At 36.8% G+C, this 144,179-nt stretch overlaps 6 protein-coding genes and 1 long non-coding RNA gene across 9 annotated transcripts; 2 read left to right on the top strand and 5 right to left on the bottom strand.

The window, feature by feature from the left end:
* Positions 1-7,346: 7,346 nt before the first annotated feature.
* LOC145065495 (calcium uniporter protein 2, mitochondrial-like) lies at positions 7,347-9,027 on the bottom strand. The gene is made up of 2 exons (XM_079012491.1): positions 8,364-9,027; positions 7,347-8,070 (listed from the first exon to the last, which is right to left on the bottom strand). The coding sequence occupies exons 1-2, from the start codon at positions 8,790-8,792 to the stop codon at positions 7,600-7,602; spliced, it is 900 nt and encodes a 299-aa protein (XP_078868617.1). The 5' UTR covers positions 8,793-9,027; the 3' UTR covers positions 7,347-7,599.
* A 6,194-nt stretch (positions 9,028-15,221) lies between these two features.
* Positions 15,222-19,474, bottom strand: LOC145065496 (uncharacterized). Of its 2 annotated transcripts, XR_013688440.1 has the most exons (8): positions 18,652-19,472; positions 18,514-18,580; positions 18,385-18,429; positions 18,223-18,287; positions 18,020-18,097; positions 17,721-17,930; positions 15,689-16,961; positions 15,222-15,457 (listed from the first exon to the last, which is right to left on the bottom strand). It is a non-coding gene; the product is annotated as an uncharacterized LOC145065496 (long non-coding RNA). The 2 variants fall into 2 exon arrangements; XR_013688439.1 differs by having other exon boundaries at positions 15,689-17,930; positions 18,652-19,474.
* Positions 19,475-66,545: 47,071 nt separating this feature from the next.
* On the top strand, positions 66,546-68,802 carry LOC145070877 (HhH-GPD base excision DNA repair family protein). The gene is made up of 7 exons (XM_079017836.1): positions 66,546-67,078; positions 67,166-67,225; positions 67,307-67,426; positions 67,526-67,623; positions 67,755-68,275; positions 68,396-68,487; positions 68,571-68,802. Exons 1-7 carry the CDS (start codon positions 66,677-66,679, stop codon positions 68,634-68,636), a joined length of 1,359 nt encoding a protein of 452 aa, XP_078873962.1. The 5' UTR covers positions 66,546-66,676; the 3' UTR covers positions 68,637-68,802.
* Positions 68,803-69,337: 535 nt separating this feature from the next.
* On the bottom strand, positions 69,338-75,433 carry LOC145070959 (auxilin-related protein 2-like). The gene is made up of 8 exons (XM_079017907.1): positions 74,555-75,433; positions 72,449-73,928; positions 72,205-72,358; positions 70,998-71,104; positions 70,847-70,912; positions 70,653-70,742; positions 70,390-70,566; positions 69,338-69,841 (listed from the first exon to the last, which is right to left on the bottom strand). The coding sequence occupies exons 1-8, from the start codon at positions 75,145-75,147 to the stop codon at positions 69,803-69,805; spliced, it is 2,706 nt and encodes a 901-aa protein (XP_078874033.1). The 5' UTR covers positions 75,148-75,433; the 3' UTR covers positions 69,338-69,802.
* A 3,959-nt stretch (positions 75,434-79,392) lies between these two features.
* Positions 79,393-116,238, top strand: LOC145067518 (uncharacterized). The gene is made up of 4 exons (XM_079014643.1): positions 79,393-80,442; positions 80,551-80,709; positions 80,772-81,596; positions 116,161-116,238. Exons 1-4 carry the CDS (start codon positions 79,393-79,395, stop codon positions 116,236-116,238), a joined length of 2,112 nt encoding a protein of 703 aa, XP_078870769.1.
* A 7,194-nt stretch (positions 116,239-123,432) lies between these two features.
* Positions 123,433-127,659, bottom strand: LOC145066308 (cytochrome b561 and DOMON domain-containing protein At3g07570-like). Its single transcript, XM_079013527.1, has 4 exons — positions 127,435-127,659; positions 126,277-126,682; positions 124,201-124,487; positions 123,433-123,729 (listed from the first exon to the last, which is right to left on the bottom strand). The coding sequence occupies exons 1-4, from the start codon at positions 127,639-127,641 to the stop codon at positions 123,499-123,501; spliced, it is 1,131 nt and encodes a 376-aa protein (XP_078869653.1). The 5' UTR covers positions 127,642-127,659; the 3' UTR covers positions 123,433-123,498.
* A 4,133-nt stretch (positions 127,660-131,792) lies between these two features.
* On the bottom strand, positions 131,793-137,590 carry UBP5 (ubiquitin-specific protease 5). 2 transcript variants are annotated; one of them, XM_079013038.1, is made up of 13 exons: positions 137,309-137,590; positions 135,170-135,421; positions 134,907-135,051; positions 134,753-134,812; positions 134,570-134,665; positions 134,069-134,500; positions 133,822-133,962; positions 133,580-133,750; positions 133,249-133,506; positions 133,012-133,160; positions 132,438-132,920; positions 132,082-132,355; positions 131,793-131,990 (listed from the first exon to the last, which is right to left on the bottom strand). In XM_079013038.1, the coding sequence occupies exons 1-13, from the start codon at positions 137,443-137,445 to the stop codon at positions 131,859-131,861; spliced, it is 2,730 nt and encodes a 909-aa protein (XP_078869164.1). In that variant the 5' UTR covers positions 137,446-137,590; the 3' UTR covers positions 131,793-131,858. The 2 variants fall into 2 exon arrangements, with proteins under 2 accessions (XP_078869164.1, XP_078869165.1); XM_079013039.1 differs by lacking the exon at positions 137,309-137,590 and adding an exon at positions 137,136-137,232.
* Between the last annotated feature and the right edge of the window lie 6,589 nt (positions 137,591-144,179).

Below are 144,179 nucleotides of genomic sequence, written 5' to 3'. Positions count from 1 at the left end.
GTTAGATTCTCGAATCATCAAGGCATCTTCTTAGTGTTCTTGAGTGGAACACTTCTTTTCTTCGACATTCATCCACTGAAATCACACAAAGTGAGTTCATACCTCTATCTTTTCATGTTTTTCTTAAGTTTTAAGGGGGGGAATACAAGTTAAAACACCAAGAACATAACTAAACTCATCCAACAGCTTTCCTCAGAAAAGTTTAACTCCATTCACGGACTGTTTTGGCCAACTTAAACATTTTAGTTTTCAAAATTGTATTAGGTGCAAGTAGTTCAGGTTTATACCTTTAAAATAACTACTTGCACACCTCCATATTATTTTTCTACAATTTATGGTGATTTTTACAAAACTGTCTATCATTTCAAGAGCAAATCCGGACCAGTCTGTGATTATGGACTTTTTCATACAAGTTGGAGGTTATTAAAAATCATAATAAAATTTATGAACAAACTAGACTCATTTCCCAAACTCTCAGAATTTACGGATTCTGATTTGGACCTTTGATGATTTTTCTATAAATTTTCTAAGAACAGTAATAGAAATGTTAACACTAGAAAAATGCTATCAACTTCATTTGCACCTTGTAACTTGTTGAGCAAGGTGTGTATCGTTATGTGAATATATGTTTTTACATTACATGTCATTTCGTCTTGGTGTATTGGCATACATCAGAAAACAAATGAATTTTTACCTTCATAAGTATGGAAATTAATTAGTTGTTATATTGCATGTTATTTCACTTTAGTAAAAGGTATATATACTTATCGATAAACAAAAGGGTTTTTACCTTCACAAATACAGTAGTTAACCATAGTAAACAAAGTTATAACTATTACATTTAAATGTTTTGATAAACTATAATAGGTATGGTTTATGTCTCCATTAACACAACAAACACATTTCGGAAGGTTTTATTCCCACAGAAAAAGGTTTTACACTCACGCACACCACACGTAAACTTGTTAACTTAAATTGTGAGACATTTTTCTCAGTACTCCTAGAGTACGGGTTAAAATTCCTGGTAGTTATAACCAGAGTCTCTTGTAGGGAGAACGTGATAGTTGTGTATAGATCTATATTGGGTTTGACACCCCACACCTTGTTGCTAGCTACAGTGGGACCTGCAGGTCTACGGGTGATAAGTGTTATAACATTTTTCGACGCCTGAGAAACGCCATGGCAGGTTCATTCAGTCATAGTATGGTTATAGCGACTCACATAGGGAGTTAACAACACATAAAGTTTACGGGGATTGCTATAAATCAAAAAGGGTTTCATGTCGATTTAAAATCACTTTTTATATCAATAAGTACGGATATTATTGTACACTTTCGGTCTTGGTATTTAAGACTACACATCATTCTTGTAAGGAAAATATTGGATTTTTCTTCGTAAGACACAACACATTACAAAGAACGGTTTCCAAACTCTTTATCTAAAAAACTTATGAACTCACCAACTTAATTGTTGACACTTTTTCAAAACTACTTGTATTCTCAGGAAGTAAACGAAACCAACTAACCACAAGCTTTTGAGGATGGAACGCTACGGCGTTGAGCAACTATTTTTATATTATGTCGTGATCAATCATTGAAATATGTAATACTTGAAACCATGTAATTCTTTTCTGATTATATTTATGATTGGTTGTATTTACTTTGAGCACTATTATACTCGTTGTTATGATACAATACATGAAGTCCGCCACCCCCGGACGTTTCCGTCATCCTTGGTTTGGGGGGGTGACATTTACTCCTGAGAAACCAGTTGTGATGATAGAAGTTTTGTACTTTTTTTATCATACCGTAGTCGCACAAATGGCAAAATAGAAATAATTAAAGTAAAAAAAAAATTATGTTTGTGTATCATTATGATGTTTTGTTTCTAGGACTCGTGGTAATAATTTATTAATGCCCTTATAATGTTTTTGTTTTACCTTTTCTCTATTAAGTATAGCCATAATTAGTTTTTAAGAAAGATCTTAAAAGAGTGTCAGCTGAAAGTTTGAAGAATTTGTATAATCATTACGTGGTTATTTGTAAAGAATGTGAAAATCTTTTTATAATAATTTTTAATCATTTATTTTTTAATTGGTGATTAATATCCTTTAATGACACTCATTTCAATATCTAAGATTATTTGTATAAGTTGCATAAATTGGTAAAAGAATACAGGAACATTGTTACATAAATAAACATTTAATTGGTGTCAACTAGTGCATGGTTACCGGTGAAGATGATAATGTAGGGTATAAAGCTTTGTTTCACAATCAAAGATTGAGATTTCAGTATACTAACCTAACCTAATACAAGAGTGTATAAAACTTAATTTTTTGATATTCTTTTATTCATTCGTACGAATGTAATATAATTAGGTATAGAACAAAAAAAAATGATGTTATAGAAAAATTTTAAATCAATTTATTGTTTTACATTTGTCTACCTGTCTAACTAAATGATTAAGATTATAAATAAATAAATAAATAATTGAAGTTCGTGACCAACCTTAAATTCATCAAATATCTTCCATTACATTTGTAGTGGATAAGGATGAAACAAATGGTTTTTAGAAATTAGGAATAGTTACCAAACCATTAACATTAAAAAATAAAATAAAAATAAAAAAATGGCGTTTACAAAGTGACACGCGTTCATAATACATTTGTAATAATAAAAAGATCACTTAAAGGCTAATATAGTTTTCAATTTTTATAGATCAGGTCATTAAGTTCTTTTTCGTCCACATTTACTCCTTTCAACTTGTTAAATTATACACACATTCAATCCTTATGACTGGCTGCTCCAGGTTAGCCGATAAAAATGACTTAATCGGGTAATATATTTCTCACTTTGTACATATTTAGTATACATTTGTGTTGCAAAATAAGTTGTTTTTGTTTTTGTACTCATTCAGTACTTATAAATAATTTTGTTTTCGTATGAAGAAGTTACGACGTTCAGAACACAAGACCTAAACCAAACCACAAGACATACGCAACCAAACAGTCGAGATCGTGATGGACATAAAGATCAACAACCTAACTAAACCATTTATAAGTATTGAATGAGTACAAAAACAAAAGAGACTTATTTTGAAGAAAAAAATTATTAAGGACTAAATATATACAGAAATATTAAGGACTAAATGTGTACAAAGTGAGAAATATATTACCTGATTAAGTCATTTTATCGACTAATCTGGAGTAGTCAGTCATAAGGACTGAATGTGTGTACAGTTTAACAAGTTGAAGAGGTAATGTGGACAAAAAAAAACTAGTGACCAAATGTGTACAAATCGAAAAATATATTAACCTTTTAAGTCATTATCTCTAAAAATTTTGCTTTTATTTTGGGGTGTTGCTCTTTAGCCTAGTAAGAGGTATTAGTCTAGCACGAGGTATTGCCCCTTCATAATACTATAATTGATTTTTTGCTTGAACCCCTAACAGACATGTAGTGAACACTCGATCCGGCTTTACTACCGTTTGTCCATATTGTGTGATTCCTCCTTAATTTGGAGGTGTTTCAACAGATAATCCAAGGAGTAACCGTCATACTTGTGCATCATCCTCTTGGAGAAGTCTTTCCAAGATGGTGAAAACTTTGTGATAATTTTAACCACTTAGAAGAGCGTTGATAGAGAGATAAAAAAAACATGGTCAACTTGCTGACTAAGACCTACAGCTCATGTGCCTGCTCCAAGATTGGTATTTCATTGACCATTTGGAAGTATAAATACTTGTATACAAGTTACTTGTTAGTCACTTCCTCGTGTGTCTTATACTTAAGCTTTAAGGATTTAAAGAGCTCTTTAGGATTTATGATTGACACGTAAAGATCGTAGAAGCGATCAAATATAGAATTTTTTTATGTGGCCAAGACATAAGCCCTCTGACTCTCTACGTAAGACCTCGGCTTTTCTAGATCAAAGAATTCTTTCAGGTTTGGTTCCTAACCCGCTTCGAGGCTTAGATCAATTAGAATAGGGAAAATACAGGGTCTATAAACAAAACCAAGCTTAAGCATAACAAGCATAAAATTGGCCTTGTGAGCCCAACAGGTGTAGTTATGATCGTCAACGTAGTCCAATTTGACAAACTCTTGATTCATGAAACGAAAGTTGGCGGAAAATATTTTGGTGTCCATTTGTTTGAAATTTATTCAAGTAAAAACAAACAAACAATCTGATGATTAGAATTGTGAACTAATATCGAATTGTTATTAATATAAAGTAAAACCTAAGGATTTAATACATATTATTATTCTTTCCAATAGCTATGGAAGAACCAATAAAACAAAAAATATATACTTAAAAACTAGAAGAATGCAAAGTCATAGAGAGATATAGAAGAGCATAGAGAATTCTCGATTTTTGTGTGTTGAATATGACTCGAGTAGGGTTGTATTTATAGTTGCAAAATACGGCAAATACTTTATCATGGTTAGGCACGTATCAAGCGATCTGACCAGGTCAAACCCTAGTTGTCGTGCATTGCTCTCCAAATAACGTAATTTCTAGAGGCTTCTAGAAGTTTACTAAACCATATATATGAAGTCAACGTGTAGTCAACACAAATCGGGTTGATCCAATTCGAACCTTACAAACAATAAAAGATCATCGGCTAATTGCAACAAATTGGCCCTAAATCATGTCATTATGCAAATCTCATGTCCACTCTTGACGTGCATGTAGGCTTGGGCCGTCGTTCACATATACCAAAGCTTTTGGAGGCTAAAGATAATAAAAGCACAACCTTTCATATTCTTTCACACACCAATATAGAATAATAGTAGGAAAGTAACCCGACTTGTTATTCCTTTCACAATATCCGATATAAATTAAGTCCCATAGTGGATGCTTTTATAGTGGCACATAAATTAATTTTGAATAAGAAGTATTAATAAATTGTTTTGCATATTTTGTTTTGTACTTTTCTAACTTCTAAGTATCATCATGTATATATGATTAGGATTACTCTCTATCTATCTTTTTTTTCTAATATCTCTTAGGCTTATAAATAGTTTTTGTATTATATTATTTTATAACTAAACTCAACCGATTCAAATTAATACATATGTTCATTTCTTAACAACATCTTCATTGGTACCTTTATTAGAACTTTTTTAGCTATTTGAAAAAACTTTTGAAATTATTTTTACAAATAAAGTAGTTTGCCATTAGTAATTGAGCCCGTATTTTGCAACGGGTTTTTCGTATTTTTGTTCCGTATTTAGGAGTAAAAAACAAAGGGAAAAAAGTAACAATTTACAAAGTTTAAGGTGTAAGGGGTGAAAGTAATATTTTAAAAAGTAAAATGATGAAAAATATCATTTTACAAAATACAGAGGTTGTAAGTAATGGATTATACAAAGTTGATGGATTAAATTTTCCTTTTACGCATTGAGGGTTGCAAGTAACAAATTATACAAAGTTTGGGGATTAAAATTGCATTTTATACAGATTAATATACTTGTATATTGTGCATTAACAATTATAGTATTTGCTCTAGTGATTTTCTTTGTTGAGATAGTCAACGTGACATTTTAAAAAAGAGGGATAGAAAATGCATTTTATAAAGTAGATGAAAGAAAATCGTATTTATATATACTATAGGATAAGCATAAAAATTTATAAAACAAAAGGATAAAAGTGATATTTTACAAAGTTAAAGGTGGATGGGGTGAAAATGATATTTTAAAAAGTAAATAGATAGAAAATTTTCATTTGATAAAATAGAATGGTTGAAAATGCGTAATATACAAAATTGAAAGATTAAAATTATAATTTAGGCATCTAGGCATATACAATGTACATCACTCCTTATACTATTAGCAATAGTAACTTTGTCCCGCAACACAAAAACAAATGAGCATTTTAGTTATATTTATAATATGTGATTTCAAGTAATTATTAATATTCTTCAAGGTTGTAAAAATCGTTCGACGATTGCTCGACGATTGACTGGTGTTAAGGGATTAATTGGTTTTGACGGGGATTAATCGTGGACCATAGATTATTAATAAAATATTAAAATTAATCAAATATTAATATATCTTAAAAAAAACAAGTACTTCAAAATTAGAAAATAAAAGAATTAGTAATTTCAAAAGAAAATACGAAAATATGAACATTTTAATATAATATTTGAAATTTTGAAAATTTTAGAGTAAAAAAAAGTTGATTTTTTTTTTATTTTTTTTAAAATATTTTTGACTTTTTTTGACCTTTGTTGACCGATTAATTCCGCCAAGACCGATTACTCCTGTCAAACCCGATCAATCCAAATTTCCGATTAATACATTAATCATTGACGGTTGGAGAACGACAAACGATTAATCCATAATTAATCGCCGATTAATCCCGATTTCTGTAATCATGGTATTTTATTCTCTAAGGTTTCAATTATTTATACGTTTTATTCATTTTCATACATTTTTTTAAACGGCAAATATAACCTACTCATAAACTACACCTTAAATCCACTTATGTCCACGACGGGACTTTAACCCTCAACCTCAAGAATGGATGACAACACCGGATACCGCTGGGCTAGAAGCCTTTGGTTATCATTTTCATACATAGTAATTTATTTTACACCTTAGTTATATTTAAATATTCTTTTATTCATTACTTAATCTATTTAATTACATATTCAAGATATATTGAAATTTATTTTATAGAGATCTATACTATTAAAAAAAAAGTAATTATTAAAATTTTCAAAATGATATATATACCAATGATTAAAAAAAACATTGTTGTAAGATACTTTCTAATAAACTAATCATTTTTTATTTATTAAAATATAAATATCGACTAATATTATTTTTAGAAAAATATGTCAAATTTTAAAAAAAAATGAAATATAACGTGACGGTGGTTTTTATAACATACAAGAAATATAAATTAATTAATTAAAAAAAATAGTTTTTTAAAAGATTAACCATTGAAATGATTTTATACCAAAAGTTTTTTGATCAATAAAAGTTATTGAAATGATGACAAAATATTAAAAAGATTTGAAAGGATAAACATTAAAGAGGTACCATTCACGCTTCTATATGTAGAATTATTATGTTTTCTTTTATAATGTATTTATCTTATCACATTCGTTTATATATAGTTTTTTCTCTAGTATCTCTAAGGCTTTTAGCTTAAACCTTTTGATGTAAACAAAAATTTCTTAATCCAAAATCTACTTCAATTAGTTTAAGTTTTTAGCTTTTAGATTTGATATCATTTTACATTTTTTAAAATCTTACAACTATTTTTTTTCCAACACTTTTACACAAATAAGACTACATGTTCAAGCTTCAGCATATTCATACTGTTCTCCACACTAATTTTGCCAAAGATACTCTACTTTTATAAATATATTTATCTCCAACTTGTGAAAGTTGTAACCAAAAGCATGTAAAACAAAAGCAATTTCCACAAAATATGACCGAGAAAATGAGAACAAAAAAATTGAAAGGAAAATGGTGCCAATTTACTTATAAATGGAATTCAATCCATTACTATCCTACATCCTACCCTTACCAAAAAAAAAAAGTAATCGGTATTATGAAACATACCATTTATGTCAAATGTCAATGCCTATGCAAGAGAACCCGATTTTCCAGCACCACCACTGCAACCCGAAGCTGAGCTAAAAGATGTCGATTTGCATTTATTCTGAAGCTCCATGAATCTTTGAACATCAAAATTATGCTTCTTGATAAGCTTTCTTTGACGTGACAAAAAAAGCCTCTTCATGAAATCTTGATATGTGGGGTCTCTTGAAGTGACAAGAAAGTAAGCGTAACCTATAATTAAACCAGAAGATCCACAGAAGAATGTTATTGGTTCCATAACATCCCATGAAAATTCCCAAAAAGTTAGACGGAAAAACAGCGAAATATGTGCAAGTGAGACCCCTAGCCCAGCCCAAAGGATTCGTCGGACTTGCTTGTGTGCTAACACATCGATTTCTTCTTGTTTTGCTTGTAGCGTTTTTAGTTCTTCCTTACTCGGATCGTTTTCAGGCAACAGGGCTAGAGGAACTGCCTTTCGAACCATATCCATCACCTGATTATCGACTTTATATGATTAGTTTGATAGATCATTAGATCTACAGGATTAATTTGATTTCCGGAACAATTCAAATCAATGGAGAAAGTTTTATGAGTGTGTTCTTATCCAAACACTATTCAGAGCAATCGAGATGAATGAATGTGTTCATAACAGACAAGGCAAATCGAATACTTGAGAAATAAGACGATTAATCAACAAATGTGATCTGATGATCAAATTCACTGAATAATCAGACGATTCAATCAAAAATTTGGGGAAATCGGGTAAAAATATTGTCAGATGCATACCTTATGAGGATGAAGATATGCTTTATCTCTGAAGATGAAAATAACACCAGCGTCATCATAAACTTTCGCGAGCATCTTCGCTTCCTCGGCAGATTTCGCTAGGCCTAAACTCTCGCACGCCTGTAAAAGCTCCGAATAACGAACCACCTCATTACCTCCTGCCCCTAACTTCGATTTCAAAGCCTCCACGTCCACCAATTTCATCAGCTTATTCGCCTCCTCAATTGATGCACGATTACCACCATTACCTCCACTCCCCACTCCGTCGCCTCCGCCGACCGAACTCGAGAACAAACAGCCACACATTTTTCCATTATTCGATTCAACGAAAGCGGTTATTGTTGGTCCAAACGATGCCGGATTACACCTACCACTCGCCGTCGCCGACGCTACGCCCTGTTTCAGCAACGGAAACGATGATCGCCACATGTTCTCTTGTTTTTTTCCCGATGTATACGTATAGATCAGTGTGAGTACATGTCCATGAATTTCGATTGTGTAAGGAGATTTGGCATCGCTGATCTAATAAGTGAAGAATGAAGAGCGTTCATGGAAGGTGGCGCCAACTTTAGTGAGAGAGAAGGTGGAGGAGAGTTGAGGAAGAGAGTGAAAAACGGGGGAGGAGAGAGGAGATCGGTTAAATGGAGTGATACGATTTTTCGCTTTTAATGACAGAATAAATATTACATTAATTCAGTTTTATCCCATTTAAATTGCATGTAGTATGTAACAGTAAAAGCATTTTAATGGAATAACCACCAAAGATGACCAAAATAAGCGAGTACTTTTTGACGTAGAATATAACATAAATAGCTTTTTTCAAATAAAATATATAAATCTTTGAAAGACACGTTCGAGGCATTATGTTTTTCTAGAAATTGTCAATGGAAAATAAAGGTTATCATATCTTAAAGTATTGGTCTTTTTACAAGTTTAAACATTTGAGGACTAACACACTTGTTTGAAAAACCTAAATCCATCTCAAGCTTGGATTACTCAAATGAATCAATGAAGACGAAGAGAGGTATGTGTACAATAGTTCATTTACTTGAATTTTAGGCTAACCGATTTAAATGAGATTGTTTAAAAAGACATCACATTTTACCATACAAACACACTAATTAAATTTTGAAATATTTTTATTGGTTGAAATTGCATTGTTTTCCGAAAAAACTGATTATAAATAGTTAATTATAGGTTGACTTTTTATAAAATGGTAAATAAGATGTTTAAAGGGTGTTTTATTAGGCTCACCCATTTAAATATAGACATGTGCACAAAATATTAACTTAGGTAATCCAGGTAGATATAGCCATGGTTGAGACCACCTCTAATTTACCTTACCCCCACCTATATGAAATCAATATAAAGCTTCTTGAATCACATTGATTTTATTTTTGTTTAATGAAAGATTTTTAAAAAATTTGAGAGTCTAACGGCTCAATTAGTTTGGGGTTCTCAACAAATCAAAATTTCGAGACTTTTTGGTATTTACTGTAAAAATATAATAAGACAGAACAAAATGTTAAAATGATCATATTATTCTTTTGCAAAAAAATATTAACAATTATTTTATCTACCAAACATATAACTTGCTTAGAGATACCCATTGACGTATAAACCCAACATAAAAATGTCAATGTGAGCTCAACTCTTTATGCCCAAAAAAAAAATTGATCGGTGAAAATATTGAATTAAATAATTACTGTCAACAAGATTGCCATGCGTCATTTTTTGTTTTGGTTGGTTTTCTTGCCAATTTTGACTTCAAAACTTAACAAGCCATTGAAATATGTCAGGACCATTGTTACAGTAAATTAGTTTTAAGATGGGCTTAATAAGATGATCATTTTTCTACTGGTGAGTAATCTTCACATAAATAAAGTTAAAACATGTCTCATTTTCACAAAAATGAATGAAATTCAATATTTCAATTCCTTTATATTTCGTTATATCTAGCAAACCAAATATATACCTTGCTTAGAGATGTCCTCTAAAGTACAAATCCAACATAAAAATATCAATGTGAGGGCCAAGGTTACAGTAAAATAGTTTTAAGATGGGTTTAATAAGATAGAAATGTTGATGATAACTTTTTTACTTTTTTACTTGTGACTAATGTTCACAATAATATAGGCAAGAATATCTTTAACAACCAAGTCTCATATAGAGGTGGGTTCAATTGAGAAAATAAAAAAGGTTGAGAATGGGGAATCATTCTCAGCCACTCATTTTATTCAAGCATAAAAAGACACGGTGACAAACTTGTAAATATGAGAACAGCCTTCAATCTCAAATACGTATCTGTAGTTCAAACTCATTCATCGTTCATCATCCAAATTTCTTCTCCAACTTTCAACAATCATCCAAATTTCTTCAATTAAACCATCATCAACATCATCCAGTGCTAATCAATCATCGATCTTCGTCAATAATCAACACGATTCAACAGTTAACAACAAAAATTCGTTTTTGGTTCTTTCAATTCAACCTTCAATTGTGCTTGAATACGATCAGATTTTCAACAACTATGATTAATTATACTCCCAGCGTTATTAGATCAACATCATCGATAATCAACAAAAATCCACTTCATATCATTCATTCAACATCGATTATCAAATAAAACTTGAAAATTGAGGTTAGAAAAATATCAAATTGTTTTTTTTGAAAAATTTCATATAATTCTCTATCAATCTACTCTTTTGTAAGATTTAAATAGTCAAAATATCATGTTTTTAACATTTTTAAAAAAAGTTAAATTGTATGCACTCCAACTGTTTGATGAAATGCATGAACTAAATTACCACGTTATATTCATATATGAATATGTTTTCTCAGTATATGATTATTAAAACAAAAAAACAAATATGCAAGTCTGTATGTTATTCATATGTGAATAACATATAAAAATTATATATATTTGTGAAAATACATTGTAATATTCATATGTGAATATATTATGTAATATTCATATATGAATATACTATGTAATATTCATAAATGAATATATCATCTAATATTCACAAATGAATATACTATGTAATATTCACATGTGATATACCATGTAATACTATGTAATATTCAGATATGAAAATATTATCTAACATTCATAAGTGAATATACCATCTAATATTCACAAGTGAATATACTATGTAATATTCATAAGTGAATGCATCGTCTAATACTTAAATATGAATATATTATGTTTATTATATGCTATATTCATATATGAATGATACTTCAATTGTAAAAAAAAATAATAATAATAATAATAATAATAATAATCATAGTTTTTATTAATAGCTGAATAACGAATGTACTGTAGTAAAAACCTGATTCATTTTTATTCACTTATGAATAACGATAGCTGAAAATATAAAAAAAAAAATATATATATATATATATATATATATATATATATATATATATATATATATATATATATATATATATTTTATCTTAAAACTATATCAATATGGATATCTATTTGTAGAGAATAAAAAATCATGAATTTTGGTATATTTAAAATCATTTTTCGATAAAAATAACTTCTTAAAAATTATAAAAAAAAAAAAAAAAAAAACGAAAATACTATGTTTTTGTATATATTAAGGTAATGATTAGCATAGTTTAAGGAAACATGTTTTGTTGGAAAACACATGTCTATTCCTTTCCCATTTCTGCTGGTACGACGGAGGCTTTTGCGGCAAAAATAAATGAGTGGCTGAGAATGATTCCCCCATTCTTAACTTTTTTTTTCTCAATTGAACTCTCCTCTCTCATATATATATATATATATATATATATATATATATATATATATATATATATATATATATATATATATATATATATATATATATATATATATATATATATATAGGGTAAATTACACCATTCGTCCCTCGTGCATGTGCCAAAAAGCACGTTTAGTCCCTATTTTCAAAAATTAACTCGGACCGTCCCTTATACCGTAGAAAGGTGCATGCTTCATCCCTCGTTAGTTTAAATCTGCATGTTTCATCCCCTGTGAGACTTGAAATGACCAAAATGCCCTTAGTAATTTCTTTTTCATTTGTTTTTAATATTTTTGATTATTTTTAATTATTAAAAAATATTTTAATTAAAGTTGTGGGTCCACCTAACAATTTTACATGCTCTTTCTCTTTTTTTGAAGAACACTAAACCACTACGCTCATCAGACATCTACAACACCATCGAAAACCTGCACACCACCACCGGAAACATAGACAACCACCACCATAAATCTGCTCTCAGCTCACCCCACCCCCTTCAAACACCACCTGTCATCGCTCAATCATCACTACCAGAAAACACAAAAAATATTAACAAACCAATTATCATGCAAACAAGCCAAAATTAGGGCAAAATCAAAATGGGGAAGACAACGTTCTTCTTCGACCAGACGTCGTCGCCCCCCTCCACATTCGACCAGACTTCATTAACCCCTTCTATCTCCTTCATCTCTAAATCAAACGTCTCCTGCGCCAACACCTAAAAGAGTTCGAAGAGACGATCTCTGGAGTGCATATCGATGGAGTGCAGATCCACGAAGTGCAAATCCATTACTTACAACGTCAATGGCTTGCGGGGGAGGACAGTGGTGGATTGGAGGCGACACATGGAGGATTTTATTTCAGTTCCAGAAAACCTATCTCCTTGATCTCTTATTCCTCTTCCTCTTATCGATTTTGTTTCCCTCAACTTATTTCTCTCTCTGATCAGTGGGTTTAGAGGCGAAAGAGGGAGGATTTTTTTTACCAAAAACCACCTTAAACACCACCAACTCCGTCGGATATGAAACTCCCATCTGAAACACAGATTTGAACTGCCACTAGCTTCTTTCTCTCTGTTGTTGCTTTTTTTCTACACCGTGCATTGAGGGTGTATGGTTTCATGATCTCGTCAGAATAGTTTCAGGGGTGTCGATCATTAGAGCGGAAGATGAGTTCGAAAGGAAGATGAATGGGTGAAAAAGAGGGATAGAATCTGGGAAAGGGAAAGGAGGGGTGGGTGGATTTGGACATAATATTTTTTATTTTTCTTTTTTGTTACAAATATAAAATGATAAATAAATTCAATTAAATTAAAAAAAACAAATTATTAAGGGCAAAATAGTCATTTTATGTCAATAGGGACTAAGCGTGCAAGAAAAAACAAATCTAGGGACGGTTCGAGTTAATTTTTGAAAATAGGGACTAAACGTGCTTTTTGGCATATGTACGAGGGACGAATGGTGTAATTTACCCATATATATATATATATATATATATATATATATATATATATATATATATATATATATATATATATATATATATATATATATATATATATATATAAAATAAGAATGTGAAAAATTTTAAGAACAAGTCTTAAAAACAAGGAGGTTAAATTTAAACCATTGATTAAATTTAGATGGTTGTGATTAAATGATAGTGGTGATCCACATGAACCAATTTTGACCAATAGAGACATTATACTTCATAGAAATCTCACTATAAATCACATGAAAATCCTTCTAAGCCAAAATTCGAATTAAGATATGAATTTGTGCTTCCATTATACTTCAGAAACATTTTTTTATTCTTCCCTTTCTTTTTTTGGTTTTCCATCATTTTTTCTCTCCTCATCTAGAACTTACAGAAGAGACAAAAAAACAGTACTTTTTTTGAGATTTTTTGTTCGTTATATAGATTTAAGAACAGATATGGAAATATCATCATCTTCACTTTCTCATATGTTAAAGATTTGTTGGTTTTTGTTTATTTGTAGTGTTTTGGTTTGTTTATTTTTGTTGCAGAGATCGTTAACATAGGCATTTTTGCAAAAGATGTATCACAACCGTTCTTATATTTTTATATGAAAATATTTATTTAGATGAAGATAGTCGGTTATAGATTCAAAAGTCTTTACATATTTCTGACATATGTAGTATTTTTATAGATCTTTAACAAAATTTAATGTATTTATGTTGTATTTGAGGAAATTATTTCAGAAATATTTTGTACGTGTGTATATCAGAGCTAATGAGAAAAAAAAAATCATATGCTCACTGTAAATACCGTTCTAACAATGATTATGGTTGTTTGTTGATTTAATGGTTAGGTTATTGTTTTACTTGTTTAATCGTGTTGTGTATGGTTGCTTTGATAAATTTTTTATGTTTTAAACAATTATTTTATGTTTTTTGCTTTTTGAATAGGGTTAATGTCATAAAAACCCTTAGGTTCTTAGAGTTTTGTCGGTTTTGCCCAAAGTTGAAATTTATGTCCGTTTTTACCCAAACATTTTCGAAAAAATGTTCGGTTTTATCCTTTTACCGGTAATAACAGATTTTTCAGGTTACCATTATATATTAAATTCGCAAAAAAAAAAACCCTTAAGTTTATCATTTTTTTGCGTTTTTACCCTTTAGTTTATAATTTTTTTTACACTTTTACCCTAAGTATATTTTTTTCATAATATACATATTCATGCAGAAAAATCGTATTTATATACAAAAAAATATTTAATTAAATATTTTCTTTAATGTTATATATATATATATATATATATATATATATATATATATATATATATTTGTTTGTGTATATTTGTGTTTTTGCATGGTTATATCATTTAGAAAGGTAAATAATATTTTTATAACTAGAAAAGTGTCCCTCGCTTTGCGAGGGTCGGAAGCCTTCAATATCCTTTTTCCAGAATCCTTCATTGTTGGTTTTTTTGTTATAGTTAAATGCTACTGCGTTTAATATTCATTATTCATTAGCTTGATTATTACGTTTCTATCAACCGCAGAGTAAGAACTCAATTTCTTTTCAAACGAAACCGGAAACCAAATTGAAAGCCTGCCATACCATATCAAATATATAGCATACACAAATAGTAATGAAAAACATAAAAAAGAAAACTATACTCCCTTAACGGTTCATGAATGAGCAAATAAAACCGTTGATTCAATAATGTGTATGTAACCTCACAACCTCTTTGTTCTCCAATCGATCCAACATCCATTTACCCTTGTGAGAAAATTGACGATCACCCTCTTTTGCAACCTCTCCTTAGCCCTGCACAAAAAATATGCCATTGACCGAAAGAAAGTAAGTATAATTACCGCATTAAACATCGTTTTGAAGTGTTCTTTATATATATGGTGCAAATTTGCCAATCAATTATCTTTATTACTTTTATTTTAACAAAATTGTCATAAAATATTACACGGTAAAAAATGTAATGTTTTGCAATTTTATATTCTATTCTGTGAAAAAAAAAACTGAACTGCTAACAAAGAAAGCTACCTTTCGGGGACATGTTAACCAGTGGAAACGACCCATAAAATTAGCAAGCTGAACATAACAAAAGGGGAGAGAAAATGTTGTCATATTACATAATTTGAAATTAAATAATAACAATAAATGTATTCCACAATTTAAAGGAGAATTTTTTTGTCACCACAAAGGGAAAAGGACATGTTTTGCCAATTAGAACATGGCTAGTAATTGATCTAACATTCTCAACAACCTTTACATACCATTTAAAAACGTTAACTGAGACAGAAAAAAAAAAGGAAAGACAAATACGTATATGGTTTGCATCTGAATGCATTCATTCGGGCTTTAAAAAACATTAACTTCAAACCAATTGCTAGCTAGCCAAAAGTGAAAAACAACAGTAAGCAGAAAAATAGCACTTTAGTGAAAATGCCCCTGATCCATTAAATGATAATTAAGAGAAATGAACAGCCCAATGATAAACTCAGAAAAGACTTGAGGAGTCAAGAAAGAAAAATGCCCTTGGAGCATCAGAATTATGGTGCTTGCTGGGCCCTGATGGTGGAACTGGCATTTTTGGGGGGAAGAAAGCGGCCCCCTTTTGCGGCAGAGCAGAGTAGGCAGCATCGCTTTCCCTCGTGTAGCTATGATGCCATTCAGAAACAACACAAGAATAAGAAAAAGAAAAAACAGTCTTTCTCGGATTCTTGCCATCACTGTCAAATCAATTTTTCTGTAGGCATCAAGGTAAGGGTTCTTCGGGTCGATCACAGATTTTCGGCCCCGTCGTTTCGTTTGGCTTCCACTCCAGTTGACCTCTCTTGTTTCCATCCCCGTGAGAAGGTAGAGAGCAAAACCAACCCAGCAAACCACTATTACTATGCATTAGTAAAGCATGTACTTCTTGCAAGGCTTGCTGAGCTTCTTCATGTGACAGACATCGCAAAAGTAGTCCGTCGAACTATCGCCGATAGAGGGCATCGAAAAAGTATACGATTTTTGAACCCTTCTATCTAAGCAATTATAAGAGCGCAGAATTTGACCCCCCTCAAATGGATGGATCTGGGATTGATTGCGGAACCGAGCAGAGATAACCCCGGACGGGCAGGAACCAAACCTGTCTAAAAGTGTTTAAAAACCTTTTACTTCTTTTGTTGTTTCCCTTTTTCATTTGTTATTCTAATTTTGCCCTTTCATGGTCACAAAACTATGTAATAACTTTCAATCTTTAAGGTTGAACAAAGATTGACCAAATTGCCCTTTAATAGCATAATACAGGTTCCTGATTTTGAAGAAAAACCTGCACCAATTCCAAATATGGAATGATGTCAAGTTAGTTGTAGGCCTAAAAACGGAAAAAAAAACTGGGCATCCGTTAAAATCAAGAATGAAAACACTTGCTTCAAACTGCACATTATGTTTAAAAACCAATTAAAATGTGGAGAGTAAAACATATAATTGTCTTAAATGGCTCAACATGGTCAAATTGAAAGAAATGCTTCTCGTTAAGTTCCTTCCAGCCCGTTTTTTACCATTAAAAAAAAAAAGCATACACACACGCACACACAAATTGATAAGCAGATCAATGTTGTCAAAACGATTTTTTTTAAGTTGAAAACTACTCACTTATACTGTTATTCATGAAAAGGGTTTCAATACCTGACCATAATCACAATTGATAATCTTCGTCAAATTTGAAGATATGATGCTTAAAATTTATGTAGAGATAAAAAAGTTAAAAGAACATACACTGAGATAAAGGGATTTGAATTACAAACCAACATTAATCAGAAAGTACATTGCTCTTTTTTCACTTGAAAATGTCAATCTTAACCTCATGATTTCGACTTATAAAAAAAGTTATCTTAAATCAAACAACCTCGAAATTTCGCCTTACAACTCTCAATAAATTAAAAGAGAAGTCAAAAAATCTTATGCACAAATTTTTTCCTTAGCAATTGCATGAAAAAGACACTTTCACATACACAATGAATTAACGCAAACTTGGTACAAAAAGAGCATACTGACATATATACAGAGAAATAAACGAAAAACTAACCTTTGAGGAAGAGCAGATGAGCAGGAAGATGATGAATGCTTGTCAATTCTTTTATGTATGTACAATTATTTCAACAATTTATAATTTAAAAATGGAAGTTGTGTATTAAATAACTACCTACAATCCATCAATAGCACCAAACAATTTGTGTATATGATCAGTAACTTTAAAACAACTTGTTTTTTTGTTGATACATACCAGTGGAGAAACCTGCAAAAAAAATATCAAAGACATAGACAATAAGCAAAAGATCAAACACCTGGTGTGCATCATTTCGTTGTGTGATTGAAATGCTTAACTGGACTAATGAGATCATAAAGAACAAAATGAATAAGCTTCATATCATAATCTTCACTTTTTGACATGAGAAGGAAGTTCTGCACACAACCCACACAATTTTAAAACAGGATGGATAATGTTATATTGTATATAGATTCATCTGATTGTATTCAAATTGAATGCACAAAAGACTGTAAAGTATCCAATTGACTGTAACCTTTACCTAACTTTGTTTTGGATAGTAATGTCCTTCACCTTTATATTTGAACTTTGATGAATTGTTAATGTCTGCATCAAAATCCTTCCTCTTTTAAACATCATTCATAAATTTGAAAAAAAAAGGAACTGTTACCGTGTTGCTGGAAGGATAGAGTGATAGGTCTACCTGCTGATGAAATCACTGATAACATATCAACCTGTACACTATAACCTACACCAGCCAACAAACATACATTTTTGTTAAGGTCGTTTTAGTTAAAAAAAAAAAAACAATAAATGAAGTAAGGAAACTAACATCTTTGGTTTGACCCAACCGATGAGCCCTGTCCATAGCTTGTAAATCAAGAGTTAGGTTCCAATTGCTTTCATAAAAAATGACTGTCAGCAAAAGAAAAGAATAATAATAGTAATAATTTAGTTGATGATGCTATACCTCGATAATATTCAACATCTAATGGAAAATTGCGAAAAATAACTTCTTTATTCACAACATCAATGTCGAGACTACCGACGCATCAAAAGGATCAGTTATCAAAGAAATCCCAGAATTCGGTGCCAACCAACACACACCTTTTCGAAGAACCCTTGCGGATGCAGGAGATGGTCACCCGAGCGCAGTACACAAAAATTAGATGGAAGACCAGATGAAATCGAAGGTACAGTTTCACATACCGTATAAAATCAGTTTCATGGAGATCAAATTGGTATAAATGTCACTCTAAACATTCGATTGGATGACACTGGAGGTAGGGGAGACGGTAAGGAGGAAACCGACTCAAGACATCGGAAGCTATGATGTCTTCAAATAAGCAATCAAGACGAAAATAGTCGGAGTCGGTGGTCATAATCAGTAACCGGCGGTCGCCATCTCTGTTAGTTGTGGTTCTTCGATGGAAGAGGTATTGATTAAGCAGATGGGAGAACCGACATAAACATTTATGGGTCGATTAGGAAAAACACATATCAAAAGCACTGTTGCATATTTAGGAGAGAAAATGGAAGCGACGAAAGGAAACGGAATAAAGGAGTAGTAGGCAGTGGAGGGGGAGGCATCTAGAAGTTGGAAGAAGTAAGATAAGAGAAACAGTGGGAATCGGTGTGTTAGGTGGAACGTCAAAACCATTGAAATTAGCGGTGCTAAAGCAGAAGACGCCCCGTGTATAGAATGAACAATATCTTTGACTGTTGGAGAAAATATATATAAAATTGTTCCAAAATAATAATATATACAATGAACAGAAAGTTCGTCAATCCAATGAAAGTACAGCCAAAATGAAAATACAGGGACGAAAATTGAGGGACACTAATTGGAATCTCATTGGATCGCAAAGCGGTGAAGAAATACAGAAAAACACGTGCCCACCAATGTTATAGAAAATGACATAAAATACCCATCTGTAAAGATCAGCCACAAAAGGACCATTTATGCCAATACCTTAGCTATTTTACTCTGGCTAAGGTTGGAGAACTTTAATATATTGTATAATTATGAATATGTGTTTTATAGATATAGTTTTTATAAATATAAATACATATTTTTATATTTTTATATATTAATATGTATCTATCTTCTAAAATATATTTATACTTAAAAAAACATATATCAAAAACATATTTATACTTCTAAAAATATATGTATATACTTATATAAACATGTTTATGAATTAACAAGTTTTTTTATTGATATGTATATTTTTAAATACATAAAAATACGTATTTGTAGTTCTAAAAACATATTAATTTGTTTTTTTTACATCATAAATGGTTTATCCAAGAAACAAAACCCATACACACATATAATTATGAATATATATATATATATATATATATATATATAAGAATTAACATTAAAAATGTAAATACAATATTTAAATAAATTTTTTTCGTTTATAAATATGATGTAACGCCCGTAGATCCGGGCTAGTCAATTTAGAGACAATAAGTGTCGAAAATAACTTTTTGGAAAAAGATTATTTATAATAAATAGTCTTAACCAAGTTGTAGAATATGTCTCAAGGTTTCCGTACATATAAAGAACACTGAAATCCGAGTTATAACGAATAAGTTATGGCCCGTCGAAGTTTTACGGCAAAACCGGCACGACACCGGGAAGCGTAAATAGCAAATTTATGATGGAGCGACTTTTACCCTTAGAAATCTAAACGAAAGTTGTAGTAGATGTTAAACTGAGAACAAAAAAAAAAAAAAGAACGCCCAAATCTGACTTCGTATGAGGAAGTTATAAATTTTCTAAGATTTGGCTTAGCAGTGCACGACCCGAAACTCGAATTTTAGTTCGAGTGGTTTTTGGCTTACGCGACCTAAATTAGATTTGAAGATCTCATTAATAGGAACTCAACGGTAAAAAGATAGACGAAAATGGAGTTCGTATGAAGGAGTTACGAATTCTTCGCGGTCAATTAACAGTCTAAACGCCTCTTACTGTTAAATTTGAGATCGGTCGAGAATTAGCCGATGGAGTCTAAACGAAAGTTGTAGATCTTGATGTTACCTACGCGTTGAAAAAAAGAACATTGAAAATGGAGCTCGTATGTGAGATTTATGATTTTTCTAAGTTTGAAGGCTGGTACGCGATAGGGGGTGACGTGGCACCACCAAAATTGGACACGTCGGGCATTCCAACTTCCTCACACCTCACCCTTCAACTTTCTCTCTCTAACCTCCCTTAAGCCCCCTAAAGTCTAAGTAAACCCCCTAGCACCCAAAGGAAGCCCTGAGGCTCCTGGAGTCCCGAGAAAAGAGCCTTTCGTCTCGAGAACGCTGCTCCAGCGAAGCCCGGTTTTGCGAAAAACCCGCTGTAAGTGAGCTGTACCTATCCTATCTTTAGTATAGCTTATGTTACAATATAGTAATGTTATTAGGTCCTTAAAATAATTACTTAGGCTATTATTATGAGTTATATTGAGTGTTACTTAACGCTTATATAATAATAATAATAATAATAATAATAATAATAATAATAATAATAATAATAATAGTCAGACTATTAATTTGTCGCGGTTATCGTTAGACTAAACCCTAGTGGTATTGATAGTGGGTTTTATCAAAGGAAATTGTTTTGAGAGTATCGAAGCATTGTCCGAGTGCTGAGTCACCACCTTTCAAGTGAGTGCATAGTTACTTTCATCTTACACATAGATATGAAGTATTTTACATAAATTACATGCTATGTGTGCATATTATCTGAATATTTGTTGTCTATGCTGGATGAATGATTTTATACATGTTTTAAATGATTTAAACTGTATGTTTATTTTATATCTTCAAATATGTTGGGATAAAACATGGGTAGATGAAATAGTTTGTGTGTGATGAAATAAAATAATGAGAGATAGGTGATGATAGGAAGGTGGTGATAATTAGGTGAGGATAGATAGGTGATGATAAATCGGTGATGTAGGATACTACAACCTTGTCCGACAATTTGGAGATGTAGTCATCTACCAGAGTACAGATGGCGACCACGAACTATTATAGACAACCCCGTGGAAACACCAGCAGACTCATAACTTGTAGGTGATGAATTACGAGTTCAAGCGATGTTGTAACTACGTATTCATGTGATGATACTCTAACCCCCTTACTATGAATTACGAGTTCAGACAATGTTGTAACTACATATTCATGCGATGATACCGTAACCCTTGGTGGGCACGTATTGAGGGAGTAATCCCTGAATCAATACTGTCTAGGCGATGTAGGCGATGATCCTTAGGGAAAGTCCTTAGGAACAAACATAAAAGGAGATGCGATGTAAGGAGATGAGAGGTAAAATATGATGTAGGAGACGACCCTTAGGATAAATCCTTAGGGAGGGTACTTAGGAATAAAGAAGATAATGGGGATGGGTAATTGGGTTAATTGTTTGATGATTGAACATAATAATTATATTATTGTGGGTTGAAAACACTATGTACTCACCAGGTTTCCCAACCTGACCCACTCAGTTTATTTATATCACAGGTGTTGTTATGAAGTCACATTACACTGAGAGATTAAAGAGATGTAGATCACTAGTGTAAATAAATGTTAGTTCTGTTTATGCTTATGTTTTTGTATTGACGATGACATCCCAAACGTTTTAAAATGAATAAAATACGTTTCTTCGAAAATGTTTTGATAACATATTTAACATGTTTTTCTGGGAACAAATTCCGCAACATTTTTATGAAAAGAAGTACTCTGATTTTTACAAAGCATAAACAAAATCGGTCTATTATGGCCGTGAAAATGGGGATGTCACAGTTGGTATCAGAGCATTAGTTTAAGCGAACTAGGAATTTGTAGGAAATTTCTAGACTTAAACTTAGAATGCTAAGTGATGATTGTGAGGAGTGTGTCTAATAGATTCAGGTAATACACCTGAATAGACACAAGCACTAGCTTATTTTTGGAATGATGCCTAAATTGCTTTTATGTGCTAAATGATTTGTTATGCTTTATGCTATAGTTTGATCGGATCTATGGTATGTTGCCAACCGGATCTGGAAACCTTATGTGTTTAGGATTCTAAACGTACGAATACGACATATAAACGTTTCGGAGTGATAAGGTTGATTTAAATGTCAATCCTAAATTAAGATCTAGATTCACCTTATTCGATGTATAGATCAAAATGGCAAAAACCAGCAGTGGATCTGGGAATGCAAATGGGAATAGGAATCAACCCCCGGTGATTCAGCAAATACTTGTCGTAGTAGAAGATGTACCCGAGCCAATCACCATGGCTGGTGTACAAGCCATGATTCGAGCTATGTTAGTTGAACAAAGGGAAGAAATGAGGCAGATGTTGGATACGGACAAACCTACTATTCCCATTGAGCAACTCAAACTGATTCCCGAGTAGTCGGAGGAAGGGAACTACAGTCACCAAGTGAGTCAAGTGAGGACTCAAGGTGAACGAAGGGATGACCCGGAAAGGAGAAACGACAAGGATGGGCGAATGTACAAGAATTTCTTAGGTGTGAAACCTCTAAGTCTCTTAGGAAGCCCAAAGCCGGTTGAGATTATGGATTGGATCTCTGAGTTGGAGATGGTGTTTGAAAGCTCCGGCTGTAGCGAGAAACAGAAGACTGTCTTCGCAGTAAGACAGCTGAAAACAGGAGTCTTGAGCTGGTGGAAGCTATTGGCAGATATGATGCCACGAGGAGAAGCCTTAAGGATTTCATGGGAAGAGTTCTTGGAACAGTTGAAAATGCAGTACTGCTCAGAGATAGATCTGATAGACCTAAACAACGAGTTTCAGAACCTGAAGAAAGGGAAGATGAGTGTTGATGAGTACGCCACCGCATTCACCGAGAGGATGAAGCTATTTCCCTACTTGGTTCCTACTAAAATCTCCAAGATTGATAGGTTTGCTAACGGATTGCCCACTGACTTTGGCCCAATGGTCAAAATGGCAACTACCTTGAAAACAATTGTTAGGGAAGCTAAGAACATAGAGACCCAGATAAGAGAAAAAGGTCTAGAAAGAGATAAGGCAGGAGAGAAGCGGAAGTTTGAAGGATCTTCAAGGTCCAACAAGGAGAGCAAATTCTCCAAGCCTGTAGGAGGAGGTGAAGCAAGATGGTGTGATAAATGCAAGAAGAAACACTTTGGAAAATGCGGTGAAGAGGTGACATGTTTCAAGTGTGGAAAGTCTGGGCATTATGCCAATGAGTGTACATCCAACAAGAGGTTGTGTTATGAATGTAAAGAAGGGGGGAATCTTTCAAAGAATTGCCCAAAGAAGAATGAATCAGCAAGGCCAAACACACCACCAAGGCCAAGGGCATTCCACATGATCCTCGACGAAGCAGAAAACCATGCGAGGAATCAAGGATGAGGACTTCATATCCGAAGATCAAGTCATGCAGTAACCATAGTATCGTATGATGTAGCCTATTAGAGGCATAGTCTAGGGTGAACTTGAACACCTATGTAATAATTTCGAGAAATAATAAATCCTTCGTTTTGTTATCTGGTGTGTTAAACTGTTATGTGATTTTCTTGTATGGTGACTTGGAGACTGCGAGACAATACTTGAGACGAGTATGAGTAGGTGTGAATGGTAGTAGAGGCCTACACTACCGGAAGCACAGGACTCACACTCGGATCAAGGAAAGTCACAAGGTTACCAAGAAGCCAATAATTGATTCCGTTTTATTCAAGAATGTTGTTACCATCGTTTCGGTAAATGACTAAGAAGACAATTGTTATTCCGACCCTAGTGGTCATATCACATTAAGTCTGACTACGATGAGTAGGTTACGTGGTTCAGAGAACCAAGTTTGATGTAGCGTCTGACTTAAACCAAACAATTGAAATCAAAGCGATCAATAGAAGTATCGCGCTTGTTGTTAAATAAGTTGGTAGCTAGAAATGCTACATGTTAAAATGTGATTATATCACATTAGACCATGAAGGAAGGCATATTCCATTCCAGAATTTGACTCTAAGAGACCTAAGTCTAAGCGTTGCAACATACGATGATAGGTCATTAGAATATGACACATCGATCCATAGTAGTAATAAAAGAACTTATCTCAAGTTCATATCCAGTGAGGATCGAGATTGTGACTTGAAGGTCATAATTTGGAGTCTAGCTTAAGGTAGAGAGCAGGTGCACGATCAAGTACTGCTTACAGTCAATAAGTCTAAGAGATAGACTTGAAGGAATATAAAAGTTATAATTATTACCTAGGATGAAGAGATCATGTATGGAGTCATTATACGAGCCCTGTTTCGTTCATGATTCTGGGACGTAATCATCCTAAAGGGGAGATAACTGTAATGCCCGTAGATCCGGGCTAGTCAATTTAGAGACAATAACTGTCGAAAATGACTTTTTGGAAAAAGATTATTTATAATAAATAGTCTTAACCAAGTTGTAGAATATGTCTCAAGGTTTCCGTACATATAAAGAACGCTGAAATCCGAGTTATAACGAATAAGTTATGGCCCGTCGAAGTTTTACGGCACCGACACGACACCGGGAAGCGTAAATAGTAAATTTATGATGGAGCGACTTTTACCCTTAGAAATCTAAACGAAAGTTGTAGCATATGTTAAACTGAGAACAAAAAAAAAAGAACGCCCAAATCTGACTTCGTATGAGGAAGTTATAAATTTTCTAAGATTTGGCTTAGCAGTGCACGACCCGAAACTCGAATTTTAGTTCGAGTGGTTTTTGGCTTACACGACCTAAATGAGATTTGAAGATCTCATTAATAGTAACTCAACGGTAAAAAGATAGACGAAAATGGAGTCCGTATGAAGGAGTTACGAATTCTTCGCGGTCAATTAACAGTCTAAACACCTCCTACTGTTAAATTTGAGATCGGTCGAGAATTAGCCGATGGAGTCTAAATGAAAGTTGTAGATCTTGATGTTACCTACGCATTGAAAAAAAGAACATTGAAAATGGAGCTCGTATGTGAGATTTATGATTTTTCTAAGTTTGAAGGCTGATACGCGATAGGGGGTGACGTGGCACCACCAGAATTGGACACGTGGCACTACCAGAAGGCTGGCACATGCCCCAACTCGGTGAATAGGTCCTCTTAATCGGCGAGTCCATCGGGAATTCAGCCTATAAATAGAGGTGTCAGGCATTCCAACTTCCTCACACCTCACCCTTCAACTTTCTCTCTCTAACCTCCCTTAAGCCCCCTAAAGTCTAAGTAAACCCCCTAGCACCCAAAGGAAGCCCTGAGGCTCCTGGAGTCCCGAGAAAAGAGCCTTTCGTCTCGGGAACGCTGCTCCAGCGAAGCCCGGTTTTGCGAAAAACCCGCTGTAAGTGAGTTGTACCTATCCTATCTTTAGTATAGCTTATGTTACAATATAGTAATGTTATTAGGTCCTTAAAATAATTACTTAGGCTATTATTATGAGTTATATTGAGTGTTACTTAACGCTTATATAATAATAATAATAATAATAATAATAATAATAATAATAATAATAATAATAATAATAGTCAGACTATTAATTTGTCGCGGTTATCGTTAGACTAAACCCTAGTGGTATTGATACTGGGTTTTATCAAAGGAAATTATTTTGAGAGTATCGAAGCATTGTCCGAGTGCTGAGTCACCACCTTTCAAGTGAGTGCATAGTTACTTTCATCTTACACATAGATATGAAGTATTTTACATAAATTACGTGCTATGTGTGCATATTATCTGAATACTTGTTATCTATGTTGGATGAATGATTTTATACATGTTTTAAATGATTTAAACTGTATGTTTATTTTATATCTTCAAATATGTTGGGATAAAACATGGGTAGATGAAATAGTTGGTGTGTTGAAATAAAATAATGAGAGATAGGTGATGATAGGAAGGTGGTAATAATTAGGTGAGGATAGATAGGTGATGATGAATCAGTGATGTAGGATACTACAACCTTGTCCGACAATTTGGAGATGTAGTCATCTACCAGAGTATAGATGGTGACCACGAACTATTATGGACAACCCCTTGGAAACACCAGCAGGCTCATAACCTGTAGGTGATGAATTACGAGTTCAGGCGATGTTGTAACTATGTATTCATGCGATGATACTCTAACCCCCTTACTATGAATTACGAGTTCAGGCGATGATACCCTAACCCTTGGTGGGCACGTATTTTGGGTAGATTCTTAAGACTAAAGAAGATAATGGGGATGGGTAATTGGGTTGGTTGTTTGATTGTTTAAACATAATAATTATATTATTGTGGGTTGAAAACCCTATGTACTCACCAGGTTTCCCAACTTGACCTACTCGGTTTATTTATATCACAGGTGTTGTTATGAAGTCACATTACACTGAGAGATTAAAGAGATGTAGATCACTAGTGTAAATAAATGTAAGTTCTGTTTATGCTTATGTTTTTGTATTGACGATGACATCCCAAACGTTTTAAAATGAACAAAATACGTTTCTTCGAAAATGTTTTGATAACGTATTTAACATGTTTTTCTGGGAACAAATTTCGCAACATTTTTATGAAAAGAAGTACTCTAGTTTTTACAAAGCATAAACAAAATCGGTTTTTTCTGGCCGTGAAAATAGGGATGTCACATATGATTAGTCTGCTTGAATACGTATAATATGAAAAAAAAAATACATAGGGTAAAAGTGTTAAAAAATTATAAAATTAAGGGTAAAACGTAAAAAAAACTGTAAATTTAATGGTTTTTTTTTTTGCGAAGTTAATATAATGGTAACCTGCTATCACTGGTAAAAGGGTAAAACCGAATATTTTTTGGAAAATGTTAGGGTAAAAACAGACATAAAATTCAACTTTGGGCAAAGCCGACAAAACCCTGAAAACTTGAGGGCTTTTATTGTTGGATTAGTGTCTAAGTCCATATCACTTAAGGTTTGGTAATATACTTGACCAGACTCGGCATGGTCCATTTGGGTTTCATGGCATCATGCATTTGGATAGACTAAAATGAGAGAAATAATACTTACGGTTTGGTAATATATTATAAGTTCTAATATATTAATAAGATTATTTAATTAGTATTTATCAAGAATTAATTTGGAATTAATTAAGTAATCAAAAGGAGACTAATTAAATATATGGGTTGATTGTGTAAATCATCCATACTTGTATAGTGAGCTAATGCTCCATGGATTATCAAGTTGGGCTAAAGCCCATAGGATGCTTCATGGTGTTTTTTTACCCATGGATCATGGAAATGAAAGTCCATGACAATTAGGGTTTACATGGTGTAACCCTAATTGTGACACACTATATAAGCATCTTATTCTTGTCAAAATTGGCCACCATGTGAGACTATGAAGGAATGGTGAGGGCTAGCCGATTTCATGAAGTGTATCATTTCTCTATAAGTTATTTCATCTGTATTTGATGTTGTGTGAACCATTTAATGTGTCACACTTGGGGCACTAGGCTCTCGAGCTTCATGGAGTTAAGCTACATCAACAAGGTATGTATTTCTATCTAGTTTATTATTCAAGTATCAAAAGATTGTATGCTAGTTAGTGTAATACCTTGGAATATTCATATTTGCATGTATAATAGAGAAAACATATATCCAAGGTATTTAGGGTTGCATGTACACTTAGGAGTGTTAGAATGCTCAAAACCCAATAGTGGTAATAGAGCCTAGGCTTGTTTTCACTATACTTGATGCAAACTTGTTTTTTCAAAGCTGAAACTGTCCAGACCATAAAACTCGACGAGTTTATGCAAAAAACTCGATGCGTTCATCATTTTGGGCATCAAAATCGACGAGTTCCTCAAAGAACTCGACAGGGTTTGGGTGCTGACAGCTTGTTGATTTATGTTTTTTGCTGGAATTGGACTAGGAACATTATCCTAAGCTGTTTTTGAACCTATAAACCTATTTTTGATGTGGTAATGTTCATTTTGATTCAATTTCAAAGATAATTGTCAATAGATTCATGTTTTTTATTAGTTTAAGGTTTAGGCTAATTACTTGAAAAAGTTTGATTTGAATTATCTTGTTCTTATGAGTTGCTTAGATTAATAGAAAAGTTATGTGAAATTCTTGTTTTCAATCCAAATTAATCTAAGAGTTGGTTCTAAAATGTGTTTTTGTAACTTGTCCTCAAGTTATATGAAAAGTCACATTTAAGATCCATAAAACTCATAAAGATTTCCATAAGTTATGAATAGGGAAGATTCACATTCTTTTAATAGCTTAAAGTCTTCCATAACTTGTCCTCAAGTTATAGAACTTGAAGTGTTTTTGGATTAAAACTACTTTAAACACATAAGTTATGGAAACTGAATAGTTTTGAATAGTTTCAAAACTTTTCCTCAAGTTTTGGAATTTGAAAAGTTTTTCCTTATGAATACTTTAATTCCAAGTTAAGCCCTTAGAATTTTAAAAGTTAAAATTCAATCCTTATACTTTATAATATTATAAGTTTATATATATATATATATATATATATATATATATATATATATATATAAGAGCAAGTCGTCTTACCATTAGTTGGTCTCATTCACGAAGTTGGTCTATAAGGATTGCCTATAAAATGACAGTTTAATGTGTGTCCACTCTCACCCACCGCTTCCTTGACTGGTGGAGGGTCGTTAGCCGAACAGGTAGGACAAAGACTATATTTCTCCCTTCATTAAAAGTATTAATGATAAATATAAAGTAACTAAATGTTTTTTATAATTCCCAATCTTAGTCACTTTAGGAAAATGTGAATAAGGTGCTAATACATGAAATTACACTTTGCACTTTGTTTAAGTCAGCTAGTGGAGCGTGTGTGGTTAACCGACACACTAGCTTGATTTAAAAAGGTAGGCAAAGGGTAACTTAATCTTTATCATAGTATCGGTGGAGCGTGTGTGGTTAACCGGCACATCAATTAAGGAATAAATATTAAGGGTACCAAGTAATTTGCATGGTTACTTCACACCTTGTTTTGTGATCCTCGGCATCCCAGTCACAAAACCTGAAGGGCACACTCGAGATTGAAACATGCCATTGAACAGTTCAATGAATCTCAAAAGATGTAGGAGTTTCAAATCCAATTAAAAACCTAATAATTTATTTTGTTTTTCATGGTGGAAATTGGTGAATCTTCATTCACCTACCTTCAAATATTTTATAGCTTGGATTACGACATCCCTCTTCCAAGTTATAAAATATTGTGTTGGGTCCTAGCCTTAATATTTCATATTGGGTGTTATATTAAGGACTTTAAATCAACTATCTTGAATATATCCTAAAAAGATGTTTGGTTCAGACATTTATGATCTTCCTAAATCTCTTGGAACTTCACTTCCTCCACCTCCTCTAATTATTCTCCCCAACCTACAAGTTCAAGGTCACTCTAGCCCTATTGGCAAGCAAGGTCTATGTGTGCTCACATCTTGGAGATGAAGTCACATATTGACAAGCCGGGAGAGTTGGGTGTCAAAGTCTTAAGAAAGTTGGATGTTCAATCACTTTCTAAGTCACATAGTGAGTTCCTTTGGGACTATTATGAATCAGACTATGTCAAGACCCTTAATGATCTTATATATTTGCTTGGTGTTGCTGAATCAGAAATGATTTGAGGACTAGTAAAGCAAATTTTATTAGAAGATCAACTTTCCAAACCTTCAATGGACATTGACAATGGTTACATTGGATACCCAGTAAAAGCTTTCCCTTCCCAATTGAAAGGGATTGGCCATAGTCAACTCGGTTGACCAAATGGTAAAGAGAAAGGCTAAGTCTGAGATTATCCCATGTACCATTCCCAAAGGGTCCATATGGTTCTACTGCCAAAAGGAAAGGGCATTGGTTGCGAAGCTGCCAAATTTACCTGAAAGATCATAAGGCTAGTAAAGTCAATAAGTTTGACTCTACTTCAGGTAAAGTCCACTATCTTACTCGGTTAAGTTTCTATTCTGAGATTCTTATTACATGATGTGACTGGGTTACATATTGATGTTTTAAGAATCAAAGGAAAAGTGAAGGAAACTTAAAGAAAGAAAATGTTGAATCTGACCGCGAAGATGGATTTCTATCGCTTGATTGAAGATCGGATTCTTGAGCAACTCTTAGGAGTTATGATAGATTGCTAGGAAACATGTAATAGCATAGTTTTTATTTAAAGTTTCATTGTAAGGAAAAGTTTTTTCCGCATTTTATAAATAAATAAAAGTTTGTTTTACTTTATTTTATATCTCCTTGCAATGGCTGCACAAGGAGTCCCCACCACCTCCCCCTAACTAGCTTGCGGATACTGTTACATATTCGTTCCTTAGTTAGTTGAAGTTGGCCAAAACCCCCATAGCACAAAGCAAGCAACATTCGTGCATTGAGTAACCAAACCAGGCATAACCTACACAGACCATCCTACTGCTGACTAATCAGTCCTAGCATACAACTCATACAACAGGCATATAAGGTATCCTTCCTAGACCCTTAGCCCTAACTAGCATGCAATTTTTAGAATCATATATCAGGCACACAAGGAATCCTCCTAGATCCTTAGTCCTATTCTAGCATGCAGTTCTCTGAATCAAAACCATATAACATAACATAGCAAGTATGGGTATCATGGGGAAAACTTACTTGAGCCAGGCCGGTCGCACGCATCACACACTTCGTCTTTCTTAAAATTTCTCAATTTAGATTTTAGAAAACCATTTTCCTTGTAAAAATATTTTAGTCCCTCGGTTTGAGTCCAGACACCCCCGAGGGTGTGTCTGAATCCCTCAAACCAGGGCTCTGATACCAACTTGTAACATCCCAAAATTCAAGCCCGAAAATTTCATTTTTGAATTTTAATATGTTTAATAAATATTTTACCAAAACATTGTCGATAAAACAACATCTTACAAAATCATATTGTTGTGTCTCAAACCATGACATCAAAAGTAATGAAAATCAGAGTACAATCCCAAAAACTCAATGCGGAAATCATGTGTGTGTGATGCGCTGTTATACCGTCGGCTCCTTTCCCTTCTACGAAGAGATGCCTGAAACCAAAACCAAAACTGTAAGCACAAAGCTTAGTGAGTTCCCCCATCATACCACATACCATACAATATCGTCGGTATCTTTCAACCGGTAACCTTCATCGGTATCTTACAACCGGTAACCATCATCGGTATCTTTCAACCGGTAATCATAGTCGGTATCTTTCAACCGGTAACCGCCATCGGTATCTTTCAACCGGTAACTGGGGACTATTTCACCCCCTACCACTAGCATGTAACAACAGATATAAGCATACAGTCAGGCATATCCGGGTACTGACCTATCCATAGGTCCTAAGGACCACTGTCAAGGAAGCTAATCCTTACTACACACATAACATGTCATACAGTTAAATCTCATGACCAAAACACATAACCAGACCAAGATAATTATCAAAAAGACAATCATCTTCTAAATACCCCTTTTTGGTGGGTCGACATTGTGGCCTTAGACCCACCCCTACTGGAAGGTAACTCACCTCAATGTCGTGTAGTGTTTGAATTATCCTCAGTGCACAAGTCGACTCCCTTTGACTCCTCGATTCCTACACGACAACTTTCAAGTCAACACACAACACGTGCAACCCTAAACAGGGTTAGTCCAAGTCCAGTCAAAGTCAACTTCAAGTTGACCCGACTCGCCGAGTTGGGCCATCAACTCGTCGAGTCCCTAACCCTTTACTCGTCCTTATCCACATCTCGACTCGTCGAGTTTGGCATTGACTCGACGAGTTCCTCTCTTGTATGAACATCGCATGAAACTCATCCGACTCGCCGAGTTGTATGAACACTCGTCGAGTCCACCTTCATCTGATGAACAAGTCCTGTCCTCGACTCGCCGAGTTGCATGAAAAACTCGTCGAGTTCATCTTCAGTCTTAAGAAGATTGCCTTGGACTCGCCGAGTATGTTCTAGTACTCGTCGAGTCCCATGAACTCTAGGTCTAAAATTACGTCAAATGCATTGGGTCACTCTTTATATCCGGTTACAACCCTTCTAACACTCAATTGAGTTCTTTTGACCTTCAACATATATGGGACTCAAAACCCTAGGCTCGTCGAGTCCCAGGAACGGACTTGCCGAGTCGGTCATGTCCATACTCTAAATCCTCGATTTCTGATGTACAACCTTTGATCAAAAGATAGATCCAAGCTTCTACAATCGATCTAGCTCATAAAGTTACAAAATTTACGTGCTTGCATGGGACTTTGAGCTCAAAAAGACATAAAACAAGCTTTTAAGATGCATGGGACCTTCATGGGTGCAAAAGCAGTCCCCAACTGCCTTGTGACTCCCTTAATGATGTGATTCAGAAGCTCTAACCCCCAACCATGTTTGCAATCATGGTTGGCCATAAAAAATGGCTTATAAAAGCCCTAAACCTCCCCAAAAAGGAATCTAACAAATGAAAGAGCAAGGTTACAACTTTTTACCTTCAATGAACTGTAGAAGGTGCACAAACTCGGGTTCCCTCGGTCTTTACTTGCTTCCTCAAGCTTTTATCCTTCCTTCTTAAGACCACAAGCACCAAAATCCACCAACAAGGCTTAGATTGCTTCAATAACGGCTAGGGTTTCAATGAGAGGTGTTCTGGGAGCATAAGGGACGTTGTGGCCGACATAACATTGTTTAAATAGGGTGTAAACCCTCGGATCAGGGTTTTTGTCTAAACAGGGTCTACTCGTCGATTTCGGGACCCGACTCGTCGATTCCATCACTTAAATCCTGCGTCCTGTCCCGCTTCTACTCGGCGAGTTGGTCCTTCAACTCGCCAAGTCCAAGGCCAAAAATGATAATTACTTAGAAAGAAATACGTACCGACACCCATGTGCTACAGTATTTTTAAAACCTTTTAGATAATTTTGTTAGGGGGATAAGGGGATATTGAGACTAAACTCGACAAATTATCACAATAATATAATGCAAGAACTAACAACACAAAGATTTAACGTGGTTCAATTGATATTCTATCAAGCTACATCCATAGGCAAAACTAGAGAGATTCTCCATTGATTACTAAATGATATACAAAACTTGTGTATACAACACTCTCGATAACGTCTCAAACTATTCACTCCATGTGCATGAAAGTTATGTATAGCATGTCATTGTCTAGGCTTACAATCAATGAGATGTATTTACATTGTCATTGACCTATATTTAAGGGTTATGCCAATGGCCTCCGTCAGGCTTTAAGAAAAAGTCAACTTGTCATCCAAGATTATACGAACAATGCCGAAACATGTTGAAACTTTGGTATGCTTCAGGTTCTAGGACAGTGCTTCAATAACTCGTGGTCAAACTATTAGTATGCGTTTGATACCGAACTTTAACAATTCCCAAACAACTTTAACCTTCGATTTAATACCTTGACCTGGCAATGATTAGACTATGCTCTTCGAATCATCATCCTTCGCCATTAGACTTCACATCTCAATAATTTCTCACTTAGAGGCTAATTGTCAAACAACTTCTTGTCTTGAAAGATGTAACCCAAATCATCTTTAGTTTGCATCTTCGACTTAAGCTATACAAAATGTCAACTTTTCTATTTTTACCACCTTGGTAAACATATATGTTGGGTTCTTCACACCAGTTATGTTCTACAAATCGAGCATACATTCGCTTATCAATTCTCTAATAAAATGGTATCTTATCTTGATGTATTTTTTCCTATTGTGAAACACCAAATTTTGGTTCCTCCAATTGTGAACACTCTGATGTAGCCCTAACATCCAACTAATTGTGGTTCCTCTGTTTGTGAACACATAACCGACAGTTCTTTTACACGACCTCCGTATCAACTTTAGCGAAACCTTCAAGAATGACATTATGCCTTTGATAACATAAGATGACATTTTAAGTTCCTTTCAAATAACAAAGCATCCATTTAACTCCTTTTTAATTCTCATTCCATGGATTCAATATAAACTGAATGACAACCGTCCCTACATTGGAAATATTTGGTCTAGTGCATACTATTGCATACATCAAGCTACAAATCACAAATGCATATGGAACTTTCGACATTTCATCCTTGTTCGCATTAGATTTTTAGAATTTCCTCTTCAAAGGTTTCACGTGACTCTTAAGAGGCGTACTTATGTCATATTAATTTCTTTAAAATTTTATAATTGTACTTCTCTTTGCAAAAAGTTTTAGTGTTCCTAAAGCTTTGTCTTTTACTATGCTCATGCAAACTATTTGCTTATAAACCCATAAGTCCTTCATCTCGAACTCCCAAGACAATTGTTTCTTCAACTTATTGATTTTGTGTATGTCGTATCCAGCTACCAACATATCATCAACATAAAGCAAGATGATTATTTAAAAGGATTTGAATTTCTTTAGATAACAACAGTAATCACTCTCACCCGACAATTATAATATTTCCCAAACAACTTTAGCCTTCGGATCATACCCTGACCGGACAACTCTTAGAGTACACTCTTTGAGTTTCCTCATCCTCCACCATTCTTCGCACTTCACCATTAGACTCCACATCTTAAAAAAATTATTATCTATTTATGTAATTATCCTTGATTTATTATTACCTTTGGAGTTATCCTTTCAACAAGTTAAGTTTAGCATCTAACTTCCTTGAAAACTATTTAGATATTCGTTGAAAATCTATCGCTTTTGTTTAACTCTTACAGCTAACTCCTCCAAGAACCTCTGTAACAACGTAAATTTTCAAACCAAAATTTTCAAATTCAAAACACATGTATTCTAATAATAAAACCACAAAGTGTCATAATGTCATATCATCAAAACTCATTTTCAAAAACTATATATATATATATATATATATATATATATATATATATATATATAACTCCAAGATCCTCACCATCATAACTCAAACTCTGATGTGTGTACAATCTAGTCGGCGCCTTCCCATGATCCTGAGAAGTGCCTGAAACACATAAAACATAACACAGTAAGCACGAAGCTTAGTGAGTTCCCAAAAATACCACACATAGCTCATTAGCCACTTTAGGCCATAACTCAATAAGATCCTTCGGCCAGTGTGTCTCAGTGGGACCCTCCGGTCCCAACTCAGTAAACTCATAATAACAATATTCAGCATAATCACAAAGACATTGATGTGTGTAAAACGAACTCGTTTTAATCCTAACAAACTCAAATTTAAACAAACACACTCAGGCAGTGTACCTATCGATAGTAGTTTAGTTCAAGCAAGTAGGGTATCGAACACAGGGAACGGTAACAGCTAAAATTAATACTAATATTATCTAAATAAAACAATTAATAAAAGAGGGGGGTTTTCTCTAGTTTTTCAAGACTAGAAACTTATTCAAGCACTTTAAAACTCAAACAAAGACAATTAACAACTAAGAAGAATAAGAAAGGACAACTAGATTCAATGATAAAACAGACTTCTGTTTAGATTCGATTCACTTATTCCTATGGTTGATTTCGTGGCAAGTGCAATGAATTAATACATCAATGGTTACTGATTCCAAATATGATTGGGTTCATGTTCATTATTACCAATCCTTTAGTAGACAAGTTGATTCAAACAGTGATCAAGTGATGAAATTAACAAGTTTCCTAGTGTTCAGTTCATATCAAGCAAAACTTATAACAATAGCTAATCAAAATTGTGCAATTCAATCAACTCATGTATAGATGTTCATCACACATGTTCACACATTGATTTACATATTTTATATTTAACCCTAGTTTCAAATTCACTATTCCTAGGCATACAATCTTATATTCATAAAACTATATGAATCAAGTAATCAAGAAGATATTCATGCAACTCAATCACTTATTTGTTAATTAAAAACATTTATCATCAATACATATGGATCTTTAATAAGCTTAACAAGATGAATAACCAAATTAATATCAACTCAACCACTCAATCAAACCATGTTTATAAGATTATCTCATCCAAACAGAAGTAAAAAGCTTTTAGCTCATATCTAAAGCAAGTAATAACCTAAAATCAAATCTAATAATTCAAACATGGTTCAAAACAAAGATTAAGAAAAGAAGAATGATTATTTGCCTTTGATTCTCTTCTAAATTGTTTCTTAGGTTGCAATCTCGAAAACTGAAGCTTCAAGAACCCTTTTGGTCTTCAATGATCGCACCTAGCCTCCAGCAAAAGTTAGGGTTCGAATGAGAAGCGTTTCTATATATAAATTCTGAAAACAGCACCAACTCGACGAGTTTTCACCACAAACTCGTCGAGTTTTTTTTATAATCCGTGTATACAGCGTGTACGGCAGGGCATCTTCGAATCTGGAACATTCTGACCGACTCGTCGAGTTTACTGGGAATCAACATTTTCTCAAAACATGAAAGTCGTCCGAAATTGTGTCTAGTTTTCAGAACATTTTGAATCTCGTCAATCGGAGTTACGGTTCATGAGATATGGCCAAAACACCGATGAGGGGTCAAGTTGTCCAGCAACATCCTTCTTTCTTCAAAATCCAAGATTCAAGCTTCCAATCACTCAATCATTTTCCTTTTTCACCCAAGCATGTCTTTTATTGCTGAAATTGAAATATTAAGCTAATTAAGTACCTTTTGTTCATTAAATGAGATAAAATCAACATAAAATATTAAGATAATGCATAAACTTTATAACTAGATATGCCCATATCAAAATACCCCACACTTGACTTTTGCTTGCCCCCAAGCAAAACTGAATTTTTAACACACTAATACCACATAAGACAATCCCAATCGAACCCAGCCATTATGCCAAGACCGCAACGCATGCATTTGTGTCTAAAATTTTTCCTAAGGACCCCCTCAATTCTAAATACTTACAATCCTCATAAACACTCGCCCACTTCTTTTGAACATTGCTCATTTTATGCATCCCTCCGAATCCATCCCCAGAAAACTTTCTTAACCTCAAGTCATTTTGGTTAAATCCCCAAGCATACATATGATAAAATAACCTAGAAAAGAAAATTACAATAAAAATAAATACTACTTTTGATTGAATCTTTTATACTTTGTAGCTTTTCTTCAATGTGTTCTTCTTTGTCTTCATAGCTTTGTAGATTCTTTATTCAAACATTTCGTCACTCTTTTTTTTCAATTTTTTTTCTTTTTTTTTCTTTTTCTTTTTTCAACACACTTTTTCCACTCAAAACTAAAAACCTAGAAAAACATATGCTTAAGCAAAGGAATTTAACTTCATCCTTTATTGGTTAAAGGCATTAGTCTAGTGTGCAATGACTACTTAAGTTTTCCTGGATACATTTCAAGTACACGATGCTAAACATATTGCGATCCTCAAACTAAGCGAGGTTGTGTTTTTGTCCCATGATTTCACTACAATAAAGGGGGCCACAAATGCACTATAACGTATGTTGGCTCAACGAAACATTTGGGTTCTCATAGAATCATCAAATACAATACTAGCATGGAACCCTAATTGCTTTACCAAAACTTTCTAAATTAACCCTAGCAATTTTTATGCAATTTTTTTAAACCAAGCAAGGATTCTAATTTTGACTAAATGTAATCAACCCCCATACCCCATACTTAAGTTATGCAATGTCCCCTTTGCATGTTAAAACAATTAAAGAACACAAAAGTTGTTGGGTCAAAATATGGTTTATACTTTACTTTTCTGGGCAATTGTATTTTTCTATAATATTTATGAATTTATGGCCATGTTTACGGCTGAGTTTATGGCCGTAAACACCTTACGGCCGTAAACTCATTTACGGCCCATTTGTTTCCGGCCCATGTTCCCTAGTATAAATAGAGGTGTTAGGGTGAGAAGTATAGATTGATGATTGATGAACCCTAGAGAGTTTACGGCCAGAGAGAAATGAACGTTTGTGTGTGTGAATCTTGTGTAAGGAATTTCATTCATATCATTAATACATTAAAGATTCATCATATTCTTCTTCTTCTTCTCTTCTATTTTTGATCTGACATCATCCGTTTGATTGGGATTCCGCACCATCAAACGGATCTGACTGATACACGGGCAGATTAGGGACTTACAATTGGTATCAGAGCCAAGTTGTATCACTCAAAAAGATTTATTGTTTCATCCAAAAATCGAATATTCTGTGTTTACGGTCCAAGCTTACGGCCGTAAACTCCGAGTTCTTGGGCCGTAAACTCTATTTGGAGCATTATTTGGTCTTATTTTCGAAATATTTTTGCGTTTTTGGATAGATATCGCAAAAATAAAGGGGGTTTGTTCTTTGTGTTTTTCATAAAAAGGGGTTTTTGATTGAGTTTTGGAGCTTCAAAGTCGAAGCCGGAGCTTACTGCCGGAAACAGTTCACGGCCGGCGGCGGCGTTTGCGTTTACGGCTAGGGTTTCCGGTGTTTGCGGTCTCGGCTTGGCGAACGGCGTCGGCTCGGTTGGAGTATACGGCTCGGATTTCGGCTCGGCTAGGGAAGCCGGCTAAGCAAGCCGCACAACGCCTTCTTAAAAATCGAAACTGAATTGGGGGTGCCGGGATTCGAACCCGGGTCCTTTGGGTCATCAAACACGCGGCTTACCAGTTGAACTACCAAGCCTCTTGTTTCATTCCATCGAAAATTAAAATATAACCCGTCTTTTTCGCACCAAATTTTCAAATTTTGACACTTTTAACCCAAAAATCAATTTCCTTTTATTTTAAAATTCCTTTTTCATTCAAAATAAAAATAAAATAATAATAATAATAATAATAAATAATGATAATAATAATAATAAATTGTTTTTATTTTATTTTTTTTCTCTTTATTTTTGATTTTTTATTTCAAATTTTGATTGTGACTTTCACGTTTGACCATTGATTTTAAACTTTGACTTTTTCGTTTAATTTTTAAAATTTTCAAATTTAGCTTTTCAGTTTGACTTTTGAGTTTGATTTTTTTAAAATTTGACTTTTAAGGTTGTTTTTTTAAAAAATAAAATAAAATAAAATAAAATAAAAAATAAATAAATAAAAAAAGGCATTTTAAATTTGACGTTTGCTTCTAGTTTTTTTTTAATTAATTTTACGGTCTACGAGGGAGTTGAAAACATGAAAGAGAGTCATCAGGATATCTTAAGACAAAATTTCAACATGTTCGCTTATGTCCCTGGAGAAACGCTCGAAACTCAGTTGCAGCGGTTTACTACACTCACTACTGAGATGAATATAGCCGGGATCTTCTTGTCTAAATCTGAGACAAACAAAAAGCTATTGAATTCACTTCCAAAATCGTGGGATATGGACGTGGCTGACATCAAGAAGACAAAAGATCTCAATCGTCTTAGTCTGGCTGATATAATTGAACAACTTAACGCTTTGAATTGTCGAAAAACAATGAGTTCAGCAAACCTTCCGGTCAATGAAGTGTCGTGTTCTCATTCATGTGAAGTTTCATGTTCTCAATCATGTGAAGATACGATTAAATTTCTTCGGGAACAAATTGATTTATTTAAAAGAGAAGTTGAAGACCTGAGATATGAAGGATATCAACTCAGGAAACGACAGAAACCCCTGAAGGCTGAATTGGAAGCAAAAACCAAGGACTTTAGGAAACTTCAGGAAGAGAACAGCAACAAGTGTGAAAATTATGATTATGTTAAGAGTCAACTTGTTGCTGTAACTGAAGAACTTGACGCTTTAAAAATTAAGTGTGGAAAAACTGATGTCAATTTCAAAAATTATACTGCGTCAAGTCAGACAGTCGAGTCCTTATATGAGACCCAGTTAAAATTCAAAGAAAATCAAAGCAAGGGTCTAGGGTATGATAGTGTACCTCCTCCTTTCAATCATAACTACACATCCATCCCCATGACAAAGAAAGAAATTGACAGGGAGGCATATCTTCGATATGGCAAACCAGCTGGATTTGTGTCAGGAGGTATTCAGGTTGAAAATACTAATGTGTCTACTTCATGTGCAGGTAAAGTAGCAGAAGATGAGAACAAGGAGAGTTCTTCTGAACAAACAAACGACTCCTTGAACTCTAAATCTGTTGCTTCTAATCAACCTGCCGTTGAGAAATATAGGCCTCCAATTCCAACGCAACAGAGTGCCTGTCGCAAGTGTGCATGTGGAAACAACAAGAAACGAGGCAAGGATACGCCACCAGGGGCAGGAAGAAACAACTTCACAGTGAAGAAAAAGACATGTTTTCACTGTGGAACACCTGGACACATTGCCAGAAATTGTCCTAATCGCGCGTATGTTCCCTACTACGCACAAGGCTGGCAGAACGCGTCAAGAGGGAGATACTCCAAAAGAAACCCCTCAAGGTCACGTTCAGACAATGCTGATTGGAACGCGCAGAAGGCAAAGAATCAAAATCTCAAGGGCAAGAAGGGAATGGTGACCAACAAGCCCAGTTCAAGAGATACTCCTGTGAAGCCAAGACCGGTTAGGTCAAAGTCATCTCGGCAGTCGGCTTCTAGTTCCAAATCAAGTACTGAGCCACCCATAGGATCGAAAAAGAAATGGGTTAAACCCAACTACAAATGGGTTCCGAAGGCTCAATCTCCCAAATCAACTAACGATTCTGATATTTTTATATCTTCTGTTTGTGATAAACAGGACATGTCATGGGAGAAAGTACCTTGCGTTGATGACAAAGGTCGACCCAGTTTCAAAATGGATTGGGTTCCAAAGACCAACTGATCCCGCTCTGTGCTGGAGCAGCTATGGAGGCATATCATCAGACTTCGGTTTGTTGGTAGTGGCTGTTCCTGACACTTGATAGGGGACATCTCTCAACTGTACAACACTCAGACTTTTGTTCGAGAGTATGTGTCCTTTTGCGGGAAAGGAAAGAAAGGAAGAAAGGAAGGGATCACATGGGGTTAATGCTTAATGATATGAAGAATTTTCGGATCTATTCTGAGATTACGTGTGCTGTTCTCAGACCTTCTGGATGCAGATTCAATCGGTGAATTACGGTTTGCGTTTTCTTCTCTATACTCCTAAGTTTTTCTTAGCCTGATTCGCTTTAAAGACTAATTTTTGTTTTAGGATAGTTTAAATTTGCGCATTTACTTTCGTTTCTCTCCTATGCACAAATTTAGGGGGACAAATAAAAACAAAACAAAAATTAGAAAATTTTAAAAAATCCAAAAACATCAGAAAATCAGAAAATAAAAAAAAATATATTGGTTATGAGTCTGTGTTTGAGGGAGATGTTTTGGGAAGTGATATTATCAAGTGATAACAGGCAACCTGAGTCTGCGTAACGTACCCGAAGTTGAAGGGTCTATGCTCTGACTTGATGCGTCGGTAGGCACGAAAAATTTTAAAGGGACATGACTAGGTAGAGTTAAACTTAGGAAATTTATAGACTTGACAAATCTTGACCTAGTTAGATATGTTCAGCCTGACAATATGACGCTCGGATAGGTTGAGCAGGGAGATATATATGGGAATCTACTCGTCACATTAATTGAACCCGTACTTGGAACCGTGGTTTAACTTTTCCTCGATGTGTGGATTCTGTCCTTAATTCCGGTTGGATGGGGCGACTGGTAAATTCCGATAAATTAGGTCTGTAGAATATCATTTTCTTTCTTTCCGTCTGTTAGTCATATGTTTTCTCCTTTGCGTGACGTCCAATCCGACCTGGTACAGAACATATGCAACTCTATTTCTCTGCAGGATATATATATGTGTGAAATGTATGTGTGAAATACTTCTCATCTGTTAGCCATATGTTGTCTCCTTTGCGCGACTTCTAATCCGACCTGGTACACAGCATATGCAACCTTCTTCTTCTCAACCCCTCTGAAGTAGTTAGCAATAGAATTCTGAATCTCTTCTCTCTCTGAATGGTTGTCTGCTCACCCGGTGTAAGCAGTACTCTGGAAGTTCTTGATGGCTGGGGCATTTCAGGAAGCGGGAAACACGTTCCAGTACACTTAAAATTGAACTCATACAGATTGTCTATAGATCTCGCTGCTCAATTTAGGTGGACAAAGATATCCCTGGCCATCGTCAGATGAATGGTCCTTAAGATATAGTATCTAAGGAATTAGGATCAGATATAATTTTTAGGAACTTAAGTTCACCTTGTCTTGTATCAAATAGTATGTCCTAAATTTGTCACAATTTTTCGTGTTTAAGTGGACAACAATACCGACGATCGACCAGACAAAGATGTGAATATGGAAGGTACCGACAAGTGGATAAAGGCTGTCTAAAAACTTTGATCCCAAATCTCTCTTAAAGTTAGATATCGTTTTTGTTTTTGTTAAATTTGTCATAGTTTCTTCTAATTTAAATATTAGGGGAGAATTAAAAATTAAAAAATAATAAAAAAAATCCAAAAATAGTGTTATTTATGTTTTATTTCTTGTTCAAAAAAAATCCAAAAATATTTTTCTTTCTGTTTTAATTTGTGTGCTAAGTTTCCTTTTAGTTTTGTTTTGTCTTGAAAAGTGATTTCAGGTATAGATAAGACTCATGGAGTTTGTGTTGAAGATTTCTGAGCCAAAGCCTCGTCTGTGAGCATCGAAGAATTCGCATTCGAAGGAGCAAGAAATGAAGATCATTCTTTCAACATTCAATCTTTCAACCCCAGAAGCAAGGTGAAGCTGCAATTAAAGATTATGTGACGGATTGCATTGAAGCCTCCTCAATCAGTCTGCTGCTATCTTTGTACCCGCTGAAGTGATCCAGAAGATTTGTTCTCTCTGATGTTCTCTCTGAAGATTCTCAAGCTGAAAGCATCATTTTTCAAGAATCAGTACGTCAAGCCTCCTCACCCAATGTGCGTTCAATGCTAAATTCTGAAGAAAACCTCAGGTGCTCAAGATGAAGTCATTCATTGAAGATTCATATGTTCATCCTGATGTTGTGAAGAAATTGAAGATAAATGCTGAAGCCAAGCTCTCATTGAAGATTGACAAGAAAGTCAGCTACTTTTTAGGGGGAGCTTGTTGGGTCAATTAAGAAAAGAAAGCTATAAACCAAGGGGGAGATTATTGGGTCAAAATATGGTTTATACTTTACTTTTCTGGGCAATTGTATTTTTCTATAATATTTATGAATTTATGGTCATGTTTACGGCTAAGTTTATGGCCGTAAACACCTTACGGCCGTAAACTCATTTACGGCCCATTTGTTTCCGGCCCATGTTCCCTTGTATAAATAGAGGTGTTAGGGTGAGGAGTATAGATTGATGATTGATGAACCCTAGAGAGTTTACGGCCAGAGAGAAAGGAACGTTTGTGTGTGTGAGTCTTGTGTAAGGAATTTCATTCATATCATTAATACATTAAAGATTCATCATATTCTTCTTCTTCTTCTCTTCTATTTTTGATCTGACATCATCCGTTTGATTGGGATTCCGCACCATCAAACGGATCTAACTGATACACGGGCAGATTAGGGACTTACAAAAGTAAAAAGAGAATTGGAACAGACTCCCCTGGGATAGAAGTTGCGAGGTTGATATTGTGACATCCCCATTTTCACGGCCAAGAAAGACCGATTTGTTTATGCTTTGTTTTATAAAATCAGAGTAATCTTTTAAAGAAAACCGTTGCGGAATTTGTTCCCAAAAAAAATATGATAAAAATTATCAAAGAATTTCTTTAAAGAAATGTATTTTCATTATATAACAAAATCTCGGGATGTTATGTTCAATACAGACCAAAAGCATAAACAGAACAAAATAGACCTTACAACATTTATTCATAACTACTGGCCTATAATCCAAAATCTCTCGTCAAGTCCACCAACTTATACTCTTGTGCCATTACCTGTAATGCAAAGAAAACTGAGTGGGTCAGGCTTGGGAGCCTGGTGAGCACATAGGGTTTTCGACCCACAATAATATAATTATTATATTCAACCATTAAACAATCAATCCAATTACCCATCACCATTATCTTCTTTATTTCTTAAGGTTTTACCCTATTAATCAACTATCCTTCCTTCATTCATTCCTAAGGATTGACCTAAGGAATTAGCACAAACTTCCATTGCTACATAAGGCGCATCTGCCAACATTATCCTTTAAGCGCCTCTGTCAGGATTACGTCATACACTATGAGGTGCGACTGCCAGGTTTATGACATTCTCTTTTAGGCGTTTCTGCCGACATTATCCTATAAGCACATCTGCCAGGATTATCCTATAAGCGCATCTGCCAGGATTACGACATTCACTACTTGGTGCATCTACCGATATTATTCTTAAGCGCATTTGTTAGCATTATGATATTCTCCATTTGGTGCATCTACCAATATTATTCTTAAGCGCATCTGCTAGTATTATGACATTCTCTAATTGGTGCATCTACCAATATTATTCTTAATCATCTTTCATACCTCATCATATTATCACATACCATCTATCTCATCTACCCATGTTCTATCCAACATATTTGTAGATATAAAATACATATACAATTTAACTCATTAAAACCTATATAAAACATCTATTCCACACTCATCTCAAATAAACAACAATATATAAACACATAGCACATATTTTATAACAAATACTTCATATTTATGTGTTAGAAGAAAGTAATCACACACTCACCCAAACATATACTTACTACATTCAAACAATACTTGTATTATACCCGTGTTTATGAAAGGGACTATACACCCACACATATAAACAACTTTATATTATACACATAGCACGTATTTGATAGCAAATACTTAATATTTATGTGTTAGAAGAAAGTAACTACACACTCACTTGATCAGAAGATTATCGGACAGCACTACGGCTTGTAGAAGTAGTATTCTTCGGTAGATCTGGAAGATCTTCACAAAACCCGGATTCCTCGCGGGCAGAGCTTCGGCTCGGTAATTTCACTTCTCGGGATCTTCGGGGCCTCGGGACTTGCTTCGGGGCTCGGGAATGATATCGGGGCTTCGGGATAATTCTTGCACGAAAAACGATGCAAAAACGCGAGAGAATGGGAAGAAATAAGCAAAGAAGTCGGTTGCCCTCGACACCCTTTTATAGGGGGCTGGAAACCCATTTACGTTGGGCGTAAATTTACATTACGTTGGGCGTAATGTGGATCAGATCGCTGACTCCCCCCATGGATAATATCAGTTAATTTATAATTAAATTAAATATCAAAAATATATAATAAACTTCAAAAATTCATATCTTCTTCATACGAACTCCGTTTTCGACGTTCTTTATATCCCCGCGTAGGTGAGACTACGCTCTACAACTTTCGTTTAGACACCGTCGGCTAATTTTGAATTTATTTTTATTATATTATTTTAGTAGGCCGGGACGGGAAAATTCCGTTATAAATTCATAACTTCTTCATCCGACGTCCATTTTCGCCTATCTTTTTATCGTTTCACTACAATTGACGAGATCTTCAATTCTCATTTAGATTGTTTTGGCTAAAAACCGCTCGATCTCAAATCGAGTATTCGGGCTGCATACTGCTAAGTCGAAACTTAGAAAAATCATAACTTCCTCATACGAAGTCAGATTTGGACGTTCTTTTTATGCACGCTCATGGTTTAACGAACTCTATGACTTTAGTTTAGATTGCTAAGGCTAAATATCACTCTAACGTAAATTCACTTTTTACATCATTCAGCGTCGTGCCGGTTTTGTCGCAAAACTTCGACAGGTCATAACTTCTTCGTTATAACTCGGATTTCGACATTCTTTATATGCACGGAAACCTTGTAACATATACTATAACTTAGTTAAGATTATTCATTCTAAATAATCTTTCATCAAAAATTCATTTTTGACGCCTATCGTCTCTAAATTGACTAGCCCGGATCTACGGGCGTTACAAATATTCTTTGTATTAAGTTCCATCTTTAGCTGACTTTAGACATGGAAACATCTCATCCATGCCTAGGGTGTCAAATCTCGTGTGGTATAGCTATAATTATTCAGGAAAAAGCTCTTGGAAATGTTCGAAAAATGATCTCCTTATACTCTTTAGTGACGAGACTCCTTTTTAACCATTTTAAGCATCAGACTTATACCATCACTCAAATCTTCACATCTTTTCGTCTAGACTCGACCCCTCACTTTATTTCTCTCACGCTTTTAATTAATTCATCAACTCTCACCCTAACTTCTGCAAGATCAAAAACAAATACCAAGTAATAATAATAATAATAACATCAAAATAAAAAAAAAATCCTAAATTACCCCTAAATACTAGAAGTTTAGAAAGAAAAAGAAAAGCAAACTCTAATGACGGGTTGCCTCCCGCAAGCGCTTCTTTTTGTGCGAGTCTTTAGCTGGACTCTCAACTTAATAAACTTCCAATAAACTCAATTCCAATCCATCCCTTTCATTGAATATCTTCTTTGGTGGACCAATTTGTAAAATTTGGCTTTTTGCTTCTATAATTGGCCAAATGAGCTTGAATATATAAAACCCAAGAATCTTGATAAGGGTTGGGACCGGTTGGATACTAATCAGAAATGGATCGCGTTTCAGAACTTTCTCCAAAGTTGGAGTCGTCGCCCCATGCTTCGAAACACAATCTGGGAAAATAGGGGGCCATTTCGTGATAATGGTCAAACCACGACTTGGTTCCTGCCACTCAGCTTGTCCGTGTTCTTCATCTGACCCTTCTGCTAGCAATCTTTCCAGCTCCTCCAAATCTCTTTCTAGATTAAATTCTTCATCTTTTAACTCTAGTTCTTGTAACTCATATAGCTCTTTTTCATTAGGCAAGATGTTATCTAACCATCTTCCAAATCCCTTCAAATCATCATCTGAGTCATATTCCTCATCTTCTTGCTCAATTTCCTATACTACTTCCTCAAGAAAAGCATCAAAAGCATCGAGATTTGGAAAATACATAATATGATAATAAAAAATTAAAACAGAAAACGAGTAACTTTATATGAGATTAATATCACACAAAGGATCGATAACACTAGCAAATAAAATTAACTATTTGAACCGTTCCCCGGCAACGGCGCCAAAAAACTTGATGTGTGTAAAACGAACTAGTTTTAATCCTAACAAACTCAAATTTAAACAAACACACGCAGGCAGTGTACCTATCGATAGTAGTTTAGTTCAAGCAAGTAGGGTATCGAACACAGGGAATGGTAACAACTAAAATTAATACTAATATTATCTAAATAAAACAATTAATAAAAGAGGGGGGGTTCTCTAGTTATTCAAGACTAGAAACTTAATCAAGCACTTTAAAACTCAAACAAAGACAATTAACAACTAAGAAGAATAAGAAAGGAGAACTAGATTCAATGATAAAAGAGACTTCTGTTTAGATTCGATTCACTTATTCCTATGGTTGATTTCGTGGCAAGTGCAATGAATTAATACATCAATGGTTACCGATTCCTGATATGATTGGGTTCATGTTCATTATTACCAATCCTTTAGTAGACAAGTTGATTCAAACAGTGATCAAGTGATTAAATTAACAAGTTTCCTAGTGTTCAGTTCGCATCAAGCGGGACTTATAATAATAGTTAATCAAATTTGTTCAATTCAATCAACTCATGTATAGATGTTCATCACACATGCTCACACATTGATTTACATATTTTATAGTTAACCCTAGTTTCATATTCACTATTCCTAGGCATACAATCTTATATTCATAAAACTATATGAATCAAGTAATCAAGAAGATATTCATGCAACTCAATCACTTATTTGTTAACTAAAAATATTTATCATTGATATGTGCATATTTAGTTATAAAATTCATGCATTATCTTAATACTTTATGTTGATTTTATCTCATTTAATGAACAAAATGTGCTTAATTAGTTTATAATTTCATTTTTCAGCAACAAAGACATGCTCGAAAGGAAAATGAAGCGGAACTAGCGATTGGAAGCTTGGATCTTGAATTTTGAAGAAAGAAGGATGTTGCTGGACAGCTTGACCCCTCGTCAGTGTTTTGGCCATATCTCATGAACCATAACTCCGATTGACGAGATTCAAAATGTTCTAAAATGTAGACACAATTTTGGACGACTTTCGTGTTTTGAGAAAATGCTGATTCGAAACGTACTCGGCGAGTAGGGTCAATTACTCGGCGAGTTGTATCGAACTTTCGCGATTATGGACGCGCTGACTTGCCGTACACGGGTTTTAAGTGATGTACTCGGCGAGTAGGTCACTAGACTCGCCAAGTAGCCTCTGTTTTGTGAAAATCTATATAAAGAGACTTTCAGATCGATACCCTAGCATGGAGAGAAACCCTAGGAGGCTGAGAAACGATTGGAAGTGCTGCTAGGTCGTGAGGAACTGAAGAATCAACCCTACATTCAATTGTGAAGAGAATCAAGACAATTTTGGTTTATTCTTAGTAACTTTTTGATTTGAATCATGTTTACATACTTTGATTTCGTTTTTGAGTTTATTTTTACTGCAATCATGAGCTAAAAACTTATTCTTCTGTTAGGGTAGACAATTTTGTGAACATGGATTGATTATTTGAGTAGGATTAATTTTAATTGGTAATTATGTTTTGTTAAGCTTGTTAAAGAACCTTATGTGTTGACAATAACTATTCTTCTGTTAATAAATCAGTAATTAAGTTGTATGAACATCTCTTAGTTATTAATTTCATATGATTTATTGTGACCACATAGTTGTATGTCTAGGAATAACGAACGTGAAACTAGAATTAACTAGAAGATAGGTAAGTTAATGTGTAAGCTTGTTGGATAAACATCGACAAGAGGTTAATTGAAGGGCCAATTTAGTTAACCACTACAAGTCTTACTTAACCCGAATCAATAACTAGGAAATCCATTAATTTAGACAACTGGCCACTGCTTGAGTTAATTTGTTTCCTAAGGATTAGTAATATCGAACGTGAAACTAATCATCTTAGTCGGTAGCCAATGAAGAATTAATCTGATACATTAAAATCATCCATGGGAACAATGAGTCATACCTAAACAGAAGTCCTCTTTACTATTGAATTTAGTTGGTAATTAATTGTTTTAGTTGCTAGTTAGTTAATTTGTGTGTTGGTTATTCTAATTAAGTTTCTAGTCTTGTAAAACTAGAGAAAACCCCCTTTTGTTATTTGTTTTATTTAGATAATATTAACATTTATTTTAATTGTTTACCGTTCCCTGTGTTCGATACCCTACTTGCTTGAACTATATTACTAATCGATAGGTACACTGCATTTCGTGTGTTTATTTTGTGTCTAAGTTAGTAGGATTAAAACTAGTTCGTTTCACACACATCAAGTTTTTGGCGCCATTGCCGGGGAACGGTTCAAATAGTTAATTTTATTTGCTAATTGTTATCATATATTTTTATTTTTTATATAGTTTAATTTTTATTTATTATGTATTTTCCAAATCTCGATACTTTTGATGCTTTTCTTGAGGAAGTAGTACATGAAATTGAGCAAGAAGATGAGGAGTGTGGATCAGATCATGATTTGAAGAAATTTGATAGATGGTTAGATAACATCTTCCCCGGCAACGGCGCCAAAAACTTGATGTGTGTGAAACGAACTAGTTTTAATCCTACTAACTTAGACACAAAATAAACACACGAAATGCAGTGTACCTATCGATTAGTAATATAGTTCAAGCAAGTAGGGTATCGAGCACAAGGAACGGTAAACAATTAAAATAAATGCTAATATTATCTAAATAAAACAAATAACAAAAAGGGGGTTTTCTTTAGTTTTACAAGACTAGAAACTTAATTAGAATAACCAACACACAAATTAACTAACTAGCAACTAAAACAATTAATTACCAACTAAATTCAATAGTAAAGAGGACTTCTGTTTAGGTATGACTCATTTGTTCCCATGGATGATTTTAATGTATCAGATTAATTCTTCATTGGCTACCGACTAAGATGATTAGTTTCACGTTCGATATTACTAATCCTTAGGAAACAAATTAACTCAAGCAGTGGCCAGTTGTCTAAATTAACGGATTTCCTAGTTATTGATTCGGGTTAAATAAGACTTGTAATAGTTAATCAAATTAGTGATTCAATTAACCTCTTGTTGATGGTCATCAAACAAGCTCACACATTAACTTACATATCTTCTAGTTAATTCTAGTTTCACATTCGTTATTCCTAGACATACAACTATGTGGTCACAATAAATCATATGAAATTAATAACTAAGAGATGTTCATACAACTTAATTATTGATTTATTAACAGAAGAATAGTTATTGTCAACAAATAAGGTTCTTTAACAAGCTTAACAAAACCAATTAAAATTAATCCTACTCAAATAATCAATCCATGTTCACAAAATTGTCTACCCTAACAGAAGAATAAGTTTTTAGCTCATGATTGCAGTAAACATAAACTCAAAAACAAAATCAAAGTATGTAAACATGATTCAAATCAAAAAGTTACTAAGAATAAACCAAAATTGTCTTGATTCTCTTCACAATTGAATGTAGGGTTGATTCTTCAGTTCCTCACGACCTATCAGCACTTCCAATCGTTTCTCAGCCTCCTAGGGTTTCTCTCCATGCTAGGGTATCGATCTGAAAGTCCCTTTATATAGATTTTCACAAAACAAAGGCTACTCGGCGAGTCCAGTGACCTACTCGCCGAGTACATCACTTAAAACCCGTGTACGGCAAGTCAGCGCGTCCATAATCGCGAAAGTTCGATACAACTCGCCGAGTAATCGACCCTAATCGCCGAGTACGTTTCGAATCAGCATTTTCTCAAAACACGAAAGTCGTCCGAAATTGTGTCTACTTTTCAGAACAATTTGAATCTCATCAATCGGAGTTACGGTTCATGAGATATGGCCAAAACACTGACGAGGGGTCAAGCTGTCCAGCAACATCCTTCTTTCTTCAAAATCCAAGATCCAAGCTTCCAATCGCTAGTTCCGCTTCATTTTCCTTTCGAGCATGTCTTTGTTGCTGAAAAATGAGATTATAAACTAATTAAGCACCTTTTGTTCATTAAATGAGATAAAATCAACATAAAGTATTAAGATAATGCATGAATTTTATAACTAAATATGCACATATCAATCATCAATACATAAGGATCTTTAATAAGCTTAACAAGATGAATAACCAATTTAAAATCAACTCAACCACTCAATCAAACCATGTTCATAAGATTATCTCATCTAAACAGAAGTAAAAAGGTTTTAGCTCATATCTAATGCAAGTAATAACCTAAAATCAAATCTAATAATTCAAACATGGTTCAAAACAAAGATTAAGAAAAGAAGAATGATTATTTGCCTTTGATTCTCTTCTAAATTATTTCTTAGGTTTCAATCTCGAAAACTGAAGCTTCAAGAACCCTTTTGGTCTTTAATAATCGCACCTAGCCTCCAGCAAAAGTTAGGGTTCGAATGAGAAGCGTTTCTATATATAAATTCTGAAAACAGCGCCAACTCTACGAGTTTTCACCACAAACTCGTCGAGTTTTTTTTATAATCCGCGTATACATCGTGTACGGTATGGCATCTTCGAATCTGGAACATTCTGACCAACTCGTCGAGTTTATGCCCAACTCGTCGAGTTAACTGGGAATCAACATTTTCTCAAAACATCAAAGTCGTCCGAAATTGTGTCTAGTTTTCAGAACATTTTGAATCTCGTCAATCGAAGTTACGTATCATGAGATATGGCCAAAACACCGACGAGGGGTCAAGCTGTCCAGCAACATCCTTCTTTCTTCAAAATCCAAGATCCAAGCTTCCAATCACTCAATCCTTTTCCTTTTTCACCCGAGCATGTCTTTTATTGCTGAAATTGAAATATTAAGCTAATTAAGTACCTTTTTGTAACAAACAAAAATTTCAACCAATTTAAAATTTTCGAAAACAACCCGATTCCATTAAAGTTATTACAAAAAGGTTTTCAATACAATTTATTTTAAGTATTCCCAAAATCTCATCACAACATAGACACGAGGAGCGGTACGATCACGCCTTCGCCTTGCCACGGTCTCTTGAAGAACCTAAAAAACATTAAACCACAACTGTAAGCCCGAAAGCTTAGTGAGATATCCCCAAAATACCAACCACATATACCATACACGCATAACATGCCATAACATATCCGATCACAGAACAGCCATGCACTTCGGGTCTACCGTGTGACTGGTCCGCCGCACCGGCCAACAGTCCACCTGGTCCACCCTCTGAGTCTAGCCATAAACCTCGAGTCTGCAGTGTGATTGGTCCGCCCTCACCGGACCTTCAATCCACCTGGTCCACTCTCTGAGTCTACAGTATGACTGGTCCGCCCGCACCGGGCCTTCAGTCGGCCTGGTCCACTCTCCGAGCCTCGGCACGTCCGGTCCGCCCTCTTGGGGCCTACAGCCTATCCGGACCGCTCGTTGGGCCTTCGGGACAACCGGTCCGCCCTGGGTATCTTGCCCTACAGCACAAAGCAGGACCCGCCTCAACCCATCTCCAGTCCAAACAACCATGTGCACATAAACATACAAACGTATAACTATTCACAGTCAACAAGCCGATCAAACAGATCACATAACATATCATCATCCTAACCAGGATACCGACCTAACCGGTCACTAGCATAGCATCACCCTACATCTCAGAATACCGATCTCAATCAGGTCTCTAACACATACCATCCTAGCTACCAGGATGCAACATATCAAAGTAATAACATAACAACAAATACCCGGATCTCAATCCGATAAAGGGTCAGCCTTGGTGCCTTAGACCCTGTTGATATAGTGAGGATAACTCACCTCGAAACTGCCGACTGAACGGATAACCCAAGCTGCTCCGATCACTGACACGATCTCCACCACTGGACAACCACCAAGGCACTGAACTCAAAACAATAACCAACAATTACCAAAATGCCCCTGGAAACCACTGGTCAACCCTTGGACAAAGTCAAAGTCAACCCCTGACTGACTCTACTCGCCGAGTCAACCCGATGACTCGCCGAGTCCCCAAGCTCAGAACTTCCCCAATCCACGACTCAACTTGCCGAGTCACCCCGAGACTCGCCGAGTTCAACAACTCTGAGTCCACTCACATACAACTCACCGAGTCATCCCCTTGACCCACCGATTCACGGCTCAACCAGAAAAGATTTGGACTCTTCGACAAGACTCGCCGAGTCCAAGAACAGACTCGTCGAGTCTAAGGCTATCTTCAACCTACTCGCCGAGTTGTTCTTCCAACTCGTCGAGTTCCAGGCCATCTTCATCCAACTCATCGAGTTGTTCTTCCAACTCGTCGAGTTCCAGCCTATCTTCAAGCAACTCGCCGAGTCCACCTATGTGACTCGCCGAGTACCACCAGGTCTGAATCCATACAGAGGCTTTCCAAGCCATGCAAATGGTCCAAACCATAGATCTACCCTTCCTAAGGCCATCCATCACGTAAAGTGGCAAACTTTACGTGAATCCAAGGAGATCTAGGCCTTTTCACTCTAGGGCTAGGGTTTGGGACAAAATAGCTCCTTCAATCACTCATAAACAGGGACTTTCATGCATTCCAACCTTTCTCCATTCCAGATCTGAGGTAGCAACCTCAGATCTAACCTCTAAACTCCAACACCTCAAAAGGTATGATCTCTAACACCCCCAAAATGATGAATCTAGATAATAACAGCTCAAACAATGAAATAATACCTCAAAAGGAAGCTCCAAGAGAAGATTAACCTGAATCCTTGCAAAACCCTTTGATCCAAGTCTCTTTTCCTTCAAGATCTCTTCAACAACCACCTCTCCAAGATCCAATTCACTCAACAATGGGGTTCCCTCACGAAATTAGGGTTTCTGGAACTCAAGGGATGATAAGGAGGCTGGGGAGGAAACATAATGTTCTTTATATAGGGCTCAACCTCCAGATTTAGGGTTTTCTCCACTCATCGCCTACTCGCCGAGTCCAATCCACTGACTCGCCGAGTCGGCCACTTGACACGCGACCAAGTCGCGACTCTACTCGACGAGTCCACCCATGGACTCGCCAAGTCGCTCTTTCCCATATTACTCTTTTAGCCCTTCAACTTTACTCTTGCTATTCCGAGATGTTACAATTCTCCCCCACTTACATTAGGCTTCGCCCTCGAAGCCTGCAACAACTCAACTCCTAGAAATACTCCTGCCATGCACCACCTGGCATTAACCCAACCAGGTTCCTCAAAACACAACCATAGAACCAGAAACTCGATTTCTCCTTCCTTACGGTGTCCTGACCACCGTCCCAAGCCGGCCACCGGCTTTATTCTCTGATAACTCCACTTAACAATTGAGTATTACTCACAATGTAACACTGCTCCAAATCACAACCATCACTCGACCCATATGAGCTAGAAAATAACCCTGCACCACCAGATTCCCGATCCGAGCCCAACTCTAATCATTTTGCTGACAGAAAGACACATTCTTTAGGGAAAATCCCATGAGTTCTCCTCTTGCAATCACATACACATGTTGAACTAGCTGTAGCACCCTCAGGTTGGGAAAACCCGATACACTGATGATATCTCCAAACATCCCCCAGGATGAACCACTACTACGTACACAATTCCCTAATCAGAATCACACTGAGAGCCCAAGACTCTCTCCCTGCATCTCTTCCGAGCCTCTTGGCTTTGCACCCGCGGAATTCCTTCCGCGACCTCAGCAGACATCCCAAACCGGATGTGTTTCCATTCCACTGCCGCAAACACGCTGCTCAATGACCATACTCGGATCACTCTAATCATAACTCTACTCTGCCGCTTTCACTTCCGTGAACTTGCACTCCCTCTCGGAGTTACACACCTCTCTCTTTTCCTTTACCAAGGAATCCACTTGGCCGCCTTGTCACTCCGACAAGTGCCACAGTGCTCGCCCAACGCTACACCACCCCTTTATAGCGTAACCGTTATCTCTCCAACACACATACTCTGACTCTAATCGCAAGGACTCTCAAGCCCATGCACTATCTCAACTAATCAAGATCACTACCCGGGGTCAGACCTTCTAATGCAATCACACTGCAACATACACAATCCATATCCTCGAACCGATCCAGCAATATCTGCAGAGTCTTCAGCATGACTGGACCGCCTCACCAGGCCTTCAGCCAATCTGGACCACTCTCAGAACCTTCAGCCAATCTGGACCGCTCTCAGTGCCTTCAGTTTGGCTGGACCATTCTTCGAGCCTTCGGCCTGACTGGTACGCCTACCGGCCTTTAGTCTATATGAACCGCTCAACTAAGATCCATCATTCCGAGCTATCTCTCTGGGAAAATCCTCCCATGCATACTGTTCTAGCCCTCTAGGGGTTCCGAACTCTATCTCCAACATACATACTCGATCCCGGCCCGACCCCCAGGCCCTCCATAATCAAATACCCTAGGTCTGTATCCCGCCCCGCATGCCCGACACTTGCTCCTACCAACCTACACTCTGGACTGACAGAACACTGTTGAATCCCAACAGCTAAGCACCCTCAAATACTCATCGATCTCCCGGAGAATTTTCCAATTCTCCCCCACTTGTAGCACTGACTAACAACCACCGGTCGCCATCACCGACCTCCCAGAACAACTCTGCACAAAACCAACACTTACACGCGGACTGATTCACACAAGCATAAACAACCTTAACAAGATCCCACATCAACACTGATTAACCCGCCAGAAAGAAATTCAACCTGCATCTAACCACTCCTCAGAAAGCAGATGCTACCCGGCCTTCAAACCAATGCCAGGTTCCCACTAATAACCCTCATGGATGATAACCGACGAAATTCCCAATACAATAACCCATAACCAAACCACAACCCTCAAAAATGACGAATACCGCATCGAAAACCACACAAAGATACTAGCACATAAACAATACACCACAATAATCACAAGATAACAAGACATCAAGGAAGAAACATACCCGCAGCTGCATCCGGCACTGCTCTGACCTCCTCTGCTGAAAGCTGGAAAGCATGACCCTGAGCCCTTGGGGGCTCCGCTCCACCCTGACCTCCACCTGTGATCCTCAAAGTGGTCGGTGCTGGAGCCTGCACCGGTCCTGCAGCAAGCTATAGACAGTTGACCCTCAAATGTCCAACCTGATGACAATGATAACAAATCCTCAAATCCCGAACCGGCGCTGACTGACGACAATCCCTCGCATAGTGCCCCTCCTTTCCGCACTTACGGCATGCACCACCGGACCTACAAACTCCGGTGTGACCCCTCCCACACTTCCCACATGTGTGGCTGCTCAGATCTCCCACTCTAGCATCAACGGTCTTGGACCGTTTCGGCGCCGACTGCGACTGCACCGGAGCCTGCCTCAGCTCACGCAACTGCAACTCAATCTCTAACTCACACCGCCTGGCGGCCTCCTGCAACTCCAACAGGGTCTCACACCTCTGCGTAGACACAAAATGTCTGATGTCCCTCTTGAGCATGCTTAGATATCGAGACATCTGAGCCTGCTCCGAAGCGAACTCTGGGCAGAACATCGCCCTCTCAGTGAACATCCTGGTGATCTCAGTCACCGACTCTGAATCCTGCTTCAGCTCAAGGAACTCCTGAGTCAATCTCTCCCTCTCAACTCGCAGAACATAGCGAGTGCTGAACATCTCCCTGAACTGATACCATGAAACCGCAGCCCTCTGCGCATCTGAATATGACCCCGTGGTCAATCTCCACCAATCCTTCGCCCCGAGCCTCAACAGGTCCAGAGCACACCTCACCCTCTGCTCAGCAGGGCATGAACACGTGAAGAAACACCCCTCCACGTCCAATAACCACCTCATAGCAACAATCGGGTCCTGAACTCCATCGAAGGTGGGAGGCTTCGTATTATCGAAGTCCCGATACTGAAAGCCCCGACCAGCTCCTCCCCCTGCCGCTGCTACAGCTGTTGTAGCCGCCGCGGCAGCCGTCTCTGTGAGAGTTGCATAGCGCTCATCAAAATACTCAACCATGGTGGTCTTGATCGACCCAAAAAGCTCCGACAACTCATCCCGGAACAACTCAGCAATCTCATCACGCAGGATCTCACGAATCCTCGCGTCCAACTCGCACGTGCTCATCTGACCAATAACCTCGGGCGGTACCGACCCGCCCGGAACTCCCTCTCCCGCTCCCGATCCTGATCCGGATCCACTACCAGCATGCCTCGGAATCTCCATACTGAAAAACACCACACAAAATCTCAAACTCTTCCCACTATCCTGGGAACCAACTCTCTCAACCCAATCCTAGAGGTCATGGTTTCCCTGATACGCGTATGGGTCCTGTGCTTTCAGTAGTACGGGCCCATACTACCTTCCACACCTACCCATATTTGTATGAAGTACTTCCACAACACCCTAGCGAAAACATGCATAGCAACGCTCAACCCTCACAACTAGAGGAACACTGGAAATCTCTCACAAGGAAACCCTAGGCTATAGGCATCACAAATCAGGCAACATTATTATGAAATCCTGAAGATCCCTAGCCTAGCACTAGCATGCTCTTCTAACAAAGCTCAAAAACAAATATCATGTATGGTATTTTGGGGTTACTTACTGGCTCCGACTGATCGTACCTCCGCGTCCTCCTTTACTCATTTTGAAAACCATTTTAAATACTCTTTTGAAAACTCTCCTCGATTTGAGACTGGAGTCACACGAGTGTTCCTCCAATTCACTCAAACCAAGGCTCTGATACCAACTTGTAACGACCAAAAATTTCAACCAATTTAAAATTTTCGAAAACAACCCGATTCCATTAAAGTTATTACAAAAAGGTTTTCAATACAATTTATTTTAAGTATTCCTAGAATCTCATCACAACATAGACACGAGGAGCGGTACGATCACGCCTTCGCCTTGCCACGGTCTCTTGAAGAACCTAAAAAACATTAAACCACAACTGTAAGCCCGAAAGCTTAGTGAGATATCCCCAAAATACCAACCACATATACCATACATGCATAACATGCCATAACATATCCGATCACAGAACAGCCATGCACTTCGGGTCTACCGTGTGACTGGTCCGCCGCACCGGCCAACAGTCCACCTGGTCCACCCTCTGAGTCTAGCCATAAACCTCGAGTCTGCAGTGTGATTGGTCCGCCCTCACCGGACCTTCAATCCACCTGGTCCACTCTCTGAGTCTACAGTATGACTGGTCCGCCCGCACCGGGCCTTCAGTCGGCCTGGTCCACTCTCCGAGCTTCGGCACGTCTGGTCCGCCCTCTTGGGGCCTACAGCCTATCCGGACCGCTTGCTGGGCCTTCGGGACAACCGGTCCGCCCTGGGTATCTTGGCCTATAGCACAGAGCAGGACCCGCCTCAATCCATCTCCAGTCCAAACAGCCATGTGCACATAAACATACAAACGTATAACTATTCACAGTCAACAAGTCGATCAAACAGATCACATAACATATCATCATCCTAACCAGGATACCGACCTAACCGGTCACTTGCATAGCATCACCCTACATCTCAGAATACCGATCTCAATCAGGTCTCTAACACATACCATCCTAGCTACCAGGATGCAACATATCAAAGCAATAACATAACAACAAATACCCGGATCTCAATCCGATAAAGGGCCGGCCTTGGTGCTTTAGACCCTGTTGATATAGTGAGGATAACTCACCTCGAAACTGCCGACTGAACGGATAACCCAAGCTGCTCCGATCACTGACACGATCTCCACCACTGGACAACCACCAAGGCACTGAACTCAAAACAATAACCAACAATTACCAAAATGCCCATGGAAACCACTGGTCAACCCTTGGACAAAGTCAAAGTCAACCCCTGACTGACTCTACTCGCCGAGTCAACCCAATGACTCGCCGAGTCCCCAAGCTCAGAACTTCCCCAATCCGCGACTCAACTTGCCGAGTCACCCCGAGACTCGCCGAGTTCAACAACTCTGAGTCCACTCACATACAACTCACCGAGTCATCCCCTTGACCCACCGATTCACGGCTCAACCAGAAAAGATTTGGACTCTTCGACAAGACTCGCCGAGTCCAAGAACAGACTCGTCGAGTCTAAGGCTATCTTCAACCTACTCGCCGAGTTGTTCTTCCAACTCGTCGAGTTCCAGGCCATCTTCATCCAACTCGCCGAGTTGTTCTTCCAACTCGTCGAGTTCCAGCCTATCTTCAAGCAACTCGCCGAGTCCACCTATGTGACTCGCCGAGTACCACCGGGTCTGAATCCATACAGAGGCTTTCCAAGCCATGCAAATGGTCCAAACCATAGATCTACCCTTCCTAAGGCCATCCATCACGTAAAGTGGCAAACTTTACGTGAATCCAAGGAGATCTAGGCCTTTTCACTCTAGGGCTAGGGTTTGGGACAAAATAGCTCCTTCAATCACTCATAAACAGGGACTTTCATGCATTCCAACCTTTCTCCATTCCAGATTTGAGGTAGCAACCTCAGATCTAACCTCTAAACTCCAACACCTCAAAAGGTATGATCTCTAACACCCCCAAAATGATGAATCTAGATAATAACAGCTCAAACAATGAAATAATACCTCAAAAGGAAGCTCCAAGAGAAGATTAACCCGAATCCTTGCAAAGCCCTTTGATCCAAGTCTCTTTTCCTTCAAGATCTCTTCAACAACCACCTCTCCAAGCTCCAATTCACTCAACAATGGGGTTTCCTCACGAAATTAGGGTTTCTGGAACTCAAGGGATGATAAGGAGGCTGGGGAGGAAACATAATGTTCTTTATATAGGGGTCAACCTCCGGATTTAGGGTTTTCTCCACTCAGCGCCTACTCACCGAGTCCAATCCACTAACTCGCCGAGTCGGCCACTTGACACGCGACCAAGTCGCGACTCTACTCGCCAAGTCCACCCATGGACTCGCCGCGTCGCTCTTTCCCATATTACTCTTTTAGCCCTTCAACTTTACTCTTGCTATTCCAGGATGTTACACTTTTGTTCATTAAATGAGATAAAATCAACATAAAGTATTAAGATAATGCATAGATTTTATAACTAGATATGCCCATATTAGACATAATGCAGAATATCACAATACACAGATAAGCACATAAGACAGCTCAGATCACACAAATATACCACTCTTGGTAAGTATAGTGAGAAGACTCACCTCGTAAGCTAGCAAGTAAAAGTCTCATACTCGGGAATCTCGAACTAGCCTCCGCTTAACACATTGCATACGTATCTCTAATCAATACTCCACTCATACTCAAATACATCAAAGGTTGTTCTCTCATTCTCTCTAACTCTTGGAATGGGTAAAAGACCATTTTACCCCTCCATTGTCTCTATTACTTATGTTAACCAAACCCTAAAGTCAACAAAAGTCAAACTCGAGTCAACAGTCCCAATTTGACCTTACTCGTCGAGTCCAGTCGTTCCTTAGAGGTATTCGTGAGGGTCCAGCTTGCCGAGTAACAACATAGCCATCTCATCGGCACAAACCCTAACCGACTCGTCAAGTCGACTCCTCGACTCGGCGAGTCCATTCCAACTCTTTTCTCATTCAGACGATTTCAAGGCAGAAAACATTCCCAAACTCTAGATCTACACTCTCAAGGCTCACTTATCACGTAAAGTTACAGACTTTACGTCCATGCATGGCACTTAGGGCTTGAAATGCCAAAACACACCTTAAAAAGGGTTTTTCACTCAATATTATTATTATTACTGAATAAAGCAGGGACTTTTGGACTCTAGGGACCTCACATGGTCCAGATATGAAGTTCAAACCTCAACATGAACTCAAAACACTCTAGGTCCTCATATTAGATAGAAAAAGCCCTAAACTCCCAAAATCATGAGATCGACTCAACAGAATGAGAAAAGGTGCAAGCTTTATACCTTTCCTAGAAGCTCTGAGGTGAAATAGCCACAGATCTACCAGCTCCTTCTCGTCTCTTGGCTTGGAATCCTTCTATTCTCTTCACAAGATGTACCAAACACTCAAGGTTAGCTCAAAACACACACACACACACACACACTCTCTCTCTAAGCTCACAGGCCAATTAGGGTTTACTCTCAGGGAAGTATAGCCGCACATGAGGCTATAAGTTCCCTTAAATAGGCCCCAAACTCAGGGATTTAGGGTTTCTCATCAGAACGTCAACTCCGCGAGTCGGCTCTCGGACTCATGGAATAGGTCATTAATCCTACATGGCGCATCACGACTCTACTCGACGAGTTGTAGCACCGACTTGTCGAGTAGCTCAATGGTCCTCAAAATAAATGAATAAATCAATAAACAATATACCTGGAAGTCTGGATGTTACAATTCTCCCCCACTAGAATCAGACTTTGCCCTCGAAGTCATGATCTGGAAATAACTCTAGATACTGCTCTCGCATCTCGGACTTTGGCTCCAAAGTCAACTCAAACCCTCTCTGATGTTGCCACTGAACCTGAACCAAGGGTATCTCTTTGTTCCTCAAAACCTTCACCTTTTGATACATGATTGCAGTCGGTCTCTCAATGTAATTCAGACTCGCATCCACCTAAATGTCCTCTAATGGCACCATTATCGTCTCATCGGCTACACACTTCCTCAGTTGAGACACGTGGAAGGTGTTATGAATCTGACTTAACTCTGCAGGTAGCTCCAAATGGTACGCTACCTTACCTACTCTGGTGGTCACCCAAAAAGGACCGGTGTATCGGGGCCCCAACCTGCCCCTCTTCCTGAATCGGATCACCCCTTTCCACGGGGATACCATAAGGAGGACAAATTCTCCAACCTGAAACTCAAGCTCGGATCATCGCATGTCTATGTAACTCTTCTGGCGACTCTGGGCCTTCAGTAACCTCTGTCTGACCTGTTGAATCTGCTCAGTTGTATTGATCACTATCTCAGTGTTACCCATCACTCGATGCCCCACCTCCCCCAATAGATAGGAGTCTAGCACCTCCTCCCATAAAGAAGCTCAAAAGGAGGCATACCAATACTGGAATGGTGGTTGTTGTTATAAGAAAACTCAACCAATGGCAGATATGTGTCCCAACTTCCACCGAAGTCCAATACACATGCTCGAAGCATGTCCTCGAGCGTCTAAATCGTCCGCTCACTCTGCCCATCTGTCTGCGGGTGGTAGGCTGTACTGAAGTGCAATTGCATACCCAACTCCTCATGAAACTTCTTGCAGAACCTGGAAGTAAAACGCATGTCCCGGTCTGACACTATCGATGTCGGCACTCCATGCTGAACTACCACCTTTCTTACATATATCTTGGCCAGTCTCTCTGCAGAAGAACTCTCACTAATAGCAAGGAAGTGAGCTCTCTTCGTCAACCGGTCCACAATCACCCAAATCGCGTCGACACCTCGTGCGGTCCTTGATAATTTGGTGATAAAATCCATACAAACCTGTTCCCACTTCCATTAGAGAACCTCTAGAGGCTGCAACTTGCCATGGGGATGTTGGTGCTCAGCCTTAACCCGACGACAGGTCAAACACCTCTTGACTACCCAAGCCACGTCCCTCTTCATACAGGGCCACCAATAATCTCTCTTCAGGTCCAAGTACATCTTAGTGGCTCCTGGATGGATCGAGAATCTCGATCTATGCGCCTCCTCCATCAGAATACAGCGAGCTCTGCTAGTATAAGGCACCCAAATCCACCCTCGGAAAGTCATAAGCCCACGACTATCCATCACAAACTCAGAAACCTGCCCAATCACCCGCTCCCTCTTGTGGTTCTCTGGTCTCATGACCTCCACCTGGGCCTCTCGAATGGTATCTAAGACTGGAGTCATCACTATCATTCTCACACACATATCTCGGATCGAAGCACTCTCTGCTCCACGGCTCAGGGCGTCGACTACCACATTAGCCTTGCTCGGATGGTACAAGATCTCATAGTCATAATCCCTCACCACATCCAACCACCTCCCTGTCTCATATTTAAGTTGTGTTGATCCATGAGGTACTTTAGGCTCTTGTGTTCCGTGTATATGGTGCACCAAACCCTGTACAAATAGTTGCGCCAGATCTTGAGGGCGAACACCGCCACCCCCAGCTCTAGATTGTGAGTGGGATATCTGGTCTCATGAGGCTTCGACTGTCTCGATGCGTACGCTATCACATGCCCCCTCTGCATCATCACTACACCCATCCCTGAAATAGACGCATCACAATAGACTACGAAGTCCTCCACTTCCTCTGGGAGGGCTAGCACCGGAGCTTCGCACAATCTCTGGCGAAGAGTCTCGAATGATGCTTGCTGCTCAGGCCCCCAAACAAAGGTAACGCCCTTTCGGGTCAATCTGGTGAGAGGAACCGCAATCTTGGAGAAATATTTGATCAATCTCCGATAGTAGCTGACCAATCCCATAAAACTCCTGATCTCAGATGGGGATCTCGGCACCTCCCACCTCATAAGCGCCTCAATCTTGTCTGGATCGACCAATATCCCATTCTGATTAACGAGATGTCCCAGGAACTGGACCTCTCGTAACCAGAAATTACACTTGGAGAATTTGGCATACAACCTCTCCGACCTTAAAACCCCAAGAACCTCTCGCAGATGCTCCTCATGTTGTTCTCTGGATCTCGAATATACTAAGATATCGTCGATGAACACGATCACCGACCGGTACAACATAGGTTTGCACACCCGATTTATGAGATCCATGAATGTCATCGGTGTGTTGGTGAGCCCGAAAGGCATCACCACAAATTCGTAATGCCCATAACGAGTTCTAAAGGCTGTCGAGTTAACCCCTAACTTGCTGAGTAACAACACAACCAACTCATCGGCACAAACCCTAACTGACTCGTCGAGTCGGCTCCTCGACTTGGCGATTCCATTCAGACTCTTTTCTCATTCAAACGATTTCAAGGCAGAAAACCTTCCCAAACTCTAGATCTACACTCTTAAGGCTCACTTATCACGTAAAGTCACAGACTTTACGTCCATGCATGGCACTTAGGGATTGAAATGCCAAAACAAACCTTAAAAGGGTTTTTTCACTCAATATTATTATTATTACTGAATAAAGCAGGGACTTTTGGACTCTATGGACCTCACATGGTCCAAATATGAAGTTCAAACCTCTACATGAACTCAAAACATTCTAGGTCCTCATATTATATAGAAAGAGCCCTAAACTCCCAAAATGATGAGATCTACTCAATAGGATGAGAAAGGTGCAAGCTTTATACCTTTCCCAGAAGCTCTGAGGTGAAATAGCCACAAATCTAGCAACTCCTTCTCGTCTCTTGGCTTTGAATCCTTCTCTTCTCTCAAAAGATGCACCAAACACTCAAGGTTAGCTCAAAACTCTCTCTCTCTAAGCTCACTAAGCTCACAGGCCAATTAGGGTTTACTCTCATGTAAGTATAGCCGCACATGAGGCTATAAGTGCCCTTAAATAGGCCCCAAACCCGGGGATTTAGGGTTTCTCATCACAGCGTCTACTCGGCGATTCGGATCTCGGACTCGTCGAGTAAGTCATTAATCCCACGTGGCGCATTGCGACTCTACTCAACGAGTTGTAGCACCGACTCATCGAGTAGCTCAATGTTCCTCAAAATAAATGAATAAATAAATAAACAATATACCTGGAAGTCCGGATGCTACAACCTCATTGGAAAGTTGAATGTCGGACACTTCGACTCACAACTAAAATCCTAATAAATTACACACTATCTATGTTATCATCTAAATAGTGTTTGTATATTAACTTGTGTCTTACCATAATGCCAAATGAAAAACTTCATTAATAATTCATAAGCTTTAATGAGACCCGCCTTGGATCTAGATGGAAAAACTCATGGTGCAACTTCTTATAATTCCTTCTATCATCCCTAAAGGATCACAAGACAATCACAAGAAAAAAAATCATCACATTGTCTCCTCCCTCATTGATCTCTCTCTCACATACACTCACTCACTCATTCATTCTCTCTCTAGTTTTGGAAAGATCTCGTGAGTATGTACATAATATAATTGATATATTAGTCTTTATGTTGCTTTTTCCTCACACAAAAGCATATGGGTATGATTTATTGATAAAAACATAATGGGGTATCAAACTATCAATTAGGGATGTGCATTTAGAGCGAGCACCCAAACCGAAACTGAAACCCAAACCAGACCGACTCGAATTAGGACATAATAAGTTATTAGGTCGGTTCTCGGGTATCTATTTTAGCCTAATTCGATTCTCAGGTTACCCGAATAAAGGTTTAATCGGACCAAAAGGACCGACCTGGAAATTGAATTGTCACTTGATCGATTCCTCTTAACTCTTACGTATTGTGTATTGTCGTACCCACCGACCAAGAAAGTCAATTGTGGACACATTGATGAAATTTTGAAAAATGATGACGTCGTGAAAGAGTTGGAAAAGGCAATAAACAATGGAGGTGAAAAGGAAAAACAACCAATCAATATTCCCGAATAGTTAACTTGTATTTGGTCATTGTTATTTAGGAAAAACTTAAGACTCATATTTTAAACTGGATGCTTAACGTTTGAATATGAATTATAGATTTTGGAATATGAATTATCAATGTTTAATATATTTTTTTTATTGAACTAGATATAGAAATTTCCTTATTTTGGTTATTCGGGTCATTTTGGTTCAAAAGCATAGTGTACATGTTATTTCGGTCCTTTCGGGTTAATAACCAAACCGAAATCTGCATTATCCGAACCGATCCGATCATGTATAAGTATAATCGGTTCAGTTTCGGTTCCAACTTTTCATCTAATTCGGGTTTCAGATTATTCAGGTCTGATCCGATTCGGGTTGGCCTGAAACACATCACTAATGAACTAAATTTTTTAAAAAGTAACAGTTTTTTTTGTTTTTAAATGACCACTGTAACCAGAAAATCTACTATTTCATGTATAATGGTCTTTTAAAAATAAAAAAAGAGATTACATAAAATAGTTATTATAATAATTTTATACAATTTTAGAAGTAATAACAATTGAGTTATTTCGGATGCCCTAACTTGCTAAACAACAACTGAAATTCGAAAGCAGCATGTTTTGATTGTTATTGTCGATTCAAAAACTCCATTGAAGCGGGAAATACGCCCTCCGTTTGGCTCCACCCTCAGCTCCAAACCAAGGGATTATGGGACCGAAGACCAAACAAACGATGAAGAAGATACTGAAGAACCCCACTCCCGCCGTTGAAGATGTCATAACCAAATCCAAGAAGAGAACACGAAAGGTCTCCCAATCGAAACCGCAACCAGCGTTTACCATCGGCGACATAGAAGATTTTCAATTTAGGGAAGACGAAGTTAAAGAAATTAGGGCATCCTTGTTGAAATGGTACGACGCTAACCGGAGAGACCTTCCATGGCGGAGGATCAACGACTCCGATGATGACGACAGAGATAGAAAAGCATACGCTGTGTGGGTTTCGGAAATCATGCTTCAACAAACAAGAGTTCAAACTGTTGTAAACTATTTTAATCGGTGGATGGAGAAATGGCCGACTGTTCATCACCTAGCTCAAGCTTCCATCGAGGTTTACCTTCTCAACTTCTCAATTTCATCTTCAGTTGTATTATGATTTTCTTTGGTTAAGTAGGGCTAATATAATATTTTTCTACAGGAAGTTAATGAGATGTGGGCAGGATTAGGTTATTACAGACGAGCAAGGTTCTTATTGGAGGTCGTTTTCAAATCCTTGAAATTGCCATTGATTTATTATTCTTGTATTTTATGAAAAGCCATCGAAATTCTTTTGTGATAGGGAGCAAAAACGATTGTTGAAGAAGGAGGCCAGTTTCCAAAATCATTGAAAGATCTTCTTAGGGTTCCAGGAATAGGTGAATACACAGCTGGTGCAATTGCCTCTATAGCCTTTAAAGAGGTGACTACTTTTTACCTAATGTTTTACAAATATATTCGCTTTTTTCCTTCGATATTTAATAAAAAAAAATACAGACACTAAGAAATATTTGTAATGTAGGCAGTGCCTGTGGTTGATGGAAATGTTGTTCGGGTGATTGCTAGATTAAGAACAATATCCGCAAACCCTAAAGACAAAGAAACTGTCAAAACCATATGGTGAGTTTTTATAACCGGGCTAATGTTATCCCATGTGTACCTGATTTAGAGTGTGGGTCAGCTTAAGGGTTGTTGGAAAAATAACTGTCTTCCAGACAAAATTTAGATGAAGTTTGTTTTTTTATTTACAGGAGATTAGCGGGGCAACTAGTTGATGAGGATAGGCCAGGAGATTTCAATCAAGGTCTTATGGAACTTGGTGCTACATTATGTAAACCCTTAAACCCTAATTGTTCTACTTGCCCGATATCCGCTCAATGTGGTGCGCTTTTGGTGTCCAAACAAAACCCATCGATTGTTGTTACTGATTATCCAACTAAAGTAGCAAAAGTGAAACAAAGGCTTGATTTTTCTGCCATTAGTGTTGTTGAAATATTGGAAAGTGAAGAAGGTAGAATGAATAGTAAATTTCTGCTTGTGAAGAGACCGGAAGAAGGTTTACTTGCTGGACTTTGGGAGTTTCCATCGGTCTCTTTGAATGGGGAAGAAGCTGATGTGGATGCAAGGAGAGAAGCCATTGATGATTTCTTGAAGAATTCGTTTGGTTTAAATCTTGATATTGTTTCACGAGAAGAAGTAGGTGAATATGTTCACATTTTCACGCACATCCGCCTCAAGATGTATATCGAGCTCTTGGTTCTACGTTCACAAGGTATCAATATCCATTGTTGGTTATGGGGTGGTATCTTTTAAAAAATGTATGAGGATTTTTAATTCCATTGTTACCTGATTTACATCTCTTATGATGGTTTTGGTTAATGTTTGTGTACAGAATTGCGTAGAAAGGAGAAAGCAGATATGTCATATAAATATGTGGATATGAAAACACTTGGAAGCATGGGGTTAACGACTGGAGTGAGAAAGGTATGAATGGATTAAGTGGTTTTGATTTTGTGGTTTACTTTATGTGGTGTTTGATGAGGCTCGGTTGATTTTGTGCAATGCAGGCTTACAACATGGTCCAGAAGTTTAAACAGAGTAGATCAAGTCTCTTGAAAACAGTTTCTAGTTGAAGATAGTTTGATGTTCTAATGTAGTATCTATTAATCTATTATGTACATTATCAGCCAATGAATCGGTAATTGGTAGCTGTTTTTGGTAATCAACTTGCTTGCTTGTGGTACATCAGATTTGGACATGTTTTCTTGCAATAATCAAGCCCATTAAATTTTGAGTCCATGCCATGGTCCATGAAATACTTGAGAATTATACATGTATTCTTGCGAATAATAATAAATAATAATAATGAGAAATTGTAAACATTATGATCTTTGAATATTAAACCAAAAAATAAAGGAAGCTATAAATACATCAATCTTTTCAAGTTTTCATATTAAAAGGGTGTACAAGAATGAAGATAAATCGTAGCATTCACAGAATAAGATAATAGGGAAAGACTGATATGTTTATAGTTTCCTTTATTTTTTATTTTTTATTCAAAGATTAAAATATTTGCAGTGTCTCATTATTTATGATTTCAATTTTCAATGTTCAATTTCTAATAGTGATTTTTCTATTCCAAATTGTGTTTTTAAGTAATACAAAAAACTAATAATGGAGTATTTTGGTGGGAGGTTTTTTAAGTTTATATTAATTACTAGATATTTTATAAAAATTGTCAAAGTTTTAATTCTAAATAAAACTGAAGATGAATAAAATGGACTGGGGCCGCTGCTATGCTTAACCTCTTCAACAACACAAATCACAATGAACATGAAAAAACAAAAAGAGTTGGATTTGAATAAAATAATTATACACTCGAACAAAATCAAAATCCAAGAAGAGTACGAGTATTTGAAGGTTTTGTCAAAAATAAATTTTCAGTAAAAATAAGGAGACCCACAACACTTTTTGACCATTTGAGCTCCTGAAAAAAAAAAGATTTACTAATACAAAAGAAAAAGAAAAGGTTAAAAAGAATATGCAGAACACAATAATCATTCATGTAGAATGAGACATTTATCCCTTTGGTAATATGACACTAATATACAGCAGCAACATAAAGTCTCTTACCCCACCATTTCACCAATACATCAGGAGCTCTCTCTCTCTCTCGCATTGAATTTTGAATGCTAGGGGAAGTGGAGGGAGATGTATATAATATCAACATCCTGTGAGGTGCACAGATCTTTTCCCACAAAAATATATTTTTTCTTAGAGCATCATCATATCATATGGCTTAAAAGAGCTCCTCTGAATTAAACTTGTTCCAAGCCTCCTATTAAATATTAATCAAACTCGAAAATTATCACACCACCCAATGCACTTACTAAAACATTCATTTAATTTATGTGTGGCAATTTTTTAATCCATTCACATGTAATTACTGCAACGAACTAAAACATTCATATATTTATGTGTAGCAACATATTGCTTTAATGTTTAAATGATTTTTTGACTTTTGAAAAATAGATTTTTTACGTTTAATATTTAAATGATTTCCCTTAAAACCGTTTTGCTTTTTGTTGCTATAAAACCTAAAAACATCCAAGTCAAACGGAAAATCATTAATATTTAAATGATTTTCCTAACAAACTGAAATGACAAAATGCTCCTCTATTTTGTTTTTCTCCATTTGCAGCATGGTTTGTTTCTTTTTTTTTTTTTAATTTAAACTGAGCTTAACATTTATCTATTTACCTTGTTCTCTTTCTTAGTATCTTTTTAGTATATTATTTGTTCTTTTAAAAGTTTTTCATTGATGAAAAAAAAAAAACAGAAAACCGATGTTGTGAAAAAGGAAGAGGGATACTTAATGTGATGTACCTTAAGTAGGTCAAAGACCTTTTCAGCAACATATTTCTGTTGGACATTAGCTCCTTTTTGTTGCACCTTATCAGGATGAATACACAGAGTTGCCTTTCTATATGCCTTTTTAACATTCGCACCAGTTATCAAATCCGTCAATGATACAGGCTGCCAACCGCAACCAGGCCATAAAACCTAACACCACCAATTTCAATTATTAATTTTATTTTTATTCATGGCATCATAACATAACATGAATAATGAGGAGATATACAACATACATATTGTAATGTTGATAGCAATGCACGCAGATTTCCTTCTTTTCCTGCAGCCCAGCGCTTGATTTCAATATCCAGGCTATCAGAAATCCTCTGAGACAAAACCAAATATAGTAAATACATCAGAAAAAGAATATTATTTATTAAGCAAGCATGTTGAAGTGAGATGATCGTATGATATGAATAGTTATACTCACGTCTTTTTCTTCCTGTTCCCTTTGAGATTGGAGATCACGTTGATTTTTTTCTGCCAGTGCTTTAGCCTATTTATTATGCATCAAAATAATCAGAATTAAAATTCATAAATGGATTTTTTAACTTGTGAAAAATGAGTCCAAAATCACATACTGCGCGCTCCTGAGTGCGTTGCTGTCTTTCCAGCCTGGCTCTTCGTCTGTCCTCAGTTTCCCCTTCAACATCTTGGAACATTCCGGATCCAGAAGATGAAGGGGCAGCTTTTAAAACAAAATAAATAAAAGTGATTAGTAAACAGAAGGGTCTATTTTATACATCATTTTAATTATGATTAACAAACTTTTGTTTACAAACATAAAAAATTAAAACATACTAAAAGCTCAATCAGTTATAATATTTGGATATTTTACAAAAATAAAATTGTAAGTTTATTAAAATAATATAAAACTTATGCCACTAAAAACTACATAAATTAAAATAAGTTATATTACAAATTTTCAGATTAAAAAAAAAAACAAGAAACGGAAATTAACAAAATGGAAGAAATCACATTCCTTCTGCAATGGTGCATTCCATTCCATCAGGTAAAACATGTTTTTTTTTTTGTTTTTCATTTATATGGAATGAACCATTCCATTCATTCCCTGATTCCATCATACAAAAAACTACCCAAGAGAGTAAGTTATGTTACATAAAAATTAATCTAAGAGTCTGTTTGGTTTGATGGAATGGAATGACAAAGGACTGAAATGGACAAGGTAATGGAATGAGTCATTACATTCCATTCCATTATCATGTTTGGTTAACCTGTAGCCCTCTACAAATGCAATGAATTTTAATAATAAATGTAACTACAAAGGTACAGTGTCACAACCCTTTTATATTTAATAGAATATATAATGACTAAGATAAATTTTAAGAGTGTTATCTGTCTAAATTAAATTATAATTTTATTTTCTAGAAGCAAGTAGGGAATAGTTTTTTTGTTTATCTTTGTAGATGATAAATTTTATGCTTATAGTTAAATAATATATAGAACACTGTTCTATATATTATTTAATTATAAGCATAAAATTTATCATCTACAAAGATAAACAAAAAAACTATTCCCTACTTGCTTCTAGAAAATAAAATTATAATTTAATTTAGACAGATAACACTCTTAAAATTTATCTTAGTCATTATATATTCTATTAAATATAAAAGGGTTGTATCAAGTATCAACAATCTGGAAGGAATCAGATTCCTTCAAGAATGGACTTATGGACTATTGTATTGCATCAGGCAAAATGACTAATTCCATTCCTCCTCCAATTCCATCATACCAAACACTGGCTAAATAATAGTATGTATAGTATACCTCCAAATATTGAGCTAAGATCATCAACAATATTGGTGGTGGAAGAAGCTTTCTTCATATTAGAATTGGAAGATACTCCGCTACTGGAATTCCAAGTCCGTGGGGCCCCTTCCTGCCCTCTTCTGTTCTGTGATAATGGATCAGGTACAGAATCCTGCATTTCCCACAGGGTTTAGGTTTAGGTTTAACAATAAAAACTTCAAAAATTACATACAAAATCATGATTACACTATTTGCTACTCACAGAAGAAGCTGTCCTTGGTCTTGGAGCACTGTTGGGTCGGGAACCCCCACTGAAAAATGAATCAAGATCATTCTCATTCTTTTGTTGGTTCACCCGGGCAGCAGCAGCTGCCCGATCTCGGGCATCAACAGCAGCTCTCTGTCTAGCTTCAGCAGCAACCCTTTCAACAGCAGCCCGTTCTGCCCTACGCCTTGCATCTGCTTCAGCCCTTGCAACAGAAGCCTTCTCAGCAGCAGCCTTTTCAGCAGCTTCAGCTGAAGCCCTCTCTCTAGCTTCAGCAGCTGCCCGTTCTGCCCTTCCCTTTGCATCGATAGCTGCCCGCTCACGCGCCTCAGCTTGTGCTCTTTGAACAGCAGCCCTTTCAGATTTCAAACGAGCTTCAGCAGCTGCCCTGTCACGTGCCTCGTTTGCTGCTCTTTCACGGGCTTCCCTTGTTGCCCTTTCCACAGCTTGTCTAGCCTTTTCCCTTTCAATCTCCCTCATTCTTTCTTTCTCAAGTCTACTTTTCTCTCTCTCTTGTTCTTCCCTCTTTGATGAATCTTCTTCAGTAGACATTTCGTCTCTTTGTACTTTTACAGTTACAGATTCTTTGTTTCTAGAAGCTTTTGCGTGTTCTCTTTCCCTTACTTCCTTTGCATGCCTAAATTTAGCTTCGGCTCTGTCCATGGCATCTTTCATTGCAGCAGCAGCTGAGTTTGAATCCATCTCTTCACCATTAACATGGTCCACACCGTTATCCTGTGTTCCACCTCCACTCATGGCAAAGTTCTCAAACTCGTCTAATGGAGATGCTTGGAATGGGTTATGACTTTGAGAGTATTTACCAGAATACCCTCTTTCAGATTTTGAAGTATGCCTTGGTATTGGAGGAGGAGGTCTTGAAGGTGGTGGTGCTTTTGTAGGTTGTGTGAATAGAGGTATCTCTGATACAGTAAGCCATATATCATCAGCTGGCTGTTCTTGTTCTTGTTCATGTTCTTGAAAACTTGTCTCAGTATATGAAGGTGGAGAAGTAGTTTGATCAACAGATCGATGAGAAGTTTTGGAGACAGGTGGCATGTCAAAGACAGTTTCTTGAGATTCTTGAAAATCTTCTACGGGTGCTTTCTCTGATTGGGTCTCGGGAAATCTAAAAGAAGATTTCTCTGTTGGGTCTTTACGAATTGAACTTCTTAGTCCTTCTTTAGAAGGGCTCTGATCTTTTGCCTTGTTATTTGTCTCAGTTGGGAATGCAGGTGCAGGCTTACCAAATCCATGAAGGGGGTCAATGTCATCAAAATCAAACACACCCCTACTTACTCCGGCATTTGTGCTCCCGGATTTATTCATCTTGTGAATTGTTTCCAGTGGATCGATAAAAACACTTGGGGGTGATGTGACAGGTGTTGATGCAGATTCTAGAACCACAAATGGATCATCCGTTGCTTTAGAAGTTACCTTTGTGCTGCCAGTTGATGCTGGCACTGACTCTGAATTTGACCTGTAAGAAGAGTATGATATTCTGCATTAGACTTTTCATCTCATTCTATCTTAACACATTTTGAAATTCAGAAGCATAAAGAGTTAAGGGAACAGGAACAAGAAAGCAAGAGCTTCTGCATCTATTTATAAGCTCATTATAATCCCAGATTACAGCAGGAAATTGTAGAAAAAAAATACCAGAGAAGTAAAATGTAGCATATTCAGCTTTAAAAACACCAAAAGTAGGTGAATCCTTGAACAGCTATGTATTCCCGCGACTTATTGGAGTTTGCATATCACGAGATTCCTTTATCATTAATTATATTACCATGCAATTCATCTAGTGATACCAGTTGTGTAATCTGTAGGATAGCAGTTTGTTTGGGGGAACATAAAGGCAAGCAATTATGATTCCACTTAACTTATGACTAATGATTTCTGCTTTTCTATAGTTAATGCACACTCCTGAAATGAATTTTCTTAGGAACAAATTGTAGTTTTCACTTTGGATGGTTGATCCATATGAAAACCTAGCTATGATGCTGAATACTAAATAGAGTTATACGATTTCAAAACCAAGATCAGATAAATTCCATAAATAAGGGAATCAAACAACTAAAACGCAGTTGAAACATAGCACAGTACCTGCTACTGGATGAAGGACCACCGCTTCCAAAGCCAGGAAGCAAATCATCGAAACCTCTTGAGCTCTTACTAGCCTTCTGCTTTGGTGGCTCAACCTTCTCCGCTCGACCAAGATTTCCTAGTAGATCATCAAAATGATCACTCTGTTGACTCCGTTTAGGCGGTGATGAAGTCATCGAGGCAAAAATATTTTCCTCGTATCTCGCTGAAGCAGAATGCATTGATTTGCTCTTCATTCCGGGTAATCCATCGAAAATGTCGTCATCGTAGACCGGTTTATCGTAAACCGGCAAATTGGAAGACGTAGATTTGTTTTTAGCTTCGTTATTATTCGTGGACGACGAATTCTTGAAAATCGAATCGTAATCGATATCTGACATGGCCGGTGTTGATCTAGTGTTGTTGGTGAATTTCGGCGGACCGCCAAAAACGTCGTTAAAAATTGGATTCTCATCAGCAACAAACGGCGACGGTGACGGAGACGACGATGGTGGAGGTCGGCTCCTGAAATCTCCACCGTCCGATTTCATCGGAGCGGATTTTCCTTGGGGCCTAAACCCGAAATCTCTAGCTAACATACCAAAATCATCCATCTGATTTACCAGATCTGACAACAAAGAGGTGGATCTCAAATAATTGAGATGATTATCGATGGTGAAGTTCAAGATGTCAAAAAAGCTACTGAAACACAGCACAGATGCCGAATAGAGAGCAAACCAATCGGAGATGGAGTAGCGTTAGGGTTGGGACGACGGAGGTAGAGGAGGATGTGACGGTTGACGGCCGTTGATTTCACGATGTGTTACTTTCTGTTCCTTTTCGTCGTTCCTCCGTCTCTTGGGTCTTGACTGTCTGTTACTGGGTTTTAATTTGAGTTTTATTCGTCGTCTGATGAGCCGAGGGCATTTTGGTATTTAACGTTTTTCTATGTCAGTTTTAGTAATTGTCTAATGACTAATGACTAATGAGCCGAAGGGTACACACCGTTTTAGCCCCTAGTTCGATGTCTAGTCAAAACTTAAAACTAGATGTATATGTTTTGCAAAGTAATCCGTTTTGGTGTACACTTTTCGGTAAATTGAGTTCACTTGTTAGTAGTAGTGATACTTTGTTAGGCCAAAACTAAGTCACAAGATCTTTTGTGTATGATGTATCTTAAGAGGAGGTGGGAAGTGCCAAAGTGCCCATTGGAAACAACAATAGCAATAGATCTCATGAATCTCATTATAATGGGTAGAAGAAAGTTTATAATGGGTAGAAGAAAGTAAATGTGGATAGTGTGTCTTCATACAGAGAAAAACAATTGTGTAACAAATATGGCCTTCAACAAATGCCAAATGAAAGTCTATAGATGGGGAAAGACAAGAATGAAGTAAAGTTTAAGTGACCAAACAAAAAGATACACAGATAAATCATAATCAACACAAAAAGACTTCAAGAACCTCAAAAAAAAAAAGACAAAGTAAGGCCGTAAGTATATATAGTCCGTAAAAATATATGACTATAATAGAAGACATTTATACGAGGAGAAACATATTTCACCATAAAAATCAGGAAAAAAAAACTAATGAGAATAATAATAATGCTAGTCTACTCATCTACTTTGATGTTTGCCTCCAAACCCTCAAATCTTAGGTTATGTCCTTGAAAAAAGCAAACATCTTCTTGTCTAGTCTTATGCTATCCTCACACTTCCTCATAAGTCGTCATCTCCTGCTCGTACCTTAGTCATCATTCTCTCAATTTTTCCGATATTCATGCTACTCCTAACGAATTTCTTATGGTAGTATCTCATCCAACAAAGTTCTACCACAAGTCCATCTTAACATCCTCATTTATGTAACTTCATCTTTCTCTCATTGTCCTTTTTGATTAGCCGTATAATTGAACACGGTATGGGTAGGAGTCAAGTGGAAGGAAATTCTCTAGCAAGAAACTTGGTTGTCTGCATACTTGGCTTTGTTTTCTTTGAAGCTATTCTTTTTTTTTTAAATTAGTATTATTTGTCTTACATAGTTTCTTTAAAAATAACAATGTCTTTTGTTTGGTTTGATTAGCGTGTTTTCTTTTTGTATTAATTTAGAGGTTTATATATCATTTTCCAAATGTTTTATGAAGGTTGATTTCCACTTGAATTTCAATAAAAAATAGATAAAAATGATTTTTATTATTATTATTTATTACTTTGACTTCATAAATAAGAAAGGAATAATATGCTCTTTTCATCTTAATGGAAAAATATAGAAATACTAGATAATAGTAGATAATGTTAAGTTTTATTAGCATCAATACACATGAAGAATGTAGCGGAATAATCTAGAGATTTACATAAGTGTACATGCACCCAAAGATCTAGGTTTTACTAGTTTTAGCAATGTACTTTAAAAATTAACAAAACAAAGACATACTAACTTCTTGGTTTCTTACTTGAGATCTAGTGAATGTTATTTGATGCAACGGATGAAGGGCCCAAAGTAGAATTGTAACATCCCAAGTTCGGAAGCAAGAGTTCAGGGGTGTAATGTGTAAATGGAAACATAGACTCGGCGAGTTGGAGCTTTAACTCGTCGAGTCGGAACGTGTGTTGGGCACGTGATACGTGACCTGACTCGCCGAGTCGGCGGCTGGACTCGACGAGTCAGTGTTGGGAAGAGAAAACCCTAAATCTTAGGGTTTGCACCCTATTTAAAGGACCTTATGTCCTCCCCTTAGCCTCCTTGTTACCCTTGAGAGTCAATAAACCCTAAAATCGAGTGTAAGCCATTGGTGAGAGTTTTTGAGCTTTGGAAGGTGATTCTAGTGAATGAAACTTGTAGATCAAGAGGCTAGCATCAAGGAACTCGTGTAGATCCAGAATCTACTTCATCTTGGTCACATTTCTAAGGTAACAAGTCGTTACGTTGAGCTTTACCCTTCTAGATCTTTTCATGGATGATGATGTTGGGTTTTGAGCATTCTAACACTCCTAAGTGTACATGCAACCCTAAATACCTTGGATCTATGTTTTCTCTATTATACATGCAAATATGAACTTTCCAAGGTATTCATCCTAACTAGCATAATAATATTGATTCAAATGAATATATCAAGTTAGAATTACATACCTATTTGATGTAGAATGTCTTCATGAAGCTTGAGTGCCTAGTGCCCCAAGTGTGACACCTCAAATGGTTCACACAACATCATATGCACTTGGAAAGACTTTATAGAATTCCACACTTCATGAAAATCAGCTAGCCCTATCACTCACACACATAGTGGCCGATTTTCCTAATGATATGATCTTTATATAGTGTCACAATTAGGGTAAACCCTAATGGTCATGGCCTTCCATTTCCTTGGATCCATGGGTCCAAATACACCATGGAGCATCCTATGGGTTTTAGCCCAACTTGATAATCCATGGAGCATTAGCCCACTATACAAGTATGGATGATTTACACAATCAACCCATATATTTAATTAGTCTTCTTTTGATCACTTAATTAATTCTAAATTAATTCTTGATCAATACTAATTAAATATTCATATTAATATATTAGAACTTATAATATATTAATAATCCTTAAGTGTTATTTCTCTCATTATAGTCTATCCAAATGCATGATGTCATGCAACCCAAATGGACCATGTCGGGCTGGGTCAAGTCTCACCAATTATAGTTATGGACTTAGACATTAATCCAATAGTCTCCCACTTGGATAAGTCTAAAACTATTATTGCATATGACTTCAAGAACCGACTGGCAATCGTAGCTCTCAAAAGCTTCTGTCGAACTCTGACCTTGTAGATGAACTCTGACCTTTGTCAATCATGGGCGGTCCTAGCTAGGTGCCCGGTGTGGCACCGGCAACACCTAACTTCCGCGTACGAAGTAGAATTTTTTTTTTAATTTTTACTTATTGTGCCACTACGTAAAAATCGTGCAACTACATAAAAAAATATTGTCACTCTTTCGGGAATTACCGAACGAAAAAAAAATAATAACGAGCCAAATGTTTTATTCAATTGTAGTTAGTCCAATTGTCTAAAGCCCTAAAACCCAAATGAAACTTAATTCGATAAATTAGCAATTGGGCTAATTGCTTGTAAAAAAGATAGCCCAATAATCCTAATTGTGAATTTGTAATTAATCCATCGGTTGAAAGAAAAAAAAAACACGATCGAAGATTACACAGGGGCAGGGGCTACGCACGAAGCAGTAGGCACGACTATCGACTTTTGCCTCCAAAATTCAAGCGATCAATCAACCTTGAGGGCTGAGGCTTGATCGATTTCAATGGTTTGATGGATCACAATTCACAATACTTTATGTCTTGATCGATTTCATAATGAAGCAAGTAAGTTTTACCAATTACCAATTCATTAAGATATTTGAAATTGATATGTGTTTTTGAAGTTAGTGATTGACTTGGGTGAAATTGATTTGTTTTGTTGAAGTTATATTGTTTGCTTAGGTTATATTGCTATGTTTTTTACTGAATTGATTGTTTGATTATGTGAAATTGATATGTTTTATTGAATTTATTGTTTGATTAGGTGAAAGCAACTTGTTTTATTGAATTGATTGTTTGATTAGGTGAAATTGATATGTTTTATTTAATTTATTGTTTGATTAGGTGAAACCAACTTGTTTTATTGAAGTCATTGTTTGATTAGGTGTAATTGTTATGTTTTTATTGAATTTATTGTTTGATTAGGTGAAAGCAAGTTGTTTTATTGAAGTCATTGTTATGTTTTTATAGGTTAAACTAAGTGGTTTTTTTACCAAAAGACAAAGACCTAATCCTAATGAAAGTGGTGAATAATGTTCCCAAATACCAATCACCAATCAATCAATGCCTTCTGTTTCTAATCCTAATGCAACTCCACAAACACCAATCACCAATCAATCAATCCCATCGGTTTCTAATGCAACTCCACAAACACAATGCTCTAACCAACCTAATGATAATGTTGACTTGAAGGATCTTCCAAAGGACCCGACGGATAGGCCATTGATTACAAGTTACAAACCAAATACAAGAGATGATGTAAGAAGAGCATATTTGCTTCAAGGACCGTATCAAGTAAGTGCACATAAGTTTCCTAAAAAAATAGGTGATAGATTTAGAAGATTCGTTCCTTCATGGTTTGATGACTTTGATTGGTTGGAATATAGTGTGAAAAAGGATAGTGCATATTGTTTATATTGTTATTTGTGTGGGGACCTCATGGGACAAAAAGGAGGGAGAGATGCATTTGTTTCTCAAGGTTTTGATACTTGGAATAAAAAAGATGCATTTCAGACTCATGTGGGTGGTATTGATAGTTTTCACAACAAAGCAAAAGAAAAGTGTGAGTTTTTAATGAGGGAAAAACAAGCTATCAATGTAGTCTTGAGGAGGCAAACCGAAGCAGAGGATCATAAATATAAAGCTCGATTACGTGTTTCTATTATTGTTGTTAGACTTTTATTGAAAACCGGTTTACCGTTTCGTGGTCATGACGAGTCGGTTAACTCGGAAAATAGAGGACTATACATTGAAGTGTTAAAAGCCATTCGAGAGACTAGTGAAGATATTTTCAACAATACTTTAAAAAATGCTCCAAAAAACAATCAACTAATTTCCCCTAAAATTCAAAAAGAACTTGTGCAATGTTTTGCACAAGAAGTACTTTTGAGTATTCGTGAAGAGATTGGTCAAGATGTTTTTGCTTTACTAGTTGATGAATCTAGTGATGTTTCAAAAAAGGAACAAATGGCTATTGTTTTGCGTTATGTCGATACTCTTGGCTTTGTGAAAGAAAGATTCATAGGTCTAGTGCACGTGAAGGATACATCTTCTTTGACACTCAAAAACGCCATAAATGAAGTACTTACAAGTAATAAGTTGAGTTTTAGTCAGGTAATTTATTCTTTACTTTTTTTTTATTTCAATTTAATTTATATATATATATATATATATATATATATATATATATATATATATATTAATTGTTTTAAATTTTAATAGATAAGAGGACAAGGTTATGATGGGGCTAGCAATATGCGAGGGGAATTCAATGGTTTGAAAGCTTTGATATTACAAGAGAATGACACGGCTTTTTATGTACATTGTTTTGCACACCAACTTCAATTAGTAGTTGTGGCTGTAGCAAAGAAGCGTGATGGTGTTAGTGACTTTTTTGAGCAAATTTCGTTGGTGGTTAATGTAGTTTGTGCATCGTGTAAAAGAAAAGACTTACTACAAGAGAAAGGGTGCAAAAAGGCTTGTGTAGTGGTGAACTTGAAACCGGAAGAGGGTTAAATCAAGAGACTACACTTGTTCGAGCGGGAGAAATAAGCTGGGGTTCACATTTCAACACACTCACAAGTTTGATGAAGTTATTTGCGGATGTTCTTGTAGTTTTAGATTTTGTGAAAGAGGAGGGAGGGTCATTGGCAAACCGTCAACAAGCATCTGGAATCTTAGCATATTTTAAATCATATAAGTTCGTGTTTTACTTACATATGATGTATGACATTTTACACCTCACGGGTACATTGTCAAAGCAACTTCAAAGAAAAGATCTAAACATTTTAGAAGCGGCTTCGATGGTTAGAGGGACAATGGAGGCATTGCAATCTTTTAGAAACATAAGGTTTGCTAGCATTTTGCCAAAAGTATCCTCTTTTTGTGAAACACACAAAATTGATACTTTGGATATGAAAGAGTTGTATATTGATGCGAGAAACCGTAGGACTACAAAGACTAATAGGTTTCATTTTGAGGTTGAAATCTTCAACACGGTGGTAGATATGCAACTTACAGAATATCGGGATCGATTTACTGAAACAAGCACCCAATTACTAGAATACATGGGTGCTTTGAGCCCTTGTGATTCATTTGCACAATTTGACAAATCAAAGTTATTGAAGTTGGGTAAGTTATACAAGTATGACTTTGATGATTCAGATATAATAGACCTTGAAGGACAACTTGAGATATTTTATCACTCTTGCATCAAAGATGAGCGCTTCACTAGTTTGAAAGGAATTTCCGACCTTTCTCGTTTGATGGTTAGTACGGGGAAGCATCGATCTTATTCTTTGGTTTATAAGCTACGTATGCATACTATGTTTGTCTATGATCTTCACTTTGTGAATTAGATCAATTGAACATAACTCCAATGATCCTGTTTCACAGTCCCAAATCCTTACTGCAAATGCAAGAATTCCAAATTCATGCCATTTACTGAAATCTGTTAGATTCTAAACTTATATGCATTGATCCTCTTGTAATGATTATGCACAAAGTCACAAGGACTTGACAACAAACATTACAGAGCATTCCAAAGGAGATCAACTCCTTGGAAGCATCCTTCTTGCATTAAGTTTCTTCTAATCTTACACAGATTGAATAATTTCTAACTTTGAAACATTTCCATATTCCATTTTGACTATCACTTCTGAACAGAGTTGTCTCCTTACAGATTATGTCAATATGGTCCTTCCAGAATAACATTATACTTCCAACTTTCCTTGAGTAACCAATCTTTGGTAAACCTTAGATTGTCCTCGACAATTGCTTAATCCTTTTAGTCATATCCAATTCTAGACCTTTTCCCTTCTTAATGCCCCAAGCATTTGGAAAATTTTAGAAAGGATGAATATAGCACATGTAATCGATCCTATATCCGAAGCATATGGGACACGATTCATGATGTCTCACATAAAGACTAAACCAGTCTTTTGCTATAACATTTCCATTTCAATTTGCCAAGTTCTCATAATTCAGATTATGAAAAGGGATGTCGTAAAATCGAATTTTAGAACGCAAATAATGGACCCATATACAAAATTTCCTTATGTTGAGCCATTCCAACATGAAATTCATATATATATCCTTGACTAAATACGATTAAAACCTCAATATAAGCTTTTAGATTTTAGATGAAGTATAATTTCCTCTCCCTTAATTATAGCAAAACAACTCTTTCCCAATTGAAACTTTTTGTTTTCTATAATTAACATTGCTAACTTGCAATACTTATCACAATTATCATGCTCCCACTAACATGATGATTATTAGCATAACACTTATGCTCCCACTAGCTTAGACATGTACTCAGAAATCAGGTGGACTTCTAGAAATCAATACTTTATTGACTTTCTTACCAAAGTTCAGATTTCTGATACTAGATTTCTTTGATAAAACTTTATCAATATCATACACCTTATCTTAGATAGCTCACAGGTGTGTCTAAACAATTTTAAGAACTATGAAAAGGGATGTCGTAATCATAGTCTCGATTGTTTAGACCTTTGCCACTTCTCACAAGTCCATGTTAGTGTGCCGGTAAACCACACACGCTCCACTAACGACTTTGAGAATGCAAATATCACAATTGCTATCTAGCTAAAATCTACTTAGTGAAAGTGTTTCCTCACCATCATTTTCATGAATCGGAGACAAACCTTATGACACTTAGATTTAATGGTGTATGTATTCTTATCCATGTGAATTGTCAAAACCATATTCACAAGACAAGGATAATGACAAATCCAAACTCATATGGACTGAACTCAATCTTAATTTCTTGCCACCTGGCAGCTCAAGGGTCTGCCATTGCTTCCAAGTTGTTGTGCAATCAATTGAGAACTCTAAGAACTCATATGCAAAGCCAACTTTAATTGGAATGGGCACATAATATGTCAACACGATAGGTTATGAACCTCAAGTCGTGTGCTGGTGAAGAACTTCAGGTTTTATTCTTGATTAGTTCTTGAGACTTCCAAGACCTTTAAGATTCCCACTGTCCTCTTGACATATAAGACTTTCTTATCAGATATTCAAGAGATAGTGTGGATTCTAATCAAGACAAACACTTCACACAATTGGCCTTAGTTGGTCTTTGTTTTATGCAAAACATCACAACTTACCAATTTCAAATGTACAAGAGTAGAAAACTTTTACTCTTACATTTGACATGTGTTTTAAACCTTCTCTAAGACATGTCACTCAAGTTACAATCTTGGAGTATGACTCTAAGACTTGTGTTAGAACGAAGTATGACTCATCTTCTTGATTTAACCATTTCGACAATTCAAGATTCCTCCTCTTAGTCATAAGAATGCACTAAGATTTCCTTAGAGAACTAACTGTGCTATGGTTTCTTAATCATTAAGATGATCACAAAAACTGATACTAAAGTACTCTCCCATCTTTTCAGATTTGAGAAACTTTTATTTTTCTGCCTAAGTTGATTCTTCTTATTCGCTCTGTCATACATTGGAACTTTTTTCCAATGTCTCAGAATTACACTTAAGCTTGTAAGTATAACCATATTTACTGAGCTTTAGTAAATTATGACGAATAATCTTATCGATCTTTTGTGGTGGACTTGACCAGTGCACAAGAATGTGTACTCGATCCCTTAGTCCTTCACTTGACTCACACATCCATGTGAACAAGTAGTTAGTCTTAATTTTCCAAAGATGAAAATTTCTCATTCATCATGCTATACAACTTGCATGATTCCAAGTTTCTATCCAGCTGAAACTTTGGTGATGAGAATCTTTCCTTGATTGGTAAATTTAGACATTACCACAAATGAAAGAATCAAATTCATCTTTCCACTCTTGCTCTTAATGGAATCTTATAAGCAACAAATTTTTCACAAATGCCATTGTAAGGATATTTTAAAATAAATAAAATCAAAAATTTTCCTTTTATTTTAAAAATTTGCGGAAAACTATCCCTACAGTGCAAAAGCACATGAAAACTTTGTTGTTATCTATTCCTAAGCAATATATTATAACTCCTAAGAAGTAGCTCAAGAATCTGATCTTCAAACTATGCGATAGAAATCCATCTACGCGATCAGATTCAGCATATTCTTTCTTTAAGTTCCTTCACTTTTCTTTAATTCTTAAAACATCAACATGTGACCCAGTCACATCATGCATCAAGAATCTCATAATAGAAACTTAGCAGAGTTAGATAGTGGACTTTACCTGAAGTAGAGTTAAACTCGTTGACTTTAACATCTTTAGGTAAAATTTGGCAGCTTCGTAATTAATGCCCCTTCCTTTGGCAATAGATGCCTATGGACCCTTGATAATGGTACATGGGACTATCACAGACTTAGTCTCTCTCTCTCTTTGTCATTTGGTCAACCGAGTTGACTATGGCCGATCCCTTTCCAATGTCATCATTGTCAATGTCCATAAAGTTTTAGGAAGTTGACCTTAGAAAACAGATAAGATCATTAAGGGTCTTGTCATAATCTGTTTCATAAGAGTCCCAAAGGAACTCACTATGTAACTTAGAAAGTGATTGAACCACCAACTTTCTCAAGACTTTGACATCCAACTCTCCCGACTTGTCAATATGTGACTCCATCTCCAAGATGTGATCACAAATAGACATGTACTTGCCAATAGGGCTTGAGTGACCTTGAACTTTTCAATAATTTGTGGGTTAAGGAGAATAATTGGAGGAGGTGAAAGAATTATGATTTCCATGAGATATCATCTTCATTTAGGAAAGCCTGTTTCAGGAGATTTGGGAAGATCATAAATGTCTAAACCAGACATCTTTTTGGGAGATATTCAAGATAGTTGATTTAAAGTCCTTAATATAACACTCATTATGAAATATTAAGGCTAGGACCCAACACAATACTTTTATAACTTGGAAGAGGGATGCCCTAATCCAAGCTATAAAATATTTGAAGGTAGGTGAATGACGATTCACCAATTTTCACCAAGATAAACAAAATGTATTATTAGGTTTTAATTGGATTTGAAACTCCTAGATCTTTTGAGATTCATTGAACTTTTCATTGGCATGTTTCAATCTCGAGTGTACCCTTCAGGTTTTGTGACTGGGATGCCGAGGATCACAAAACAAGGTGTGAAGTAACCATGCAAATATACTGGGTACCCTTAATATTTACCCCTTAATCGATGTGCCGGTTAACCACACACGCTCCGCCGATACTATGATAAATATTAAGTTACCCTTTGCCTACCTTGTTAAGTCCATGTTAGTGTGTCGGTTAACCACACACGCTCCACTAACGACTTAAACAAAGTGCAAAGTGTAATTTCATGGATTAGCACCTTATTCACTTTTTCCTGAGTAACTAAGATTAGGTATTTATAAAAGGTTTAGTTACTTAGTATTTATCATTAATACTTTTAATGAAGGGAGAATTCTAGTCCTTATCCTACCCGTTCGGCTAACGACCCTCCACCAGTCAAGGAAGCGGTGGGTGAGAGTGGACACCCATTAAACTGCCATTTTATAGGCAGTAACCTTATACCCCCCTTATAGACCGGATTCGTGAATGAGGCCTACTAACGGTAAGACTCACTTGCTCTTATACATATATATATATATATATATATATATATATATATATTATTAACTTATAATATTATAAAGTACAAAGGTTGAATTTTAACTTTTAAAATTCTAAGGGCTAACTTGGAATTAAAGTATTCATAAGTGAAAACTTTTCAACTTCCAAAACTTGAGGGCAAGTTTTGAAACTATTCAAAACTAATTAATTCCATAACTTATGTGTTTAAAATAGTTTTAATTAAAAAACTCTTCAAGTTCCATAACTTGAGGACAAGTTATGGAAGACTTTAAACTAATAAAAGAATGTAACTTTTCTTTATTTTTGTAACTTATGGAATTAATTAGTGTTACATTTTATAACTTAATGAAGTGACTCTTGAACCTCCATAACTTGAGGACAACACTCTTCATTTTTGTAACTATTGCCAACTTTTATGAGTTTTATGAAACTTAAATGTGACTTTTCATATAACTTGAGGACAAGTTACAAAAACACATTTTAGAATCAACTCTTAGATTAAAATGGATCGAAAACACATAATCAATTAACTTTTCTATTAATCTAAGCAACTCATAAGAACAAGATAATTCAAATCAAACTTTTTCATGTAATTAGTCTAAACCTTAAACTAATACAAAACATGAATCTATTGACAATTATCTTTGAAATTGGTTTATCATGAACATTACCACATCAAAAACAAGTTTATAAGTCCAAAAACATCTTAAAGTAACGTTCCTAGTCCAATTCTAGCCAAAACAATCGAATATATGATCTCTGGGTGTCCAACTCGTCGAGTGCACGAACAAACTCGATGAGTTGGATGCATTTTGCCTTGGACTCGGCAAGTCCATCAGTGGACTCGGCGGGTCTGCTGAGTAGACAGCATAAAAACTCGATTTTTCAGCCAATTTTGCAAGTATAACAAGAAAACAAGCCTAGGCTCTGATACCACTGTTGGGTTTTGAGCATTCTAACACTCCTAAGTGTACATGCAACCCTAAATACCTTGGATCTATGTTTTCTCTATTATACATGCAAATATGAACTTTCCAAGGTATTCATCCTAACTAGCATAATAATATTGATTTAAATGAATATATCAAGTTATAATTACATACCTCTTTGATGTAGAATGTCTTCATGAAGCTTGAGTGCCTAGTGCCCCAAGTGTGACACCTCAAATGGCTCACACAACATCATATGTACTTGGAAAGACTTGATAGAATTCCACACTTCATGAAAATCGGCTAGCCCAATCACTCACACACATAGTGGCCGATTTTCCTAATGATATGATCTTTATATAGTGTCACAATTAGGGTAAACCCTAATGGTCATGACCATCCATTTCCTTGGATCCATGGGTCCAAATACACCATGGAGCATCCTATGGGTTTTAGCCCAACTTGATAATCCATGGAGCATTAGCCCACTATACAAGTATGGATGATTTACACAATCAACCCATATATTTAATTAGTCTTCTTTTGATCACTTAGTTAATTCTAAATTAATTCTTGATCAATATTAATTAAATAATCATATTAATATATTAGAACTTATAATATATTAATAATCCTTAAGTGTTATTTCTCTCATTATAGTCTATCCAAATGCATGACGCCATGCAACCCAAATGGACCATGTTGGGTCGGGTCAAGTCTCACCAATTATAGTTATGGACTTAGACATTAATCCAACAGATGATTAGGGGATTTTTAGCATGTTTGGAATCCATTTCGGGTTTTGGGACTAGATCTGGGGTTGCAACTTCAGATCTAGGCTTATCTTGGCCCATGGAGGCATAAAGTATCAGCCTTTTACTCATTTGAGAGCATTCTTGTCTTGAACCTTCTTTCTAGCTTGTGTTGAGCCTATATTTCCTTGCATGCACGTAAAGTTGGAAACTTTACGTGTGAAACTAGCCCTAGGTGTCCAGATCTATGAGTTGGAAGCAGTGAGATGGTCTGAAATCGATTGAATATGGATAACTTAAGTAGACTCGGCGAGTCTGTTATTGGACTCGGCGAGTTGGGTTGCAAGCCCTAACCCATCTGGTTATAATGCGGATCAAAGAGTTGAGTGGAATCAGTGAGTTGGACAGGCTAAGACTCAGATTGAAGGGCTCGACGAGTCATGGGGTGACTCGGCGAGTCGAGTCACAAATTGTGGGGTTTCTGAGTTCATGAACTCGGCGAGTCCCTAGGTTGACTCGGTGAGTAGGGTCAACCAGGAAGGTTGACTTTGACCAAGAGTTGACTAGTTTGACTTCAAAGGGTATTTTGGTAACTTGGGCTCTGATGGTTATGGTTTCAATGAAGTTTTAGGCGGTGATGTTCGTGGCGGTGGTCGGGAGTTTTGATCTCATCTCTTCAGATTGACATTTCGAGGTGAGTTATCCTCACTATATCGACAGGGTCTAAGGCACCAAGGCCGGCCCTTTCTCGGATTGTGTACTGGTATTTGCTTGCTGTGTTTATTAATCTTTTAGATCTGCGTCCTGGTAGTTAGGGCGGTATTGTGTTGAGTAACCTGGTTTAGGTCGGTATCCTGGTATATAGGATGATGCTATGTTTAGTGACCTGGTTTAGTTCGGTATCCTGGTTAGGATGTTGTTATGATATATGATCTGTTAGATCGGTTTGTTTATATATGGATTGTTATATGATTATCTGTTATGTGCACATGATTGATTGGTATGGGGGTTGGGTTGAGGCGGATCCTGCTTCGTGCTGTAGGCCAACATACCCAGGGCGGACCGGGTAGACTGCAGACCCAGAAGGGTACATAGTCAGGCCGAAGGCCCGACGAGCAGTCCGGATAGGTTGAAGGCCCCGCGAGGGCAGTCCAGACGTACTGAGGCTTGGAGAGTGGGCCAGATAGATTGAAGGCCCGGTGCGGGCGGTCCAATCATACTGAAGACTCAGAGAGTGGACCAGGTGGACTGAAGGCCCGGTGCGGGCGGACCAGTCACTCTGGGAACTCTGATATGAAACTATTTTGGAAAATGGATTCTTGTAACACCCATAAAATTCATACCAAGTTTAAACTTTCAAAAACATTTAAAAAACCAATAGTTATTACAAAAGGTTTCCAAAATAGTTTCATATCAGAGTTCCCAGAATTCATAATCATAAATCGAGGGAAGTGTACGATCACGCCTTCGCCTTCCCGCGGTCATCCGCCGAACCTGAAACAATAATCGATAAATGTACGCTCGAAAGCTTAGTGAGTTACCCCCAAAATACCAACCTCATATAACCATAACATATCATACAACACACATAGATGCATGGTTGTTCTATGTGTGTTGTATGCTATGTTATGGTTATATGAGGTGGGTATTTTGGGGGTAACTCACTAAGCTTTCAAGCGTACATTTATCGATTATTGTTTCAGGTTCAGCAGATGACCGCGAGAAGGCAAAGGAGTGATCGTACACTTCCCTCGATTTATGATTATGAATTCTGGGAACTTTGATATGAAACTATTTTAAAAACCTTTTGTAATAACTATTGGTTTTTTACATGTTTTTGAAAGTTTAAACTTGGTATGAATTTTATGGGTGTTACAAGAATCCATCTAATGTAGTCATACGCACAAACTCCATAAGCAAAAAAGGAAGAACCCTAGATTAGGGTTTAGTCAAAATTCTCTAACCCTAGGGGAAAGGTTAGAAATTTCATATGAGGGGAGAGAGAGAGAGAGAGAGATAGAGAATATGGAAAAAAAATTGAGGGAAAACCACCTCTAGGGTTTGACCCCTTAGCAATCTATTTATAGGTTATAGATAGAATCCTATAAGGATTCAAACTTTAGGGTTAATCGTTATATGATTCAAACATGTCATATCCTTATCCAAGGATATACCAAAATTGTCTATACGAGGCTCTCTGTGACATCCCAAAGTTCATGACCAAAAATTTCATTTTTAATTAAGTAATTATAAAACCATTAGTATAAAAACATCCATCGTGTCATCCCATATCAAAACCAAAAATGTCTATAATCAAAACATGTCATAATAAAACATCATCAGAGTATAACTCCCAAAGATCTCATGTGCGGAAATCTGGGTGTTAGCCTCCCCTTCGATCTATTTCAACCGAATATTGGGTCTATTTCACCCCTACCACTACCATATAATATTGTTATTGGATTAATGTCTAAGTCCATAACTATTTTGGTATGTACTTAACCCGATGGTGCATGGTCCTCGTCTGCATTTCAGCACTGCCTTGCACCCGCAGATGGATGGCCAGAGTGAGCGGACTATCCAGACTCTAGAGGACATGTTGTGGGCATGTGTTTTAGACTTCGGCGGTAGCTGGGATACCTACCTTCCATTGGCGGAGTTCTCGTATAATAATAGCTATCATGCGAGCATCGACCCTCCTCCCTTCGAGATGTTGTATGGGAGGAGGTGCAGGACCCCGATATGTTGGGGAGAGGATGGCCAGAGGGTCATGGGGAGCACCGAAGTAGTGATTAAGACGACAGAGAAGATTCGGCAGGCCCGGAGCAGGCTTCAGACTACTCAGAGTCGGCAAAAAAGTTATGCCGATAAGCGTCGATCAGACCAGGAGTTCCAGGTCAGAGATATGGTTCTCCTGAAAGTGTCGCCTTGGAAAGGCATCATTCGATTCAGGAAGCGGGGCAAGTTGGGCCCAAGGTATATTGGACCGTTCAGGGTTATAGCCCGGGTGGGCAAGGTGGCATATAGGCTGGATTTGCCAGCCGAACTCAGTCAGATACACAACACTTTCCATGTTTCTCAGCTGTGAAAGTGCCTGGTGGACGACTCAGCAGTGGTACCCTTGGAGGAAATTCATGTTAATGGCAGCCTGAATTACATCGAGCGGCCTGTAGTGATCCTTGACCGGAAGTCGAAGGATCTGAGGAACAAAAGAGTAGAACTCGTGAAGGTGCAATGGCAGCACCAGAAAGGGTTGGAGTGGACTTGGGAGCCGGTGGATGAGATGATGGAGCACTACCCCGAGCTGATTCAGGATCGACCAGCAGACTTCAAGGACGAAGTCTAAAATAAGTAGGGGAGATTTGTAGCACCTGGTTCTTGGTACGTGTTCTTTTTATTAAATCTTTAAATATTTTGCATTTGGTCTTGGACTCGGCGAGTTGAAGGACCAATTCGCCGAGTAGAAGCGGGATGAGGCACGGAGTTTAAGTTGTGGACTCGGCGAGTCGAATCCCTTACTCGGTAAGTAGACCCTGTTTGGACAAAAACCTTAATCCGAGGGTTTGCACCCTATTTAAACACCTAAACTCGGCCTCCTTAGTCCCATTTGCTCCCAGAAGACCCCCATAGCAAACCCTAGCCGTTATTGAATCAATCTAAGGCATTTGGAGTGATCTTGGTGCTTTTGTGATCCAAGGAAGGAAGGAAAAGCTTGAAGGATCAAGAGGAGGCTAGAAGGATTCGGTTTTGAGCATCATTTGCAGACTTCAGAAGGTATAAAGTCTATACCTTGCTTGCTCTTTTGATAGATCCCATTTTGTGGAGTTTTAGGGCTTTTCTAAGCCATTTTGGTCACCAACCATGATTGCAAGCATGGTTTGAGGTTGATGTTTCGGATCTAGGTCCTTAGAGGGGTTACAAGGCAGAAAGGAGTGGCTTTTGCACTCAAAGAAGGCCCCATGCATTGTGAGAGCTTGTTTTAGGACCTTTTGAGCTTAAAGTCCCATGCAAGCACGTAAAGGTTGAAACATTACGTGCTAGATCGATTGTAGAAGCATATATCTACATTTTGTCATGGTTTGTACATCAGAAATCGAAGATTCAGTGAGTGGTTGTGATCAACTCGGCGAGTCCGTTCTTGGACTCGGCGAGTCCAAGGTTATGTCCCATATCAGTTGAGGGTCATAAGGACCTAGTTGAGTGTGGAAAGGTTTTAAGGGGGTCCCAAGGGGTGACCCAACGTTCTGGACTAAGCCATTGTTCTGGAAATTCATGGGACTCGCCTAGTGCATGAACAGACTCGGCGAGTCCAAGGCAATCTTCTTAAGGATGAAGATGAACTCGACGAGTTGTTCATACAACTCGGCGAGTCAAGGTCAGGACCTATGTATCGGTTGATGATGAACTCGACGAGTTGTTCATATAACTCAGCGAGTCGGATGAGGATTCAGTCGATGTTCATGTAGAAGGAAAACTCGTCGAGTCATTGCCTAACTCGACGAGTAGGGACGGGTATGAGGTCTAATGGAAGGATAGGGACTCGGCGAGTTAGCGAGCCAACTCGACGAGTTAGGTCAATTAGAAGTTGACTTTGACTTTGACTTCGTCAGGGGTAAAATGGTCATTTTACCCTAAGAGTAGATGTCAGTTTCTGACTAAGTGTTTTGTGGGAATTTTAGCCGGAGGATTTCCGGAGCAGCAGTAGCAACAGTCAGAGGATTCCCGCACAGTTCAGAAGGTGCTACGAGGTGAGTTACCTTCCAGTAGCAGTGGGTCTACGGCCACAATCTCGGCCCACCAGTAGGGATCGTATGCTAGATGTTTGTCTTTGTGATATTCATCTGTGTGGTTACTACCTGATATGTTATATGCTAGCGTGATATGGTATGTGATAGTGATAGAGTTCGGTTGTTAGGACCGAAGGGTAGGTTAGGCACCCCAGATATGCCTAACAATATGTTATGATATGTTTGTTGGATTAGTGTCTAAGTCCATAACTATTTTGGTATGTACTTGACCCGATGGTGCATGGTCCTTTTGGGTTGCCTTCACCAAAGCAACTTGATAGGATGAATTATGGAGAGAAAGGATTAAATATGATTTATTAATATATTATGGGAATAATATATTAAAGGAGAAATCATATTGTTTAATTAATATTAGTCAAGAATTAATAAGAATTAAGTTTGTGACTAAAAGAGATTAATTAAACTTAAGGGACTGGAATTGTAATTATAAGATAATTGCAATTTGGGCTATGGATTGCCATATATTAAGGAGTGGACGAATTCTATGAGGAAACCCATGAGAAATCGTCCAAGGCCTTAAGGAAAGGAGTCCATGGGTTGCTTAGGGCTTAAGCATCCAAATTAGGGTTTCCTTGTTAGATAACCCTAATAGCCTTACTATATATATAGTACCCTTATGACCCAAAAACGTGGCTAAGACTTCTCTAGGGTTTGTAGACGTTTTTGAGCAGCCTCCTTCATCTCTCCTCTTCATCCTTTTGCTCTTGGTGTTTGTGAACCATTAGAGGAGTGACATTTGTGACTCAAAGCTTTCTAAAGTCAAGACAAGAAGGATTTGGGATTGTTATTGCTACATAACAATCAAGGTAACAACTTAAACCCATTCTTATGTTAATATGATTACTTGTATGCTAGAATTAGGGTTTATAGTCTTGGATAATTTGCATGTACAATAGAGAAACATAGATCCAAGCATTAGGGTTTGTATGAGCACATAGGATGTTCTTATGACCAAAACCCATCAGTGGTATCAAAGCCTAGATTGGTTTCTATTGTATTGATGCCTTGTATGTTGAAAAAATTCGATTTTTGTGGTTCTGCATGATGGACTCAGCGAGTCCCACTGTGGACTCGGCGAGTCCATGGGGGTGTTCGGCGAGTTCGAGCGTCAGATGGAGCTATTTTCGGGATTTCTTGTTGTTTATCTTTGATATACTTGCCTCTATCATATTAGATCAATATAAATCCGATTTTATGATATATATATATATATATATATATATATATATATATATATATGAGTATATTCTTGATCTAATTGAAGATATTTATCAATTAATAAAATATTTATTTCTTTATGTGATAATTGATTAATTATTTTGATTAAATTGGTAAATTGTTTTGCAAGAAATCATTAAATAAATCAAATATGGATAATTATGTGATTAAATGTTAATTTAGATTATTTGTTATTTGATCCTTGTGTTATGAAATGTTTCATATTTTCCCCTTTAGGTTTTATAGTTTAAATTTGAACTCAAAACTTTTGTTGTTTTGAAATTTAAATAGTTGAAACCCTAATGTATTGAAAAAGGTTTCAAAACTTGCCCTCAAGTTTTGGAATTTAAATTTTGATTAATAGTTTAATTTTGATGTATATTTAAATTCTAAACCCTAATGTTTTGAAATGTTTCAAAACTTGTCCTCAAGTTTTGTAATTTAAAAGTTGATTAAAGGTTTAATTTAGGAATGTTAAATTCTAAAACCCTAATATTGTTTTGAAAAGTTCAAATCACACCCTTATGGTTTTATTAATTAATTAAGGTATATAATTAAAAGAGGTTTAATAAATCCATAAAAGTTTTGGTTTAAAATTTAATTGAATTAAAAGTATAATTGTTAAATTAGACCACCTAGTATTTTAAAAAGTATAAAATACACCCTATACTATATATAACATTAAAAGTCTAACATTATATATATGTATGAGTAAAAGTCAGTCTTACCGTTAGTAGGCCTCATTCACGAAGCTGGTCTATGTGGGGTGTTTAAGGAAATTGCCTATAAAATGACGATTGAATGGGTATCCACTCTTACCCACCGCACTCTTGACTAGTGGAGGGTCGTTAGCCGAACGGGTAGGATAGGACGAAACCTTCCATTATAAGTATAATGAATTACAAAAGTAACTAAATATTTTACAAATTCCCAATCTTAGTTACTTAGGCAAAAGTGAATTGATTCAATTCCATGAAATTACACTTTGTGCCCTTGCGAAGACGTTAGTGGAGTGTGTGTGGTTTACCGGCACACTAAATGGTTCTAAGCAAAGGTAGCAAAGGGTGACTCAATGTTTGTCATAGTTCGGTGGAGCGTGCATGGTTTACCGGCACACCGAATAAGTGACTGTTACATGTGATGGTATTCAGGTAATGGCTAATTGGCATTACAAGGAGGCCTTCAGCAGCTGAGGACCGGTTTGGGTGGAGTCATAGATTTTTCCCTAGGGCAAGCCTAGAATGGGAATATCAGAGGATCAGCAGTGGTGAAAGGGATCTGGTGGAGTCAAAGCTGTCCTTGAGGAAGGTACGGATAGATGTGGAAGGTAGTATGGGCCCGTACTACTGAAAGCAGAGGATCCATACCCGAATTAAGGAGGGCCGAGGCAAGACCAGGGAACTTGTAATAGATGTGATCCCTTTAGAAGTCTCAATATCACTAATAGTTGCCTGTATGTATTTCATAATGGTGGTACTACATCAGAGGCCAGGAGTTGGCAGTTCTGGAGAGGGATCGAGTTTGGGATCAGGTTCCGAGCCAGTAGATGAGAGGCTACGCGAGTTCATCGCGTCAAAGATCACCAGAGGCATCCTTGAGTCGACCCCCATCATTTTCGGGTTGATCAAGGAAGGGATAGTTGAGCTGATGGAGGACCGCCTCAAGGTGTTCAGGAATGACATGGCATCTGGCCAGTCAAGATCTCGCACACTGTCCTTTATGGACTTTAGGGGCAGTGGTGTGCCGGATTTCCATGGGGGGAAGGACCCCATTGCTGCCAGACGATGGATTGCGGACATTGAGTTCGTACAGCTGACCAGCTTCTGCCCCGAGGGGTCGAAGGTGAGATATGCAGCAGGGTGTTTGAGAGACAGAGCTAGAGATTGGTGGGAGTCTATTGGTGACTCATTGGGAGCCTCGACTGTTGAGGCAATGACATGGTCGGATTTTGTGACCCGGTTCCAAGCAGAGTTTGCGCCAGCGGTAGAGCTTCAGCAGCTGACCAGAGAGTTTTTAGACATGAGACCGACTACGGAGACTGTGGCGGAGATCACTGCCAAGTTCCGGGAGAGGGCATTACTGGTGCCCCAGTATGCGGGAGATGAGGATATGCGGAGGACCCGCTATCATGACATGTTGCGAGCCGACATTCGGGAGCATGTTAGTTTTTCAGCTTGCCCTACCCTGGAGTCCATGATTGCCAGGGCAAGGAAGAGGTAGATCGATCTGGAGCATGTCCGGAGGAGGAAAGTAGAGGAGGGGCAGTCGATTGGGGCTTCGGAGAAGAAGCCCAAGGGATCAGATGGTAGGCCGAAAGGCCAGTCAGGACCAGGCCGCTGCAGGAAATACGGCAGGCCACATGAGGGGGCATGTAGACTGGGATCGTCGGGCTACTACCAGTGCGGCAAGACGGGGCATTTCAGCAGGGATTGTACTGCCCCTGCACCGATTATTCAGACGTCTGAGTTGTTATGTTTCCACTACAACCAGAGGGGCCACAAGAAGACAATTGCCCTCAGTTGACAGCAGCATCAGCGCCAGCTCCAGGGACCCTGCGGATCACTGATGGCTAGCTGGGCAAGGCAGAGACTCCAGTGGTGAGGAGTTGGGCATTCCAGTTGACTACCGAGGAGGCACGCGCTGCACCCGATGTGGTGACGGGTATGACTTCTTATTTATGCTGTTATGATATGCTGCTGTGATTTTGATATGTTATGTATGTGCTCTGTTTAGGATCGTTCCATGTGAACGGTATCCCAGTTCAGGTATTGTTTGATTCGGGTGCTACCCGATCGTTTGTTTCTCTTGCACCCAACAAGAGATTTTTCCAAGTCTTCAGGCATGTTGGATTGCCCTTTAGACGTAGAGATTGTAGATGACCGTTCGGTGCGAGCATCGATGGTGTTGCGAGATTGTGTGCTGAGATTATTCGAGGAGCGCTACCAGGTGGATCTGGTTCCCATACCTTTGTGGGGGAACAAGGTTATTATTGGTATGGATTGGTTAAGCCCCAATGGGGCAGTGATTAACTGCGCGCAGCAGTTGGTGCGGATCAGAAGCCCAAGTGGGGGAGAGCTGGTGATTTAGGGCGAGAGACCACAACGAGGACCAGCCCTATGTTCAACAGCGAGAGCTAGGTGTTACCTCCAGTAGGGTTGCACAGGTTATGTCGCGTATGTTATGGATACCCGGGAGGCGGGTAGGGCGACGGTGGGCAAGGTGCCCGTAGTACGAGAGTTCGCAGACGTATTCCCCGAGGAGCTGCCTGGGATACCTCCGGAGCGCCAGGTGGAGTTCAGGAACGACCTAGTCCTTGGTGCGGCTCCGATAGCCAAGGAACCCTATCGGTTGGCTCCTCCCGAGATGCAGGAGTTGTCTACGCAGCTGCAGGAGCTGCTAGACAAGGGATTTATCAGGCCAAGTAGTTCGCCTTAGGGAGCCCCGATTCTGTTTGTGAAGAAGAAGGACGGGTCGCATCGTATGTGTATAGACTATAGGGAGCTGAATAAGGTAACGGTGAAGAACCGTTACCCACTCCCGACGATTGACGACCTCTTTGACCAGCTTGAGGGAGCATCTTGGTTCTCCAAGATTGATCTGCGTTCAGGATATCATCAGATGAGGGTCAGAGAGGAGGATATGCAGAAGACTGCGTTTTGGACGCACTATGGCCACTACGAGTTTGTGGTGATGCCCTTCGGGCTCACCAATGCTCCTGCCGCGTTCATAGACCTCATGAACCGCGTGTGTAGACCGATGTTAGACCGGTCTGTGATAGTGTTTATTGATGATATCTTGGTTTATTCCAAGACGCAAGAGGAGCACGAGGAGCACCTGCGGAAGGTGCTGGAGACTTTGAGGAGGGAGAGCTTGTATGCCAAGTTCTCAAAATATGAGTTTTGGTTGCGCGAGGTGCAGTTTCTTGGGCACCTTGTCAACCAGAACGGGATTTCGGTAGACCCGGCCAAGGTGGAGGCCGTGATGAGATAGGAGGTTCCGAAGTCTCCATCTAAGATTCGGAGTTTCCTGGGATAAGCAGGCTATTATCAGAGATTCATCCATGATTTCTCCAAGATAGTCGTACCATTGACCAGGCTAACAAGGAAGGTCGTGGTCTTTCGTTGGGAGTCTGAGCAGCAGGCAGCGTTCAAGACACTGAGACAAAGATTGTGTGAGACGCCAATCTTAGCCCTTCCAGAGGGAATGGAGGATTTTGTTGTGTACTGTGATGCGTCCATCTCAGGTTTGGGCTCAGTATTGATGCAGAGAGGGCATGTCATCGCATACGCGTCGAGGCAGCTGAAGCCTCACGAGGCGAACTACCCGACGCGTGACTTGGAGCTGGGGGCTGTTGTGTTCGCCCTCATGATTTGGCGTCATTACCTCTATGGGTTCGCTGTACCATTTACACGGACCATAAGAGTTTGAGGTACCTCATGGATCAGCCGAATCTAAACATGAGGCAGCGTCGGTGGATGGACGTGGTAAAGGATTACGATTGCAAGATCCTTTATCACCCGGGTAAGGCCAATGTGGTGGCCGATGCGCTTAGCCGCAAGGCGGCGCCAATCAGGGATATCTGCATGCGGATGGCAGTAGTGACTCCGCTATTGGAGCGGATTCGGGAGGCCCAGCAGGAGGCCATGAAGGAGAAACATCGAAAGAGCGAGCGCATAGTGGGTCAGGTTTCCTCCTTCGACTACGACAACAGGGGATTATTGACATTACACCGCAGGGTGTGGGTGCCATACCTCGGAGGCGTGCGCTAGATCTTGATGGAGGAGGCGCACAAATCTTGATTCTCCATTCATCCCGGGGCGACGAAGATGTATAGGGATCTTCGTCTGGACTATTGGTGGCCCTGCATGAAGCGGGATGTGGCATGGTACATGGAGCGGTGCTTGACCTGCAGGAAGGTCAAGGCCGAGCATCAGAGACCACACGGCAAGATGCAGTTGTTGGATATCCCGCTGTGGAAATGGGAGGATATTACGATGGATTTTATCACGAAGCTTCCCAGGACCGCACGAGGAGTGGATTCGATATGGGTCATTGTCGATCGATTGACCAAGAGCGCCCACTTTATCCCGATTAAGGACAGCATCTCGGTAGAGAAATTGGCCGATATCTATATCAGAGAGGTGATGGCCCGGCACGGAGTGCCAGTTTCGGTGATTTCGGATAGGGATGTGCGGTTCACATCCAGGTTTTGGAAGAAATTCCACGAAGAGTTGGGTACTCGTCTGCATTTTAGCACCGCCTTTCACCCATAGATGGATGGCCAGAGTGAGCGGACCATCCAGACTCTAAAGGGCATGCTGCGGGCATGTGTTTTAGACTTTGACAATAGCTGGGATACCTACCTTCCGTTGGTGGAGTTCTCGTATAATAATAGCTATCATGGGAGCATCGACCGTCCTCCCTTCGAGATGTTGTATGGGAGGAGGTGCAGGACCCCGATATGTTGGGGTGAGGTTGGCCAGAGGGTCATGGGGAGCACCGAAGTAGTGCTTAAGATGACAGAGAAGATTCAGCAGGTCCGGAGCAGGCTTCAGACTACTCAGAGTCGGCAGAAAAGTTATGCTGATAAGCGTCGATCAGACCAGGAGTTCCAGGTCGGAGATATGGTTCTCCTGAAAGTGTCGCCTTGGAAAGGCATCATTCGATTCAGGAAGCGGGGCAAGTTGGGCCCAAGGTATATTGGACCGTTTAGGGTTATAGCCCAAGTGGGCAAGGTGGTATATAGGCTGGATTTGCCAGCCGAACTCAGTCAAATACACAAAACTTTCCATGTTTCTCAGTTGTGAAAGTGCCTGGTGGACGACTCAGCAGTGGTACCCTTGGAGGACATTCATGTTGATGGCAGCCTGAATTACATCGAGCGGCCTGTAGTGATCCTTGACCGGAAGTCGAAGGATCTGAGGAACAAAAGAGTAGAACTCGTGAAGGTGCAATGGCAGCACCAGAAAGGGTTGGAGTGGACTTGGGAGCCGGTGGATGAGATGATGGAGCACTACCCCGAGCTGATTCAGGATCGACCAGCAGACTTCAAGGACGAAGTCTAAAATAAGTAGGGGAGATTTGTAGCACCTGGTTCTTGGTACGTGTTCTTTTTATTAAATCTTTAAATATTTTGCATTTGGTCTTGGACTCGGCGAGTTGAAGGACCAATTCGCCGAGTAGAAGCGGGATGAGGCACGGAGTTTAAGTTGTGGACTCGGCGAGTCGAATCCCTTACTCGGTAAGTAGACCCTGTTTGGACAAAAACCCTAATCCGAGGGTTTGCACCCTATTTAAACACCTAAACTCGGCCTCCTTAGTCCCATTTGCTCCCAGAAGACCCCCATAGCAAACCCTAGCCGTTATTGAAGCAATCTAAGGCATTTGGAGTGATCTTGGTGCTTTTGTGATCCAAGGAAGGAAGGAAAAGCTTGAAGGATCAAGAGGAGGCTAGAAGGATTCGGTTTTGAGCATCATTTGCAGACTTCAGAAGGTATAAAGTCTATACCTTGCTTGCTCTTTTGATAGATCCCATTTTGTGGAGTTTTAGGGCTTTTCTAAGCCATTTTGGTCACCAACCATGATTGCAATCATGGTTTGAGGTTGATGTTTCGGATCTAGGTCCTTAGAGGGGTTCTCAAAGAAGGCCCCATGCATTGTGAGAGCTTGTTTTAGGACCTTTTGAGCTTAAAGTCCCATGCAAGCACGTAAAGGTTGAAACTTTACGTGCTAGATCGATTGTAGAAGCATAGATCTACATTTTGATCAAGGGTTGTACATCAGAAATCGAAGATTCAGCGAGTGGTTATGACCAACTCGGCGAGTCCGTTCTTGGACTCGGCGAGTCCAAGGTTCTGTCCCATATCAGTTGAGGGTCATAAGGACCCAGTTGAGTGTGGAAAGGTTTTAAGGGGTCCCAAGGGGTGACCCAACGTTCTGGACTAAGCCATTATTCTGGAAATTCATGGGACTCGGCGAGTGCATGAACAGACTCGGCGAGTCCAAGGCAATCTTCTTAAGGATGAAGATGAACTCGACGAGTTGCTCATACAACTCGGCGAGTCAAGGTCAGGACCTGTGTATCGGTTGATGATGAACTCGACGATTTGTTCATATAACTCCACGAGTCGGATGAGGATTCAGTCGATGTTCATGTAGAAGGAAAACTCGTCGAGTCATTGCCTAACTCGACGAGTAGGGACGGGTATGAGGTCTAATGGAAGGATAGGGACCCGGCGAGTTAGCGAGCCAACTCGACGAGTCAGGTCAACTAGAAGTTGACTTTGACTTTGACTTGGTCAGGGGTAAAATGGTCATTTTACCCTAAGAGTAGATGTCAGTTTCTGACTAAGTGTTTTTTGGGAATTTTAGCTGGAGGATTTCTGGAGCAGCAGTAGCAGCAGTCAGGGGATTCCCACACAGTTCAGCAGCTGCTACGAGGTGAGTTACCTTCTAGTAGCAGTGGGTCTACGGCCACAATGCCGACCCAGCAGTAGGGATTGTATGCTAGATGTTTGTCTTTGTGATATTCATCTGTGTGGTTACTACCTGATATGTTATATGCTAGCATGATATGGTATGTGATAGTGACAGAGTTCGGTTGTTAGGACCGAAGGGTAGGTTAGGCACTCCAGATATGCCTAACAGTATGTTATAAGATGTTTAGCTGCTAGCATGATATGTTACATGAGATAGAGGTTGTAGGAGGGGGAAAAGTCCCCGAGATTCAGTTGTTAGGACCGAAGGGTAGGTCGGACACCCTAGATATGTCTGACAATAGATTATGCTATGATATATGTGGCAGTAGTAGTAGGGGTGAAATAGTCCCCGAAGTTCGGTTGTTAGGACCGAAGGGTAGTCAGCACCCCAGAATAGCTCGACTTGGGTAGGTCAGCGCCCCAGAATGGCTTGACACGGGTAGGTCGGCACCCCAGAATGGTCGTACCGGGTAGGTCGGGCACCCCAGAAATGCATGGTAGTATGTATGTGATGTGATTGTATGGTATGTGGTACGATGGGGGAACTCACTAAGCTTTGTGCTCATAGTTTATAGTTTTGTTTTCAGGTACCTCTTCAGCGAAGGGGAAGGAGCTGGCGTGGTAGCGGCACATCATACACACACGTTGGTTTTCCACATTATGGGATGTGCTGGGATTGTACTCTGACATTATTATTATTTTCATGTTTTGGGTTTTCAGACACGAGATATGTTTTATGAAATGATATGATCGGATGATGTTTTACTACAAATGTTTTACAAATCACTTACATTAAATGAAATTTTTGGGCGTGAAAATTGGGTCGTTCCACTTCATCCTCTTGCTCTTAGTGTTTGTGAGCCATTAGAGGTGCAACATTTGAGGCCCGAAGCTTTCAAGAGTCAAGATCTAAACCCTATTTACATATATTAATTCGATTATATTATGCTAGATCTAGGGTTTATGAGTTTTGGATAATTTTCATGTTCAATTAGATAAACCTAGATCCAAAGTTTAGGGTTTTGCATGTGCACCATAGGATTGATGATGTGCTCAAAACCCATCAATCGTAACAAATAAACACATAAAACATAACAGATAGTGGCATACCAGACAATTATCTCAAAGACAATCATCTCTACTACAAACAACTACTAATGCGTCGACATTGATGTCTTCGACCCACTCATACAGGAAGGTAACTCACATGAATGTTGAATCTCACAGTACGAAATCTCTAACGGCTGCTCCGACGACTCCCCAAGCTATTACTACAAAATAACATTTAGTCAAAACCCAATAATCCTTCTTAGAGTAAAATGACCATTTTACCCCTTATCTAATTTGGTCCATGCCTAAAGCCCAAAACCATAACATGAAAGGCCCAATACTAGGTAGACTTCCCGATCCCACTAATAGCCCACCATTGGCCTAATTTTATAAATTGGGCCCAATCCCTCTAATGGGCATTACCCTATACCCAAAATAGGACATAATCCAATAGAGCCCAAAATGATGATCCACTAAGACCCATAGTATTAAAATCCAAGACAATGACCTAAAGAGGCCCACTACCAGATCGAACGCAAGGCATTCCCTTGTGGAACGTTGGGCGTTCCTTATTGGTACAAATAGTGGGTTCTTGTCGGAACATGGGGCGTTCCTTTTGTGACCATAGTCCAAAAAGACGCCATTAAGCACTTAATGCTTAAGCCATACCACCCAAAACATAGATCCAAGCCATTTAGGACCTCTAGAATTATAAAGTCACGGACTTGGTGACTTTGCATGCCCCCAAAACTTCCAATCTCAAGAAATAGCAATAGACATTCTTGAAAATGACCTTAACTCATGCATGTGTGGATTTCATCCCCAAAGATGACAACTTTCTGGTTTTGGGTCCAAAGTAACACTAAGAGTAGCAACTCTAATTTCCAAAAACAATATGGACTCAAGGGACTCCACCATTGGGACCAAAAAGGTCCATAAACCCATACTTCAATAGATCTAAGAAAATAAGCACCAAGTTCAAAGCTTTATACCTTATATGAAGGTTAAATGTTGACAAGGTTCTGGATCTATAAGCCTTTGCTCCTTTGATGATGCTTCAACAACGGCCACCTTTCTTCAAAACACCAAAATGCACTCCAAAATGGTCTTCTAAGCTCAAAACACGCAAACACGGGTTTAGGGTTTCGTGGGATCTGCTTAAGGGTGAGAGGGTGGCTGAACTTAGGGCATAATGTTCTTTATATAGGGGTTAACCCCAAAATTCAGGGCTTGGGGGACAGCATGCGTACGCTGCGCGTTCCCTTTGGAATGCAGCGCGTACGCGCATGGTATCCACATCCATCACTTGTGAGTACGCAACACATACATAGAGTGGTACGCCCCGAATACGCATTCATAAGCCCAACATAAGGCCCAATGTTCCAAGCCCAAGCCAAATTAATTCATTAACCCAATATATATTGTAACACCCATAAAAAAATCATACCAAATTTAAACTTTTTAAAACATTTCAATACACATGGTTATTACAAAACTTGTTTTCAAACTCGTATATTGTTAGAGTATCCCAAAATCAAATCATGAAATCATAAAATGTGAGGAGCGGTACGATCATGCCTTCACCTTCCCGCGATCATCAGAAGTACCTGAAACAATAATCGATGAATGTAAGCTCGAAGGCTTAGTGAGTTACCCCCAAAATACCAACGATGTACAGATATAACCATATCATATAAACATATAAGCAAAGAGATACAGCATGCATAATGAGTCATCAGTCTGACTGGACCGAATCCCAGTCCTCATTCTATCTAGACCGCTCTCCGAGCCCTCGGCACGTCTGGACCGCCCTCCTAGGGGCCTTCAGCCTATCCGGAACGCTCTCTGGGCCTTCGGCCTAACTAGATTTGCCCGGCCCAAGCCTACAGTCTACCCGATCCGCCCAGGGTGTCTTGGCCTACTGCACACAGCAAGAACTGCCTCAACCCTTTCCCCAAAGCAACAAACATGTGCAGATACATATAAACATATAAACATGTAGATCTAACAGATCACTAACATGGCAACTATCCTATAACCAGGATACCGATCTAACTGATCTCTAGTGTAGCAACCATCTTAAACCAGGATGAAATCTAACATAACAACCATCCTAAACCAGGATGTAAATCATAAAGGGTCGGCCTTGGTGTCGTAGACCCTATTGATATAATGAGGATAACTCACCTCACAAATGCCGCACTGAAATGATAGGCTCAAACTCTTGAATCACCAACACGAACTCCACCACGTATAATTACCATAAAACCCTTTTTCCATAAATTTCCAAATTACAAAGATACTACCAGAGGACAACTGGTCAACCCTAGGTCAAAGTCAAAGCCAACATTCAAGGTTAACAGTCCATGTTGACCTGACTTGTCGAGTGCAGTTCACCGACTCGTCGAGTCCTTCCTGACTCGAGGAGTCATGAAATCCTTAGTTGACACGTCAAGTTTCCCCATAACTCGTCGAGTTCAAGCGTGTCCAAAGGTTGGGGAAAACCCTAACCGACTCGCCGAGTCCAAGGAAATCTTCATCGGACTCGCCGAGTTGTTCATCCAACTCGTCGAGTTCATGACCATCATCATAAGTCTCTCCGAGTCGACCTTGTGACTCGTCGAGTCCCTTCAATCCTTCAACCATACATATGCTTTTTAGGCCATGCAAAGAATCCATACTGCAGATCTGAGCTCCTAGGGCATGTTTATCACGTAAAGTTGCAAACTTTACGTGCATGCAAGATGATAATGGCCCAAAACAAGCTAAAGGAGCGGATTAATGTAAGGGAAATGCCATAGATCAACAAAGACTGGAACTTTATGGAAAAGAGGGGCTAAAGGAGTCCAGATCTGAGGCTACAACCTCAGATCTTGACCCAAATCGGATAACCACCCCAAGACCCCAAAAAGGGCTCTAAACCCATAAATGAAGAGATCTAACCAAAGGGGAGTCAAGGTAACAACTTGTTACCTTCAAAACAATGCCAATACAGAGAGGATTTCAGATCTACAACAGCCCCTTGCTTCACACCTCTTGAAATCCAATCCCTTTACTCCAAGAATCTTCTTTCAAGATAAGAAGCACACAAAATAGAGGGAAGGCACAAATTTGGGTTTCAAAATTCAAGGGAGGCAATAAGAGAGGCTAGGGAGAATAAGAGGTCCTTAAATAGGGTACAAATCCCCGAAAATTAGGGTTTCAACTGCCAGCTCCTACTCGTCGATTCCCTTCTTGGACTCGACGAGTAGATCACTAAAACACGCGGACCAACCCGCTGCTACTCGACGAGTAGGGCAACCAACTCATCGAGTAGACCTTGAAAACTAGAAAATTCTTATAAAATCAATACCTCAGAATCGGGGCGTTACATATATATATATATATATATATATATATAATACCTTATAAATCCAAGACATTATAAATTTCCCCACTTGATTTAGACTTCGTCCTCGAAGTTTGTTGTTGCTGCTAGGGAATAACTCGGGGTAATGCTCCCTCATCTCGTCCTCTGGCTCCCACGTCCATTCCGAGCCTTTTCGGTGCTGCCACTGTGTGACAACTGGCAAATTTGGAGTCAAGCAAAGTCTAAAAGTGTATTATGTATAAGTAAAACCACAACTTAACCTTGTTACAATAAATCATTTATAGCCAAAAGGCATCATTTATGTAAGTAAATATATACTTTGAAAACCATGTGGTAATGAACCTTTGAAAGTCAACACAATCAACATAAGGCCACATAAGACAACACAAGTCAACACAAGTCAAATAGATAAATCTAAAAGCATGAAATTATACATTACTTAAGGGATTTCAGTTTTGGTAATCTAAAACCAAGGGTTTTCGGTTATATAAGACCAAAATCTCTAGCCATAGCCAAATTGTAACACTCCAAATCATTTTTTTGGGATGGTGGGCCACTTCATCTGTTTTGGGCCATAGATGTTATGATTGGGCCTTATTGTGCCATGAGGCCCATTAATGATTTTTTTTGGACATGGACTTTGGGCCCATTAACAAAGGAAGAATATTTGGGCCTTTATGGAAGGACTTGGGGTTTGGGTTTCCATTTGATCAAGTGAAGTCCTAACATTGGTTAATATTATTATTCAGTGCGAGTGGTTGCGGTCAGTTAGGAGAGCAGCTTTCGGATTCTTCAGACAGAGGTGAGTCTTCTCACCATATCAATGGGTCTAAGGCACCAAGGCTGACCCATTTTATGAGATGCGGATTGTTGATTGAATATGCGATATGATAGTATGACATTTGCATGGAAGACCACGTGGGGGTTCCCGTGGCATTTGGTATAAGACCTTGGAGGGTTTCCATGGCATCCTAGTATATCTTCTTGTATAGTTTGCATTGTGTCTTGTTTGTAGGAAGACCTTGTGGGGGTTCCCAATGCAGGAAGACCTTGTGGGGGTTCCCAAGGAAGGAAGACCATGTAGGGGTTCCCATGGCAAATAAGACCACGTGGGGGTTCCAGTGGCATTAGGTGTAAGACCCAGGAAAGTTTCCAGGGCTTCCTTATATGTTGTATGCATGGCTTATGTGATATGTGTAGCTTATAGCTAATTTGATATGTGTTATGTGGTTTGTGTGTGGGATATGTTTTGGGGGACTCACTAAGCATTAGCTTACAGTTTGTGGATTCATTTTAGGTACATATGAGCCCAAGGGCAAGGGCAAGGCTTGATGGTGCGGCGTGCACTCTCTCACCGACATTTTATGGGGCACTCTGATGTTTTTTTTTAAATAAAGTTGTAATGAATGTGGATTTGAAAACAATTTTTTTGGGATTTCATGGTTTGTGGAAATGGTTTGACTAATTAAAATTGAAAATTTTCATTTGAAAATTTGGGTCGTTACATAAATCTTCATAAGACCGAAATCATTCAAGACCCAATACACACATGGACCGAAATCACCCTTCAAGGAGTAACATCAAGACCAAAAACACATGTTAAGGGACAACTAGGACCGAAATCACCCTTCCTTGGGTGATACCAAACCGAAATCAAGGTGATTTCTGTCATACATTGGCCGAAATCACCAAATATGGTCAAAGGGTGCCACTTGATTGGTAGAATTATCTTCCCAATGTGACAATTACACATACCAATGTAAATGTCTCTTCATTACCTCTTATCCTCCTATATAACCACAAATAAGGACTCCTGCAACATCTTCACAGTTAACATATTTCACATATTCTCTCAAGATCAAGTTCTTAACATCTTCCAATCTTCATACACTTTTCCATATTCATCATCAAACTTTCCTAGAAAGCTACACCTTAAGTTAATTCTTAAGAAGCATTTGTAAGTTTCCTTGTTTAATCAAGTGTTTTTAATAACACTTTCATGTTAGTTCAACTAATTTACACACAATATCGTGTGTCAAAAACTCATAGGGAAATACCCCTCTCAAGTGTTTCTGACTTAAAGATCATCACCTTTAATTTGTTATCAAACCACAAACACACATAAGGTGAGTTCATACCCCTACATTTGTCAAGAATTTTTCTATGTTTCAAAGGGGGGGGGGGGGGGAATACAAGTAACACACAAGAAAATTTATGTTAAAACGCAAACATTCAAATACGTTTAATTACTATTTTTACGAAAAGCGAAAAATACGTGAAATGGCTTTACTACCAATCTCGTATACTTTTACATACAAAGTTTTGATAAAAACGTAAGGATATGAAAAACGAGTACAAAATACACTACATTATTCTTATATATATATATATATATATATATATATATATATATATATATATATATATATCTTTACTATATTATTAAACATATTGCCTATTTCTTGAAAATTAAGAGGTATAACTCTTATAGCACCATGTACAATTCAGCTTACAATAAAAGCGTATACACATGCGTATCATTGTAACTTACGGCTTCTCCTATGCCTAAATGTTGGAAAACCCTAATATCTTCCAGATCTCTTCCATCTCCCTCTTTAATCTCTTCAATCTCTAGTAACCTCAGTTACCACCAACCTTCTAACGTTGTCGTTACCTTCACTGGCATCTGTCTCCCATTTCTACCTTATGTCGAGACGAGAAACCATAACTCTATCTCGCTGCCACCATCAACTCCACCATCGCACACCAGAAACCCTAACCCTACAGTGACTCCACCATCGCCGCCATACATCTTATAGTATAAACCAGATCGAGGTGGGTTATTCGATTTCTTTATGTTCTTATTTTATTTTTTGTTTTCCCTTGATGGATTTGTTGAATGTTTCATACAATGTGTGGATTTTGTTCAGATTATTTCTATGCTTTTGGACGATCAGTTTGTCAATCCCAACTTTGTGAATCATTATAAATAGGTGTGTTTCAGTAGTCTATTTTAATTTTAGTTATTTTTTTATGCCAATTTCATGAATCATATGCGTTGTATATATGGTTCATGATCATATGGAAATTGGGTGATTTTCTTAATTCTCACATTCTTCTTTTTCTATGGATTTTGTGTAATTTGGTTGATGGTGGCAGCGAGATAGACTCAATTGATATTGGCTGCAATTCATGGGAAGACCTCTTGTGCACTATAAACACAGAGGTATACAGTGATAAAATATTGACGACTTTGTGATTGATACAAAGAGATACATGAGGTATATATACAGAGAGAATAACAGAAACCTTAATATATTGCTACACTAGGTACACTACTTTTGTTACTTGACTAGACTTGGTCTTAAGCACATGGTAAACCAAATTACACACGTGACTCCCTGTTAGTCAATTTCTATTCTTTTGCATAGTAACCCCCTAAAACACACACACACATACATGTAGGTATGTGTTCATGGTGTCAATGGTGAGCTCTACTGAAACCTCAAATTGTTTTTGTTTAATTGGTTGTTGTTCAAGGTTCCAACCACAAGAACATTTATTTTTGGGGATGGAAATCGTCACAGCCCTTTTGCCTATATGTCCGCAGATTTTTGGTACCATATTTATCCTCTCCATTTTTTGTTTGAATGTCTTGATTTTGAAAATTATTGACTTTTCTTCAAGCTCTTTGTCCGGTAATCATTTATCCTCTGTAGAAATCAACTTCTAAAAAGTGACCACTCTTTGCTATTCAGGTACCGTCGTATGCTTATTCAAATATTTGTATAGGTTTCCCGATTTAAGTAGAAAATATATGTGGGATGCTTGAGTTCTAGAGATCTTTAATATCTAAAAATCTATGCGTTTATTATTTACTAACAGTGTTCTTATGATGAAGACTCAACAGTCTTCATGATTTTAAAGAAATGCTGAAAAATGGGTCTTCTTTTATGGAGATTGTTATATATATATATATATATATATATATATATATATATATATATATATATATATTATGTTGCATGTCTCAAATGGTTGATTAAATGCAATAACTTTGGTTTTTTGTGGATTTATTGTTGGTTTATTGTGGATTTTTTGTTGGTTTTTTTTTCACAAATTTTTTATATTGGGTGGCTCATGCAAGGAAGTACACATCAAGGTGATACTTATATCTATTGTGCATTTTAGGATCGTACCCTCATATATTTCTATTTAATCTATTTGTGCATTATAACAATGAAAGTAGGATGCTATATAAGTAAATTAACTGAAAGTAAGATGTTATAATAAACATTGATTATGTTTTGGGTATTACTGTACTTGTGTTTAGTTGTCAAGGGGATGGGTATATTGGTCATTTTATATTACTTTTGCTATGATACTTTGCTAAAATAAATTAATAAGTGTTCATTAAACATTCTATCAACACTCAACAAGAAGAAGTGTTGCAATGTTCTCTTTTGGTTATTAAAAATTTGGTCATTATTTTTATTAAGACAAATCCTTAAACCCTATAAAGAAACATTATTTGTTCTTGTTATTTTTGACAATTGTGTATTTTAGATTTTTATATTGCATCAGCTTCTAAATTTTTTTATTCGTTTTAACTAATTTACCTTATTCTAGAAATTAAGCTATTAAATTAACAATTATTTTGAAAAGTATTCCATATGGTTCTTATAAAAATGCAACATTAGTCTGTTATAGGCCATCCTTGAATTATGAATAGTACAATGCATCATGATTCAAGTTTCCAAAGCTTAAACTAAGGCTACAGTTACAGATACAATTAATACTATTAATAGGCTAAAGAGTAAAAAGATAGTACATTTAATGTCAAGGTAAGGTATGGTCTTTTACTTTTTGTATTCCTTTACAGTGATTGAAGAAAGAAAAAAAGATGTTGGGGGAAAGTTTGCTTCGAGAAAAGGGCCAACTAAATGCATGGCAACCCTCAAAGCTTCAGAGTTTGGTTTTACTCTGCATTTGCATACTAATGTTTCATGTTGAATTTTTTAGTTTTGTTGCAGATCTGCACTAACAATGACTTTTCGAATTTATTTTCAGCTTGATGAGGAATTATATGGAGTTTGTTCAATTTTCAAAGTTACGATTGGTTTGTTTTATTTTTCTATACAGTTGATTGTGTTATCTTTCAAATAAGAAGTATTTGTTTTGTCTAAACTTCAATTTATAGTTCATTTTTTATTTTGTTTCTTTTATTAGCTTTATGTTTATGGATAATTTTATGTTTGAAAATGTATATATTGTTATTGCTAAACTTCAATATATATAGTAACTTTATGTTTATGGACAATTTTATGTTTGAAAATGTATATATTGTTATTGCTAATTTGACCAAATTTGTATAATAAGGAGTATATATATCATATATACATAAATATAAGATGTTACAAATTATAAATTGCGATAAAAAATAAGATAAATTACAAATTGTCTTTTTATAGTTTATCATTTTTTTTTAAAATTCCGGTCATAGTTATTCAAAAAGGATTAGCCATGTATGTATGTAGTTTGTTTGATAACCTAAAACATTAAAATAGTTTTATTTTAAACTAAAATCAAATATATAATTTTTAGTTTTAATCACTGAAATATTTTAGTTTTGAACACAAAAAGAAAAATATTTCTAATGTTAATTTTTAATTAAAAAAAATTCAACGTTCACCAAAAGTTAATACTTATCATAGGCCAAAAACATTTTTTTACTTTTACGGTTTAACGACTATGACGAAGATTATTCTGCTAAAGAAACCAAACGTCTTCATTCTTCGATATAACTTTTCACTTATATATCGTAGCTTCGGGGATGAGTTGTGGATGGACTGGGGATAGGTCTAATTTTTTAAAAGGGTCGGATTTCCCGATCTCGTTGAATACGAGGACTAGATTGGGTAAACTAACAATGAGAATCATGGTATACCTATCCCCCGAGTGACACCAAAAGGAAAGTATTCATCGCCCGGTGTATAGCGTTTGCTGATACTTGCAGGTTTCTTCTTTTTAATTGGCATGTTTTTTAAAATTAATCAATGGCCGCCGAAAAAAATTAATTGCTCGAATGACTCTTATTGATAATTATTCGCACCCGTCGCTTAGCGCGGGTAAACGGCTAGTATATTATTAAGCATATTGCCCATTTCTTGAAAATTAAGAGGTATACCTGTTACAACATCATGTACAATCAGATTAAGCATAATGAAAACGTCTGCACATGCTCCTTCGTGTGTAACTAAGGGTAATACCTTCTCCTTATATCTATACGTTGAAAACCCTAATTTCATCTACATACCATCATTCATCGTTTCTCCCAAATCTCTTATGTCTCTCTAATTGCTCACTTCAATCTCTCCAGTCTCTCTAATTGCTCTCTTCTGTGTCTCTATATATCATCTCTTATCTCATTCAATTAATAGGCATTGCTTGTGGAAGAACCCTTCGCCATCTCTTCTCTCAAACTCTTTGATAATAACCCTAATCCATATCCCTCATATTCCATTTATGGTTCCTGTATCCACATTTGCCTCCTCTGACAGTATCTCCTGCAATCCTTACCTCGAACTGGTGTTCCCTTCTCCTCTCTACCCCACCACCATTGCACCACCAGTGAAGCACCGCCCCTATGAAAACCCTAGAAACCACCGTCTCCAACACCACTCAACCCTCTCTAAAAACCATAGACACGACATTTACTATCGTCTCCTCTAACAGCTCCCAAAAAAATTATGAACTCATTAGCATACCAACATACCTTGATGATGTCGCGTCTCACTGCTCCGTTACAACCACCACCAACAGATGAATGTTAACACCATACCCTTACACCGTTATCGACCATCACCTATTTCATCTCCCTCTCTAAAATTTTCCACCATCGCTTCTGACTCTATATGTCGAAACCTAATCTACCCATCGGAATCCCTGCTGTCACTCAACATTCTTGGTTAAAACCTTAGAAATTGGGTTACCACCATCATCAAGGTATGTTGGTATGCTAATGACTTCATAATTTTTTAGTGTCGTAACTATTTCTGACCAAGAAAGGTTATAAAAGATAATATTTAGGATTTGTATTAAAATATTCGTCTTAGAAATGTCATGAATTGTGTCTGATTCAAGTTTTGATTCAGATTTTTGGTTATAGCTGTTAGACTTTTACCGGTTCACAAGATCAAATTTTGATACTTTTACAACAAACTGATTTTTTTAGGTTACTACCATCGAATTCACATACTAAGGTTCATACGTTTTTTTTTAATTTTTCTATAGGTTAAAACAATATCTCTTAATCCCTTGACTCTTTTTTTTACTTTACCAATTGCAGGTCTTCCATAATTAGTTGATTCGTTGAGATGATGAGGAAGACAAATAACCAGATAGAATGTGGCTTCTTAACTCTATCATCCTCTCTATTTCTTGCATTTATAAAATCTAGGTAAACTTTCTCTCTCTCTCTCTCTATCTCTCTCTCTCTCTCTCTCCTGATTCCTCTCTTTTTGTTGTTTAGAGAATTGTAATGAGAGGTTCACCAAGTGGTCTCTGTGGGGAGGCTGTAATGGGTTATGATTTTTAGTGGTGGAGGATAGTGGTCGGAGGTGATTAAGATGGGTTATGATGGTGGTGGTATAAGGTTGTTTTGGTGGTGGGTATGATGGCAACAACCATGGCACCAACACTCTTCCTAAACAAGCCATAATTCCCTGTTAAGAGAAGAAATACATCAGGTATGTGTTTCCTTTTTCTTTTCCTCTGTTCATTGTACATAAAAATTAGGTGTGTGTATATCGGATCTGTTTACTGTGTGTTTGTGTTTAACAACTAAATTTCAAAAAGAAGGAACTAAAAGCTTAATTGTGTGGCATGGCTTTAGAGGAAAACAAAGTTTTCTACAATGCTATAGTTAGTGTGTGTGTGTGTATGTGTGTGGGTATAGCAGGGGGAAGAGGGCATCTATGTGAGAGATCTGATCTCTTGGGGGAGGGGAGGGGGATGATTAAGTACAATATACAATCAGAATTGTAAAAGTGTTGGCTTCATCTGCCAAGTCACATTTTTGCTAATTACTTCTTACGAAATTAATTTGGGAAATTCTTTTTTTGATATGTCTGATTTGAAATCTATTGTCAATGTAGTTACATGTCTAGCTTTTGTTTTTATTATGATATATAACAGTTGGACAGATCTTTCCTGGTCTTCCAGGAGTTGCAATTTTCACTCCTAATACTCTCTTCATTTTGATCTCAACGGAAATTTAATAGCAGGTTTAATTTTTCTTATTATTTGTTTGTTTACTATTTTATATTCACAAATTTCCTAATATTCGATAGGCAAGAACAGTCTCAAGTGATTGTTTTTGAATTACATATGAATGGAATGAAGACAAAGGGGGAAATGACAAGACAGATTCAAAGCTCACCAGGTTTCACTTTTAGGTAAGCAATTCTATTTTTATGCTTTCTCTAAAATCATATTTGCATTACAGGGATGTACATTTTTGGTATTCGAGTTTAATTATATTTTTTCGGTTTTGGGAACCCCTAAAGGAATCGAGTTACATATCATCCCTTTTTTTGGAGTTTTTCAATGATCGTGTTGCCCTTTAATTGGTTTTTTATAAATATTTTTTATCATATAATGTTTAACTTATAATAAGTTCAATTCTAGAACTTGAAGCTTCGTAAGGAGTCTTTGCATAGAGCACAACAACATGATGTGACGAAAGTTTGTCTTAAGGAATCAACACAAGGTTTAGCATAATATGGTGTTAGAGGGTAATATTGGGAAAATATTGGTTTCTTAGTTTGCAAGTAAGTCAGCCACCTGTTGATGGATTACACGCACACAAGGATTTTGCTTATGATATCCATAGGTTGAGTGGAATGTTCATTTTTTTATACCAATTATACCCTCAACATCTTTATATAGCAATATACTTTTCATCCAAAGATTTAATGGTATTTCTAAGTAATTTTTTAAAGTTTATTTATATTTATATATTTACATTTATTGTAAATATATATTATCGAAGCGACAAGACCAAAATACCCCTAAGAGAAAAAAGGATCAAAGGTGGTGAAACTTTATCTCAGGTACACTTTGCACAATGAAAAAAAAGCAACATCTTCAAAGTCTAAGGCTCACATGTTTGTTAATTATTTACTAAAAAGAGATAATTGGATCTTATAATATTAATCTATTGGTTTAAATACATTCTTTTGGGTTGCAACAAATGAATGATGCATACATCAAATCTAATGTCCTTTTTGAACACACTAATCTATACCATAATGGTTAGCCTATTGACATAATTAATAGACAAAATTGTAAGTGTAATTTCCCCTGATTCGGTTGGCAAGAAGCAATAACATATATATTATTATTTGTTTATTTTAACATTTTCATTCATTTTATTTCCATTAAATCATTACAATAATGTACATTATAAATTTTGCTCAATTAAAACGATGTCATCTAAATACAAATTAGTTTTGAGCACTACATTGACTTGAAATAAGCTACATATATGAGCTTTTTTTTTAAATTAATGGTTGTATCGCCATGCAGGTTAACGTTGCGAGACGACTGCACCTCTGAATTGGGTAGAATTTTCAATTTATTACATTGATAAAAGAAATGGGAATGGAAGGTGTGTTGTTGCTGATGCGACCTGGACCTCCGACCATATATCATCAGTTGCTAACTAGCTACTTTCAAATGGTTGGAGATTAGTTGATAATTTATACAAATTTAACATTTTTATATATTATATTTTTAATATGGTAAAACATTTTTTATATGCAATATATTTACTATTTTGAATTTAAACTTGTTTATAAATTTTTTGAAAAATGGATATACTTTGAAAACAGAAACATGCTGTGCAAATGGAGAAATCTTAGTGGGAATCTCCTGGATGCATTTACGCTATGTCATGAAATTTTCACATAACCATTTCTATTAGCTTCAAACAGTAAAATTCTTTTTACATGACAATTTAATTATATTTTAAATGTGCATAGATTTATGTTATCGATTTGAGCTCATCTCCATCAAACGATAACAACAAACTACCACACTTGATGGAAGTTTTCTACACAAAGGATAATATTACGTGATTATAAATTATAGCGTTGGTCACTTCAAAAATGGTCCATTACAGTGTTCACTTCAAAAATAGGTGTTTATTAATGGTTTAAATTGATAATGGATCTTTGATAATTGGTTAATAAATTTTTTTTAATTGTATTCTTATATAAGTCGATCAAGATTTGTTTAGTTCATTGTTTTACGTTTGTATTCTTAAAAAGACGGATATGCCCTTATATTTCTTTTATTAATTTCTTTTTTAATTTCTTATTATTAAAAGAAAAAAAATAACACCTACCCCACCCCTCTTACTCACCCTTGTTCTTCTTTATCTTCATCAATTGTATAGCTCCACCATCGATTTCCTGAGAAAAAAACGGATGTTGCTTCAACCCTAATCACATTCCAAGATTCGTAGGTATCCACATCAACGACACCTTGATACAACCAGCGATCGGGGAGTTTGTCTCCAACGAAGATGGTAGCAATGATTTTGGGGGTGGTGGAGTATCTTATGATGTGATGTGATGTAATAACAGGTAGGCGTGGCAGAGGTTTTGTCTTTTGATGCGGAGGGGAGAGATGGAGGAAGAACAGGGGAGAGAATGAGGTTTTAAATGAGAAATACATTGAAGAATTTAGTCTACAAAACCCTTTTCGTTTTCTTCAAATGGGTTCATTGCCTACTGTGGCCTCAATTTGTTGGGTTTCAAAATGAAAAATATATTATGCTGGTTATAAAATCAAAATCCCAGGAATGCATAAATATGTGTTTTGTTGGTTTTAAAATTGAAATCCCAGGAATGCATAAATATGTGTTTTGTTGGTTTCAAAATCAATTTTGATTTCTTCCATAAATATGTGTTTTGTTGGTTTTAAAATTGAAATCCCAGCAACTCAACATTCAGTTTAATTGACTATGGTTTGCTTTTTTGTTCTCACTGATTGAATTAGGGACGACTTCAACATCCAATTTCTTTTGTTTCACCTAAATGCCGACAGAAGAGGATAAAAGATTATCGGTTAGTTCTTGTCGGAGCTGCAACTTCTTGAAAAACAAGACTCGCTTCCTTCATCTATAGCCTTCTGTATAGAGATGGGGAAGGATAGATGGATCCACCACCATCAGAGTCTAGTTAATCAACGTGTGTCAAATTCCAATGAAGTCTTTCAACACCGGTGATGGTGGTGGTGTTGATTGGTTTTTGTGGGTGTTGTGTTGGGGGAGAAGAAGCAAATGAATTAACTGATAAAGGGGTTGACTTGTTATCAACTTTGACCAGTTTAAGCTTGAGCAAAAATGGGTTTTCTGGGGATTTACCAGATCTACAAGATTTTCCAGACAGTTTGATCATTTTGTATATGAATAACAATTCGTTTTCTCGTCAAATCCCAGTCAAATACAGTCAACTCAACCACCTTCAAGAACTCGATCTTTTTATTGTGTGTGTTTCTTTTGTTAAGAGAGAAATTACAAATGAAAAATATAAATTAAATTAATTTATGTATTTCTGGAATTAAAGAAAATGAAAAATATAAATTGTAAGGGCATAATTGTCTTTTTAAGTGTGTAGGGGACCAAAAACAATAAAAAGATCCAAAATTGGACAAGTGGTGCACCAAGATATCATTTGGACCAAAACTGCATAAATTTGCCAACCAAATGGAGCATTTTTGCAATTTTGTCTTTTCGGGATAAATGTACCTTATTCCAAGGACTTAACAATTCAAATTTGTTTTAAACTCGCCTATTGTACCTTATGCTGATAATTTCTCATGTAAATATTTTGAGATGACGTCGAACATAACATAGTTCTTATTTGGATGTTTGATCAATCATGTGTTTCAACAGTAAACTATTTGCACAAAAGAATAATCGCCTCTAGAAACTAAATTTTGAAAAAACTATTCGCACCCATCGCTTGGCGCGGGTAAACGGCTAGTGTGTGTGTGTGTATATATATATATATATTGAGTACAAATTATTTACTACATTAAACTATATAAATATAGTTTGTGAACCTTACCACCTTTGTAACCCGTTGAACAAAAGGTGTAATTATATAAAGTGCATATATAATTGTTTTACATCATTTTCTATATTATCCTGGAAAAAGTGGATAATTACATATACAAACGTTTTTCAGTACAAAAACATGTACTCTCGTTGAATAAATTTGTGAGACATTGTCTTCATCATACCTACCGAGGTATACACGAAAGTCCTACTTCATAACCAAGATCTCCCGTAAGAGAGCGTGATACCTGTGTATAGATCTATACGGGAATGATGATCCCACACCCTAACTGTTAGCTACAGTTAGACCAGCAGGTTATGGGTGACAAATGTCATAAACATTTCGACGCCTGAAGAACGTCGTGGCAGGCAACTTCATCTTTAGCACGGTTATGAAAACTCACATGGGGAAACGACTATACAATTATTTTACACGAAAACACATTTCTTCAAACAGTTTTATATACGAATAAAACTACATATTATTATTTTAAGTATGGAAATTACTGGTATATTTCGGTCTTGGAACATTTAAGACTACATTTCATATCTATGGAAAATATCAGATTTTGTAGAACAAACACCATCATTTTACAAGTAAATGGCTTACAACTTATTTTATGGAAAATACTGGATTTTCTAGAAACAAATATGATTACTTTACACAGAAAGGCTTACAATTATTCATACAAACTCTTATGAACTCACCAACTTAATTGTTGACATTTTTTTCAAAACAACTTGTATTCTCAGGGAATCAGTAAAACAGGTAACCACCAACTTATGAGGATGGGACGCTAAGGCGTCAAACAAATCTTTTGTCATCATATTGTAATTGACTTTTGAAACATGTAACACTTACAATGATGTAACTTTTTCAATTATATATATGATGGTCATGTTTGTTTCGGTCACTATTATGCATGTTGTTATGATACAATACATGAAAGTCACCCACCCCCGGACATTTCCGCTATCCTGGTTTGGGGATGTGACACACTGCACCTTTACCGGTTCTACTTCCTTGTTTCTCAGAGCCTTTGTATTCTTGTCGAGAATGGCTACATGCCTCTCGATGTAGTTCAGGCGGTCATCCACCTGTATATCCTCCAAAGGAACCACTGCGGTATCGTCGGCTATGCACTTCCGCAGCTGCGAAACATGAAAAGTGTTGTGGCTCTGTCTAAGCTCCTCTGAGAGGTCCAACCGATGTGCTACTTTTCACACCCGAGCCATCACCCTGAAAGGTACGATATACCTGGGGCCCAGCTTGCCCCGTTTTCTGAAGCGGATGACACATTTCCAAGGTGACACCTTCAAAAGGACCATATCCCCGACCTGAAACTCCAGGTCTGATCGGCGTCTGTCGGCGTAGCTCTTCTGCCGACTCTGGGCCATCAGGAGTCTACTATGAACCTACTAGATCTTCTCTTTCGTCTTGAATACCACTTCGGTACTCCCCATGACCCTCTGACCAACCTCACCCCAACATATCGGGGTCCTGCACTTCCTCCCATACAACATCTCGAAGGGAGGACGGTTGATGTTGGCATGGTATCTATTATTATAAGAAAACTCTGCCAAGGGAAGGTAGGTATCCCAACTACCACCAAAGTCTAGAACGCATGCCCGCCACATATCCTCCAAAGTCTGGATAGTCCGCTCGCTATGACCATTCGTCTGCGGGTGAAAGGGTGTGCTGAAGTGCAGACGAGTACCCAACTCGTCATGGATTTCTTCCAGAATCTGGAAGTGAACCGCACATCCCTGTCTAAAATCACCAAAACTGGCACCCCATGCCGAGCTACTACTTCCCTGATGTAAATGTCTGCCAGCTTCTCGGTCGAAATACTCTTCTGAATCGGTATGAAATGGGTGCTCTTGGTCAATCGATCCACGATGACCCATATCGCGTCAACTCTGCGCGCCTTAATCTTAATTTTAGAAAAAATATTTTTCTTGTAAAAATCTCTCAAACCCTCGATTTGAGTCCAGACACCCCTGAAGGTGTGTCCAAATCCCTCAAACAAAGGCTCTGATATCAACTTATAACAACCCAAAATTCATAGCCAAAAATTTCATTTTAAAATATGTAATTATAAAAACCAGTAGTCTAAAACATCAATAGTTTCAATCCATATCAAAACCAGTATGTCAATTAACCAAAACATGTCATAGAAAATATTATCAGAGTACAACTCCCAAAGATCTCATATGCGGAAAATCATAGTGTGATGCGATGTGATCATGCCGACTCATTTCCTTTTGAATAAAAAGTACCTGAAACCAAAACTGAAAATCGTAAGCACGAAGCTTAGTGAGTTCCTCCATCATACCATATACCATACAACAAATACATTGCCAAGCATATCTGGGTGCCGGCCTCCCCTTCGGTCTATTTCAACCGGATATTGTCGAGTATATATGGGTGATGGCCTCCCCTTCAGTCTATTTCAATCGGATACTGCCAAGCATATCTTGGTGTTGGCCTCCCCTTCGGTCTGTTTCAACTGGATACTGCTGAGCATATCTAGGTGTTGACTTCCCTTTCGGTCTATTTCAACCGGATATTGGGTCTATTTCACCCCTACCACTACCACATAATACCGTAGCAAATAAACACATAAAACATAACAAATAGTGGCATACCAGACAATTATCACAAAGACAATCATCTCTAGTACAAACAACTACTAGTGGGTCGGCATTGGTGCCTTCGACCCACTCATACAGGAAGGTAAGTCACCTCACACTGCTGAAGTCCACTACAAGAAATCCTTAGCTGCTATCCTAGCAACTCCTCGAGCTATCAATACCAAAACATCACCCAATTAGCAATTGGTCCCAAACCATGATCCATAATCCATACTCTGGGTGAAATGACCGTTTCACCCCTGGCCCAACAAGATTCACAACCAAGGACCAAAACTATCAAATCCATAAAACCCATCAATGGCCCAATTTTCCCAATTAGGCCCAAACCCTTACATGGACCTTTCCCTAAAGCCCGTTTACTTTTCTGAACAAATGATTTTCTGATGGCCCGAAGGTCCAAGCCCATTGGGCCCAATCAAGGCCTAACTACATTGGGCCCACTAAGGCCCAATTGATCTTCCAAGGCTCCTTAGGGCAAGCCCAGCAAGACAAGCCCAACCAGAAGTCCATTACTCTAAAATCATTAGTCCATTTTGAGCCCAAACCAAAGGATAAGTCCAATACCAAGCTAGCCAAAATTTAAAGAGCCCAAAACTCACACAGGTGATTCTCACGTCGTGAGCACCTTATGCTCACGTCGTGAGGTCATGACTTTGGCCTATAAACTTCCTCGAACACGCTATCATGTCGTGAGGCCTCATTCCTTATGTCGTGAGTCCATATCTGACCAAAAATGAGCATTAAGCTTCTAATTCATTAAGCTTTAACATGGGACAGTCTAGAGGGTCTTCCTTGACCCCAATGACCATAAAAATCGAAGCTTTTCAGTCACATATGTCCAATACATGACTTAACACCAACTTAGGTCAAAATGAAGGAAAAGGGGCCAAGACTCAAACTTGGAGTCCAAAACCATGACCAAATTCCAGATCTAGAACTTATAGGACTTAAGGTACCAACATAATCCATAAAGTTGCCAACTTTATGGATTCCATGCATGCTAACCAGCATTACAACCCATAAAATGCATGGAAACTTAGATCTAGCAAGCAAGGAAAGGAAAGGTATGAGCTTGACGACTTACAAAGGTCCAAAAGTTCCTCAACTAGCTGATGATGAAGCCAAGATGCTAACAAATGCACAACCAATGATCTTCTTCTTCGTCAAAGGGCTTCAAAGCTTCAAAATCTCTTGAATAACACCAAGAATGACCAAATACTTCAATAGTGACTGAGATTAGGGTTTCTACAGGTCTTGGGGGTGAAAGAGGCTGAGGAGAAGCAACCCTAATCATCTAAAACCTTTAAATACCCAGAAATAAGGGTTTTGGAGCATCAGACACTTCTCACGTCGTGAGCCTTAAATGAGCATGGTCAACAAGTTAACGATCACTCACCCGAACCACTCTAACTTCAAACGACCATAACTTCTTCGTTTCAACTCTGTTTTCGACGTTCTTTATATCCGTGGAAAGGTCTCGAAGAACTCTACCTTTCTATCAACTCCTCTTGCCATATAACTTTCCGAACAAAAATCTAATTCCATAAAAGCCCTGAACTGCTACTTTACCGATATACCCTTGGTCTCCAAAAACATCAACCAAACTCTCAGATCATCTAAGGTACCTTACCCCCACTCAGATGAGTCTAAACCTTTCTTTCCTAAGATCTGAAGCCTTTTGGAACATCTATTCGAGTCTCGGTCCCGAATATGAATCGGCTTAAAACAGGATGTTACAATAAGCCTAAAAAGATTGAGTTGTTTGATAAAGTTGTTACTTATATGTTTTTTTAGGTTTACAACGTAAATAAGCAGGTGAGACTTAATTAGGTTGGATAATAAAATTAAGTTGTTCTAAAAAAGCATACCAAACAACATGAGTTAATGATCTATTACATTCCAATGTACTAACCCAACATGATAATGGAATGAGGATGACTCATTTCATTATCGTGTCCATTCCATTATTTCGTCAATTTCATTTCATTGACATTACATTATATCATATCAAACAAACACTAAGACTAATGAACAAAATTTCGTCTCCATTCAATGGTATAGATTTGATATATTGCTTGTATATAGAAAAACAATGCCAAGTTATAATCATAAATGTTGATATACAAATGCTCAATGTGTATAGTTACATTAAATTCACAAAGTTCTAGGTGCTGATCAATTTATAATTTCAGATACTAGAAGACACATTGATGATCATTCGATTCCGGGTGGTTATATTTCTACTAGATGGAACAAATATCTTCCTAGAAAAGTAAATGTTTTATTGGCGATGCAGGTTAAACAGGATACTTATTCGTATTAATTTGGATGTGAAATGTATTAACATTCCTATCGTTGTTTGTGGAGTTTGCAACACGAATATGGAAGATGTGGTTCGTGTCTTTATTACCCGTGAAGTAGCAACGAAGTTGCCGGGGCTTGTAGGTGGATGGTGTAATATTAGTGTGTCTGGGTTTTCTATGCAGGAAGAAGTGATGCAATGTATTGACTCGATTCCGGGTTTTATCAACGAAATGTATGGCTTTAGAAGATATAATAATGATGATGTGGTGGATCATTGGAACTTTTGGGATAGCATTATGTTTAGCGATCCTACGATTACAAGGAATTCATCAATCGATAGTTGGTTGACTATTCATATAATTGGTTTGTGTTTCATAATAGGAAGATAAGTATTAGACTTTGTGGTGGATCATTGGAACTTTTTCTAATAAAATTCCAACCGTTCAAAAAAAAAAAACCTTTGTCACACGAATTAAGATAAATGTGTATTTCACAACATAATTGATTGTTAACCTCACAACATAACTTCTTTGCTTGATAAAATGAAGACAAATGTCTCATTGTTTCAACTTTCAAGAAACTCCTTACTTAAAAAATCGTTTGTTATAATATTTTTGTCTTTGTTTCTTTCGTAACCCATATAAATGTAAATTTTGAACATTTGGATTGCAATATTGCATAACCTAATCTTGAGACCCATTCAACACATTCTATATCCAACTAAGCTAATATAACCATATTATTTTAACATATATACACATTGACATACTCAAAGAGATACATGTTACATAACCTAAACATAAATCTATATGAAAAAAGAGAAAAACAAAATGAGTAATGCAACAAATTATATATTATAATAACGAAGCAGTTAGTTCAAGACTTAAGAGACATGTTCTTTTTAGTCTTCCGTTAACAACCTCAACTCTAAACTTAAGGCAATTGTGACAATAATTCCAAGAAATACTCCATAAGTAACGTTCCATTCACTTCCCGCATGCGCCAAATAGATGCCATAGAAAACGTTGAATATTGCAAATAATATCAAAAGTCGTCCTACATTATGGTGATACCAATTCCAATATTTCCTCACCTTTGAATCTTTACTTGGTCTTATTAAAATAGCAATAACCTACAAAATAAATATAAATATTTGACTTACTATTTTGTAACTTGAACCTAATAATACCAAATTGGACTTTGACAAACTTTCTACAGCTATTTTAGATTATGAGCATGAGAAAAATATTTTCAAGAGGTCCCACCTTCTAGGTGAGACAAAAAAAAGTTATAATGTATATCTCATTCACCGGTTCACAGTCGAATATCGAATACAATACAATGACAGTCTATTTCTGCCCAGTGTAACAAACATTTTATATGTCCTACGGCTCCATTTGTTAAAAAGGACAGTTTGAACACTTAGTTTTATATCCAGCGGAAGGTCTTTTTATTTTATTTTAATTGATTGTGTATGTATAAAGGATTTAAATGCCCTTTTTATACTTATTATCGAAAATAACCCTAGGAATTTTGTAGTTTAGTAATGTCATTAATGTCATGTCATTGTAACAAACAAAGTATAGAAAAAAAATGCACAAACCTGTAAACAACCAAGTGTAATAATGATTAGGCCAATGGCTTTGTGTTTGGCAACGTTGATATCGATACGATCATTTAAAATAAGTCCTGTAATTATGCCTGAAAATCCAATAACAAACCCTGATAATTGGATGCTTGAATGTGCATAAAGCCATAATCGATCTACATGCCTCAAGTAACGAGCAATCATAACACCAATGGGGAGTAATACACCCCATCCAACCGCATTCAAAATCCCATGAATTCTTTTCAAATCAGAATATGGATAACTAACTTCACTACCTTCACCTGTAGATATTCAAAATGATGATCAAAAGTCATAGTATTTAATTATTATAATATCAAGGATTTTTGTTTTTTTTAATGGAAAAGATGATATTATTTAAAAATGTGACATGAGTCTTATACTATTGTAACATTATATTACTTCAAAAAGAAGTCTTTTAAAAATTAAAAGTTAATAAAAACTCGTACTTAAAATAGCATTAAAGGAATGTTAGGTTGAAAGTGGAGCAGGACCAAATGAAATCGGATCCTTTTGAGTCATCGATCAACAAGTCCACATAAAAAAAACCGATATAAAACGAGTGGTCCTAAAATATTAATTTATTTTTAAGGACACTAGTAAACTTTTAGTTTTTTTTAATAATTGGAGTATTTTAAGTTTTTTTTTAAAATAATTTAGAAATATGAAAACCAAGGATAATGGTTAATATTTTTAAACTTATAAAATATTAGTGCCTAACACAACCTATTCTTTAAAAATTGGTGATGCAATGTTCCATAATACATAACGCAATAAGAATTTTATGATTTCTTTAGAAATGTTTCAATATTATTTAAGTATAAAAAGTAAGGATTAGCTTAATAAAAAGATGAGAAACATTTGCAAGAAAAATTATTTTTAAACAAAAACAATTTCAATTGATTGAGTTAGTGATAAAGACTTTTGGGACACCGTTTACTAATCATATATAAACACTTCTATGTTTGCCAAACTTTTCATGTTCAAACTAAAAGAAAATTGATTGATTGAAATTAGTGACAAAGACTATGGGGGACGACATTATATTGCTTAAAACACATTAACACATTATGGTTCACAAAATATAAAATATCAAAAAATAAATTTTGTGTGTTTTTGTGTTTGTGTGTGTTTATTGATAATAAGAAAATAATAAATCATGTGGAGTGATATAAATATTTTATAATATGAAGTGATGGTTGATAAGAAACTTTACCAACAAAGAGAAAACTATTTGTTTAAGACTAAAAAAATCTGAACTGACATATAAACAAATAAAGATTTTAATACTCATAGAAGAAATAAATATTTGTTAGAAATAAATTTAATACAAAATGAGATAAAAGAGGGAACCCATTTGAACACCCTCAAATCACAGGGGGGCTAATGTTCTATTCAACGATCTACAAGTCGTGTTATTATTATTAGTTAAATAAATGGTCCATGTGGTTTACAAAAGAAACCACAAATGATTTTTATATGTTACAATCGTGGTCCTTAAGGATTGAAAGTTTTACACCATAAGTCCTTGTGACCAACAATGTTAAAAAAATACTATTAAATGTTTTTCAAATTTAAATTTAGGATTTAATTTTAGTGATAAAAATCCGACTTAAAGGAACTTGATTAATGATGATCCTCTTTGGTCAATTGTCTCATTATTTCTTTTGGATAACTTCATTATCCAGCAAAACTGCTCATTTTAGCCCCCACCATAGTCATACCATGTGTTAGTTACAACTTACAACACGACCTTTTGTGTTTGGATTACATATAGATTTTGATTTTGATAAAATATCAACTTTAATGTATAAATTCTTAACAAATTTAATTGTTAAATAAATATATATACAACTAAAAAAACTATCGTTACATGACATGATAAAAGCATCAAACTTCCTTGCATAAGTTCATATACGATTAAGTTTAAATAATATTGTGTTTACTGTTTAATTGTTTATGGAAACTCATCTAATTTGTGTTTCTGAAATCGCAGCTATATGAATCATGATTATTGAGAAAATAGAAATGGTTTTTTCATAGATCGCTAACCTGAGGCGTAATTGAAGCCGACGGCGATCTGATTCCGATGAGCAGTCAACCGGAAGCTCGACAGAGTAGGAGCCTGGTTATTACGGCTGCCGACGGCGAACACCAGCCGCGGGCTTGGTAAATCTGTGTTCAATTGAAACGCTAGATACATCTGAGACGAAAACGAAATGATCGAAGATGTGTTCGGCAGAAATTGTAGGTTTCCTTGATCCGCTAACACTTGGCTTGGCGTTTTTCCACCGAGGTAATACCTTCTCATAGCGGCGGAACTGTCGCCGGACACCCAACCGACGATGGCGCTGGAGCCAATCATTCCGCCGTTGGGCGAAAACCCCATCGCTACGTAAGAGTTCGTGTTGGGTGCAGACAAAACGAAGCTCCATAAACTTGGCCCAGCTTGTGAGTACTGTAACAAGTGATTATTAAATTTGCTAATTCCAGAATATAAATAGTTAAATACAGATTTTAAATCATAAATTGCATTTTAGTGATTATTTATCTGGAAATATATTTAATATAACAACCTTAAATTTAAACCAACTTTTTTTACTTTTATATTTCTTATCAACTTTTTATGAAAATAATAATAATAATATGCAATTTAGTGATTCTTTGTGATGTCATGCAACCTTATAAAAAAAAAATATAACTACTTTTTTGTTCAGATGATATCATTATTTTTTAAAGAATTTAGTAACCATAACTGAAAGTATGCAATGACTATTTTCAACAAAAGTGGGAGAAATATAAAAGTTTGTTGGCTTTTACACAAAATTTAAACTAAAGTTTTGTATATTATGCTAAATTGTCATAGTGGTTTAAGTGAGTCTAACTAAAAATGATTTTTCTTAATAAAAAAACAAGAACCTACCCATTTATATGATCAAAAACTCCATAAATATTATGGTTAATGATTAAAGCTTCATTAATGCAATTAATGAAAACCATTCAAGAACATATTTACTTGAAATGATAATGAAATGTAGCCATAGAAAACACACACCACATATGCCATGGATATCAAAGATATGATATGTGTTGTTTATAAATTATGAAGAATATGTTGATTAAACATACACACATAGATATGCATAATTTTTTGGGCTTTTATAAAATAAAAAGATATATTAATGACATGAGTATGATGATATGACTTACTCGAAGCATGAAGCCTTCAGAAGACCAAACACTTGAGCAACTAAGAGAAGATACATCAAACAAGATTTGAGCATTGAGATTCTCAATACTTGAAGTTGTGCATGAGTCTTGAATGATTTGTGATTGAATTACATGTAAAGAAGCTAAAATCAATAAAAATTGAAGGTGTGAGGGTAGTTTCATGATGAGTGTTTTCTTCTTCATCATATATGTATATATGTCTCCTATCATGTACCTATATAAAGGGTATGAGGAAAGGGCAAAATGGTAAAATAGGTGGTGATGTATTTTCCACAAGCAATAGATGGAGATTGACTTGGTTCAACCTTTTGTGTATATAGTCCTCTTGCATTCAACCGTCAATAATCAATAATATAAATTTATAATCGAACATTGGAGCACAATAATCGGTTTGCAATATGTGACAAATTTGAGTGGGATTTTAATTTGGTAATATTTATAGCAAAAAACATTTTGATTTTGAAAAAGAGGTAAAAGATTACTATAACTAAAAGGGATTTGACATCTCTTGGTAGGATAAAGATAGACAATGAGCAACGTTTTCCTTTTTGGTTTTTCCTAGTTGGTAACCCATTAAATCATCTCTTGTTTATTGCCTTTTTAGATATTAAATCGAAAATCAAATATTTTGATTAGTATATTCTTGTGGTTTATTTAGGTACAAAACTAATAAGATTTGTTACTAAACATTAACGTATTTTTGTTTAGTTTAAATCAGTTTGATTGATGTAAATGCATAGGTTTTGTGTTGCTTTACCGGTGTATGCAATTTTGAGTTTCTATTTATTTGGTTATACGAGTATAAAAATTAAAAGATAATGGGATATGAATTTATTTGTTTATTAACCATACGTATTTATCAATATTCTTTCCGGCTATATCTTACACATCAAAGTACATTTTTAATAAGAAATATACATATTTCTGATTGAAATTCAGATTTAGACTAAATATTATGGACAAAATTAAAGATAAAATATATTTAAAGATTTCAAATATATATCCGAAATCTAAAGAATAAACCCGAAATATCAAAAAAGTGTTTCGTTTTTACTTGAACTTAAAATATTATGGACAAAATATAATAAGAAATATACATATTTCTAATTCAAATTCAGATTTCAGACTAAATATTATGGACAAAATTAAAGATAAAATATATTTAAAGATTTCAAATATATATCCGAAATCTAAAGAATAAACCCGAAATATCAAAAAAAATGTTTCGTTTTTACTTAAACTTAAAACAAAATAAAGAAACTGTGAAATATATTATAATTCAAATGTATAAAAATGTGTAGTTCAATTGAAAAACGAATGATAATGGACATCTTTTATTTATGGGATGAGAGTTGTTTTTTTTTTTTTGAAAATGTTTTGTCCTAATAAGAAAATTTTCAAAATCTTATTCTTTCGAAATAAAAAGTAGCATATTTCACACTTTGATTGTCATTTTAACAAATGGATAAAAATTGATGGTACTTTTTATGGTTATCCTTTTTTGTGTGATTAAATATGCAAGCCTAATGATTACATAATGTATTTAGAAATTCATTCCGAAATATATTTTTTGATAGATAACTAACCACATCTATTTTTTACACTTTATACAAATAAGGATTTAAACCTTAATCTCTCCTACCTAAAAACTCTAGAGAACAATATTCGTATATACAAGAAAATCAAATTCATGTATGTAATATACATTTATTAAAAGCCTTTTATAAACTTACAATAATAAAAATAAAATAAAAATACTAATTTTTAATACTTTAAGTAATATGCATCACATATTAACAAGTATATGAAAAAAATATTAACATATTTGGTTGCAAGATGTTCTTAAACAAGCTACGTATGTGCTAAAGATAATGTGGATAAGAGACATTAACGTTCCTTCTATGATTTGTCTGGTTTATGATTGACTAATTATGGTGAGTTTGTTTCTCATCTTTTTTTCTTATACAATTGTTGCTTTGTTGGGAAATGGTGGAGGCCAGATATCCCGCTCTTTCGTTCATATGTTGACTAGTTGTGTTGGTCTTTTGGAATGGCTCAAGTTTCGTCAAACAAAAACCTAGGAAAGCTAAGAGTACGTTTGGTTGCGGAAATTTTTCTGGTTTTCTGGAAAATTTTCCAAGAAAAACGGAAATTTTGAAAACACGTTTGGTTCGTTCAGTATTCCAAAGTTTTCTAAGAAAATGAAATTTTTCAGTTTTCCAAATTGTATCTAAATTAGAAAAGTGTTTTTTACAGTTTTCCAAATTTCTAAAATGAAAAATGAAAACTCCATCTGTTCCAACCAAACGCGTTTTCATTGAAATTTGAAAATGAAAACTCAACTCTATTTTCTGAAAACATTTTCATAAAACATTTTCATAGAAAATGAAAACAATTTTCCACAACCAAAATTTTCCAGTTTTCTAGGAAAATTTTCCAAGAAAAACAAAAATTTTGAAAACGCGTTTGGTTCGTTCAGTTTTCTAAAGTTTTCTAAGAAAATGAAAATTTTCAATTTTCCAAATTGTATGTAAATTAGAAAATTGATTTTTACAGTTTTTCAAAGTTTTCCAAATTTCTAAGATGGAAAATGAAAACTCCACATGTTCCAACTAAACACGTTTTAATTGAAAATAGAAAATGAAAACTCAACCCTATTTTCTAAAAACATTTTCATAAAAAATGAAAACAATTTTCCACAACCAAATGCACCCTAATTTGTTTGGCAAGATTATGTCAAGAGTCTTTTCTCATGTTGCTTATATACATAGATCCTCAAAGCCTGATCGGGTTGGATGACTTCATGGTGTAATTATTGTAATTTCTAAGATGTAACTTTATTTTGTCCAACTTGTTGCTAGCTTCTATTAAAAAAAACTTTCAAAAAAGAAATGCTAAAACTTAATAGTGATATATGATCAACCTTTTGCATCTAAAACAGAAAATTTACCATTTGGGTTACATCCATCACTAATTTAAGTTTACCTAACAATTGTTCATCAATTAAAAGAAGGAATGTCTTAGAAAAAATCATTACCCAACAACTATTATAATAAAAAACGGTACATGTTAACAAAATCCACTTATAAATATCATTTGTAAGTTTTACCACTATGCTACAAATTTTTTGGTGTAATTAAGAAAACGTTAATCATATTTATTATTACTAATAATTATGGAGTATAAAATAAACATCATGGAGAATAAATTATACAAGCCCCCAATGACCACGTGTTGAGATTCCGAAATTATATATTTATAGAAATAGTTAAGAGTTTGAGTTTAGTATAAAAGTTTTAATTCCAATATGAATTGATTTACTTGTAAAGCTGTGAACTCTCGTGTCAGCTATATAAAAAAGATCGTTTTGCACCTGGTTTATACTTTAAGTAGTAGAGTTTTTGTTACAATGTGGATTTGGTTCCTTTTATGTTAGTAAGCTTTTGTGCTAGATACATAAAAAAAAACCCTTGTGCACCTTATTTATACCACGCACAATGTTCTTGAAGCAATGGAGTAGGACTCAAGGTTTGCTGGAGACAACACTTGTGTGGAAGGAAACATACACCTTCAATATTAGCCGCAAGACAATTACACCTTCAATATTAGCCGCAAGACAATTTGATTGAAACGTTTAGGTACGATGTCTATTCTATTATCGGCCCCCATCTACTTATTTGTAAATTATGTAGTTGTATATAAATTTGATCTAAAAATACAAATTTAATAATTTTCATTTTCAAAAAGAGACTTATGGACTTTGTCTACGTGTATGTCTCTGACCTGATGTTTAGTTCTAAACAAATAGTTATCGAACACAAAAATTCAATCCGTTTCGTGAGTTGAACCCAACAAAAAAATCCAACTTTATTGGAAGTAGACGTAAACGAGAAGTTGTGGCCTCAAGTCAATGGTAGATTAAGATCACATTTGTTATTCTGACCACATATCAATTTCTAAATTTCCATAAATCTTATAATTTCAAATCATTTATTTGTACTAAAAAAAAATAAGTTTCTTGAAAATGATGTTAAACTAGGAATTTAAAGCACCTTGGCTTTACACATACACAAAATTTGTGGTCCTTAGTTTCATAAAGTCTAAAACTTTACAGAAATCACTATACTTCACAATTCACATAACCAAAAACTTTCCAATTTGGAAATTTGAATTATTTTATCTATAGTCGTTTTTTTAAAAAGCAAATCCACTTGAAATTCTATCTTACCATCTATACCATTTCTTTTTCTTTTTATAAAGATCGAGAATGTGTTTCCTAAAGAAAGATAATGTACTATAAACCCTAAACCCTAAAACATTTAGGAGTTTAAAAACAGTTTTTAAGATCTAGTGCACATGTTTTTTATTATTAATAATCTTAATATGTTATACAAATGTGGGTTTTAAGATCCATTGTCATCGGTTTTGACCCTTCTGTAAAAGAGGACATAAGCAGCATTTGACTTGACATCATCTTCATTAATGGCTGATATGTGGCTATCATCAAAGTTGTACCACCGGTTTTCATCAATAAGCTTCACAACATTAATGAAAAGAAATAATTAACTAATTAGTTGAAATTTATATAAAAAAAGAAGAAAAAAAATTACAAGATCATGAACTGACCTTAATATATGCAGTATAGTGACCACTTCCCATGCCACCATAGTGATTTGTCAACGCATAGAGTTCATACACTTGACGACTTGAGTTGTTTTTATTAGCAACGTATTTTGTCAAGTCAAAATCATGAATTGGAAAGTTGACAAATGTCTCCAGCTTATGCTTCATGGATCTGCTATACGAAAACCTTTTCAAATGGATCACAAGAACTTCCGGAAGCCTCCATAAATCCAACTTCTTACTTGCTTGCCTTCTCTCTTTGCATTGAGGACAATACCTTCATTCACCAAACGAAAACCAAATAAATCACAAGGCCATGCATTCATTCATTATTCAAGGGCTAAATAGTAATTTCTTACCACATGTCTTCAGGTACCAAAGGCTCCTCACGTAAGAAAGCTTCCAAGCATGTGTACAAAGAGAGAGGCTCGGTTCGTGTTTTCTTTGTGGGCCCGTATTTATAAACTTCGGGTAATTTTTCCAAGTAATGTGTTTGGTATTTTTTCAAAAGCTTTGGGGACCAATCAATGAAGAGGAGGATCGACATTGATGATGAGGGGAATCTCACGGTTCTTTCTTCCCCAACGGAAAGATCGATACACGCGTTGTTTCCGTCGACTAACTTTAGCGGAAGTTTTCGTGATTCCGATTCCGTCTTGGAATCGGAATCGTCATCGGGATCGGAATTAGAGACCGGTTCGGTTCTTAGCATGGGAGAGAGCATTGTGTGGACGATTAATTGTATATCGCCTCTTGTGATTGTTGCATCACATGAAACGGGAAAAACAAGTGGGGTCCCGTATGCCTTCCATCCCGTTGTGCCCCGTGCATTTCCGGTTTCCCTTAAATAGATTATTAAAAAAAATATGATGAGAAAAATAAAATAAAATAAAAAAAGAGTTAAATGCTTTGTATTTTAATGACATGACTTACAGCTCTTGACGACGATGTATTAACTGGAGAAATTTAGTATTTTTCATGGACTTGGGGATCTTATAAGCACTAAGATGATCATCGTCTTTTATGGAGGATAATGACATGAGAGGATCCTCCAGAAACCGGTGAATCAAGTGATTCCGTATCTGTGAAAAACAAAAAAAAAAAACCAATTTGATTTAATTTAAACAATTAAACATGATGAATGTAATATGTTATGAGTTATGTTTTGACCTCGACTAGAAAGACTTTTTCATTGTTTTTTAAAGCACAAGCAGTGGAAAGTGCTTGAATCAAGTCTCTGCAACGTCCCTGTTTGGGTACTGTTACAGTTACAGTGGTGGGCACTGCACTTCCGTCACAGCTGAATACTGTGACACTCATTGTTCGGGTGGTGGTTGATTGAAGTGGCAATGAGAGATACATAAACGGATCGAATGTAACCGAGATCTTCTCACATACAGGACAAACCAAAGTTGACTTATATTGACCCTGTTCAACAAACAAACAAACCCATCAAATTATATTATTCAAGAAGCGTTGAATGAAAATTGATGATGCTTACTTGGCAAACATCCACAATTATTGAATCATTTCGAGCAATGTGATTGGCCCAATATTCATCAGCAACTTCTTCATCAGGTCGACCATCTGCATCTCTGGATTTTATGTAAGGCTTGTGTTTCACACGGTTTAAATCTTCATGTAATCCATCAAGCAAAAATGCCAGAAGCTCCTGAGATGAAGTAAACATATAAAACATAAACAATATATTTCATTAAAGGCTAAATGCAAGAAATAGAAAACCTGAGAATCATGCTGATTGTATCCACTAAATTGTGGTGCAAAACGAGCAAGCTTTGCTTTGAATTGCCTTGGAGCAAATGGAGTCCTTCCTGGTGCCCATAACTTCCTAAGTAACTCACCAAATGCTAAAGCTAACTCACCCTACAAATTACAAAACCAATATTATATTAAATAGTTAATACAACTAAAAAAACTACTCAAAAAAACAAAATATTAAATAATAGTTTGTGTTAAAAGTAAAACATACCACCATTCCTAAAGGGTTATGCCAGTTGATCTCTTGGTTATAATCTTCTCTAAAGTATCTAGCAAATTCTGGTGTATGAACAAGACACTGAATAGCACTATTCATAAAGCAAGTGTTTCCAAAATTTAGCAATCCAGTTAAGCCACCAGAAGAGCCACGTGTGCTGACACCAACACTGACAGGTGTCTGTGTCTGTGTCTGTGTCTGTGTCTGTGTCAGTGTCTTATCTTCTGATTCTTTGATTGCAGAAGACAAATTCTGAAGTTGTGACACTTCTGAATTGTTGTTTTTTGGAAGATTTTTGTTTGCTGAAAGAACTGGATAGTTAGTTTTGGAAGGCTCTATAAGTCCTGTTGACTCGTTTTTAGCAAACCCGTTTTCTTGAACATCATTTCTACATCCACCACCATTGTCAATGGCTTCCACCAAGATCTGTGTTCAGAAATAATCAAATCAAGTAAAACATGTTATGTAATTAATGTCTGTAAAGATGTAACTCACGTCTTGATCCATTTGTATGTTGGCATCATCAAGGGTTTTATCCAGGTCATTCATCAAAGCATGTTTTCTGTGGCTGTAGTAATCCCAAATGCTGACCTGGCAGACCATGGGTAAAAAGAATAAAGAATTATAAAGAAAAAAGAAAACTTATCCGAAGTGAATAAAATATATATAATTCTTTACTTGCTCCGAATTAAGCTGAAATATCTCACAAGCCTTTTTGTGTAGTGTGCCAATCGTTTCCTGCTCACAATAAGTTCAAATCTTATCATCTTGATTAAGGGAGTGAATTATTTGTAAATTTTAATATTATAATAATAATAATAAGTTTGTTTACCTTTTTGCTTATTCTTATGGCACATTGGTCACCTTTTGGCATTAAATGTAACCGAAGGCGTAAAGGGTAAACTTCTACAGATAATTCAGTTTGACTTTGACCACAACTTATCACTTTTCTATCCAATTTAGGACCCCCTCCATACCTGTATTTCAAGAAATCACTTGATGTTTCCTCGTGTATTTCTTGTAAAACAGCTAATAATACTTTGTTTTTTATAATATTTCAGCAAGATTTGGAACAAAATGTAAGATAAAACTAACCATGAACATAATTGATTCCAAGTTTCTTCAGGGACCAAAATGTAATCAGTGTGTTCTACAAGTGTATCATGGAGCTCAATACCCATGGTTGAATTTGTAGATGCTGCTTCATAAATTAAATCAGAATTGTCAATGGTTGATGGCCTTTTTGGAGTATTTGAACTGCCTAAATCATGATGATCTGAAGATGATCCTTCATTTGTGCCACCTGTCTTGTTTTGAGTAACATAACTTATCCATTTCTCCCACCATCTGTCAACAAAATGTTTACAGTAGGCATCTTTATTTCATAAAAGGATAACATTTATCACAGAAAAAGCTATTTGATATCTTAAATAGATACATTAGCATATTCAATACAGAAAACAGTGATGGATTTATAACAGCTAATATAAACTACTGAAAAACTCCTAAAACCCATGGTTCAATTATCATGCTGATTTATGAATCAACATACTTGACAGAAAAACAGAAATGTCAAGATTTTGTTTATTGATGACACGTTTTTGTACTTATGTGTAAACTGAATCTAATAATATTCTTGTAGACTTTAATGGTTTTGTTTATGTTATTCTTGACTTGACCAAAAAGTCAATAAATTTAATCATCGCCCCAAAAGTTGAAGTTAAAATCATGTTTATGAAGTTCAGCTTCAGAAACTATCTACTTTGTACTAGTTCTTACTGGAATAAAATTCAAAAACTATACAGAACTCATCTAATGATGCCCTAATTGCATTTGCACATAATAATTGTGGAATTAGCTGCATGGACCTCAAATTCAAAAACATCACACCCACGTAAATTGGATACTAAAACCCTAATTTTTTAACACTTTTCTACGTGCTTTACTCAGAAATAGATTTCCTTATAAGAGTTTCATGTTACATAAATGCCCATTTAAAAGAAAGAAAGAAATATTACTTGAAAAACATATGTTATGAATTGCGAAAGACAAACTAGATATCACAAGAAAAGTAGGATCATAACTACAGTAATAAAACAAATGAAGACACATAAAACAAGGAAATCTTTGTATGCTATATTTCACTTGCAATTTTGCAACAAACTTGTTTCTGTCACTTGCATACTAGACTTCTTGAGTACAATGATGTAACATAGCAGTTAATGCAAGGTTCAACTCTCCCCAATGTAAAGAAAACCTAAAAAGTATTGCACTTTCTTTATCATTTTACCTTATATGGGTTGCCTCTAAACTAATCCCACACGCAAATGTAACATGATTTGGTGTATGCAAGTGACATTGTGGTGTGATAGGATTCAGAGTGAATCTAATAGCACTCTCATAGACTTTTATGCACATCTGTTCACTTTATTCTTCCCTTGACCAAAGTAGTAATTGAGAAACATTATTCCTAGCCCTTTGTAGTTTCCTCTATCTATCTTTTGAGGACCTAACAAAGCCTTAATTGCACTTTGTACATGACAATTATGGAATTAACTGCATTGGATACTAAAAGTCTAAAACCCTAATCCTTTTTAAAACCACTAAATGCTACCCTAAAAAGAAAAAATTTCAATCAAGGTGGAATTGAAGTGGAAAATTATGTTCTTCATATCAGCTTCAAAAACTATCTGATTATGTTCTTCATATCAGCATCAGGTATTCATCTAACTAAGCCTTAAGTAAACATAATAACTATGGAGTTAAATGTATGGAGCTTGAATTACAAAACTTTGGATTGCCTTTCTCGTCACACCCAGGTAAACTGGATACTAAAACCCTAATCGTTTATACAAGCAATGCATTCTACCCAAAAAAGCAAAAAATTTCAACCAAACCAACGTTGAAGTGGAAAATCGTGCATAGATGATAGATCAGCTTCCGAAGACTGTCTAGTTTGCACTAACTCTTACTCGTACCAAAATTCAACAACTACAGCATCGGGAAATCATCTAATTAAACCATAATTCTAGATGATAGTTATCAGATTAACTGCATGAACCTCAAAATCGACAGACATCAGCCTTTCTTTTCTCGAAGCACCCCCTTAAATGGAAACCAAACCCCTAATTCTTTATGAAGCCGCTACATTCTACTAAAATGACCAACAAATTCAATCATCGTCTCGACAGATATAGATACGCGATTGAAAGAGATAAAAAGTATCAGACTTACCTTCGACTAATTAAACAAAACGTATCGCCTACTTTGGTTAGAGGTTCGGCTGCCATTGATGTGGAATGTATGATCTGCATCTCTTCCTCCGGCGAAAGTTCTCTTGAACTACCGCCCGTGGCTGAAACGTCCACCATACCTTCTCTCTGTAGCACTTTCTCACTCCAGAAAATAAGAAGGGGGTTTTCAAGGGTTTTGATTTTTTGAAGTCGAACGAAACTGTGTTTCTTCTTGCTTATGTCTGTGACATCTGAATTTCTAGACGAAGTTGTTTTTTTGATGAAATGAAGAAAAAAAAATGTGAACTTTCTATTTTCATTCTTTTTAATAGCTGAATTACCTAAAAATTAAAATATATTTGTCCAATTTAATTTATAGATAACATATTTATATTTGAAAATAACTTTAAAATATTATATGTTCAAATTTTTAATTTTCATATTTTAAAAAATATTTTATGATTATTTGAAATCTTTATTTTTATCGATTGATTATTTTTCTTTTTTTTTTATAGATCTAAGTTTAAATTCTTTTATACTATCTGTAACTCTCACAATATTATATTTATTTAAATTGCTTTGTTATTAAACAAGGCCTATGTATTTTTTTAGACAAAATTGCAAAAATGATCCCTTTGATTAGGTGGAAATTGTCCCTTTGTGGCAAAAATGTTTTGACTAATCCTTTTGGTTCAAAGGTTTTCATTTTGTTACAAAAAAGGTTTTGACTAGTCCTTTTGGTCCAAAGGTTTTCATTTTGTTACGAGTTTAGTCCAATTTGTTTAAAAAAATATTTAAAATGACAGATTTGCCATTTGGTAATTTCTTTTTCTATTTTTGTATTTATTTAAATATTTTTCTAATTAAAAATAAAATAAAAAATAAACTTTTCTCTCTTTCTCTCTCTCTCCCTAAACCCAGCCATCGCCTTCTTCATCTACATTATGATTTTCTATCCTAATATCCCCCAGTTCTATAGAAAAATCGATAGGTTTGTCGTTAAGCAGTAACAGAAATCGGATCTTGGTTTGCATCAAGAACACATGCGTTGATTTTCCCTTCCAGATCTTGAAACCCCTGGTATCGGAGTTGGATCTACAATGGTGGTCGTCAAAAACCCTAGCGTCGTCATCTTCATCAATTTGGATTTCAGCCACCAAATCTATTCTTCACCGGCGTATGTCGTCAGACCACCAACTCCATCATCTTTATCAACAAACCCTAGCTCGTCGTCGCCTTTGTTTCTCTCCATCTTTGACATTTCATCGTTTACAGGAGTTCAGATCTGTTCGTCGGACTTCAGACATGGTAAGCTCACTTTTGTCGAACAATGGCGTCGCCATCTTCCTCAGTTTCGTCGTCCTTATGTTATGTTCATCTTGAAACTGATGTCGCCTCGTGGCCTCCCTCCTTACGGATCTGCAACACCCATTATATCGTTGTCGGAATCGAAGGATTTGTCGAGGAATGTCGTCTTTTGAGAAGGTAGTGTGACAACCCGGAATTTTCATTCGGTCAAACCCTAAAAGTCAATCACTTCATATTATAAGTCAAGTTTAATTTTACTTGTTTTTGGGAAAAATAAAGTTCGTCTGATTATTTTAATATTATTTTTAAACGAACGGGTGAAAGAAAGTGTCGTCTCGGGTTTTGAAATTTTAGAAATCGCAAACACCTCGTGTCTTAGAAGTTCACGGCCAAACTTTTAGGTTTGGGTTGAAAAATCACCCAAAAACCGTGAACTCATACCTATGTATGAGTTTACTCCCCAAGACTAGTCATTATTGAGTTTGCTCCCCAAACACCAAAAGAGTAAACTCCAAAATATCCTCTAAAGTATCATCCAAGTTTTTATTCAAAATCTTCAATCTAGTAAGTGTTTTTAGCCCTTTCAAGTTAGTATATCACTTAATCTTGTGATTGTACATCCTTTAATCCATTCATTTATGTGTTTTGACTAGTTTTTCCAAAACACCAAGAACACACACTAGTGTTCTTGGACTTAAAGTTCATTTCAAGCTTCCACAATGTAAGTACTTCTATCCTAGAGTCATTTAAAGCTAGTTATACATGTTTATACCAAGGAAAAGTCCCAAGAACACCAAGAACAAGGTGTTCATGGTTTTGGGAGGCTCCCAAAACCGTAAACACCAAATATAGTGCCTTAGGGTGCTTTAGGGTGTCTAGATGCTTCACAATGTCTTAGGGACTTGTCTAGATCCATCCTTGATGAGTGTATCACACAAAAAGCACCAAAATCATATATTTTTATGTGTTTACGGTTTGGGGAGCTCCCAAAACCGTAAACACCCCAAATGATGTGTTGAAGTCCCATAAATGTCCCACGGTTGTTCCTTATGTCTAAATCTAACCTAGACTAGTGCCATGTTTGAGCTAAGGACTTGAAAACCGCCAAATATCAAACTTATGAGTTTAAGGTAGTAAACTCATGATTTTAAGGTAGTAAACTCATGTAGAAATGGTCCTTAGACCGTAAACTCCATTTAGGAGTGTTTTGATGCCATACAACACTTCCTAAGGCTAAATCATGAAGTAGGAATGCTTGGAATAGCTTAGAAGACTTCAAACCAACAAATGGTCAAAAGGTTAGGAGTTTACGACTGATGGAACATCAGCCTCCGGCGAGTCTTCTGGTCTTCTGCTGCGGCGGAGATCTGACATCACAATCAGAGAGACGCGTTAGAGCCGCCCCAGGGACTGTGCCCCGGGAGCGGGCTCCGTCGGTCAAGTTAGATCAGCTAGAAGATCTAAGATGGTCCTCCATAGCTGGAGAGAACCATCTGGGTGCTGGTGGTGGCTGACGGCGGCGGGTGGTGGCTGAGCCACCCGACCGAAGTGTAGTGGCGGCTGAGCCATGGAGAAGTCTAGTGGCGGCTGAGCCACTTGGGGGAGAGTCAAGGGGGAAGGTCCCTCTCCATGGAGGAGGTACTGTTCATTATATAGGGGACAATTAGGTCAGGCCTTGGGCCTGCCCAAATCAGGCCCAACTAGCAAGGAGCTGGGTGAGGCCGCCCGGAGGCGCCGGGCGAGGCTGGCGGGCGCGCACCAGGAAAGGATGGCAAGGGAGTGCCAGGCGAGGGCGCACCTGGCCGAGCTGGCAGGAGAGTCCCCAGCACGGCTGGCAAGGGAGAGCCAGGCAAGGCTGGCAAGGGAGAGCCAGGTAAGGCTGGCAAGGGAGAGTCAGGCAAGGCTGGCAAGGGAACGCCAGGCAGGGCTGGCAGGAGCGCGCCAGGCCAAGCTGGCGCGCTAGAGCAGTCTAGGCCATGCCAGTGGACCATATCTCATCAACGACCGTAAACTCAAGAGTTTACGACCGTAAACTCAAGGGGTGTTGGTCCTTAGGGAGTAAACTCATTTTAAGAGTGTTCCTTGAACCCCAATCATACTAGCCATTCCCTACAACACTTAGATGCACTCCTTAACACTTATAACACTTATACAAAGTGTTTGTCATGCCTTAGAGTGGCTTGACTTTGTTTATTAGTTGTTTAAAGACTAATTGTTTATATACATATATCCTTATATGTTATTAGGATCTTTGTGCGTGTCTAAGTCTTCACTTGACACCAAGCACTTATCCGACACTTCCTTCCGATCCACTTGCTACAGGTGAGTTCATACCCCTTAATCAATGTTTTAATTGTTTTTAAATGTTTTATGAGGGATACAAGTAGAATTATGCTAGTTATTATATCAATCACATGTGATTGATAAGCAGCATTCAAATGATTGGCTACTCATTAGCCGTTTTACCAAACAGTTTCCTTCAAATGATTTTTATAAACACTTCGTATGTTTAAAACTCCTTATTACACTATACATTTTACTCTGTATGTTCCATTTCAAACTCATTTACAATTGTGTTTCCAATAAATGTTTAATTATACTTAAATTGTTTTATCAAACCCATGCTTTCAAACTGTTTTATAGATTGACATCAAGTCAATCTTTTCTTAGATAATAATTATGATCAAAGGTTTTACAAAACTTATTTTATGCTTTTATGTTATAAATTGCATGCCTCTATATGTATAGTTATATAAGAAATGTTTAAAAGACTTAGGAAGGCTATCCACCCTATTTCCTTTTCGCGCTTGAGATGTGGTCTGGTGGGACATCGAGTATCCGTCCGAAGGTTGTTTAAATATTAGTTATATATCATATGTACATATATAGTCATAAAGGTCCTTCCAGTTCATCCAATGCCCTTGGGTAGTGATGTGCACAAAAGTACTCACTAATTTTAATATTTATAACCTAACAAACTTAACTAACTATGCACTTATAGGCAGTGTACCTAGTCAGATTACAATATAGCTTGGGTAAGTCGGGTGTCGATCACAGGGAATGATGTTCTAATTAATTTACTTACTATTAAATTAACCTAATTTATTAACAAGTTTAAAAGGGGTTTTATCTGATTTTACAAGATCAAATGAACTTAAATCAAATTTAATAAATGAAAACACACTCTTGTTTAGTTTGAATCCACTTCTCCCTTATGGCTAGCTAATGATTACGGATTATTAAGTTGGTTTTTAGTTGTATTAGTAATTTAGTTCTATCTTACCAATAATTAACTAATTCATGTCAAACCATGTATGTTCACACATAATTAAACACATAACTAATTATGAATGTAAATATGTTATGTAAGATTTGTTGTATAAATGCAATTATGGTCACAATACACGTTCTCTAGCACAGCTAGGCTTTATTTATTCTAATTACTAACTAAGATTGGTCAATCCCAGCTCTAACAATTCAATGTTCACTAAATCATTAGGTAAACAAGTTCATGCAGTTTAATGGTCACTAAGCTACACAGAACATGCAATCAAGCAATTAGATAAACAAATAATAGCATGATAGGTTATACAAATCAAACACAAGCAATTTTTACCAACTAAACTTAATCCATAAGCATATAACTATTCATAAATTTAAAGCTTCATCTAGCTAAACAAGAGTAGCTAGATTCAGCTGCTCATCATAGCAACTAAACCAAAACAACTAAAACTAATGAAAGACATGTTCTTATTTAACTAAAATATAAACCTTTACTTCTTTTGGTGTTGAAAACCCTCTTCCAGAACCTTTCTTTCGCTCTAAATCGTCTTCTAGAATTCCTTTCTTCTGCCAAAATCTTCTTCTATTCGTAATGGTCAAGGATTTATATAGTTGCTGATATCCATAAATTCACGTCGTGAATAGTAAGAAATTCACGTCGTGAGTTGTAGATAACCGTGCCCGTCAAGGATTCCTTCACCCGCGTACATATCTTCTAGAACCAACGATTCACGTCGTGAATCCTTTAAGTCTCACGTCGTGAATAACCTTTTTCCAGATTTACTTCTCTTTTACTCTTTTAATTCCCAAAGTTTCTATCTTTAACGCTTTCAGTCCCATTTTCTTCAAAATGTCTTCTTTTTGGCTGTAAAATAACATTCAAGCTCATAAGTATCATTATTCTAAACAAATTACCAACTTTTTAATAAAAATGTACTTAAATATTGCCTAAAAATAAGTATAAATATGGCAATATCAAAATACCCCACACTTAGGCTTTGCTTGCCCTCAAGCAAATTTAAATTTAATCCTTGATTACTAACATCACATAGAACAATCCGACTCTAGTTCAGCCATTATGCCAAGACCTCAACGCATGCATTTGTGTCTAAAAATTTCCTAAAGTACCCCCCCATACTTTAAATACTCACAATCTTCATAAACACTCGCCCACTTTTTCCGAACAATGCTCATTTTATTTACATTTGAATTAGTCTTTTATTGTTCTTATTTTAGTTATCCGAGATCGAGAGACGTACCAAAATATAACGAGTTCCTTGCCGCTTCTCCCTAAGCAGTAGTGTCAGGCTCCTTCTGTGTCTTTGTCTTTCTCTTCGGTTGGGCAGTCCTTCTTGAAGTGTCCCATTTTACCACATAGGTGGCAAAATGTACGGGTCGCCACATTGGTGGTTGATGTAATGAACTCAATCGGGGTTCTGCAGACGTGAGCAGTATGCCCCAACATGTGGCATCTAGCACAATAGAGCTCTCAGCAGACACCGTGATGATGGTAGCTGCACTTGTTGCAGTGGGGAAGGTCTCCTAGGTATGGTCTTCTTGAGGTCGGGAGGTAAGGATTGTCAGGGGTATAGACTGCCTCAGCTCGTTGCCCTTCGGAAGGTCCTTGAGCCGAGGTACTTCCCTCCTCTATCTTGAGTTTTCTCTTTAGTGGGTTCAGTGGAGGTTCTTGGGTGGATGAGTATGGAAGTGTTGGTTGCTGCTGTCCATCGTTAGGATTGGAAATCCCGATAGGGCCCTTGATAACATAGGCGGTGTTAGCATTCAGGTGAGCCATGACAGCTGCTACGGCTGCTGAGACTGCAGCTTGGAACGTAGCTTCATCGAATAAGAGAGTAGGTTTCTTGCTTGCGGATTGGTTACGCTTCTTCGGTGGCATGGTTCTCCTACATGGAAAGGAATACAAGGTAATGAGAGACGATGGTTAACCCTGGACATTTCTGTCCTGAACATATTAGGCATAAATTTTTCCCATGCCTTGGGTACTGGTCGTCTGAGTGTCGACCTACATCCCTATGATGTAGTCCTGGTAATCGAAGTGGGTGTATGAGTATCGGAAAAAGGCCACAAGATGTGAGTTGTTCCTACTAAGTTACCTTTATACTAGGAAAGGTTTCACTCTCCGGCCTGGAGAGATTTGAGAACGGTTCAGAACTAAACTGTGGAAAGAGAGGATCGCAAGAGCAGATGGCTAAAATTCTCTTAATAGAGATGCGGGGATCCGCCCTAATCGTGTATCTGGCAACGGGAAACGACGATTTTAC

Source organism: Lactuca serriola, chromosome 8 (assembly GCF_051521515.1).
Source record: "Lactuca serriola cultivar US96UC23 chromosome 8, Lser_US96UC23_V15, whole genome shotgun sequence".
Classification (NCBI taxonomy): Eukaryota; Viridiplantae; Streptophyta; class Magnoliopsida; order Asterales; family Asteraceae; genus Lactuca; species Lactuca serriola.
The sequence above is the reverse complement of the archived record's forward strand: the minus strand, read 5'-3'. Positions and strand labels throughout refer to the sequence as shown.

What these genes read in the sequence shown, in the direction of transcription:
- LOC145067518 (XM_079014643.1), top strand. Translation starts at nt 79,393, where the DNA reads ATGCCTTCTGTTTCTAATCCTAATGCAACTCCACAAACACCAATCACC. An exon ending in TAGCAAAGAAGCGTGATGGT is followed by an intron (nt 80,710 to 80,771) that starts GTTAGTGACTTT and finishes ATCGTGTAAAAG; the next exon opens with AAAAGACTTACTACAAGAGA. An exon ending in CCGACCTTTCTCGTTTGATG is followed by an intron (nt 81,597 to 116,160) that starts GTTAGTACGGGG and finishes ATGTAATAACAG; the next exon opens with GTAGGCGTGGCAGAGGTTTT.
- UBP5 (XM_079013038.1), bottom strand. Translation starts at nt 137,445, where the DNA reads ATGGTGGACGTTTCAGCCACGGGCGGTAGTTCAAGAGAACTTTCGCCG. An exon ending in CCATAAGAATAAGCAAAAAG is followed by an intron (nt 134,813 to 134,906) that starts GTAAACAAACTT and finishes TATTGTGAGCAG; the next exon opens with GAAACGATTGGCACACTACA. An exon ending in ACTATACTGCATATATTAAG is followed by an intron (nt 131,991 to 132,081) that starts GTCAGTTCATGA and finishes AATGTTGTGAAG; the next exon opens with CTTATTGATGAAAACCGGTG.
- LOC145065495 (XM_079012491.1), bottom strand. Translation starts at nt 8,792, where the DNA reads ATGTGGCGATCATCGTTTCCGTTGCTGAAACAGGGCGTAGCGTCGGCG. An exon ending in CATATCTTCATCCTCATAAG is followed by an intron (nt 8,071 to 8,363) that starts GTATGCATCTGA and finishes GTCGATAATCAG; the next exon opens with GTGATGGATATGGTTCGAAA.
- LOC145066308 (XM_079013527.1), bottom strand. Translation starts at nt 127,641, where the DNA reads ATGATGAAGAAGAAAACACTCATCATGAAACTACCCTCACACCTTCAA. An exon ending in CTGAAGGCTTCATGCTTCGA is followed by an intron (nt 126,683 to 127,434) that starts GTAAGTCATATC and finishes CACTTGTTACAG; the next exon opens with TACTCACAAGCTGGGCCAAG. An exon ending in CGGCTTCAATTACGCCTCAG is followed by an intron (nt 124,488 to 126,276) that starts GTTAGCGATCTA and finishes GAATATCTACAG; the next exon opens with GTGAAGGTAGTGAAGTTAGT.
- LOC145070877 (XM_079017836.1), top strand. Translation starts at nt 66,677, where the DNA reads ATGGGACCGAAGACCAAACAAACGATGAAGAAGATACTGAAGAACCCC. An exon ending in GAGCAAGGTTCTTATTGGAG is followed by an intron (nt 67,226 to 67,306) that starts GTCGTTTTCAAA and finishes CTTTTGTGATAG; the next exon opens with GGAGCAAAAACGATTGTTGA. An exon ending in CCTCTATAGCCTTTAAAGAG is followed by an intron (nt 67,427 to 67,525) that starts GTGACTACTTTT and finishes TTTGTAATGTAG; the next exon opens with GCAGTGCCTGTGGTTGATGG.
- LOC145070959 (XM_079017907.1), bottom strand. Translation starts at nt 75,147, where the DNA reads ATGGATGATTTTGGTATGTTAGCTAGAGATTTCGGGTTTAGGCCCCAA. An exon ending in AACGCACTCAGGAGCGCGCA is followed by an intron (nt 70,913 to 70,997) that starts GTATGTGATTTT and finishes CATAATAAATAG; the next exon opens with GCTAAAGCACTGGCAGAAAA. An exon ending in GGGAACAGGAAGAAAAAGAC is followed by an intron (nt 70,743 to 70,846) that starts GTGAGTATAACT and finishes GTTTTGTCTCAG; the next exon opens with AGGATTTCTGATAGCCTGGA.